Source organism: Lygodium microphyllum, chromosome 22 (genome assembly GCF_053477565.2).
Source record: "Lygodium microphyllum isolate KBCC chromosome 22, Lygodium_microphyllum_v1.1.10, whole genome shotgun sequence".
Taxonomy (NCBI): Eukaryota; Viridiplantae; Streptophyta; class Polypodiopsida; order Schizaeales; family Lygodiaceae; genus Lygodium; species Lygodium microphyllum.
This window is the reverse complement of record NC_141156.1, coordinates 107,464,678-107,608,856: the sequence shown is the minus strand read 5'-3', so window position 1 is coordinate 107,608,856 and position 144,179 is coordinate 107,464,678. Positions and strand designations below refer to the sequence as shown.

General features: G+C 38.1%; 3 protein-coding genes, 1 non-coding gene and 1 pseudogene across 5 annotated transcripts; 2 read left to right on the top strand and 3 right to left on the bottom strand.

Moving 5' to 3' along the window:
• Positions 1–46,019: 46,019 nt before the first annotated feature.
• Positions 46,020–47,718, bottom strand: LOC148017490 (uncharacterized). The gene is made up of 4 exons (XM_087662871.1): positions 47,457–47,718; positions 47,210–47,316; positions 46,701–47,021; positions 46,020–46,547 (listed from the first exon to the last, which is right to left on the bottom strand). The coding sequence occupies exons 1-4, from the start codon at positions 47,508–47,510 to the stop codon at positions 46,061–46,063; spliced, it is 969 nt and encodes a 322-aa protein (XP_087518997.1). The 5' UTR covers positions 47,511–47,718; the 3' UTR covers positions 46,020–46,060.
• Positions 47,719–75,401: 27,683 nt separating this feature from the next.
• Positions 75,402–76,646, top strand: LOC148017489 (protein NARROW LEAF 1-like). Of its 2 annotated transcripts, XM_087662793.1 has the most exons (3): positions 75,402–75,440; positions 75,989–76,176; positions 76,307–76,646. In XM_087662793.1, the coding sequence occupies exons 1-3, from the start codon at positions 75,412–75,414 to the stop codon at positions 76,333–76,335; spliced, it is 246 nt and encodes an 81-aa protein (XP_087518919.1). In that variant the 5' UTR covers positions 75,402–75,411; the 3' UTR covers positions 76,336–76,646. The 2 variants fall into 2 exon arrangements, with proteins under 2 accessions (XP_087518919.1, XP_087518918.1); XM_087662792.1 differs by having other exon boundaries at positions 75,989–76,646.
• Positions 76,647–77,151: 505 nt separating this feature from the next.
• LOC148017488 (pyrophosphate-energized vacuolar membrane proton pump 1-like) lies at positions 77,152–80,080 on the top strand (annotated as a pseudogene).
• Positions 80,081–80,643: 563 nt separating this feature from the next.
• On the bottom strand, positions 80,644–85,055 carry LOC148017487 (uncharacterized). Its single transcript, XM_087662756.1, has 5 exons — positions 84,849–85,055; positions 84,602–84,708; positions 84,093–84,413; positions 83,840–83,939; positions 80,644–80,661 (listed from the first exon to the last, which is right to left on the bottom strand). Exons 1-5 carry the CDS (start codon positions 84,900–84,902, stop codon positions 80,644–80,646), a joined length of 600 nt encoding a protein of 199 aa, XP_087518882.1. The 5' UTR covers positions 84,903–85,055.
• Positions 85,056–101,595: 16,540 nt separating this feature from the next.
• Positions 101,596–101,696, bottom strand: LOC148017486 (U6 spliceosomal RNA). Its single transcript, XR_015687994.1, has one exon. It is a non-coding gene; the product is annotated as a U6 spliceosomal RNA (small nuclear RNA).
• Between the last annotated feature and the right edge of the window lie 42,483 nt (positions 101,697–144,179).

Sequence of the window (144,179 nt, the reverse complement as noted above, 5' to 3'; positions counted from 1 at the left end):
GAGCGTCTATAAATGCGTGTAAACCTGCGTGTAAATAGACGCGAATTTTGCGTCTATATATCCGCGCAAATAGACGCTAATATAGACGCGCCAACAGATGCACAATTATTTAACCACCTAAAATTAGCAATTCACATAATTGAAAAACCAAAGTTAACAATTATTTAACCACCTGAAACTTATTCTTGAGCATGCACATGTGCGCATGATAAAAACCATAGAATTAAGAATACACATTGAATCATTGAATTAGAAAAATAGAGTTAATAATTACTTTTTCATTGCTCTCTAATAAATGGCAGTTCCTCCAGTTGACAAGCCTGATATAAGTAATTAGCGGCAAGCGACAAAAACCTTACAATTAGTAGCAAGCATTGCAATATGTATCTCGTAATTTCTCTATGTATTTGAAGATGATAAAAGATACTTCCTTTTTATTATGGAAAATTCAATGCTTGCTTTAAAATTGACTATTGATTCTTGAGTATGCACGAGTGCGCATGATAAAAAGCATAGAATTAGGAATACACATTGAATCAATAAGAAAATTAAGTATGTTACAGTGAATGATCCATCTCATCTTCAATGAGATCAGCCCTTGCTAAACTATCTACTTCTAGGTCTATGTTACCAAGAGGTAATGAAACAAATAAGTCTATCTCACTATCAGATGTGTTGCTATATTGCTCAATAACTTCATCAATATCATCGACAATCACATTATTGTCTTCTTCTGCATTTCCTTGAACATCCTCGCAAGATTCATCTTGTACTATATCATGCATATCATCCATTATGGTGTCATCATACACATCATCATTAATTGTTGGATTGTCATTTGCTATCTCCATGTCGGTAATATTACCATATATTGGTTTTGAACGATTAGATATAGGGATGACATACCACCATCGGTTATTGTTTACCATTGGATGATACACAACCTGTATTTGAAAAACAAAAGCAAAAAACTTAAGTACTTATTATATTGTGTATATGTATCACATGTATACATATAAAAAATTTAGTCTTTGCATATATATACATGTTCGCATTGTTGAGGTAGTACTAATGTGTCATTCTTGTTTTGGTGAAATTTTGTAGAGTCAATGATTACAAAACCACTTGGATGATGTCTGATTGTGCAATGCTCACCATTTGTTACCACTTCTTTAAACCACTTCATATCCAGTACATATATAAAGAATCATCTTAAGTCAAGCTTCAGAATATCTTGGATCAAGCCACAATAACCTTCCATGGTACCATTGGCAGCCTCGAAGTGAGCAAGAACACCACAATCTTGCGTATTTCTCTTTTCATCTATACGTTGAGTTCAAAGATGTTTACCCTCACACCAAAGTGCATTGAATAATGTGCACTAGTAGCAAAAGATAAAGGATCAAACATGTCAATTATTTATATAAAATAAAACTTATAGAAACAAATTAATTGATAGTATGTCTCACCTTTGATAAGCAACCTCGTACGTATTCCCACTCTTCTTGAGATATATTAATTTCCTCCTCTTTTTCCATTCTCTCCATTTTTTCATGTAACCAATCTATGTCAATATGACGTGGGAGCGCATTTAGATGATCTGGAAATGAGACATTACGTCCATATCTAGTGCGAAATTCTTGTCTTTCGCTTTTTCTTCTTGCCCTTGCTTCATTATATAGTGTCACCCATTTGATCATAACATCACTATTGAGCACACAAAAACTATTTAACTTACAAAGTTCTTCTTTTATTAGCACTTTACTCATTCCTTTTTCTTGAGGTACTATAGAGATCATCCTCAAGTCTTCATTATCTTTCCATAGTCGTGGTTGAGAGGGATCCACTTCAGCAAGATATTCAGAGATATAAACAAGGAATGATTGCACTAACCAACCCTCAGCCATGCTTCCCTCAGGCCGTGCTTTTTGCCTCACAAAATCTTTCAAGGTTTTCATGAAGCGCTCAAGAAAAAACATCCACCTTACATGAACTGCCCCACAAAGTGCGATCTCATCAATCAAATGTACGAGTAAATGTAATTGAGTAGTCAAAATGGATCGATAAAAAATTTCTTCCATCAAACAAACCACCTCAATAGATAATACTCGAGCATCTTGCAATGTGTTTGGATCAATTTCCTTCGAGCTCACGTATCTATCAAGATGTATTTGAGAATTGTTTATTTTTGTGTAGAAATTCAAAGATATATAATGAAAAAATACAATGTATACACACCTCACAAGCTCTTCCATCTTGTAAATGATATCACGTACATCTTTGGAGGCATAATGGGATATGCTAGTAGGAAGTACGAACTGAATGTAAACAATATTCATAGATCAAATGATTAGTTGAGGAAAAAAGCATCATACCCCAAAGTTTACACATAGTTACGCCACTAATTACTATATTCATGGTTAGAGATATCCTTATTTGAATCATTTTGTGCCAATCGTGGAACTTCAAACCAGATAGTTTCTCCACACCTCTTTTCTTTTTCTTTATGAAGGCTCCCTTGAGACATCTCATACATCCTGTGGGTGTTCAAAAGCTATATATTTGTTCCTTCACTATTTTTTCCTCGTTCTTTGACAATATCCAAGGTGCATGGGGTAGCTCAATCTTTCCTCTGGGTCCAATGCGTGGCCAGGCTCGTCTCATGCGACCAATGTTACGTAAATCCTCCCTTATATTAACTGAATCACGAGCCCCTATCAAGTGATCCCATAATATAGATACAACATTTTTGAATATGTGTATGGGGTCCAACAAGTGATTGATCTTGAGTTCAATCCAGTACGAAAGACGAAAGAATATAGAGAACCTAACAAACAAACAAGATATTATGTAAACAATTCATCATGCTAAATACTTTGAAGTCAATCAAGAGAAATGCACTTCTTACCGACTCATGCCGAGTGGAGGGTGGCTGTCAGCATTAATCCATCTCTCCTTCTAATCTCGAATGGTTAGAGATTGTGAAGTCATTCCATTAGTAGGGAGAACATATCTGGGATGGTCAATAGGAAGAAATCGATGATGATTGTCGTAGATAACCTTCTTTAAATGTGCCGGCCTAGAGGAAACTAGAGAGGGACCGCAAATAGGACATGCATGATATCCTAATGTGGTTAAACCTAAAAAAAACAAGTGAATTAATAAAATGCAATTGATTCAAGTCTTGAATTTCAAATATAGAGTTATATACATGTACGTGAACACTCTCCGTATCCTAGAAAGTCGTGCATGGTCCACAACAACATGGCCTTCAATGTGAAATCTCTAAAGGATACAGATGCACTTGTATCTTGCACCTCAATACCTTCCCATAATATTTCTAACTCTTCAATCAAAGGCTCTAAGTAAATGTCCATGTTTTTTACCTTGTGCTTTCTAGGAATCAAAAGGGACAACATCACATGTCCCTTTTTAATTGCCATGGATGGAGGAATATTATAGTTCACCAATACTACTGGCCATACACTGTATGATGTGCTTTTGATGCCAAATGGATTGATTCCATCCATACCTAAACCAAATCTCAAATTTCTTAGCTCTTCTTTGAAAACGGGCCACAAATTATCTATATGTTGCCATGCGGGTGTGTCTGCAGGGATCCTCCATTTTCCATCACTTGAACGATGACTAGCATGCCATGACATGAGCTTTCCAATAGACTTACACTTGAACATAAGTTTTATATATGGAACAATCGGAAAATGTCGCAAAACCTTACGAGGCACATCCATTGACTTCATCTCCACTTTGTATCTTGATTCGCCACAAATAGGACACTCCCGTGCGAACTCATGAATCCCACAAAATAAGACACAAACATTGACACATGCATGGATCTTGACATAATCGAGGCCTCCCAAAGATGTCAAGTAATGTCTTGCTTGCTCTCTCTTAGTTGGCAATTTGTTTCCTTTTGGAAGCATTTGTGATAATAACCTACATATATTTTAAAAGTGAGTTAAAAAACCACCAACATATATTTCTGTCTGATTTCAAAATAGAATTAACAATTAATATTATGATTCATATGTAAGCCAAACTGAATTGATACCTACTTCAATAACGCATCCAAACTGATATTACTCCATCCATAAATTGTTTGCAAGTTAAGTATCTCGAGGGACGCACGAAGAACAGAGTACGTACAACCTTCATACAACGGAGTAGATGATGCTACATATAGTGGATCATCTGGCTTCATAGAGTGACCTTCTCCCTGAACCGGTTGTGAAAATAGATGGTGTACCATGTTGTCCAAAATCTCATCCTCTATGACTTGATGGGGCATTTCATGAGGGCTACTATCATGTTTGTCAGTCTCTACTATTCTTGAAGACTCTGCCTTCTCACGTCGACGTTTTACAGCCTCTCGACGCCCGGGAGGGAGCATCTGAGGATGTGGCACCGCATCCTGCTCAACCACAAAAGAAAGTTTCATGTACGTTGATATATAATTCCCATAACATAGACATGCAATCTTAGTGGTAAAAAAAACTATGAATACCAGTGATTTTTCTTGGTCCCATTCTCCATACAAGCTGAGGTGTGACATTGCAATTCGACGTGCTCGAAAAATACACCCTCGACAACGATCACACATCCATTTAATTTTTCATTGTAGCCATGCATCTCGATTATGAAGATGCAATGTTTCATCCTCACTTGAGGATGTGCTCATTGACAACATCAAAATATTTGTCATTCATATCTTTACATAAGATCTTAATTTTAAATACACAAAAATCATCATAAATACATTAAAACTTATGATAAGAATTCACTATCAAAACTTATCTTACAAACAAAAAATTATGATAAATTCCAAATGCGTGTCTATATCTGTGTTTAACTACGCATCTATATTTGTGTCTATACTTGCGTCTATCTGAACAATAGATGCACATATACACGCGAAAATAGACGCACACATCAAAATTCAAACCATACTTAAATCATTTCTTTTCAAATTGCGCCTTTCCTTTCCAGCGTTTTTTGCAGTTCTGAAGCTTGAGTTTAGCCGACATGCAGTCTCTTCATGCCTCACCTCCTCATGACTCACCTCTTCTTTCATTTCAAACACACAAGAAGGGAAAAAGGAAAGCCAAGGAGAGAGGAAGAAAGAGAGGACAAGAAAGAGGAGAACAAGAAGAAGCAGCAAGCAAGCAAACAAGCATTAAGGGAGGGTAACTTACCAAGGAGAGTAAGAAGAAGAAGGAGAAGCGCCACCACCCGCCACACCAAATACCCAAGGTGAGTCTCTCTCTCTCTCTCTCTCTCTCTCTCTCTCTCTCTCTCTCTCTCTCTCTCTGTGTTTCTCTCTTCCTTTCTCTGCTTTGTCTGTGTATTTAGGATTTGTGATTCCATTATGTATTGCATTATGTAAATCATCAATGGCAGTCATTGGCCTAAAATTGGCCGACCGAGCGTGTTTGCTCACGCGTCTACATCTCAGTGTAGATACAGACATAGACGCGAATTTTTTTTTCCTCTCAGAGCATCTGAGGGCGCGTCTTAGAGCGCGTGTGCTGGCACGTGTGCTCTGCAGTGTACACGCGATGATACACGCGTTGCACAGAAGGTTGACCTGCAGTCTACACACGGGGATGCATGCGCATTGACCTGGGAGGCACATCTGGCAGCGCGTCTGTGATGCATGTTAGATGCGTAGATAGATGCGCTGGACAGAAATTGACTTGAGATGCGCGTCTGGCAGCGCGTCTGTGCTGCATGTTAGATGCGCAGATAGACGCGGGGATACATGCGTCAGGTATCCCAGTTCTAATATTAAACAATATATTTTTGCAATGATGAATGTGGCCAATCCCATGTTTGTGTTTATCAGTTTTCTAGTTTAAGAGAAGCATTAGCACTTAAGTGTTATGCTCAATGTCTAAAGAAAGCTCTTTGAAAATGTAGGTAATATATGATTTTTTGTATGCAAATAAATTTGTCTTTTTCCTATGTTCTTTTTGCAGATGTCATATCCTGGTTCATCTAGCAATGACCCAGATGTGGATCGCTAGAAAGATACATTGGCCTCCTTTGGCAGGGGGGTCAATGCATTTTTTGGAGGTTTTCCTAGTAGGGAAGACTTCATGGAAGAGATGACCAGACACCTTGGCCGCTCTCCCACAGCGGACGAGGTGTTCAGTGTCATGTTTGGGACGCCTCTGGCGTCTTTGCCAGGCACTACTTCCCAGATTGCACATGAGGTACTCCACATACAGGTACTCCATATGCAGGTACTCCATTTGCAGGTACTCCATGTGCTCCACGTGCATCGGCTGAAGCATAAGCATCTGCAGAAGCATGTGCATCTGCAGAAGCTCGTGCGTCCAGCGAGGGAGAGGGCAGTCGACAGAGAGGGAGGAGGGAGAGTCGAGGGGGAGAACGAGGGTTGTATGGGGGTTACCTAGGAGGTGGCAAGCGATTAGCCTCACCAGTAGCTCATGTAGAGGAGGTTGTTTGCCATTACTATAGAGTTACAGATACTGGTGGCATCTTTCATGATGATGAGGAAAGGGATGTAATGGCGTACATGAGGAGCGTCATGCACGCGACGTATAAAGATTATTTCATTGCCTTCAAAAATCAGAAAAGCGGCTTGTGGCAGGAGGTGTTGAGGGCAGTCCATAGGAGGTACCCAAATCCTGAGGGTCAGCGATTCTCGGATGATTGGGGACGTATAAAAGTGAGGGATATGCTTCACAACAAAAGATCCCACCTCATGACATGGGCCAAGGACTCACTGCGGAGGCTAGAGGAGGGGCGTGGAGCCTACAGCCAACCACCTATGTGCCATCGTATAGAGTGGAAGAAAGCCAAGAAGAAAGTAGCTGAGAACGTGAAGAGTCACCAGCACGCAGAGGCGCGATGGATCCAAATGGAAACCATGGAATTGTCGCATTACGGATTGGGCGGCAGAGAGTCATGGGAGGCAGAGTTTGTAAGTATATTTTGATTTCTAGTTTGTTTAAATTTATATTTCTTTCAATTCTTTATATATTTTAGTCTAATATATTATGACATCTAATTGTTTGTATATCTCTAAATATTTTGCAGACTACCATCGTTGGTAGGACACCTACCCATAGAGAGGTAGGTTACCATCGAGGCCATAACCGCGCAGCGACATGGCTTCACTTTTATGAGGAGGGTCTCATCACTGAGGACCAATACAACCGGGCCATGAGGATTCGACAGCCAGAGGAGGTATGTTTTTCTTACTTTCCTATTAAAAGTATAACTAATTATAACTTTTTCTCCACCTTGTCTATGCAAGAAACCCTAATCTTTTGTGTGTGTAGGTGAACCCGGATATGGAGCATAGCAAGGAGGGGATAGCGACGCTAGTAGCCATGGTGGTACTAGTGAGGATGTTTCCTCTTCAGATTCGTAGAGGAGCACCATACCTCCTCATGATGCCTTCTTTTCTTATATATGTATGATATGTCTTTGAGCCTACTGCTTGCGGCCACACTTTAGGTCGCAAGCACTTAAATTTTCCTTGTAAATGCTTTGATATATAATGAATACATGGACTTTTATTTTCAATTCTCGTGCACGTAAGATACATTGTCTTTTTCCCAAATACACAATCTGATGTATGGGAGGGGAAAAAAATAAACCAGAGAGCATGTGGTTGCAAAGCAACAACCACATGCTCTTTGCAACCACATGCTCTCTGTTTTTTTTTTCCAGTTCTGTTTTGCGCGTCTATCAGCGCGTCTAAATTGCAGATAATTCACGTTTATTCGCCTGTCTATAATACAGAGTACACGCACTTATACATGCGCTTCATAATTCAAATTTAAAAAATAAATTAAATATATTTTTTTAAAAATGACATTTTTTATTTTCCGTTCGCATCTATCAGTGCTTGTAAAAGCGCGTCTATATGTGTGTGTATATGTGCGTCTATTTGTGCATGTAAATTCGTTGATATATGCGATTATAGATGCGAAATGATAGACGCGCAAATAGACGGGCGGATAGACCCGCCCGTAACTTTTTCTCTGTATTCAAAAATCGCGTCTAAATGTGCGTCTATGAGGCCTTTTTGCTGTAGTGAAAATAAATCCATATTTTGTAAGTATGATCATCAATGAAGAAAACATAATACTTGCAACCACTCAAAGTTGTAGTATTTATAGGACCCACACATTATAATGTGTCAATTCAAGAGGCTTCTTGCATAAATGCTTTTCATGTGGAAACCCATGCCTTGCTTGCTTTCCAAATTGACATGCCTCATATACTTTACGCATCCCATCAATCCTAAGCTTAGCCAAGCCATCTACAATATGTTTTGGTTGCCTATCTTTCAACCGTTGCACATTCCCATGACCAATTCTCTTATGTCAAATTTCAAAATGAACCACAATACTTGAACCTTATGCAAACATGATAGCATCCATTTTGAGTAGACTTACATCAAGAGTAAACAATCTACAAGCATGTTTCTCTTTTATAATCAACATGCAATTATTTTTTAGATCTTGTACATAACAAGCATCAAATGTACATCAAATCTATAATCCTAGTTCTACCATCTACCAATAGACACCAAGATTTTTGTAATATTTGATACATGCAGCATATTAGTCAAGTACTTAGTTTCACCATCCTACATACTCAAAGTAATACTTTTAATATGAGTAATGGGGTGAGCTATATCATCCACTCTCTCCACATAGCGTAGAGACTTTGAATTGCACATCTCTCTAAATTACTATTTGTGAGAAGTCATGTGGTTAGAAGCCATGAGTCTACATACCATACATAATTTTTTAATGAACTATCTATAGTCATAGTATTCTCATAAAGTGATATATAATAAAGAAAGTTTCACTTTTATCATCATTGTTTCTATTGTTGGATGTACAATTGCCTTGTTATTTTTTCATTTTCTAATTCTAGCCTTCTTTTTGAAGTAATTTTTAAAACTATGGCATTTTTAACCACAATGCCAGTACTCTCTACTATCACCAAAATTATATATGCCAGTACTCTCTACTTCAAACAACCTTGCTACATTCTTCCATGCAATAGTGTAGATATTCAATTATTATAAATAGAACATCATGCTATCTGTGACATTGACAAACAACCAATTTATGACTTTACTATGTGTCTACTCCCAATATTTCTTAGCCTTTACCTATTGTGTAGTAGCAATTCACATAGGAACTCAGGTGTTGCTACCATATCTTCTTCAATGTAATTCCAAACATGTTTACTCTTTAAGAAAATTTTCATTGTTAACTTTCAAGAAGGATATTTATTATTAACAAGCTTCTTGCTAACCATTTGATCAATGTTTTTAGATAAATTGACAAAACAACTTGCAAAAAACTACAATTTGTAAGTAAGTAGATACGAGGTGCATCATAACTAAACATGTAGCCTTTTTTTTAAAATACTAATTACACAATAATAACTACAAGTTGTAATCCATATGAGAATGTATTTTGTATTTGTAACCCAGTAAGTACCTGAAATCTTATAGATTCAAATCTTTAACATGTGTACGTGTAAATAACAGACATAGTAAAAACTGTGGAATACATGAAAATTGCTATCGAGACAACTTGCAGGTTCAGAAAGGAGACTGAATTTACCTTAGATGCTAAAAATCACAATTAAAAAGTCCTAAAGGCTCTTACTTGTAGTACATACACTATTCTTCTTTGTACTCACCAACTTCATTACAATGGAAAACTATAGTCGTGCTAGTATCAAGAGCCTCCTTCTACTATAATGAAATGCAAATTGAGCAAGATGGAATAGCTTCTTACACATTGCTTTCTTTTTTTCTTTCATGCTCCAATACCTTCATCTTAGCCTTCAATCAAGATCTTTGCAACCGTGGGATGACTCTAAATCTATAGAAATAGACAAGAGGGGACACAAGTGAGGAATCAAAGAGAACATGTGACACAAAAGTAATGGAGACTTGAGAACACTCAAAGATAGGCTTGAAATATTATTATTATTCTTCTTTCCTGTTCCACAAAAGGAACTAAATCTACAACATGATAAAATTCTAATATATTGAAAGCACCACAATGTATGTACACACGATCACTAAGGATGTGTGTACCACAACATATGTACATGTAGTCAAACCTACTAAAGGAGAGAAGATGTGGCACAATAAATGTGCTATAACTAAGAGTGGACTACGTGGGTATAGTCTTACTGTAGAATCATTGAAATATCCTCATGTCGGTCACCTAATATACCAGTGAGTAATATCTTGCCACATCCCCAAAGTGCATAGTGGATGCCAGTCATGTAGAGCTCACCACCTCAACATACATGGACACATAGCCCCACTTGTTTCATCACTTTTTGTGTTCTCCTGCCTTATCCCGTGTCACATATACATATACATATTACTACTTGACTACTTGAAATACATAATCTTGCACAATCATCCACACATATTTGAAAACTCATTACTACTAGACCTTTCTTATTAATGATGATAGCATGAAAGGTAACAATTTCTCACACTTCACATTCATCTTAGCTCACCTTGCATGCTATTGGCTACCTAATCTTCTCAAATTGCATAGATTTTCCAAGTCACATGTATTAAAAAATGGTGGAGGTATAGCCATTGTTATGTTGAACTTTATGCATTGTTATTGTAATGATTTTTCTCTCATCTTAGAAAGTTTGAGCTCACGAGTTACCTCTTATTTCTCAATGTGGATGGGTATTAACATACATATTGGTGTTGTGTATCTTAATCAGCCTATGAGAAATTTCTTTAAATGGTTATTGATTTCAACCCTCTTTTTTGGAAAACTAAATCTACAACATGATAAAAGTCTAATATATTGAAAGTACCACAATGTATGTACACACGATCACTAAGGATGTGTGTACCACAACATATGTACATGTAGTCAAACCTATTAAAGGAGAGAAGATGTGGCACAATAAATGTGCTATAATTAAGAGTGGACTACATGGGCATAGTCTTACTGTAGAATCATTGGAATATCCTCATGTCGGTTACCTAATATACTAGTGAGTAATATCTTGCCACATCCCCAAGGTGCATAGTGGATGCCAGTCATGTAGAGCTCAATACCTCAACATACATGGACACATAGCTGCACTTGTTTCATCACTTTTTGTATTCTCCTACCTTATCCCCCATCACATATACATATACAGATTACTACTCGACTACTTGAAATACATAATCTTGCACAATCATCCACACATATTTGAAAACTCATTACTACCAGACCTTTCTTATAAATGATGAAAGCATGAAAGGTAACAATTTCTCACACCACATTTATCTTGGCTCACCTTGCATGCTATTGGCTACCTAATCTTCTGAAATTGCATAGATTTTCCAAGTCACATGTATTAAAAAATGGTGGAGGTATAGCCATTGTTATGTTGAACTTTATGCATTGTTATTGTAATGATTTTTCTCTCATCTTAGAAAGTTTGAGCTCTTGAGTTACCTCTTATTTCTCAATGTGGATGGGTACTCCCATACCTATTGGTGTTGTGTATCTTAATCAGCCTATGAGAAATTTCTTTAAATGGTTATGGCTCTTTTTTGGAAAAAAGGAATAGTACTATACACAATACTAGCAAATGGTGTCATCATCAAGTAGATGTTTCAAACATCCAATCTCCTAGTGAACAAATAATATGCTTATTGATTGTCATGCACTTTGGAAGTATTGAACCATAACTACCATGCACTTTGGAAGTATTGTCATGCACTTTGGAAGTATTGAACCATAACTGCCATGCACTTTGGAAGTATTCAACCATAACTGCCATGGTTTAAATGAGTTATATCAAGGCAAAATATTTAGATGTCTTGGCCCAAATGTTTTTGCAACTCTGCATAGGTTTCTTGATTAATCAAAGTGCTACTATGTCAAAGAAGTGTTAAAAAGGGTAAGTGCATAATTCTACCTTTACAAAAAAAAGATGGATGCAATAGTGCATCCTAGAAAGTCTAATTTTGAGAGCCTTTTTTTTACATATATTACAAGTGATTAGGCCTATAAATAGCCACATTGACAAATTTTCTTAGTTGAGAAAGAAATCTTATAAGCACATCTAAAGCAATGATAAAAATCTCATAAAAAGCTCATGTCCAAAATCATGTTTACTTCATGAAACATATATGAGACTTTTTTCACACTTTTATACAATATTTAATGTGCAATTTTCACATTCATTTAAATGCGCTTTGACTTGGAGTTTTTGCATGCTATTTCAAGTGACTATAAATATGTTTTAGGTTAAAGAAAGCCATAGAGCTAGTGGCTATTAGACATGTGGCTCTAGCCATAAATCTACAACCAATAGCTCCTTGCTATTTTTCTACCCTTTTTGTGTATGCATCGGGTTGAAAGTGATCTTTACAAATTGAATGTACATATTGAGAAAAGGTTATACACATTAATGTAGATTGAGAAAATCAAATGTAGATTGAGAATAACTAACATCACTTGAAATATATATTGGGGTCCCAACCACAGTCAGTTAATCGTAGTACATTTAATCATGGTTAATAAAGGGCTACATGCCCTAAGATGAAAGGCAAGGAGAAGAACTTGGGCATATAGTTTTCTAGTAAAAGGAATTAAGGTGCTTCTTCTCTCTTTCTCTCTCAGTTTATGTATTACATATTTGGTGGGGACAACTCCCCAATCTCCATTGTCCCCACAAACCCCATAATCTCTAGTGCAAGATGAACTTATGTATATAAAAATGGAGTTACCAATGTATATGGAGTAGAAGATGAAAACAATCACTTCTATGTTGCAACAAATCACATATTGTTAGACTTTCTTAATTAACAACAACAATAATGGTGAGTAAAAATCCATGAGTTTGATCATGATTTTTTAATGCCTCATCAACAAAGGATGTCCTATCATGGCCTTCACCACTTCGACAATGTTTTGGGATACCATGGCTAGATAGAATATAAAAAAACATGAGAAATGAGAAGATTTCTTGAAGAATTGGTAGCCATATGATGTACTCAATAAGTGACTATGTAGTAAAAGAAAATTGGACTCACCAAAAAGTTTCATCAGTGAGACATTTTATAGACTTGAATATACATAATCAACATTTAAAGTAGTTGAGAAATTGTAAGAAACTTCCAAGAGAAATAGAGGCACAATTTATAAATTGCACACACAAAAACATACATAACAATGATGCTAGATGGTCCAATACCCATAGTCATTGATGCCCAAAATGTTCAAGTCACATACGAAAGAGCTCTTCCAAATAAGGACACTCAAGGTAGACTAACATGATTTTATTGTATCAAATATGGCCATGTGAGTAAAGATTGGAATAAGTTGAAAGAAAAATGAACACAAATTTAAAATGTACAACTCAAGAAAGAAAACTTTGAAACATGAGTATCTATCTAGGAAAACATCTAAGTGAATAGTTGTTGAGCCTCAACAATTTGTAGGTTCAAGCCTCAAGTATCCAAATACACAACCCAAATGGTAGCATTAATTATTATCCAAATAGGAGATTCCCCTATCTCAGAGCACTACTAGATTTCAGTGTATCTTTTTCCTCCATAAGGAAATGCTTAGCAAAAGAATTGAGCCTTAGAACCCATGAAGCAAAACCTTTTTGAATCCTTTTTAGAGACTCTTGGAAGCTATATCATTCAAAAGTACAAGAATTAGTACCCTTAAGAATTGGGGTTTAAATTTGATATCGTAAGGTATATATACTAGAAAAAAAAAAATCCTTTTACTTTGGAATGTGACTAGTTGGGATTTTCTTTAGAGATGAGGTATTAGAAATATCCAAAGCATAATCTATAGTGTTATAACTCTCCCAAATAAAACTTATTTTCTAGTAAGTGCTAATTTAAAAAACACCAATTCAACAAGGGCAACAAGAGATCCAAGGACTACTTTAACAGCATCCAAACATGTTACCAACAATTAGAAACAAACAATGACTGCTCTAGTCACAAATGAGATGCCAACTTGCGAAAGCCACCCATCAAAAATCCTATGCAATCACGTTAATCACGTTCGTCAAAAGGAATATAGGTAATCAATGCCACAATAAAGACATGCTAGTCAAGGGAATAATAGAACCATCAAAGATTCCATGGGTAGTAGAACCGCATCTCATTAAAAAGGATAATGGAAAATATAGGTTTTCTGTAGATTAGACCATTGAATAGAACCATCCAAGAGTCCATGGGTATTAGAATTGCAACTTGTAAAAAAGAATAATGGAAACTATAGGTTTCGTGTAGATTAGACCATTGAATAAAGTCAAAATTAGAGATGCATATTGGATGATTTACTAACCTTGTTGGGGAAGTCAAATTATTCTACATCTATGTATTTACCACTAGGCTATTAGCAAATGCTAGTTAGCGTGACAGATCCTACAAAGAGCACATTTAAAGTCCTAGTGGGACTTTTCTAGTTCAAGGTTATGCCATTTGGCTTAATTAATCCACTAGGAATATTTTAATTGATGGGAAGTGATTTATTTCAAGATCTCATAGGAAAAAAAGTAATGGTGATATAATTGGATGATATACTTCTAGATACTAATACATGAAACAAGGATTTAGAGACATTTCAACCTTTGATAATGCTAGAAAAATACAACTTGAAAATTTAGTACAAAAAATGCATTTCTAGAGCCACAACAGGGAAATTTCTAGGGTACATTGTGTTAATAGAAGGTATTAAGATAGGCCCAATGAAAGTCATGGCAATAAAAATTATTATGTTGCCCAAATAGTCAAACAATTAGAATGTTTTCTTAGTCTCAAGGAAATTTCACTATGTGTGCTCACTAAATGCCACATGAATGTGTATATGTGTCTCCATAAGATTTGTGCAAGTACACTTAAGACCATTGAAAAGTATCCAATGAGTAATAGTGTATTCTAGTTAGGCCTCTCTTATCAATCATAAATTCATAATTTCTTCCATAGTAAAAGCACCAATTTTAAGAGTACCTAAATGGGGCAAAGTATTCTATATATTTTTAGCAGCCACCATGCATATAGTATCAGGTGCTACTTATCCCAAATCTAGGAGGAAAAATGGTATCATCCAATCGCTTTTGCTAGTCAAAAGTTGGGCATATCAGAAATCAAGTACACCTACATGGAGAAGTTGTGCCTCACAATGGTATTTGTGATGAAAAAATCCAAGCACTACATTCTCTATGAGAAGGTTGTATTTTATACAAAAGTGGAAGGGCTTAGATTGTTGATGAACAAGCTACAGCTACTTGATCGTTTACCCAAGTGGTTAATCACTTTGCAAGAGTTTGATTATGAGATTAGAAGTAAGCCACCGAAGCTGTAGGCTATTATGGAATGCCTTGTTGATTTTGGGGAGCTGAAGGAGAATGTGACAGAAGGAAGAAATATTTATTGTTGTTTAAAATTGATACAATGTCTATTCCCTCCTTGTATGCCGCTATAATGCATTACCTCTTGATAGGAGAGACTGGATCGGGACTATCAAAATCAGAGAAGAGGAAAATTAGGCACTAGGCTTTGAAATTTGATTTGATCCTAGGAACACTATATCGGTAGGGATTTTATGATATCTATTACTGATGTGTCATGTCTAATGAGGCTCCATTCATTTTGGAAGAGTGCCATGACTCTACTTACAGAGGACATTTTGCTGGGCAGCTTACTGCACAAAAAGCTTTGAGAGCAGGTTATTGGTGGTCGTCCGTTTTCCAAGATGCATTTCAGTATGTTAAGAGATGCAATATTTGTCAACGACATGACAATAGGGAGAATAGGAAGCGACTACTCACTCCTAGTATGGCTATACTTCCATTCAAGAAGTGAGGCATACATTTTGTGAGTCCTATTACCCCATCATCGACTGCACAAAAGAGATATATTATTGTGGCAACTGACTACTTTACAAACTGGTCAAAAGTACGAGCAACGAGGAACGACGATGCAAAGGAGACACCCAATTTCCTATCAAAGCAGATTATATGCCAATTTGGTCCGCCAAAGGAATTAGTATTGAGCCGTGGAGAAACCTATTTCCTAAACAAAGTGATTAAAAGTTTGAGTGAAGCATGGAAAATTAAGCACAACAAAACAACTCCTTATAACCCACAAGTGAATGGGTAGGTTGAAAGTACTAACAAGTAGCTTGTTGGTATTCTATCAAAAATGGTGTCCGAAAAGAAGCGAGACTGGGATAAGATATTATATATGGCAGTGTGGGCATATAACACAACGTTTAAATGATCCACTGGCCACATCACGTTCAATCTAGTCTATCGGGAGGAGTGCGTTTTGTCCTTAGATATTGAGTTGTCGACCATGAGATTTGCAATCAATCATTCTTTGGGTGATGGGGATGCCCTCTTTGAGTACTTTACGACTCTCGCCCACTTGGATAAGCTCAAATTGCAGACTCTGTTGCACTAGAAAGTGGCTAAGTGTCGCATGAAGCGGCTGCATGATCTAAAAGTGAAGAGATATACCTTTTATAAGAAGGGAGAGTTAGTTCTATATTATGATCCACGTAGAGAACTCTTTCCACAAAAACTTGAATCTAAATGGGACAGTCTCTATAAGATCATAATAATAGGGAAGAATAAATCCATGGCATTGCTGGCTAATCTTGAGGAGTGGAGTTTAAAAATAAGGTTAATTTTAATAAGATTAAACCTTATTATCTCTGAATGCACTAATGAAATAAATGCCTTGCAAGTCAATATTGGGCTATTTAAGAACTTGCAAGACTCAAAAGGGGTTGATAGGGTGACTGATTCCTTATTTGTAGCACCCATACTTGGAGTAGAGACATCATCAAGGGAAGTTTATCTAGTGGATTAAAGGATATAAAGTGATTGAGCAAGAGGACGGATCATTTGTCTAGGAAATCAAAGTCTTCTATCATCACTGCTTATGAATTCTGAAAGGCATCCCTATGATATTCAATGAAGAAGGTGTGATGGAGCCTTCAATACATCCTCTGAACATGCTAAATTTTGATTATCATAATTACGAGTAGGGGTAATGATGGCACTCTGTGTGAACCCATTGTGGACGTACACAATGCACTTTGATGGAGCATTTAGGGGGCCCAACAAGAAAGGGATTGTGGGGGTAGTATTCAAGATCCCCGACGTAGAATCGTAATGAAATCAAGTGTTCGATTTACCAATAACATGGTGGAGTACAAAGCTTTAATCATGGGGTTTAATAGTGCTAGTAAAGGTAATATTTGTCAGTTATTAGTAAAGGTTTTGAGTGGGGAAAGGAAATTCACATGGGATAAATTTTTGATAAAAACTATCATTCAGCTGTTATAATCACTCAAGAATCATAGATTTCAAAAAACACCCTATTTTTATGAATAAATAAATAGAAAAAAAGAGAAAAATGGGTTTTTGTGCTTTAAAAGTTAAGGTAAAATAAGATTAATATTTGTGAATGTTTAACAAGGCTAAGGCATGAGGATTAAGGCCTAGTTTAGCCTTGTTTTTATGTTTCAGTGTGTTTTTACCGATTCTCATATGGAAAATGACATAAAAGTGAGCCCTACACCTATGCAACATTGCAAAACCTAAATGGTTAGGGGAAAGAGGGATTGTAGAAGTGAGAGACTGCTAGGAGTACATGAAATTATGATTCATTTGGCTTATGCATAGCATATAGGCCAATAATAATCTAAGTTTAAGGAGACTAATAGCACAAGGAAACTTAGTGCTAGTCTCTAGCAAGGTCGCAATAACGTGTAGACTGAAAATCATTAAAGATCGTCTTTGCACACCACATGGCCAATTTTTAATAATAAAATGGTTTCACACAATGATCATACACTTCTGCATTTTGCATGTCACAAACTACAAAACCTAGATACATAGCATTTGACTGCTTAATAAATGACCAACATGGAGTGTGTGAGGATTTCTAGGCTGTAGGATAGATGAATTGTTCCTTAGGGTAAGTGTAGTGAGGAAATATCAACTCATGGATCATTGATCAATATAAAAAAGAGTGGAGCTTGTATGTTTGTTCTTTATGTTGGAGCAGCACATCAAGGGGTCAATCCCCGAGATGTAGGAGAGTTGCAGTGGGGTCACGGTACTCAACCAAGAGGTTGCCTCCTATATATGTGATACATGGTATATTATACTAATATGTATGGGATCTCCCTCTGAGGAGTAGGGGAAGGCAAATGTTGGACTGTGTTCCATTACAAAATTAAGATCGATATTAGAGTTTAGTATATTATGTCCCTTAGTCGCTCTTGGATGTGACACCATGTGGGGTGTCTTGTGTGTCTTAGAGGTCCAACTAGTGCTAGAGAGCTAGTGTCGGGCATGTTTTTCTTCTCCATAGCTATTTATACATAGAAAAGTTTTTGTTTACTAGGGTATTTAACACAAAGACTGAATTTTGAAGGTTGTAGCAAAGAAACTAGTGTAAAAACAAAATATAAGATTGTTGACAGGAAGGTCAGGCGAGTTGTGCAGAACTGTTATCTTTAGATAGTGATGACGATTTGCCAATGTTTATGCAATTTATGGAGATGTATATGGATATAAACATCAATATGGTCAAGGCACAAACAAGACTTATTCCATTGAAGGGGAGGAAAGATAGTTTGGAGTCATGGGATTGCAACAAACCAAAGAAGATCTGGATGCTATGGAGAAGATTTTTGCAAGAGAGAAGATCAAGCCACTGGATGCTGTGATGATTTACGACAACATACCTACTTTGATTCGTCTAAAAGATCCAGGAGGATGTTGTGATAACCTATGTCAACTTACCTACTTCTTATATTATTTTGGATAAGCTATCCCCATGCAAATACTTGAAATCATGGACATGCAAACGAAGGCTTCTTAATAGTGTACCTTGCTAATTAAAATTTGATGGGATTGTCATATGATCATGAGAATATTAGTTGTGAAATAGTGGACATCATAATTGTGCCATAGAAGCTTATATCATCATTAGTCTTATCATATGTCTTATCCTAAAAGATAAGAAGATTGACATTATTGTGATATGTAATGGTGGGGAAGATACTCGAACGGTGCTCTCGAGGAGAAGGTAACAAATGTCATTTGAAGGAAAAGGAAGATAAAGAAGCTGCTAAGCTGAAATTTGAGAAACTATTGTGCTTATTTAGCGAGCTTGTATTTGGGTTGCTATCTACGTGTTTTCAAAAAAGATCATTGTTTGAAGTTGATGAAGATTCCAAAATATGAGCTCGCTACAATGTGTCAAGTTTTGGCATGTTTTTCAATGAATGACATGTAGAATATATGAGCTTATGAAGGAGCACTCTACCACGCAACAAAGCCTACTTGAAGCATCTGAGTCTAGCAAGAAAATGGCAAGAGGAGCAGCAGCGATGCTAGGTTCCAAAGAAGTTGATCTTAAGGAGATCATGGAGGCTACCAAGAATGCGAGAGGTGAAATAGAGTGCTTGAAGGAAGACTTGGCATTAGCTAATAAGTCAGTTTTGAGTCCCAATGCACAAAGCCTTAGAAGTGATGCTACCACAAGAGCTGAGACAAAGGCGACTACTGATATTATGGGGGGGAAGGATGATGCACACATTGATGTGAAGTTGGCGACAGAGGAGAATAGCTTTGTGTGTTTTTTGGGTAGTGGCATGTTGCAGATTGTGGACGAAGATTGATATATGTGCATGTTGTAAGTAGTCCAAGGAGGAGGAGACAATCTCGCAGGGGGGAAAGACACTTGACTGGCTTTTTGGATTTTGTGATATAGGATGTGTACTACTAACCTTGTTGTGTAACAAGCAGACGCAAGTGCTGGTGGAACAAGTCGCATACCTACATAAAAAGAAGCATCTACTCCTTCAAGAGAACAAATTACTGAAATCTAAGCTTTCTTAGATGTTGGGGATGCAAGTACACAATGTAATTAGCACCCAGAACATTCAGGACACATCAAGTGTGAAGTCTTCAAAGCTTGTAGTATCTAAGGTGTCATCTTCAAGGCTAGTAGTAGGTGGGCCTGTGCAGCCGAATGACTCCAGCATGACAACAACTAAAACCACCCTTTAGCTTGGATATTACACAGGCTGAAAACCACTAAAATCCTTTCCCATCCATCGTCTAATTAGGAAAGCCTAAATGAGCCTTACCATTTTGGATGAGATGTTGTAGTAGCCTTGCCAATATACATATGGATGGAGAATTGTACTACAAAAGGCCTTTCCCATGGTGGATGGAATTGTACAATAAAAGCTCATGAGTCCACTCATATAAAATATAAGCTGTTAAAACAAAAATCTTGAAAATGATATTAAAAAAGCTTCAAACTATATGTATATCCTCTACATCATGTGAGTTCAAGGCCTATTTAAAAATATCCTTATCTATGAATTTTTCCTAAATAAAACATAACCCTTTTCTATTCAATTTGTAAATAAACTCTTTATATTACATCCTTCTGTATGTAAAAAAATTTATAAAAATTGTATTTTAAAAATACCTTATTTTGAGCTCACATGATGTATACATATATTCATGAGTAACTTACATGAGTGAAATACATACAATTGTAGGAGTAGGTGCTACCAATGGAGCAATGGATACAGGAAAACTTCTAAAGCCAATGCTTGGTAGAGATAACCTTGGACAAGTCCCTCTAACATATCATCATTTTGAGCATCATTGAATCAAGCCACATTATCATTATCATCATTGTAGTGAGTAAAGGAGGCAACAAGATCGATAGCATCATTACTATAATTAAAAAAAGGAGCAAATAACAATGTACAAAGTACACAATACCCTACTTTGAGCTAGCTTGTGGATCATCTCTCAATTTTTTTTTTTGTATGTTCATGCTTTGATTTGATTAAGCTTTGTATTTGTACTAAAAACTCCCATCTCACATAGCGTCCCTGCGATAATCGACTTTCATGAACTCCTACGCATTTTATTCCATGCGATAGCGCGAAAACTCATGTATGTGAGTGAATGCAAAAGTCTAATTTTAATAACATGGAATGCCACACTTTTTGGTTAGTTTAACATGTTTCTTTGAGGGCTAGTTATGTTAATTTTTTCATACCTAATATAGACTTAGTAGCTTTATGACTGTTTTACACATTGCCCTTTATGCGAGGTTGAAAAAGAGAATTGTTTTGATCCCCATCAAAAAGGTATGGAAGAAGGTGCACAAACGGTAAACTACAATTCGTTCCTAGTTTTTAGACATATCAAACTAGGCTAATTATAGTATACCTTCATAAATGACATATTAGAGGATTTGATAAATTTCCAAGTCCCAATTTCAAATACGTGATAAATACTTGACAATAAGGAAAAATCTTGATCCATATTTAAAAGTGGGATTCGGAAAGGTAGCTTATATAGCATTTATGGTGGACTCCACCTTTAAGTAAGAAAATAAGATTTGACCATGTGGACAAATAATAAAGATATTGGGGGTTCCCAAAGTGCATGGAAATTCTCCAATTCCTTAACATATTGTTCATAAGTCTTGGTATACCACCAAATAATATTTAGAGGTGTAAGAAGAAGAATTTAGCAAAATACCCAACAAGGAGCAATGTTGTACCACGTGTGAATGAAACGAATAAAAGAGATCCATGTAAAAGAGATGGGATATTAAGGCAAGTTTTGTATCCTAACTGCTTTCCATGGTCTGAGAAAATACATATGCTTTGAGAAACCAACCATTGCTTCAATGTAATGGGCCATAGGAACCCTCCCCTAAAGATTTTTAAGAAAATAAAAAATTTTATTATCCCTAGTTCAAAATTTTTTACTCCCCCCTCTCTCCCCGCCGACAGTAGTCGGGGGAGGGGGAGAGAGAGTGGGAGTGGTGGATGATGGGGGGGAAGGCATGTAGTCTCCAGGTGGAGGGTGGCCATGCCACCTACCACCTCCCCTCCCCTATATAGGGGGAGGCTTCTCCCCTCCCCTAGCAGAGAAGGAGGAGGCTACGTCGTCACGTTATCCCTTCAACTACTGCTGTACCACCCCCCTTGGCCGTTTGAGTGAGTTTCCCCCCCCTTCTCCCTCGTTGGCAGTGCTATTGGCCCTCCGATTGGCATTTTCTCTTTCCGTCCATGCTGTTGAACGGCCTTGGGATTCGACTCTAGGCCCCACCCTGCTTACCGCTATGCTACTGAACGGCACTGGGCTACGTTCCCAACCACCATTACCCTAATCACCTACTCGGGGGCCCGAGTGAAGGAGTAAGAAGAAGGGAGGTAGTGGACGCACGGAATCGGCCCTGGGCCGACGCAACCCACCCCCCATGTTAGCTAGCAGCTGACGGAGGCTATGGCCCCTCCTTACGTCACCCCCTATTGACTGAAGTCACAGGACCCTCCCTAGGCCCTCCAAATAAATAGCCTCCCTCCCTAGTTGTTTTGGGCCGTGAAGAGAAAAAGTAGAGGGAGAGGATAAGAAGAAGAGGGTGGGAGAAGAGAAAGAAGGTGAGAGAGAGAGAAAAGGAGGAAGAGGGAGAGAGAAGGAGAAGGTGAGAAGGAGTGGAGGAGAGAAGAGAAGAAGGAGAGAGGAAAAGAAGAAGTAGAAGAAGAGGAGTAGGAGAGAGGTAGAGGAAGAGGAAGTAGAGGGAGAGAAGTAGAAGAAGAGAAGGAGGAGGAGAGAGATAGAGGAAGAGGAAGTAGAGGGAGTGTAACGTGTCCTCTTAGTATCATCTAGGACACGTCTTAGCAGTCCGTCGGAAAGGATGTCTAGAAAGCTCAGCTCGGCACTCCCATGGAATGTTACGGGATTTGCGATCTAGGTCTTCCCGCGTCTGCCACGTAGCGGAAGTATTCAGACCGTTTCCACTTAGGATCGACCGGAATTAGGGTTTTCCTGACTGGTCATTAACTAACAGCAACTAGCGTCGGACCCGAGCGAACTACTTTACGCAGAAATGCCAGATCTGAAGCGGATTCACGCTGCACTTGGTTCAAGGAGAATGGGAAACGAGAGGGATGCAAAGCTCAACCTCTCTGCCATAAGGCATAGTCCCATTCCGTTCCCCTAAAACAGCGTAAATCGGGTAAGACATAACTCTAGGTCATTGCTTTCGTTATTCATTTTGATGATCATCCTACTGTTCTTCGAGATTTTTGAGAAAAGTTCCCGGCTAAGCGGGACCACCCAACCATAGGACGGACCCATGGCCCATTCTCCACACTTTCCTCGATTTGTTTTTAGTTATGTAGTTATCTAACACATTGATTTGACATATAACAATCAGCTTCTTTAATTAATCCATTAAGCACTGGTTCCTTCACGTAATCTTATCATGTGACATAGAAAAACAATATCAAGCAAGTTCTTTATTAACATTTCATCATCTTATCTTTGAAATACAATGAGTTCGGCCCGTACGCTTGTCCATAATCCGCCCGAAGGCTATCCAGTAATCCGCAGGGATCACTATTCCAAGCTTCCGCCCGTAAACTAGTATGCGGGACTTGAGATCCAATCCCGAGTCACGTTAGCCTCTTGTGGAGGACCCGAAAGGCGAGGGATTTACGGCCAGAGCCCCCCCTGGTACCCAAGCGTCCTCCTACTCCACGTAGAGCTCAACGGAGAGACCTCTCGTAGTAGCTTTCGTCCACGTTCCCGGCGCGGTCAACAACCCCCTTGGTTAGGGTTAGGCAGGCAGTCTGGGGTAGCTGAAACTGCCTCTTTCTTCAGGCCTTTAACCTGAAGTATATGTATTCATTTAATTTGTAATTCATAATTCAAACAGAACTCTAAAATCTCTAGCAAGCACAAACATTTCCATTAATCAACCGTGTTGTTTGGCAAACTGCTAAGGAAATGTTCTTTCTTTTTTAGTGTATCAGCACTCGTTTCCAAGGTGGCTTGTAAATTGGCAAGATCCTTTACGTTCCGGTGTAGGGCATACCTTATTAACCCAACTTGGTCAACCCTAAAGTTCCTTAGATACTCTAGTTTCCAGTTTACAACTTTCCTTATTTAGAAGGATATCCAAAAATACGTCCTTTTTCAAGATAACTTGCATAGGGATCTGCCATCCTTGTTGAGGGTATTTACCCTTTCTCCTTGTGCATCAATCAGAAGACTAAATGGTTTCGTACTTGTTGCGCAATTCCTGCGATGGAATAATCCGTTTTAGATCCTTTAAGCTGGCGTATGTCGGACCTAGGGTTTCTTTTTAAGAATCTCAGGGACAACCCTAGTTCTTTATCTTTACGAAATTTTTGGACCCTACAATAAGGGAAGTAGTCAAGTGCTTAGGGTATGAATATTTATTTGGTCTTTAAATCATTTCCAAGGCATATTTTACTCTTCCGCATGATATTTCTATGTTTAGATTGGTTTGGTTATCTTTTGGAAGGTAATATTGATCGCCTTGTCACTGTTTTGCTATCCTTGTGACAATTTACTTTTCAATCAATACAATTCAATTTAATCTTCCTTTTTCCTTGCAGATGAACTCATGCCAAATAACAATCATTTCCCTTGCTAAGATGTGCAATTAGCAATGATAACTTCCTAGTAATTTGAGCAACGAAAGAAACCTTTCATGAATTTAATCATTTACAATGATTTGTTGCGAAAAGGAATAGGACTAATGGTGCAAGATACAATTTCTATACCTTTAGGATTTAACTGAAATATACTACTATAGTAAATAGATAATCTTGCTCGTAATTTATAATGCATGATGCTATTCGAAGGAAACTAAGTTCTATACATTATCATTCATTCAAATAAGCTAAACTCCTTCATTACAAATAACTCGGACAAATACATCCTATCCCTAACAATTTCTCTTTGCATGATTGATTAAAGCCAAGAAGAAAAACCTGGTTTTGGGGTGAGATATCCACATGGATACCGGGAGATGAACCTCCCGTAGCTACTCCTTGGACTTTCTTAGGCGGCATCGTAGTTCGAATGTGAAGGTAGCTTTTGCTCTTTCTTCTAGAATTCCACCGTCTCTCCTTCGAGGCAAGATGTCGTTAAAACGGTTGGTCACGAGAAGGAATGATAGGACCTTTAGATTCTTAGACTCTTTGGAGAGTAAAAGATTTACAAAGCCTAAGAAGGTCCTATAGGGTCTATACTTGGCAAAAAGTTTATAGATGAGTGTGGTTTTTCAACCACAAGAACCCTTGGAGAACTTTGACTTGGGGTAAAAGGTATAGAAGGCACTTATTCTCCCTCCTTGCACTTCCTCTATTTTTTTTTTCTTCTCCTTCCCTACTCCTCCTCCTTCACTCCTCTTTATTTCCTCCCTTTTTACCCTTCTACCTCCCTCTATTCCTTCTCTACTCTACCTCTTTTACTCCTTTCTTACTCTTCTTTATCTTTTACTGACCCTCTACTTCTTTCACACTACTCCTTTCTCCTTCACTCCTCCCTACTTCCCTTCCTTATATTTTACTTCCCTTCCTTATCTTTTATCTTTTTCCCACTCTTCCTCCCTCACTCCACTCCTTCTTTTCTTTATCTTTTCCCTACTCTTCCTCTTTTACTCCACTCCTTCTTTTCACTCCCTCTACTTTCCCTCTTTTATTCTTCCTCGCGGGCTACTTTTTCTCACGGGACAACATCCGTGCCCATGATGATAGTTTGGATATGGGGTCCGGGGGGGCAAAAAAGAAGCTTAGGGGGTTGTGGGAAAAAAAAAAGAGTTATGAGGGGGGAAAAAGGTTAAAATGGTTATAACGGAGGTGAAAGGGGCTTAGGGGGTTTTTTTTCAAAACCAGGGGGGGGGTGTGATATGAAAGGGGGCTTCCTAAGGCTTTGGAAGCTCCTCAAGAAGCTTCCAAAGCTTCTGGGCTTCTTCGTGGAGATGCCACGTGGGGGTGATGAAGCGTCTGTTGGCGGCAGTTTATACTTCCTAGGTGGCAGCAACAGGGCAAGCTGATGGGCGGTAGCCGTCGATTCTCCTCTCCTGCACACACTCTCGACCAGTAGAGCACGATGTCACCTCCCTTCTCCCAGCCTTTCCTCGTCCTTTCAACGATAGTGACGACCGCCTTCCTCCTAACTATCTCCCACACCAAGTTGAATTCTCATGGCCCCTCCCTCCTCACAGCAGTCACACGGCCCTCCAACTCGTGATAGCGATTTGGCCGTCTCCTCCTTTTCAGCAAGTCGTTGGCAGTGGTATCAGCTTCGTCCCTTCTCCCCCTCTATTTCTTACAACTTTGGCCCTTCCACCTTATATAGGGGAGGGGAAGGAATCCTCCCCCCCCCCCTTGCCTGTCACTCGGCATGGAGAGGGTCTTGAGCAAGCTCCAGTGAGGAGCTTGGTGGCCCCCTCTCCCCTCATTCCAAATCGATACATGTGGCGTCTGGCACAGCACACGCGCCGCCATGAGGGCGGAGAAAAAAAAATTCCCTTAAATTTATTTAATATATTACAGGGAGAGAAGTGGAAAAAGAGAAGGAGGAGGAGTGAGGTAGAGGAAGAGGAAGTAGAGGGCGAGAAGTAGAAGAAGAGTAGAAGGAGAAAATAAGAGAACAAGAAGAGAAAGAGAGGGAAGGAGCAGAAGGAGAAAAGAAGTGGGAGAAGGAGAAGAACACAGAGAGAGAGAGAGAGAAAGAGAGAGTAAGAGAATAAGTGGAGAAGAAGAGAGGGAGAATAAGTGAAAAGAAGAAGAAGAGAGAGAGGGAGAAAGCAGAAAGGAGAGGGAGTGAGAGTTGGTAACTGCATCAAGCCACACCCAAACCACTCCCTTGCACTACAACAAAAACGCCTCTTAGACGAACTTTTAGACGCGATTTTTGAATTAGAGAAAATCTTACGCGCACGTCTACAAGCCCGTCTATTTGTGTGTCTACCATTTCGTGTCTATAGTCGCATATACGAGGAAATTCACACACACCAATAGACGCGCTTTAGACGCGCATATACATGCATGAATACAAGTGCATACGAAAACCAAAATTGTTATTTATTTAATTTCTTTTGTGCATCTACAAGCACATCTACATGGATAATTAGACAGGCATATAGACACGTTCATAGGCGCGCTTTTACAAGCGCCAATAGACACGAATGCAAAACCAAAAATCTCATTTTAAAAAAAATATATATTTATTTATTTTTATTAATTTGAATTATATAGCATATGTATGAGTGCGTGTACTCTGCATTTTAGACACGTATATAGATGCGTGTTTTTTGTAATTTAGACACGCAAATAGATGCAAAGCACAGAATTGGAAAAAAAAAACTAGAGAGCTCTCTGGGTTTTTTTTCCCCCTCCCATACAATAAATTGTGCATTTGGGAAAAACACAATGGATCTAAAGGCATGAGAATTGAAAACACAAATCCATATATTCATTATATATAAAACGCATTTACATGGGGAGTTTTAAGTGCTTGCGACCTAAAGCGTGGCTACAAGCAGTAGGCTCAAAGATGGATAATAGATATACAAGGAAACAAGGCCATAGAGGAGGTATGGTGCTCCTCTACAAGTCTGAAGAAATCTTCATTAGCACCACCATGGCTGCACCACCATGGCTACTAGCGTCGCTATCCCCCTTCTCGCTATGCTCCACATCAGGGTTTGCCTACACACACAAAAGATCAAGGTTACTTATGTACAATTGCAAAGAAAAAGTTATAATTAACTATACTTTTAATAGGAAAGTAAGAAAAACATACCTCCTCTGGTTGTCAAATCCTCATAGCCCGGTTGTATTGCTCCTCAGTGATGAGACCCTCCTCGTAGAAGTGAAGCCATGTGGCTGCGCGGTTATGGCCTTGATGGTAACCTATCTCTCTAGTAGTAGGTATCCTACCAACGATAGTAGTCTGCAAAACAATTATGATATATACAAACAATAATGAGACACAATGTATTAGAACAAATTATATAAAGAATTGAAAGAAATATAAAATTTAAAAAACTAGAAATCAAAATATACTTACAAACTCTGCCTCCCATGACTCTCTATCGCCCGATCCGTAATGCGATGATCCCATGGTTTCCATTTGGATGCGTCGCGCCTCTGCGTGTTGGGGACTCTTCACTTTCTCTGTTGAATTCTTTTTGGCTTTCTTCAACTCTATGTGATGGCACATAGGTGGTTGGCTATAGGCTCCATGCCCCTCCTCCTATCTCCACAGTGACTCCCTGGCGCATGTCATGAGGAGGGATCTTTTATTGTGAAGCAAATCCCTCACTTTTGTGCGTCCCCAATCATCCGAGAATCGCTGATATTTAGGATTTGGGTACCTCCTATGGACTGCCCTCAACACCTCCTGCCACAAGCCGCTTTTCTGATTCTTGAAGTAAACAAAACAATCTTTATATATCGCATGCACGACGCTTCTCATGTACGCCATTACATCCCTTCCTTCATCATCATGGAAGATGCCACCAGTATCTGTAACTCTATAGTACTGGCGTACTGGCTCCTCTACGTGATCTTCTGGTGAGGGTGATCGCTCGCCACCTCCTAGGCAACCCCCACATAAGCCTCGTCCTCCCCCTCGACTCTCCCTCCTCCCTCTTTGTCGACTACCCTCTATCTTGCTGGATGCACGTGCTTCTGTAAATGCACGTGTGTCGGCTAACGCTTGTGCTTCAATCAATGCATATACAGGCACTACATGTGGAGTACCTGCAATTGGAGTCTGGACATTTGGTGTTTGGGAAGCACTGCCATGCAAAGACGTCAGAGGCGTTCCAGACATGATGCTGAACACCTCGTCTACTGTGGGAGAGTGGCCGAGGTGTCTAGTTATCTCTCCCATGAAGTCTTTCTTACTAGAAAAATCTCCAAAAAAAGCACTAACCCCTCTATTGAACAAGCCCAATGTATCATTCATGCGATCCAAATCTGGGGCATTGCTAGATGAACCAAGATGCGACATCTGCAAACAAAACACAAGAATAAGACAAATTTGCTAAACTGCAATATTGTGTCAACTGTACTATTGTGTAATATATTCGAACAATTCCACAAATAAAACATTATTTTTTTATCAGAGCTGGCGCATGTATAATCATGTTAGAGATGCAGAATAGACACGCTCTCAGACGCTTCCATGAAGTCAAACCTTCTGGTCAGAGTGCGTGTATATTCGCGTCTGAGATGTAGAATAGACACGCTCTCAGAAGCGTCTCTGAAGTCAAAGCTTCTGGGCAGAGCGTGTGTATTCTCACGTCTGAGATGCACAATACATGTGCCCGGAGACGTGACTCTGAAGTCAAAGCTTCTGGGCAGAGCGCGTGTATTCTCACATCTGAGATACAGAATACACGTGCTTGGAGACGCGACTCTGAAGTCAAAGCTTCGGGGCAGAGCGCGTATATTCTTGCATCTGAGATGCAGAATACATGCACCTGGAGATGTGACTGTAGACGCGATGACAGCAAACATAGCTGCGCATCTATGTTTGCATCTGCACTGAAATCTACACGTGCTGTCAAACGTGCTAAGTCGGCTGCTCTCAATCTGACAACTGCCATCCATGATTTATTTGTGATATAAGAAGTTCAATCATAGATCCTAATACAGAAAGAGAGAAAGAGAGAAAGAGAGAGAGAGAGAGAGAGAGAAAGAGAGAGAGAGGACTCACCTTGCGTCTTTGGTGTGGACGGGTGGTGGCGTTGCTTCCTTCCCCTTCTTCCTCTCCTTGGTGAGTTGTTCTCCCTTGATGCTTGCTGCTTGTTGTCTCCTCTCTTTGCTTCTTGTTCCTCTTTTTCTCCTCTCTTTTGTTCTCTCTTTCTTCCTCTCCTTGGCTTTCTTCTTTCCCCTCTTGTCTCTTTGAAGTGAAAGAAGAGGTGAGTCATGAGGAGGTAAGGCATGAAGAGACTGGTGGAGGTAGACTGCATGTTGGCTGAACTCAAGCTTCAAAACGCACAAAGAACACAGGAAAGAAAAGGCAGAGTTTGAAAATAAATGATTCAAGTAACTTTTGAATTTTGACATTTGCGTCTATTTTTGCGTGTATATGTGTGTCTATGTTTACATAAACGTGCTTATATATGCGGATTTAAACGCGCATATAGATGCAGATTTAAACGCGTATTAATGCAGGTATAGACACGCATTTAACACGCTTGCGTTTTTATCACGAGCTTTTGTATTTAAGATAAGTTTTGATAGTACGTTCTTATCATAAGTTTTTATGTATTATGATAAGTTTTGTGTATTTACCTAGTGTGGTCCATGATGCTGATGAGTCAACGAGCACATCCTCAAGTGAGGATGAAACATTACGTATTCATGATCGAGATGCCTGGCTACGACGAGAAATTAAATGCATGTGTGATCATTGTTGAGGGTGTATTTTTCGAGCACGTCGAGTTACAATGTCACACCTCAGCATGTATGGAGAATGGGACTGAGAAAAATCACAGGTATTCATTGTTTTTAACACTAAGATTGCTAGTCTATGTTACTCAATATAAATCAACGTACATGAAACTCCCTTTTGTGGTTGAGCAGAATGTGGTGCCACATCCTTAGATGCTCCCTCCCAGGCTTCGAGAGGCTGCAAAATGTCGACGTGAGGAGGCAGAGTCTTCAAGAAGAGTGGAGACTGACGACCATGATAGTAGTCCTCATGAAACGCCCCATCAAGTTGTAGAGGATGAGATTTTGGACAACATGGTACACGATCTATTTTCGGAACCGGTTCGGGGAGAAGGTCACTCTACGAAGCCAGATGACCCACTATATGTAGCATTATCTACTCCGTTGTATGAAGGTTGTACGTACTCCGTTATTCGTGCATCCCTCGAGACACTTAACTTGCAAACAATTTATGGATGGAGTAATGTCCGTTTGAATGCGTTATTGAAGTAGGTATCAATTCAGTTTGGCTTATGAATCATAATATTAATTGTTCTATTTTGAAATCAAACACAAATATATGTTGGTGGTTTTTTAACTCACTTTTAAAAATATTTGTAGGTTATTATCACAAATGCTTCCAAAAGGAAACAAATTGCCAACTAAGAGAGAGCAAGCAAGACACTACTTGACATCTTTGGGAGGCCTCGATTATGTCAAGATCCATGCATGTGTCAATGATTGTGTCTTATTTCGTGGGATTCATGAGTTCGCACGAGAGTGTCCTATTTGTGGCGAATCAAGATATGAAGTGGAGATGAAGTCAATGGATGTGCCTCGTAAGGTTTTGCGATATTTTTCAATTGTTCCACGTATTCAACTTATGTTCAAGTGTAAGTCTATTGGAAAGCTCATGTCATGGCATACTAGTCATCGTTCAAGTGATGAAAAATGAAGGATCCTTGTAGACTGATGCCAGGAGGCATATTCCACGGTGGATTCCGTGAGGTTTTACGGTGGATTCCGTAAACTTAGATGACCGGGGCTCATACACAAAGAGGATTCTTTGTGCGAGAAGTTGATGGGGACGCCTGTCCTTTTCAGGCGTTTCATTAATTTAGTGTGTACATGGGTGATTTCATAGCGGGTGATTCCGCAAAATGCATATTAAATTAATAAACGTTTATGAGTTTAGAGTGCGCACTCGTAATAAATTAAGGTTAGGATTTATTTCTAACCAGTTGATTTATTTATGTAGCTGAAGACTGCTAGGTATTCACTTTTGTCGGTTTAATTGTATTATTTTACTAACGATTGTGAATGCTTCAGTTGATGTGTAGAGATAGCAGCAGTGGCGGAGGAAAGCATTGGAGTCTAGCGAGTATTCAACCTTTGGACTATATTTTGATAGGCGCCACGCCTATATTTTGTTATGTCTATTGAGACATTGATTATTGATTATTATTTTGTATGCGCCTATGCGCACGAATATGTTATTTCTATTTGGACATTGAGATTGGGCGTGCCAGACTCTATGGGCACCGTCCATTAGCTTTATTTTCCTATTTTTGTAGAAAGCAAACTCAAAAGCTAAAAGCTTGTCATATTTTTGTAAATTGGGCTATTATTGAGCATGAAGATGGAAATATACATAAAATACATGCTTTGTGAAGCGCTCACACAAGGCATGGGGGAAGATTGAACCCAATTTGTCTCTTGCTTCTTGTCGTTCATACTTTTACATGGTTTTTTGTGCAAAAAGGTAGAGTTCATTATTCTTGGGGACCTTCCGGGATTCACTACGTGAGCATTCTGCGTCCGATCTGCGCACCAGTGGTATCTGAGCGGAGCAGAGATCAAGAGCTTCCAATCGCTACCAATCTCGAGCGAAAGCGGAGCTCCAGGAATGATCGGGCTCTACAGTCAATCTCATCGCGAACCCTCGATACATGCAGACTTCTAGCGATCAAGAACCCCTGTTTCTACTGTCAGATCGCGAAGGACCACGCTCTGCAGGCGGAGGACCACGCATCCATCTCCTTCATCAAGTCGTTGAAAACCAGAGATAAGCTTCATTAATTTTATCATTACTTCTTTCAAAAAGCTTAAGAGAAAGCTTAAGAAGCTTAATAAGCTTCAACAATTCACATCGAGGTCTAAGAAGACCCTTTCGATTTTTCCGCACGGAGAAAAAACGCCCCCCCCCTCACGATTTGACGACGACTGAAGATTAAGCTACTCTCAAGTCAGACAAGGCAAACAAGTCCACAAACTTCAGGTCCTGCACCTCTGAAGTTAAGTTCTGCAAGTCGACAGTAATCAAGTTCTGCAAGTTCCCTAAGTTCTGCAAGTCAGTAACTCTACAAGTCGGTTAAGTCTGCAACTCTGCAAGTCAGACAGGTCAACTGGAGTCAGAACTGACTAGTGCTCAAAACTCCTAGAAGACTTGTTCCTATGCAAAAACTCTGAACTGGAAAGTTATTCGTGGCAAGGTGGTCTACCTATCTACAAGTTCGTTGAAGTACTTTCAGCAAATGAAGACGGAAATATTGCAGATTTTGTGAAAATTGAGAAAGAAATACCCAAAAATACATAGCCTTGTAACCCCGAATTTGAGCTACGCTCATCCCGCTAACCTGATTTTGAGTGAGAAAGGTTTATTGAGTTTTACAAGATGACGACTCCACATATGGATGATCCTATGGCTGAAGACAACCTACCTGAGCCTACCATGGAACAAAAGCTGGATCTAATCATGCTACAATTGGAAGAAGAGCGAAGGGCTAGGCAAGCATTGCAAGCGCAATTGACAAAACTACAAAGAGCGTCCACCGACAAAGAAGAACCTCAAGCTGAAGATTTGATTTCCCGTACCATCAGAAGGAAAGACTGTTTTATCATTCATTAGCCAGTTTGATGACTATTTCCATGAGGAAACTTATCCAGAAAAAGATAAAATCAAGTGTGTTACTAATCATCTGATAGACAGAGCATCACTTTGGTGGACTGTAGTACGCAAGAGCATAGAATGTCCTGCTACTTGGGAAGATTTCAAGAAGAAGTTCATGCAGAATTTCCTTCCACCGCAATTTCATGAGAAGGCTATCAAGCAATGGGATTTACTTCAACAACGAGATCGTGAGCCTATTCCACAGTATACAGAGCGTTTTTGGAATGCACTCCTACAGCTACGCATGCTTGAAGACGTACCAGAGACGACACATAAGCGGAAGTATATGTCTGGACTTCTTGGACATTACTACACTAAAGTGAACATGTTCAAGCCTGCTACCCTTGAAGACGCTATCTCACTAGCTCACGACACTGAAGATAAGTTATGCGGAAGAGACAGACGACCACAGCAATTCCAAGCCAACGGTAATTATGGATCTAAACAATTCAATTCTAATTTTAGAAGGTTTAATCCAGGTCGTTTCTCATCACCATCTTTTCGCAAGAATTGGCCTAAACCACCTGCATTACCATCCAATGTCAATCCAAATCCAAAGCCTATTCCACAAGCAAATCCAAATGTACCCAGACTTCCAGCCATTGCAAATAATGTAACCAAAGCCAAGCCAATAGTATGCTATAAGTGTCACTAGCCAGGGCATCTCGCAGCAAATTGTCATTCAAAGAAGCCACCAGCACATATCAACTATCTTGGAGCCATGGACGAAGACGAGCATGAGGATATGCCAGATTTCACTGAAGATGAGGATGATCCTACTACTACTTCCGACACTTTACCAGGTATGCCTACTCCACATTCATTATTGACTATGAAATGTTTGGTGCATGGAAAGGAAAGGACTATCTTGCATGATGATGGTAGTACCCATGACTTTATTTCAGCAAAATTGGTAAAGGAATTGAAATTACATACTGTGCCTACGCATTATCGCATAAAAGCTGCATTTTTAGGCACTAGGTACAATGGCACACAAGAAGTACAAGATTTAGAGATTCAAATTGGTTCATATATTGAAAGAAGAAATTTCTTAGTTGTCCCATTACAGTCAAGCGACATTATTTTAGGAATGCCTTGGAGACACCAGCATAATCCAAATATAGATTATTCTATGCACACAATGAATATTAATTTTCAAGGAAAATCTATTACATTATATAGTATGCATGCATCTAATATTTTTCCACTGCTTTCACATACTCAAGCAAAACGTGCATTACGCAAGAGTACTAAATCATATCTCATTTGGGTGAATGAATTGCACGCAAAGGAAAATCATATGCACCCTAGGCATAAGGAATTTCTTGCATATTTTAAGAACTGTTTTGCAGAAGACCTACCACCAGGTTTACCTCCTTCACGTCCAGAAGACCATAAGATTGATTTGATACCTGGCACACAACCACCTTGCAAAGCACCATATAGGCACAATCAAATAGAGCAAAAAGAAATCTAGAGTCAAGTTGAAGAATTACTAAATAGAGGTTTAATTCGACCTAGCAGTTCTCCATTCGGTGCACCTGTACTCTTAGTCAAGAAAAAGAATAATACCTATCGTATGTGTATTGACTATCGAGCATTAAATAAGATTATTGTAAAGAATAGGTATCCTATACCTAGAGTTGATGACCTTATGGACAAACTGCAGGGATCTTCTATATTTAGTAAAATTGACCTTAAGTCTGGATATCATCAGGTGAGGCTAGATAGATCCGACATATTTAAGACTGCATTCAGAACACAGTTTGGCCATTACGAATTCTTAGTCATGCCATTCGGATTGACTAATGCACCTGCTACTTTCAGTAGAATGATGAACCGTATCTTTTTGAAATATCAGTACCGTGTGATTGTTTTCTTTGATGATATTTTGGTGTTCAGTAAAAGTGAAAAATAGCATTATGAATATTTATCATTAGTTTTTCAATTACTGAAAGAAAATCAATTGTTTGCAAATCCTGAAAAGAGTGAATTCTTTAAAACGGAAATTGAGTATTTAGGACATCTTGTATCAAAAGAAGGAATTAAAGTTGACCCTAAGAAAATTGATGCAATATTGCATTGGCCTGTTCCTAAAAATGTACATGAATTACGCTCATTCCTTGGTCTTGCTAGTTTCTATAGGAAGTTTGTACGTAATTTTTCATTACTTGCTTTACCATTAACCAAACTTCTTAAGAAAGGAATTGTTTATCAATGGACTGAAACTCAATAGAAATCCTTTGACTTACTGAAACGTGCATTAACTAATGCCCCTGTTCTACAATTGCCTGACTTTAATAGACCATTCTTTCTAGTTGTGACCGACCCTAGCGGATCAGGAATAGGAGCCGTACTAATACAAGACAATCATCCAATAGCATATTCTAGTTCTAAGCTGAAACCCTCTGAGCTCAAATATTCCACTTATGACAAAGAACTATTAGCAGTTGTACAAGCATTAAAACAGTGGAAGCACTATTTAATGGGTTCAGAATTCATGATAAAGACCGACGAGCAAAGCATTAGACATCTACTTAGCCAACCCCAAATTTCTGACCGTCATATCAAATGGGCTTCCTTCATTCAAAGTTTTCATCCTATCATTCAATACCAACCTGGAAAAGAAAATGTAGTTGCTGATGCATTGAGTAGAAGACCTGCAATTCATAATATTTCTATCATATCTTTTGATTCTTTGATTGCTATGAAAGATACATATCACTAGGATATTACTTTTCATTCTGATTGGCAAAAATTAGTTCAAAATAATTTCATTCCTGTTGATTCATTGTCATACAATGATGGATTTATGTTTTTTGAAAAGAGACTGTGTGTTACTATTCCATTCCGATCTTTTGTTTTGAATGAAATTCATTGTCCCCCATATCAAGGTCATAGAGGTATCATATCTACATTACGTATGTTAACTGAAGATTTTTATTGGTCGCATATGGATGCAGATGTATCTAATTTCGTTTCTGACTGTTTGATTTGTCAAAGAATAAAGAGACATCATGGTAAACAGTATGGATTACTAATGCCTTTGTTTATTCCATCTAAACCTTGGAAACATATTTCTATGGATTTCATTACTGGTTTACCAAATACTTAATCTAATCATGACATGATTTGGACAACTGTAGATAGATTTAGTAAGCAAGCATATTTCATTGCATGTAAGAAAACTTTAACAGCATCACAAGCAGCACAGTTATTTTTGAAAACTGTTTTTACTAACCATGGATTGCCAAAAGTGATTATTTCAGATCGAGATTCTAGATTTTGTAATAATTTTTGGATTACACTGTTTGCAAATCTAGGCACAAAGATTGATTTCTCATCTGCATTTCATCCAGAAACAAATGGACAAACAGAAGCCATAAATAGCACCATTCTAGATATTTTACGTGCATATACTATCTCTAAACCTCAGACATGGGATACTCATTTGCATTTATTACAGTTTTCATATAACAATACACCGCACACATCTACAAAGAAAGCACCTTTTGAAGTCATTTATGGATATAGATTATCTACACCTGTTGCATCTTTGTCTAATAGAATTCAGAGTGCTGATGATATTGCTACTATGCATAACAGTATTTTTGATGAGGTTAAGGATATGATTGCTAAAGCCCAACAATCATATACCAAACAAGCCAACAAGAAAAGACAAGCCATGAATTTCAAACTTGATGATTATGTTTGGCTTCGAACAGAAAAGCGTAGACTGCAAAGTGTAGATAGACATCCAGTTGTCAAATTAGCTCCTAGATTCTATGGACCATTTAGAATTATTCATAAGATTAATGATAATGCATTCAAGTTAGAATTGCCATCTCATTGGAAAATTCATAATACATTTCATATTAGTTTATTGAGACCATTTAGAGGCCAATTACCTATCCACCCTGTTTATGAAAACCCACCTTTATTAGAGGAAGAAACTGAAATACTTGAACCAGAAGCCATCATAGACACTGATTACATGACCACTAGAACTGGCCGAAGGTATTCTAGATATCTAGTCAAATTTAAGAACCATCCTGTAGAGGAAGCACAATGGATGCACGCTAGAGACTTAAATGCTTTCTCCACTCTGTTAGCTCCATATTGAGCTAATAGCAATTGAGGTCAATTGCTATCCCACCCCGGGGGTATGATGCCAGGAGGCATATTCCACAGTGGATTCCGTGAGGTTTTACGGTGGATTCCGTAAACTTAGATGACCGGGGCTCATACACAAAGAGGATTCTTTGTGTGAGAAGTTGATGGGGACGCCTGTCCTTTTCGGGCGTTTTATTAATTTAGTGTGTACATGGGTGATTCCATAGCGGGTGATTCCGCAAAATGCATATTAAATTAATAAACGTTTATGAGTTTAGAGTACGCACTCGTAATAAATTAAGGTTAGGATTTATTTCTAACCAGTTGATTTATTTATGTAGCTGAAGACTGCTAGGTATTCACTTTTGTCGGTTTAATTGTATTATTTTACTAACGATTGTGAATGCTTCAGTTGATGTGTAGAGATAGCAGCAGTGGCGGAGGAAAGCATTGGAGTCTAGCGAGTATTCGACCTTTGGACTATATTTTGATAGGCGCCACGCCTATATTTTGTTATGTCTATTGAGACATTGATTATTGATTATTATTTTGTATGCGCCTATGTGCACGGATATGTTATTTCTATTTGGACATTGAGATTGGGCGTGCCAGACTCTATGGGCACCGTCCATTAGCTTTATTTTCCTATTTTTGTAGAAAGCAAACTCAAAAGCTAAAAGCTTGTCATATTTTTGTAAATTGGGCTATTATTGAGCATGAAGATGGAAATATACATAAAATACATGCTTTGTGAAGCGCTCACACAAGGCATGGGGGAAGATTGAACCCAATTTGTCTCTTGCTTCTTGTCGTTCATACTTTTACATGGTTTTTTGTGCAAAAAGGTAGAGTTCATTATTCTTGGGGACCTTCCGGAATTCACTACGTGAGCATTCTGCATCTGATCTGCGCACCATAGACACACCGGCATGGCAACATATAGACAATTTGTGGCCCGTTTTCAAAGAAGAGCCAATAAATTTGAGATTTGGTTTAGGTATGGATGGAATCAATCCATTTGGCATCAAAAGCACATCATACAGTGTATGGCCAGTGGTATTGGTGAACTATAATATTCCTCCATCCATGGCAATTAAAAAGGGACATGTAATGTTGTCCCTTCTGATTCTTGGAAAGCACAAGGTAAAAAACATGGACATTTACTTAGAGCCTTTGATTGAAGAGTTAGAAATGTTATGGGGAGGTATTGAGGTGCAAGATACAAGCGCATCTGCATCCTCTAGAGATTTCACGTTGAAGGCCATGTTGTTGTGGACCATGCATGACTTTCCAGGATATGGAGAGTGTTTAGGGACATGTATATAACTCTATGTTTGAAATTCAAGACTTGAATCAATTGCATGTTATTAATTCACTTGTTTGTTCAGGTTTAACCACATCAGGATATCATGCATGTCCTATTTGCGGTCCGTCAAAGAAGGTTATCTATGACAATCATCATCCATTTCTTCCTATTGACCATCCCAAATATGTTCTCCCTACTAATGGAATGACTCCACAATCTCTAACAATTCGAGATTGGAAGGAAAGATGGATTAATGCGGACAGCCACCCTCCACTCTGCATGAGTCGGTAAGAAGTATATTTCTCTCGATTGACTTTAAAGTATTTATCATGATGAATTGTTCACATAATATATTGTTTGTTTGTTAGGTTCTCTATATTTTTTCATCTTTAGTATTAGACTCAACTCAAGATCAATCACCTGTTGAACCCCATGTACATATTAAAAAATGTTGTATCTACATTATGGGATCACTTGAATAGGGCGCGTGATTCAGTCAATGTAAGGGAGGATTTATGTAACATTGGTCGCATGAGACGAGCTTAGCCACGCATTGGACCCAGAGGAAATATTGAGCTACCCCATGCACCTTGGATGTTGTCAAAAAACGAGGAAAAAATAGTGAAGGAATAAATATGTAGCTTTCAAACACCCACACGATGTATGAGATGTCTCAAGGGAGCCTTCTAAAAGAAAAAGAAAAGAGGTGTGGAGCAACTATCTGGTTTGAAGTCCCACGATTGGTACAAAATGATTCAAATAAGGGTATCTCTAACCATGAATATAGTAATTAGTGGAGTAACTATGTGTAAACTTTGGGGTATGATGACTTTTTCCTAAACTAATCATTTGATCTATGAATATTATTTACATTCAGTTCGTACTTCCTACTAGCATATCCCATTGTGTATCCAAAGATGTACGTGATATCATTTACAAGATAGGAGAGCTTGTGAGGTGTGTATACATTGTATTTTTTCATTATATCTTGCATACATCATGTAGTGAACCTCTTTGAATTTCTACACAAAAATAAACAATTGTCAAATACATCCTAACAGATACGTGAGCTCGAATGAAATTGATCCAAACACATTGCAAGATTCTCGAGTATTATCTATTGAGGTGGTTTGTTTGGTAGAGGAAATATTTCCTCGGTCCATTTTGGCTACTCAATTACATTTACTCGTACATTTGATTGATGAGATTGCACTTTGTGGGGCAGTTCATGCAAGGTGGATGTTGTTTCTTGAGCGCTTCATGAAAACCTTGAAAGATTTTGTGAGGCAAAAAGCACAGCCTGAGGGAAGCATGACTGAGGGTTGGTTAGTGCAATCATCCCTTGTTTATATCTCTGAATATCTTGCTGAAGTGAACCCCTCTCAACCACGACTATGGAAAGACGATGAAGACTTGAGGATGACCTCTATAATACCTCAAGGAAAAGGAATGAGTAAAGTGCTAACAAAAGAAGAACTTCGTAAGTTAAATAGTTTTTGTGCTCTCAATAGTGATGTAATGAGCAAATGGGTGACACTATATTATGAAGCAAGGGTAAGAAGAAAAAGTAAAAGACAAGCATTTCGCACCAGATATGAATGTAATGTCTTATTTCCAGATCATCTAAATGCACTCCCACGTCATATTGATATAGATTGATTACATGAGGAAATAGAGAGAATGAAAAAAGAGGAGGAAATTAATATATCTCAAGAAGAGTGGGAATGCGCACGAGGTTTCTTATCAAAGGTGAGACATACTATCAATTAATTTGTTTCTAGTTATATTTTATATAATAAATTGATATTTTTTAATCTTAATCTTTTACTACTAGTGCATATTGTTCAATGCTATTTGGTGTGAGGGTAAACATCTTTGAACTCAACGTATAGATGAAAAGAGAAATACCCAAGATTGTGGTGTCCTTACTCACTTCGAGGATGCCAATTGTACCATGGAAGGTTATTGTGGCTTGATCCAAGATATTCTGAAGCTTGACTTCAGACAATTTTTTATATATGTACTGGATGTGAAGTGGTTTAAAGAAGTGGTAAGAAATAGTGAGCATTGCACAATCAGACATCATCCAAGTGGTTTATAATCATTGACTCTACAAAATTTCACCAAAACAAGAATGACACATTAGTACTACCTCAACAATGCGAGCAGGTATACATGTAAAAGCTAAATTTTTTAATATGTATACGTGTCATACATATACACAATATAATAAGTATTTAAGTTTCTTGCTTTTGTTTTTCAAATACAAGTTTTGTATCATCCAATGGTAAATAATAACCGATGGTTGTATGTCATCTCTATATCTAATCGTTCAGAACCAATATATGGTAATATTACCGACATAGAGATAGCAGATGACAATCCAACAAATAATGATGATGTACATGATGACACCATAATGGATGATATGCGTGATATAGTACAAGATGAACCCTGCGAGGATGTTCAAGGAAACACAGAAGAGGACAATAATGTGGTTGATAGTGATGAAGTTATTGATCAATATAGCAACACATCTGATAGTGGGATAGACTTATTTGTTTCGTTACCTCTTGGTAACATAGACCTAGAAGTAGATAGTTTAGCAAGGATTGATCTCATTGAAGATGAGATGGGTCATTCACTATAACATACTTAATTCGCTTTACTAATTCAATGTGTATTCTTAATTATATGGAAAATATCATGCACACATGTGCATACTTAAGAATCAATAGTCAAGTTTAAAGCTAGATTGATTTTTTCATAATAAAAAAGAAGTATTTTTTATCATCTTCAAGTAGAGCAATTACAAGATACATGCAATGCTTGCTACTAATTGTATAATAAGGTTTGTGTCGCTTGCTGCTAATTACTTATATTAGGCTTGTCAACTGGAGGAACTACCATTCATTAGAGAGCAATGCAAAAATAATTATTAACTCTGGTTTTTTTTATTAGATTAAGTCCAATTTAAGGTGGTTAAATAATTACGCATCTGAAAACGCATCTATATTCACGTCTATTTGCGTAAATATATAGACGCAAAATTCGTGTCTATTTACTCGCTCTTTTATACGCACATATAGATGCAATGATAGACGTGCCTGACTTTGCACGTCTAACATGCGCGTCTATGCCTCATCTCTATTGTGGTGTCGGCAAAGGACCCCATTTAGTGGTCTTTCCCACCAAACCCGAACAAACTGAAACCTATTAAGGTCCGGACTGCCCAATCTCCGTGAGGCGAATGGCTCCCAAGTAGAAAGTCACGGGAAGCATAGACGCCCAAGCCACCGATAATGCTGGCGGGGCGAGCAAAACGACTAACATAGTACACACGAATCAGCCCAGGTTCTAAGCGTTAAAAATTAATATAGGACTTATTTCTCGTGGAAGGGATAATGTTGTGAATAAGGTTTTATTTATTCTAAGAACTAAGTTGCATGCACAAAACGGTACAGGTTGAATTTCCATAAGATTTTAGGCACATAAAATGGTAAGGTTAACGCCTTACCTCACATGAAATGATAGCTTTTACTCACATAAAATGATAAGGTTATCGCCTTACCTCACATGAAATGATAGCTTCTACACACATAAAATGATAAGGTTATCACCTTACTTCACATAAAATGATAGCTTTTTAACCAGTTCAGTGCATGAATAGTCATTTAGAATTCACGTTTCACAATCATGGTTAAAAGAAACACATGAAATGTTAATTTCTGTTCATAAGATACACTTGCATCGTTAGACAAAACCCTAGACTTTCATAGACACAAGTCACATGTGATCCGGTGCATTAGAAACAAGTACTCATTGCCAGGAATAAAGAGAGATAAAAGCCGTTTAGGGGTACAACTATACTAAACGCACAACGTGCATGATGGTTGGGAAATCCTGCATAGAACCGCACCAAGAGAATTGGAAGGATCGCATGCATCTAAACCGCATCTTGAAAGTTTAAATGAGGAATCATGTGTTGCCATGTGTGTTAACTGAGCTTGGCTAGAATTAGAGATTAAAAGACCCTTCGTTGGGTTGCGAATAAGGCATGTCCATTACCTTGACTAACCAATTAATGCTTGAGTTAGGGACTAAGATACCCTAAGGAAAAACCCAAAGAAAATGGACAAGTATCAGTCAACTTACCAAGATCACTTGCTCTTGTTGAAATTATTGGGATCTCGCCAAGTCGTGAAGAGACCCAAGATGGGGTGCTGGGAGCATCCGAGAAAAAGGAGTCACACCTTAGCAGTCGGTCGCACAAACGACCTTTGAAACGTTCGTGCTTGTACTTAAGTACATTATTTGATCTCTTTTCTCAAGGAACTAATTCAAGGAAAACACTTAATGCTTCAGGTTCATAGCCTGGAGGGAGAGGTAGGAACAATTACCTCCGACTGTCTACCTGGCCCTATCTAAGGGGGTTGTTAGCCCTGCCGGGTATATGGACCTAACCCGCCGCGAGAGGTCTCTCCGTGGGTACTGCTTGGAGCGGGGGATGCTTGGGTGCCAGGAGAGGCTCTAGATGTAAATACCTTGCCTTTGGATCCCACATAAGGGACTGACATGACTCGAGATGGAATCTCGAGGCCCGTGTACTAGTCAACGGGCAAAACTTGGAGTAGCAGTCCTGTAGATTGCTGGGCTAGCCTTCGGGCATTATATTGGATGTACTCTAGGATTTTTCTTTTTAATAAAGAGCAGTTATTGAAGAAAAAGAAACTTGCTTGGCATTGTTTTTATGTCAGTGCCTAAGTTACATGAAGGAACCTGTGATTAATTTGTTTAATTAAGGAAGCTGATTTTGCATGTCAAAACGTAATGTATTAGGTAATTAGATAACTAAAGAAAATTGAGGAAAGTGTAGTGGACATGACTTAGGTCCGTCATACGAAAGGGTGGTCCCGGTTAGCTGGGAACTTTTCTCAAATGATGAGATGATAAGACAATGAAGACCTAGTGTCAGAAGATGTAGAAATTCCGGGTTATTCTGTTTTAGGGGAAAGGAATGGGGCTATCCCATATGGTAGAGAGGTTGAGCTTCGCATCCCTCTCATTTCCGATTCTCCATGAACCAAGTGCAGCATGAATCCGCATCGACTCCATTGTTCCTACACCAACTGGTACAACTGGAGCTCAACGCTATCTCCTTCCTAGAGACTTTGCTGATAGGAAAAGAACCCTAACCTTAGGTCGATCCCAAGTGGGAAGGGCTGGACAGTTCCGCTTGGGGCAAACTCAGGAAGACCTAAATCACAAAGCTTATGTCATTCCCTGCGAGTGCTAGGCGGAGCCTTCTAGACCCTCCTCCCGATGGGTTGCTAAGACGTGTCTCACAAGTGGACAAACGTGCAAGTTACATTCAAGCCATTGTAAAATCTCCTCCTTAGGGGATATTTACCCATGAAAAAACATGAAGAATAATAATCATAGCTTGAAATACTCAAGATTGGCTAAATGCCTTTGTGAGGATTGATTCATTAGTTGCATTGTCCATTTAATTGATTGATTTGGGCTTCAAAGAATATATATTTGTTATTGAGAAAACTCCTAAATTAGCCTACCAATTCTCAAAAGGAAATGAAATTTCGAAAAACTTGTGGGATAACAAGAAATTAAGTAGGTATCTTTGTAGCTAATTTTTTTCAAGTGCTCCTTGATGGCAAAGAAAGTGGGGTAAAACATATTTGCATTGAGAACCCAATCCATTTGACTTAGGGGTTTGATCTCCAATTACACTTTTTTCATTACAATCCTTAGTATGTTTAACTTTAATTAGGGCTTGATTATAGGTGACATGGGTAATGCGCACTTAACTCAACCTCAAGTAGGATTGATTGTAGGTGACATGTGCAATATATTTTAAACTCTAACCTAAGTTGAGATAATTGTAGTAACTACAATAAACTTACATATGTGAGAAAAATGCAAAAAATTAGCCATAGCAATATGGAATGCCACATCTTCTTATAAGTTTAATATGTTTCTTTGGAGGCTATTTGTGGTGAAGTTTTTCAGAGGTGGACCTAGTATGTTAATGCTTATTAGAGGAAATTTACCTTGTGCGGAAGAGGATCATTTTCATCTCTTTTTATAATGCATATGTATTAGAAATGTGTTGAACAATATGCACAAATGGCACACCACAATTTGTTTCTAATTTCCATAAGTATTGAGCTAGGTCACATGGTGCTCAACATTAAATTATAGATTAATATAACTAACTTTATAGTGCTAGTGCATCACCAATTATTTTTTAGAGAAATAAAGAGAATAATTTTACACAATTTTGTAAAAAGGGATGAGAAGCAATATTGTATTATTGAATGACTACTTGATTTAGGCCTAATTTTCTTGGCAACCATTTTCCATAAACTATTTATCCTTTTGCATGAAGTATACATATGTTCTTGATATGGCTATTTGTAATTGCCCAGTATGAAATGTGAGGAACCAAGTTCCCTAGTTGTGTGGCTTAGAATTCCCTACTGTGTTGTATGGGAAACATGATTCCCTAGTTATATGACCTACAAATCCCTAGTTCAAGATGTGGAGAATTAAAATTCCTAGTTATATGACCTACAAGTCCCTAGTTGAAGATGTGTAGAATAAAGTTCCTAGTTATATATAAGGAGTTCATACATGCATACCTAGGATTCCCCAACATGGGATGTGGGGAAAGTAATTCCTTGGTTATACATAGGGAATCTATATACATATACCTAGGAAAAGTTAGAGAATTTTCTACATGGCAAGAGTTTTCCTATGTAGGAACTATTCAAAAACTCCTTGTATTATATTTGGATTCTCTTTATGATCATTGGTGTCTTCCAACTCTCTTCTCTTCCTCTGGTCTCTCTTATCTTTATATTTGGACTCTCTTTATGATCATTGGTATCTTGCCACTCTCCTCTTCCTCTGGTCTCTCTTGTCATTCTCATGGAGTTCAACACATCTATATGCAAACATCTTGAAATTTCTAATGGAACATGAGTAGGCACAAAACAAAACCTATTGTAGCACATGCACATACCCTTGAGAGACACTTTATTGATTAGTACAAATAGCTGAAGATGAGTTTTAAACATCCAGAGGTATAAACAATGGCGACGAGTGATGGGACTTTTACCATAGTAGATTTTTCACGCTAACAAGCAAATTTGAAGAAAACGTGACTACAGAGAAAGGGCTCACATGTTGTCGAGTCGAATGACACTGATGATAGAAAGAACACAACTTAGGGGTGGGAGTTATGTGAACGTTTTGTAAGTAGTAGAGCTTTGGGGGGGGAGGGGGAGGCGGGGAGTGGGGGCCAGCTGGTTATGCGATCGTTTTGTAAGTGCAGAGTGGAGCATTGACGTACTCGCAATACTGTTTGGCACCAACAAGCGTACCATGTTCAGCAAAGTAGTCAGCCATGGCAATGATAAGGGCGCTATTAAGTTTGTACTTGTGGTAGCTTATGTTGACTTCACTTCTTTCGGAGACACTCTTGCCAGTTTGGGCCTTTCCCATGACTGTAGAGGTAAAGCAAATGGGTTGGATGGGGTCCCTCTCGCCAGTGGTGGCGGTCGTCTCCAAGGAGTAGCCTGCTTGCACAGCCTCTCCTGTCTGCGTCACGTACTTGGCTGAGCTCTTGACTATCTCTCGGACTTTGTTAGCTAGTGCTGCAGCTAAGGGCCCACCGGCGACGCCTGCCAATGCCACCACAAGCTCACCAACGCCATTGAGAACCACATCACAGTTGGTGCTGTCATTTGATCTCGTGCTTTTGTCCCCACCAACATAAAGAACATAAGGAGAATACCTGTGACCATGCATGATAAGCGAGCAAGTGCGTTAGCAATTATATGCTTTTGAACAAAGAATTATCGCATACGAGGCACATACGAGAAGCGGGGGAGGGGGGCAGACAGTTTCACAAACGGAACGGGAATGATCATGAGTGAGCAGTACATACTCCTCGTCGAGCACAGCTAACCACTTATTGAACTTCTCCATATATTCCTTGGCTTGTTCCTTGGATAATGAGGCGCTGGAGAGATCAGGAGTGAAGCCGGTTTTGTGGCGGGCAGTAACCATGAAGGTGGCGAGGATGTTGCCGTGGTTGCTGACGTCCTTCCAGTACTCGGCCGGATACTTACCGGGGGGCAGGTCAATGTTGCCCTTATCATCCGTAACCTCTGCCCCGCCCACGGCGGCACCGAGTGTTGACTCGTCATGATACGACCCCAGCTCAAACGAGGATGCGACCAAAGCGCGTCTCTCCTCTGCGCTCCTCCTGCAAGCAAACGTAGTACGCATATTGTGCGGCAGAGTACACATAAAAGAACACACACACACAGAGTACCCTCAATCAATTGTATGCTGCTGCTCAATACTAGCGGCGCCGACACTTGTCATTGCACACTCATTTATGATAATTATAGTCAATTGCTGATCAATATCAATCCCCAGCGCCGCGCTCACCTCTTGACGCATGCCACGCCGCTGCTCCAGCTGTGGATCAACTCTGCAGGTGGAGGAGTCGTGAAGAGCTGGTGGTTCCTTTCGATCCAGTAGTCATCGGAATTAACCTGCAGCATTTGACAGTCGAAGACTTATAGCAGCGATAGAGAGAGAGACACACACACACACTCTCTCTCTCTCTGCCCCTCTCTGTCTCTCTATATATATAAATATGTGAGATTATTATTGCTCCAAGTAGTCTCTCTACCGTGTAGCTGGAGTTCTTCGCGGCAGAAGCTGGTGCGCCAAACGTTGCAGCCATTGTGCTGTATTCTAATTCTAATATTCTCTGCAAACGCTAGTGCGCGCAAAATACAACCAGACTGTTTAGATCAGAGATGAGAGCTCTGTACGAACAGCACACGTGTGGTGAATCAGGAAGACTAGAGAATCAAGGAAGAGAAAGGGAGGCAAAGGAATTGTCGTGAGTGCTTGGTGGTGCTGCGGTTGGGCATTTTATAGCCACCCAACGTCCGGCCTCTTTCACATGTAATTTGAACGTTGAACTTACGAGACCTTTTCGCTTAGTTAACGGCAATTACACGTTAAAGATTTTTGCATTGTCCGAACCCGAAAATTCATACACGCTCCTAAATACGATCCGCTTCTCAACGTGATTAATTTTAAGGTGTGAGGTGATATATACTATTAAGTAGGAAAGCCCATGTGCAAAACGACAGGGCAATCAAGTCGATGTCAACTAGAGGACAAAGCCATTGATTGAGGAAAACAATCACATGGAGGTTGAGCTAAAATATTTTGTGTATTGAGGCACACACATGTCCTCTCGAGGCGATGAGTGCCGGTGGTGTTGCAAAACCCACAAAAACAATATGGGTGAACATACAAAGAGGACATTTGTAGTGAGATGTATCTAAGCGAGTTAGTCGACTTGCTTTCATCTCTATGGCAACTTATGATGCTACCTCAACGTATATTTATAGAAATATAGCCATATACTATTTCTCCCAAAGATAAGTTGAGCTTTTTTTACTACTCTTCAAGCGCTTAGCTTTGTACTTCTAAGATCAACCCACTTTATAGATATTTGGCTACTTTTTCTTCATAAGGCTATTATTTTTGTTATCAATATTTGTGTAGTTTATGGTACATGCAACTCATCTAGATACAAAGAAATCAATATAAGTATTAGTTAAGCATTTATGAATTAACTAGGTCTGCATATTGAATTAGTTGAGTATGAATACCTTTCGAAAGCCTTGGCATAAAGAATGGATTGGTGTATAGATTTCTTTCTTCACATTTAGATGAATTCAAGGTAGTTAGGTGCTAATTAAATTTAAAAAAGTTCATGCCAAACTAGCTTGATTCCAATCAATTTCTAGATGCACCTAAACCAAGCTAGGTGCTGAATTATTGTTTACAAGAAATATGTTCAAAAGTTGATGTGTTAGGTTCCATATATATAACCAAGCTTTCGTTTTTTAAAGGGTTTCTAGATGATAGAGACAACTTGTGTGGGTCCCATAAGAAGTTTATTTTCTTTGAATCTAGAGAGGACAGTATAAGGAATGGTAGTTGTGTTGTGAGGGCAACTTAAATGGAGCCATTATGGTTCGGGGAACATCATCATTTCTTAAATAATTTTATGTCATCAATGGGGTTGTCATGAGTATCTATATGTTACTATAATGTATATATGTATCTGCATGTGTTTGTGTGTGTTAGTAAATATTATTTGTGTGTATGTGTGCTTATGATTGTGTGAATTTGTGTATATTCACAATACTATAGGTCAGTCATCACATCATATTTATGACAATCAAGTGCGTGGTACTATGAGGAAAAGACTTTTGATTGAGAGACATAATCATATGGAGGTTGAGGTGGAACCTTACATATATCAAGATGTGTATATGCACACACACACACATGTATGTATGGATTTACCAATATGTGAGAAAGTTTATGTGGATGTTGACTAGGATGACAAAACCATTAAATGAGAGACATTAATTAGAGGTTGAGATGGAATTCTACACATATATACAAGTGCATTGATACATGCATATATATATATACATGTTATTTATTTATTTATCTATTTATATTTATATTTATATATATGTATGTACATATGTATGTATGTATGTATATGTATATATGCAAAATTGAATCACATGGAGAAACCCATAAACTTAGGAACGTATCACATAATTGAACATTGAGGTATACACACATGCATGCATCCATAAAAACTCCATGACTAGAAGGACTTATGATCACCAGACTACTCTATTCATATACAAATGTGGTATCATTTTTACTCGATGCATCCTTAAGATGGACATTCTCAAGGGCTCAGTCATCATGAATATATGTATATGTCATGGGAGTTCAAAAAAGGGTTTTCTTAACACCATTTTTATATATTTTTTATTGATAGAAGGGTGTCATATAAAGGGGTTATTTATAGGTTGAATTAAAAAGGATTGTGTTCTATTCAAAGAAAATTAACAAATAAAAATATTTATAAATAGACCTTGAATGCATGTGATATACATAATACATATATATAGTGAACCCCCAGAGTGGACATGTAATTATTCTTAATAGAAATATTAACATGTTTACTCACATTTCGAGAAGAACAATAAGGTTTAAAATTTTCAACTTACCAAGTTACCTTTAGTTTAAAAGAAAGTGGAAAAGACAATGATTTGATTAAAACTCATCTAATGTTTCAACTTAAAGGTTTCTATATCTATTAGCAAAAGGTCTTGTTGCTTCTCAGTTGTTGCAAAAGTTTGAAGAGGGATATAACCATACACATAAGAGCAAACTCATTCAAGAATACAAGAAGAGAGACGGAGGCAAAAACAATTTATTGCTGGTTTTTTCTTCTTCTTTCATACACAATACAATTTATACAAAGTATAGATAAGCTACAACATAAAGAAATGTGGCCTACTAAGTCAAATAGGGCATAACTGACTATACTAATCAATTGGTGCTATAACTATGCTAGTTGTAGGTAGGTGCAACAAACCACATATAATAAGTGATAAGTCAGTGGGGGCCATCTGAGGATCATAGTGACCACCAATGTGCTAAGTGTGGATGTTCGGATATATCTAACTAGGCGGTCTATCATCAATGTTTGCACATGTTGAGTTTGCTATCTCAATACTCTTTCTCAAGCTCAGCTGTATCTTTGTAACTCCAACTTCAAATTTTTGAAAGCTTCCATGCACCAATGCCTTTGTGAAATTATCAATTACCTAATCACATATACTTTGACATATACCAAGTCAATCTCTCATGGAAGTACATTCTCTCACAAAGTAGTGATGTACTTTAATGTTTTTTGTCTTAGCATAGAATAATGCGTTCCTAGCTAGTTGCATGTTGCTCATGTTATCACAATAGAAGACAACTAGACCATCTCGGTGCACATCCATTTCACTTGATAACTTTTGTAGCCATATCATCTCGCATGCTATCATAGTAGCATCTTTGTACTTAGCATCTATACTTGACAAAGAAACCAAAGGTTGCCTTTCACTAATTCACATAATTGGTGCACCACCAAAGAAAAAAATAAATCCATTGGTAGATCTTTTATGAGACATGCTACTCAGCCCAATCTGCATCTATGTATCAAAACACTTGTATATCCTTACCTACTTCCTCGAGGAAGTTACTATATGTATATCCTCTACATCACCTATGTTCAAGGCCTATTTATAGATATCATTATCTATGAAATTTTCTTGAATAAAACATAACCCTTTTTTATTCAATCTATTAATTATTCCTTTATATTACACCCTTTTGTATGTAAAAAATGTATATAAATGGTATTTTAAAATTACCTAATTTTGAAACCATGTTATGCACACATATACTCATGAATAACTTATCCGAGCCTGCTTCATAAAGTAGTTCATAATGTAAAGTGGACTTCACATACCTCAATATGTGTCTAATTATATCCAAATGAGTCTTTTTAGGTACCTACATGAACTAATTGACAAGACCAATATCATAACTCAACTCTGGCCTAATGATAGTCATGTAAATCAAACTTCTTAATATCCTCCTGAACATAGTAGGGTCTTCTATCTCATCTTGAATATTGGTACTCAACCTCACATTTCACTCCAATGGTACTGAAAGAGGCTTACATGCTATCACACCATACTTGGACAACATATCCAAGCCATACTACCTTTGGGATAGCCATATACCACCCTCACATTTGATCACGTCAATACCAAAAAAGTACCTTAGTTCACCCAAATCCTTTATCTCAAACGTCCTTTTCAAAATTTCCTTAAACATGAGCATTCCCATGTCAGTACTATCACCTATAATAATCAAGTCATCCACATGGATAACTATAATGACCAAATCTACATCTCTCTTCCTCATATAAAGTGAGTAATCAATATCGGAACTATAAAAGACAATGTTGAGAAGATACTTTCCAATCTCGTTAGACCATGCTCTAAGTACTTGCTTCAGGTCATAGAGCACTTGTTTTAACCTACACAAAAATGTGGGATGCTCTAAATACTCATAAATTGCTACCTACTCCATATACACCTCTTCTTGTAATAACATCTCTGCTAACTCTTAGCTCACGTGTAATAGGGTTATAACATCTGCAATCCTTTTACTCAAGAGAATATTCCATAAATACATGTTTTTTTTTCCTTTGGGATACTATGTAACTCATCACAAATATGCACATAAGCAATATGTCAAAATACTTTCAAATGGGAAAATTTTGGCTTTCTACTTGTAAACTTCTCTTTGGGTATCATATTATGTACAACAGTAGTAGGTGTCTTATTCATAATGTATACAAAAATAGCAACTCCTTTAGCCCAATAATAATGAGATAAGTTTCTTTCTGACATCAATGCCCAAGCTACCTCTCTAATATGATTTTTTTTTTCACTTGACAACTCCATTTTTTGTATAGTATATCTACACGTATACTACCTTTGTATACATTTTTCTACAAACACTCAAAAAACTCATTGGAGAGATATTCTCCCCCTCCGTCTAACCTTACGTATGCAATACACAACCCACACATCATAATGTGTCAATTCAAGAGGCTTCTTGCATACATGCTTTTCATGTGGAAACCCATGCCTTGCTTGCTTTCCAAATTGAAATGCTTTATATACTTTACACATCCCATCAATCCTAAGCTTGGCCAAGCCATCCACAATATGTTTTGGTTGCATATCTTTCAACCGTTGCACATTCACATGACCAATTCTCTTATGTCAAATTTCAAAATGAACCACAATACTTGAACCTTTTGCAAACATGATAGCATCCATTTTGAGTAGACTTACATCAAGAGTAAACAATCTACAAGCATGTTTCTCTTTTACAGCCAACATGCAATTATCTTTTAGATATTGTACATAACAAGCATCAAATGTACATCAAATCTATAATCCTAGTTTTACCATCTACCAATAGACACCAAGATTTTTGTAATATTTGATACACGCGGCATATTAGTCAAGTACTTAGTTTTATCATCCTACATACTCAAAGGAATATTTTTAATATGAGTAATGGGGTGAGCTATATCATCCACTATCTCCACATAGCCTAGAGACTTTGAATTGCACATCTCTCTAAATTAGTCTCTGTGAGAAGTCATGTGGTTAAAAGTACATGAGTCTACATACCATGCATAATTTTTTAATGAACTATCAATAATAGTCATAGTATTCTCATAAAGTGATATATAATAAAGAAATTTTTACTTTTGTCATCATTGTTTCTATTGTTGGATGTACAATTGCCTTGTTATTTTTTCATTTTCTAATTCTAGCCTTCTTTTTGAAGTAATTTTTAAAAATGTGGCCTTTTTAACCACAATGCCAGTACTCTCTACTATTACCAAAATTATATATGCCAATACTCTCTACTTCAAACAACCTTGCTACATTCTTCCATGCAATAGTGTAGATATTCAATTATTATAAATAGACCATCATGCTATCTATGACATTGACAAGCAACCAATTTATGACTTTACTCTGTGTCTACTCCCAATATTTCTTAGCCTTTACCTATTGTGTAGTAGCATTTCACATAGGAACTCAGGTGTTGCTACCATATCTTCTTTAATGTAATTCCAAACATGTTTACTCTTCAAGAAAAAATTCATTGTTAACTTTCAAGAAGGATATTTATTATTAACAAGCTTCTTGCTAACCATTTGGTCAAAGTTGTTAGATAAATTGACAAGACAACTTGCAAAAACCTACAATTTGCAAGTAAGTTGATACGAGGTGCATCATAACTAAACATGTAGCCTTTCTTTACTAATTACACAATAATAACTAGAAGTTGTAATCCATATAAAAATGTCTTTTGTATTTGTAACCTAGTAAATACGTGAAATCTTACAAATCCAAATCTTTAACATGTGTACCTAAAAATAACAGACATAGCAAAAACTGTGGTATACGCGAAAACTGTTATCGAGACAAGTTGCAAGTTCAGAAAGGAGACCGAAATGACCTTAGATGCTAAAAATCACAATTAAAAAGTCCTAAAGGCTCTTACTTGTAGTACATACACTATTCTTCATACTCACCAACTTTCATTACAATTGAAGACTATACCCGTGCTAGTCTCAAGAGCCTCCTCCTACTATAATGCAATGCAAATTGAGCAAGATGGAATAGCTTCTTACACATTGCTTGCTTTTTTCTTTCATGCTCCAATACCTTCACCTTTGCCTTCAATCAAGATCTTTGCAACCATGGGATGACTCTAAAACTATAGAAATAGACAAGAGGGGACACAAGTGAAGAATCGAAGAGCACATGTCACACAAAAGTAATGGAGACTTGAGAACACTCAAAGATAGGCTTGAAATTTTATTATTATTATTCTTTCTTGTTTCACAAAAAGAACTAAATCTAGAATATGATAAAATTCTAATATATTGAAAGTACCACAATGTATGTACACAGAGTCACTAAGGATGTGTGTACCACAACATATGTACATGCAGTTAAACCTACTAAAGGAGAGAAGATGTGGCACAATAAATGTGCTATAACTAAGAGTGGACTACATGGGTTTAGTCTTATTGTAGAATAATTGGAATATCCTCATGTTAGTCACCTAATATACTAGTGAGTAATATCTTGCCACATCCCAAAGGTGCATAATGGATGCCAATCATGTAGAGCTCAACACCTCAACATACATGGACACATAGCTGCACTTGTTTCATCACTTTTTGTGTTCTCCTAACTTATCCCCCATCACATATACATATACATATTACTACTTGACTACTTGAAATACATAATCTTGCACAATCATGCACACATATTTGAAAACTCATTACTACCAGACCTTTCTTATAAATGATGATAGCATGAAAGGTAACAATTTCTCACACGTCACATTTATTTTGGCTCACCTTGCATGCTATTGGCTACCTAATCTTCTCAAATTGGATACAGTTTCCAAGTCACATGTATCAAAAAATGGTGGAGGTATAGCCATTGTTATGTTGAACTTTATGCGTTGTGATTGTAATGATTTTTCTCTCATCTTAGAAAGTTTGAGCTCATGAGTTACCTCTTATTTCTCAATGTGGATGGGTACTACCATACATATTGGTGTTGTGTATCTTAATTAACCAATGAGAAAATTCTTTAAATGGTTATGGCTTTCAACCCTCTTTTTTGGAAAAAAGGAATAGTACTATAGACAATACTGGCAAATGGTGTGATCATCAGGTAAATGTTTCAAACATCCAATCTCCTAGTGAACAAATAATATGCTTATCGATTGTCATGCACTTTGGAAGTATTGAACCTTAACATCCATGGTTTAAATGTGTTATATCATGACAAAATATTGAGGTGTCTTGGTCCAAATGTTTTTGCAACTTTGTATAGGTTACTTGATTAATCAAAGTGCTACTATGTCAAAGAAGTGTTAAAAAGGATAAGTGCATAATTCTACCTTTACAAAAAAAATATGGATGCAATAGTGCATCCTAGAAAGTCAAATTTTGAGAGCCTTTTTTTTAATACATATATTACAAGTGATTAGGCCTATAAATAGCCACATTGAAAAATGTTCTTAATTGAGAAAGAAATCTTATAGGCACATCTAAAGCCATGATAAAAAGCTCATAAAAAGCTCATGTCCAAAATCATGTTTACTTCATGAAACATATATGAAACTTTTTTCACACTTTTATACAATATTTAATGTGCGATTTTCACATTCATTTAAATGGTCATTTAAATGCACTTTGACTTGGAGTTTTTGCATGGTATTTCAAGTGACTGTAAATATGTTTTAGGTTAAAGAAAGTCATAGAGCTAGTGGCTATTAGACATGTGGCTCTAGCTATAGTTCTACAACCAATAGCTCCTTGCTATTTTTCTACCCTTTTTGTGTATGCATCGAGTTGAAAGTGATCTTTACAAATTGAATGCACATATTGAGAAAAGGTTATACACATTAATCTAGATTAAGAAAACCAAATCTAGATTGAGAATAACTAGCATCACTTGAAATATATTTTGGGGTCCCAACCATAATCAATTAATCGTAGTAAATTAAATCATGGTTAATAAAGGGCTACATGCACTAAGATGAAAGGCAAGGAGAAGAACTTGGACATGTAGTTTTCTAGCAAAAGGAATTAAGGTGCTTCTTCTCTCTTTCTCTCTCAGTTTATGTATTATATATTTGGTGGGGACAACTCCCCAATCTTCATTGTCCCCACAAACCCTATAATCTCTAGTGCAAGATGAACTTATGTATATGAAAATGGAGTTACCATTGTATATGGAGTAGATGATGAAAATAATCACTTCTACGTTGCAACAAATCACATATTATTAGACTTTCTTAATTAACAACAACAATAATGGTGAGTACAAATCCATGAGTTTAATCATGATTTTTTAATTCCTTGTCAACAAAGGATGTCCTATCATGGCCTTCACCACTTCGACAATGTTTTGGGATACCATGGCTAGATAGAATATCAAAAAACATGAGAAATGAGAAGATTGCTTGAAGAATTTGCAGCCATATGATGTACTCAATAAGTGACTATGTAGTAAAAGAAAATTGGACTCACCAAAAAGTGCCATCAGTGAGACATTTTATAGACTTGAATATACATAATCAACATTTAAAGTAATTGAGAAATTGTAAGAAACTTCCAAGAGAAATAGAGGTACAATTTATAAATTGCACACACAAAAACATACATAACAATGATGATAGATGGTCCAATACCCGTAGTCATTGATGCCCAAAATTTTCAAGTCACATAGAAAAGAGCTCTTCCAAATAAGGATACTCAAGGCAGACTAAAACGATTTTATTGTAGCAAATATGGCCATGTGAGTAAATATTGGAATAAGTTGAAAGCAAAATGAACACATATTTAAAATGTACAACTCAAGAAAGAAAACTTTGAAACATGAGTATCTATCTAGGAAAACATCTACGTGAATAGTTGTTAAGGCTCAGCAATTTGCAGGTTCAAGCCTCAAGTATCCAAATACACAACCCAACTGGTAGCATTAATTATTATCCAAATAGGAGATTCACCTATCTCAAAGCACTACTAGATTTAGGTGTATCTTTTTTCTCCATAAGGAAATGCTTAGCAAAAAAATTGAGCCTTAGAACCCATGAAGAAAACCCTTTTTGAATCCTTTTTAGAGACTCTTAGAAGCTAGTACCCTTAGCAATTGGGGGTTAAATTTGATAACGTAAGGTATACATACTGGAAAAAAAAATATTCCTTTAACTTTGGAATGTGACTAGTTGGGATTTTCTTTAGAGATGAGGTATTAGAAATATCCAATGCATAATCTATAGCATTATAACTCTCCCAAATAAAACTTATTTTCTAGCAAGTGTTGATTTTAGAAACACCAATTCAACAAGGGCAACAAGAGATCCAAGGACTACTTTAATAGTATCCAAACATGTTACCAACAATTGAGAAACAAACAATGACTGCTCTAGTCATACATGAGATACCAACTTACCAATGCTACCCATCAAAATTCTTATGCAATCACGTTCTTCAAAAGGAATATAGATAATCAATGCCACAATAAAGACATGCTAGTCAAGGGAATAATAGAACCATCAAAGATTCCATGGGTAGTAGAACCGCATCTCATTAAAAAGGATAATGGAAAATATAGGTTTTGTGTAGATTAGACCATTGAATAGAACCATCCAAGAGTCCATGGGTATTAGAATTACAACTTGTAAAATAGAATAATGCCATATGCTAGTCTATGTTAATCAATATAAATCAACGTACATGTAACTCCCTTTTGTGGTTGAGTAGGATGTGGTGCCACATCCTTAGATACTCCCTCCCACGCGTCGAGAGGCTGCAAAATGTCGACGCGAGGAGGTAGAGTCTTCAAGAAGAGTGGAGAGTGACGATCATGATAGTAGTCCTCATGAAATGCCCCATCAAGTTGTAGAGGATGAAATTTTGGACAATATGGTACACGATCTATTTTCGGAACCGGTTCGCGGAGAAGGTCACTCTACGAAGCCAGATGACCCACTATATGTAGCGTTATCTACTCCGTTGTATGAAGGTTGTACGTACTCCGTTCTTCGTGCGTCCCTCGAGATACTTAACTTGCAAAAAATTTATGGATGGAGTAATGTCAGTTTGAATGCGTTATTGAAGTAGGTATCAATTCATTTGGCTTATGAATCATAATATTAATTGTTCTATTTTGAAATCAGACACAAATATATGTTGGTGGTTTTTTAACTCACTTTTAAAAATATTTGTAGGTTATTATTACAAATGCTTCCAAAAGGAAACAAATTGCCAACTAACAGAGAGCAAGCAAGACATTACTTGACATCTCTGGGAGGCCTCGATTATGTCAAGATCCATGCATGTGTCAATGATTGTGTCTTATTTCATGGGATTCATGAGTTCGCACAAGAGTGTCCTATTTGTGGCGAATCAAGATAGGAAGTGGAGATGAAGTCAATGGATGTGCCTCGTAAGGTTTTGCGATATTTTTTGATTGTTCGACGTATTCAACTTATGTTCAAGTGTAAGTCTATTGGAAAGCTCATGTCATGGCATACTAGTCATCATTCAAGTGATGAAAAATGGAGGATTCTTGTAGACACATCGGCATAGGAACATATAGACAATTTGTGGCCCGTTTTCAAAGAAGAGCCAATAAATTTGAGATTTGGTTTAGGTATGATGGAATCAATCCATTTGGCATCAAAAGCACATTATACAGTGTATGGCCAGTGGTATTGGTGAACTATAATATTCCTCCATCCATGGCAATTAAAAAGGGACATGTAATGTTGTCCCTTTTGATTCCTGGAAAGCACAAGGTAAAAAACATGGACATTTACTTAGAGCCTTGGATTGAAGAGTTAGAAATGTTATGGAAAGGTATTGAGGTGCAAGATACAAGCGCATCTGCATCCTCTAGAGATTTCACGTTGAAGGCCATGTTGTTGTGGACCATGCATGACTTTCCAGGATATGGAGAGTGTTTAGGTACATGTATATAACTCTATGTTTAAAATTCAAGACTTGAATCAATTGCATGTTATTCATTCACTTGTTTGTTCAAGTTTAACCACATCAAGATATCATGCATGTCCTATTTGCGGTCTGTCAAATAAGGTTATCTATGACAATCATCATCCATTTCTTCGTATTGACCATCCCAAATATGTTCTCCGTACTAATGGAATGACTCCACAATCTCTAACCATTCGAGATTGGAAGGAGAGATGGATTAATGCCGACAGCCACCCTCCACTCGGCACGAGTCAGTAATAAGTATATTTCTCTCGATTGACTTTAAAGTATTTAGCATGATGAATTGTTCACATAATATATTGTTTGTTTGTTAAGTTCTCTATATTTTTTCATCTTTCATATTAGACTGAACTCAAGATCAATCACCTGTTGGACCCCATGTACATATTAAAAAATGTTGTATCTACATTATGGGATCACTTGATAGGGGCTCGTGATTCAGTCAATGTAAGGGAGGATTTATGTAACATTGGTCACATGAGACGAGCTTGGCCACGCATTGGACCCAGAGGAAATATTGAGCTACCCCATGCATCTTGGATGTTGTCAAAGAACGAGGAAAAAATACTGAAGGAACAAATATGTAGCTTTCAAACACCCACAGGATGTATGAGATGTCTCAAGGGAGCCTTCATAAAGAAAAAGAAAAGAGGTATGAAGCAACTATCTGGTTTGAAGTCCCATGATTGGCACAAAATGATTCAAATAAGGGTATCTCTAACCATGAATATAGTAATCAGTGGAGTAACTATGTGTAAACTTTGGGGTATGATGAATTTTTCCCAAACTAATCATTTGATCTATGAATATTATTTACATTGAGTTCGTACTTCCTACTAGAATATCCCATTGTGTATCCAAAGATGTATGTGATATCATTTACAAGATACGAGAGCTTGTGAGGTGTGTATACATTGTATTTTTTCATTATATATTGCATACATCATGTAGTGAACCTCTTTGAATTTCTACACAAAAATAAACAATTGTCAAATACATCCTGAAAGATACGTGAGCTCGAATGAAATTGATCCAAACACATTGCAAGATTCTCGAGTATTATCTATTGAGGTGGTTTGTTTAGTGGAGGAAATATTTCCTCGGTCCATTTTGACTACTCAATTACATTTACTCATACATTTGATTGATGAGATCGCACTTTGTGGGGCAGTTCATGCAAGGTGGATGTTGTTTCTTGAGCGCTTCATGAAAACCTTGAAAGATTTTGTGAAGCAAAAAGCACAGCCTGTGGGAAGCATGACTGAGGGTTGGTTAGTGCAATCATCCCTTGTTTATATCTCTGAATATCTTGCTGAAGTGGACCCCTCTCAACCACGACTATGGAAAGACGATGAAGACTTGAGGATGACCTCTATAATACCTCAAGGAAAAGGAATGAGTAAAGTGCTAACAAAAGAAGAACTTCGTAAGTTAAATAGTTTTTGTGTGCTCAATAGTGATGTAATGAGCAAATGGGTGACACTATATAATGAAGCAAGGGTAATAAGCAAAAGTAAAAGACAAGCATTTCGCACCAGATATGGATGTAATGTCTCATTTCCAGATTATCTAAATGCACTCCCACGTCATATTGATATCGATTGATTACATGAGGAAATAGAGAGAATGAAAAAATAGGAGGAAATTAATATATCTCAAGAAGAGTGGGAATACGTACGAGGTTAAATTGACATGTTTGATCTTAATCTTTTACTACTAGTGCACATTATTCAATGCTATTTGGTGTGAGGGTAAACATCTTTGAACTCAACGTATAGATGAAAAGAGAAATACCCAAGATTGTGGTGTCTTTGCTCACTTCGAGGATGCCAATTATACCATGGAAGGTTATTGTGGCTTGATCCAAGATATTCTGAAGCTTGACTTCAGATGATTTCTTATATATGTACTGGATGTGAAGTGGTTTAAAGAAGTGGTAATAAATGGTGAGCATTGCACAATCAGACGTCATCCAAGTTGTTTGTAATCATTGACTCTACAAAATTTCACCAAAACAAGAATGACACATTCGTACTACCTCAACAATGCGAGCAGGTATATATGTAAAAGCTAATTTTTTAAATATGTATACATGTCATACATATACACAATATAATAAGTATTTAAGTTTCTTGCTTTTGTTTTTCAAATACAAGTTGTGTATCATCCAATGGTAAATAATAACCGATGGTGGTATGTCATCCCTATATCTAATCGTTCAAAACCAATATATGGTAATATTACCAACATAGAGATAGCAGATGACAATCCAACAATTAATGATGATGTACATGATGACACCATAATGGATGATATGCGTGATATAGTACAAGATGAACCTCGCGAGGATGTTCAAGGAAACAGAGAAGAGGACAATAATGTGGTTGATGATGATGAAGTTATTGATCAATATAGCAACACATCTGATAGTGGGATAGACTTATTTGTTTCGTTACCTCTTGGTAACATAGACCTAGAAGTAGATAGTTTAGCAAGGATTGATCTCATTGAAGATGAGATGGGTCATTCACTATAACATACTTAATTCGATTTACTGATTCAATATGTATTCTTAATTCTATGGAAAATATCATGCGCGCATGTGCATACTCAAGAATCAATAGTCAAATTTAAAGCTAGATTGAATTTTTCATAATAAAAAAGAAGTATTTTTTATCATCGTCAAGTAGAGAAATTACAAGATACATGCAATGCTTGCTACTAATTGTATAATAAGGTTTGTGTCACTTGCCGCTAATTACTTATATCAGGCTTGTCAACTGGAGGAACTGCCATTCATTAGAGAGCAATGCAAAAATAATTATTAACTCTGGTTTTTTAATTAGATTAAGTCCAATTTCAGGTGGTTAAATAATTATGCATCTGAAAACACATCTATATTCACGTCTATTTGTGCGAATATATAGACGTAAAATTCGTGTCTATTTACACGCTCTTTTACACGCACATATAGATACAATGATAGACGTGCCTGACTTTGCACGTCTAACATGTGCGTCTATGCCTCGTTTCTGTTGTGGTGTCGGCAAAGGACCCCATTCAGTGGTCTTTCCCAGCCAACCCGAACAAACTAAAACCTATTAAGGTCCGAACTACCCAATCTCCGTGAGGCTCCCAAGAATAAAGTCGCGGGAAGCATCGGCGCCCAAGCCACCAATAATGCTGGAGGGGCGAGCGGAACGACTAACATAGTACACACGAATCAAGCCCAGGTTGTAAGCGTTAAAAATTAATTTAGGACTTATTTCTTATGGAAGGGATAATGTTGTGAATAAGGTTTTGTTTATTCTAAGAACTAAGTTGCATGCACAAAACGGTAGAGGTTGAATTTCCATAAGATTTTACGTATGTAAAATGGTAAGATTAACACCGTACCTCACATGAAATGATAGCTTTTACTCACATAAAATGATAAGGTTATCGCCTTACCTCACATGAAATGATAGCTTCTACACACATAAAATGATAAGGTTATCGCCTTACCTCACATGAAATGATAGCTTTTACTCACATAAAATGATAAGGTTATCGCCTTACCTCACATGAAATGATAGCTTCTACACACATAAAATGATAAGGTTATCACCTTACTTCATATAAAATGATAGCTTTTTAACCAGTTTAGTGCATGAATAGTCATTTAGAATTCACGTTTCACAATCATGGTTAAAAGAAACACATGAAATGTTAATTTCTGTTCATAAGATACACTTGCATCGTTAGACAAAACCCTAGACTTTCATAGACGCAAGTCACATGTGATCCGGTGCATTAGAAATAAGTACTCATTTCCATGAATAAAGATAGATAAAAGCCATTTAGGGATACAACTATACTAAATGCACAACGTGCATGATGGTTGGGAAATCCTGCATAGAACTCTATGTTTGAAATTCAAGACTTGGATCAATTGCATGTTATTAATTCACTTTGTTCATGTTTAACCACATCAGGATATCATGCATGTCCTATTTGCGGTCCGTCAAAGAAGGTTATCTATGACAATCATCATCCATTTCTTCCTATTGACCATGCCAAATATGTTCTCCCTACTAATGGAATGACTCCACAATCTCTAACAATTCGAGATTGGAAGGAGAGATGGATTAATGCCGACAGCCACCCTCCACTCTGCATGAGTCGGTAAGAAGTATATTTCTCTCGATTGACTTTAAAGTATTTATCATGATGAATTGTTCACATAATATATTGTTTGTTTGTTAGGTTCTCTATATTTTTTCATCTTTAGTATTAGACTCAACTCAAGATCAATCACCTGTTGAACCCCATGTACATATTAAAAAATGTTGTATCTACATTATGGGATCACTTGAATAGGGCGCGTGATTCAGTCAATGTAAGGGAGGATTTATGTAACATTGGTCGCATGAGACGAGCTTAGCCACGCATTGGACCCAGAGGAAATATTGAGCTACCCCATGCACCTTGGATGTTGTCAAAAAACGAGGAAAAAATAGTGAAGGAATAAATATGTAGCTTTCAAACACCCACACGATGTATGAGATGTCTCAAGGGAGCCTTCTAAAAGAAAAAGAAAAGAGGTGTGGAGCAACTATCTGGTTTGAAGTCCCACGATTGGTACAAAATGATTCAAATAAGGGTATCTCTAACCATGAATATAGTAATTAGTGGAGTAACTATGTGTAAACTTTGGGGTATGATGACTTTTTCCTAAACTAATCATTTGATCTATGAATATTATTTACATTCAGTTCGTACTTCCTACTAGCATATCCCATTGTGTATCCAAAGATGTACGTGATATCATTTACAAGATAGGAGAGCTTGTGAGGTGTGTATACATTGTATTTTTTCATTATATCTTGCATACATCATGTAGTGAACCTCTTTGAATTTCTACACAAAAATAAACAATTGTCAAATACATCCTAACAGATACGTGAGCTCGAATGAAATTGATCCAAACACATTGCAAGATTCTCGAGTATTATCTATTGAGGTGGTTTGTTTGGTAGAGGAAATATTTCCTCGGTCCATTTTGACTACTCAATTACATTTACTCGTACATTTGATTGATGAGATCGCACTTTGTGGGGCAGTTCATGCAAGGTGGATGTTGTTTCTTGAGCGCTTCATGAAAACCTTGAAAGATTTTGTGAAGCAAAAAGCACAGCCTGTGGGAAGCATGACTGAGGGTTGGTTAGTGCAATCATCCCTTGTTTATATCTCTGAATATCTTGCTGAAGTGGACCCCTCTCAACCACGACTATGGAAAGACGATGAAGACTTGAGGATGACCTCTATAATACCTCAAGGAAAAGGAATGAGTAAAGTGCTAACAAAAGAAGAACTTCGTAAGTTAAATAGTTTTTGTGTGCTCAATAGTGATGTAATGAGCAAATGGGTGACACTATATAATGAAGCAAGGGTAAGAAGAAAAAGTAAAAGACAAGCATTTCGCACCAAATATGAATGTAATGTCTCATTTCCAGATCATCTAAATGCACTCCCACGTCATATTGATATAGATTGATTACATGAGGAAATAGAGAGAATGGAAAAAGAGGAGGAAATTAATATATCTCAAGAAGAGTGGGAATATGCACGAGGTTGCTTATCAAAGGTGAGACACACTATCAATTAATTTGTTTCTAGTTATATTTTATATAATAATTTGATATTTTTTTATCTTAATCTTTTACTACTAGTGCATATTGTTCAATGCTATTTGGTGTGAGGGTAAACATCTTTGAACTCAACGTATAGATGAAAAGAGAAATACCCAAGATTGTGGTGTCCTTGCTCACTTCGAGGATGCCAATTGTACCATGGAAGGTTATTGTGGCTTGATCCAAGATATTCTGAAGCTTGACTTCAGACAATTTTTTATATATGTACTGGATGTGAAGTGGTTTAAAGAAGTGGTAACAAATGGTGAGCATTGCAGAATCAGATGTCATCCAAGTGGTTTGTAATCATTGACTCTACAAAATTTCACCAAAACAAGAATGACACATTAGTACTACCTCAACAATGCGAGCAGGTATATATGTAAAAGCTAATTTTTTAAATATGTATACATGTCATACATATACACAATATAATAAGTATTTAAGTTTATTGCTTTTGTTTTTCAAATACAAGTTGTGTATCATCCAATGGTAAACAATAACCGATAGTGGTATGTCATCTCTATATCTAATCATTCAAAACCAATATATGGTAATATTACCGACATAGAGATAGCAGATGACAATCCAACAATTAATGATGATGTACATGATGACACCATAATGGATGATATGCGTGATATAGTACAAGATGAACCCCGCGAGGATGTTCAAGGAAACACAGAAGAGGACAATAATGTGGTTGATGATGATGAAGTTATTGATCAATATAGCAACACATCTGATAGTGGGATAGACTTATTTGTTTCGTTACCTCTTGGTAACATAGACCTAGAAGTAGATAGTTTAGCAAGGATTGATCTCATTGAAGATGAGATGGGTCATTCACTGTAACATACTTAATTTGCTTTATTGATTCAATGTGTATTCTTAATTATATGGAAAATATCATGCGCGCATGTGCATACTCAAGAATCAATAGTCAAGTTTAAAGCTAGATTGAAATTTTTATAATAAAAAGAAGTATTTTTTATCATCTTCAAGTAGAGCAATTACAAGATACATGCAATGCTTGCTACTAATTGTATAATAAGGTTTGTGTCGCTTGCCGCTAATTACTTATATCAAGCATGTCAATTGGAGGAACTGCCATTCATTAGAGAGCAATGCAAAAATAATTATTAACTCTGGTTTTTTTAATTAGATTAAGCCTAATTTAAGGTGGTTAAATAATTACGCATCTGAAATCGCATCTATAATCACATCTATTTGCGTGAATATATAGACGCAAAATTCATGTCTATTTACTCGCTCTTTTACACGCACATATAGATGCAATGATAGACGTGCTTGACTTTGCACGTCTAACATGTGCGTCTATGCCTCGTCTCTGTTGTGGTGTCGGCAAAGGACCCCATTTAGTGGTCTTTCCCACCAAATCCGAACAAACTGAAACCTATTAAGGTCCGGACTGCCCAATCTCCGTGAGGCGAATGGCTCCCAAGAAGAAAGTCGCGGGAAGCATAGACACCCAAGCCACCGATAATGCTGGAGGGGCGAGCAAAACGACTAATATAGTACACACGAATCAGCCCAGGTTCTAAGCGTTAAAAATTAATATAGGACTTATTTCTCGTGGAAGGGATAATGTTGTGAATAAGGTTTTATTTATTCTAAGAACTAAGTTGCATGCACAAAACGGTAGAGGTTGAATTTCCATAAGATTTTAAGCACGTAAAATGGTAAGGTTAACGCCTTACCTCACATGAAATGATAGCTTTTTAACCAGTTCAGTGCATGAATAGTCATTTAGAATTCACGTTTCACAATCATGGTTAAAAGAAACACATGAAATGTTAATTTCTGTTCATAAGATACACTTGCATCGTTAGACAAAACCCTAGACTTTCATAGACGCAAATCACATGTGATCCGGTGCATTAGAAACAAGTACTCATTGCCAAGAATAAAGAGAGATAAAAGCCGTTTAGGGGTACAACTATACGAAACGCACAACGTGCATGATGGTTGGGAAATCCTGCATAGAACCGCACTAAGAGAATTGGAAGGATCGCATGCATCTAAACCGCATCTTGAAAGTTTAAATGAGGAATCATGTGTTGCCATGTGTGTTAACTGAGCTTGGCTAGAATTAGAGATTAAAAGACCCTTGGTTGGGTTGCGAATAAGGCATGTCCATTACCTTGACTAACCAACTAATGCTTGAGTTAGGGACTAAGATACCCTAAGGAAAAACCCAAAGAAAATGTGCAAGTATCAGTCAACTTACCAAGATCACTTGCTCTTGTTGAAATTATTGGGATCTCGCTAAGTCGCGAAGAGACCCAAGATCAGGTGTTGGGAGCATCCGAGAAAAAGGAGTCACACCTTAGCAGTCGGTCGCACAAACGACCTTTGAAATGTTCGTGCTTGTACTTAAGTACATTATTTGATCTCTTTGCTCAAGGAACTAATTCAAGGAAAACACTTAATGCTTCAGGTTGATAGCCTGGAGGGAGAGGCAGGAACAATTACCTCCGACTGTCTACCTGGCCCTATCCAATGGGGTTGTTAGCCGTGCCGGGTATATGGACCTAACCCGCCGCGAGAGGTTTCTCCATGGATACTGCTTGGAGCGGGGGGATGCTTGGGTGCCAGGGGAGGCTCGAGCTGTAAATACCTTGCCTTTGGATCCCACATAAGGGACCGACGTGAGTCGAGATGGGATCTCGAGGCCCGTGTACTAGTCAACGGGCAAAACTTGGAGTAGCAATCCTGTAGATTTCTGGGCTAGCCTTCGGGCATTATATTGGATGTACTCTAGGATTTTTCTTTTTAATAAAGAGCAGTTATTGAAGAAAAAGAAACTTGCTTGGCATTGTTTTTATGTCAGTGCCTAAGTTACGTGAAGGAACCTGTGATTAATTTGTTTAATTAAGGAAGCTGATTTTGCATGTCAAAACATTATGTATTAGGTAATTAGATAACTAAAGCAAATTGAGGAAAGTGTAGTGGACATGACTTAGGTCCGTCATACGAAAGGGTGGTCCCGGTTAGCTGGGAACTTTTCTCAAATGATGAGATTATAAGACAATGAAGACCTAGTGTCAGAAGATGTAGAAATTCTGGGTTATTCTATTTTAGGGGAAAGGAATGGGGCTATCCCATATGGTAGAGAGGTTGAGCTTCGCATCCCTCTCATTTTCGATTCTCCATGAACCAAGTGCAGCATGAATCCGCATCGACTCCATTGTTCCTACACCAACTGGTACAACTGGAGCTCAACGCTATCTCCTTCCTAGAGACTTTGCTGATAGGAAAAGAACCCTAACCTTAGGTCGATCCCAAGTGGGAAGGGCTGGACACTTCCGCTTGGGGCAAACTCAGGAAGACCTAGATCGCAAAGCTTGTGTTATTCCCTGCGAGTGCCAGGCGGAGCCTTCTAGACCCTCCCCCCGATGGGTTGCTAAGACGTGTCTCGGAAGCGGACAAACGTACACGTTACATTCAAGCCATTGTAAAATCTCCTCCTTAGGGGATATTTACCCATGAAAAAACATGAAGAACAATAATCATAGCTTGAAATACTCAAGATTGGCTAAATGCCTTTGTGAGGATTGATTCATTAGTTGCATTGTCCATTTAATTGATTGATTTGGGCTTCAAAGAATATATATTTGTTATTGAGAAAACTCCTAAATTAGCCTACCAATTCTCAAAAGGAAATGAAATTTCGAAAAACTTGTGGGATTACAAGAAATTAAGTAGGTATCTTTGTAGCTAAATTTTTTCAAGTGCTCCTTGATGGCAAAGAAAGTGGGGTAAAACATATTTGCATTGAGAACCCAATCCATTTGACTTAGGGGTTTGATCTCCAATTACACTTTTTTCATTACAATCCTTAGTATGTTTAACCTTAATTAGGGCTTGATTATAGGTGACATGGGTAATGCACACTTAACTCAACCTCAAGTAGGATTGATTGTAGGTGACATGTGCAATATATTTTAAACTCTAACCTAAGTTGGGATAATTGTAGTAACTACAATAAACTTACATATGTGAGAAAAATGCAAAAAATTAGCCATAGCAATATGGAATGCCACATCTTCTTATAAGTTTAATATGTTTCTTTGGAGGCTATTTGTAGTGAAGTTTTTCAGAGGTGGACCTAGTATGTTAATGCTTATTTGAGGAAATTTACCTTGTGCAGAAGAGGATCATTTTCATCTCGTTTTATAATGCATATGTATTAGAAATGTGTTGAACAATATGCACAAATGGCACACCACAATTTGTTTCTAATTTCCATAAGTATTGAGCTAGGTCACATGGTGCTCAACATTAAATTATAGATTAATATAACTACCTTTATAGTGCTAGTGCATCACCAATTATTTTTTAGAGAAATAAAGAGAATAATTTTACACAATTTTGTAAAAAGGGATGAGAAGCAATATTGTATTATTGAATGACTACTTGATTTAGGCCTAATTTTCTTGGCAACCATTTTCCATAAACTATTTATACCTTTGCATGAAGTATACATATGTTCTTGATATGGCTATTTGTAATTGCCCAGTATGGAATGTGAGGAACCAAGTTCCCTAGTTGTGTGGCTTAGAATTCCCTACTATGTTGTATGGGAAACATGATTCCCTAGTTATATGACCTACAAATCCCTAGTTCAAGATGTGGAGAATTAAAATTCCTAGTATTATGACCTACAAGTCCCTAGTTGAAGATGTGTAGAATAAAGTTCCTAGTTATATATAAGGAGTTCATACATGCATACCTAGGATTCCCCAACATGGGATGTGGGGAAAGTAATTCCTTGGTTATACATAGGGAATCTATATACATATACCTAGGAAAAGTTAGAGAATTTTCTACATGGCAAGAGTTTTCCTATGTAGGAACTATTCAAAAACTCATTGTATTATATTTGGATTCTCTTTATGATCATTGGTGTCTTCCAACTCTCTTCTCTTCCTCTGGTCTCTCTTGTCTTTATATTTGGACTCTCTTTATGATCATTGGTATCTTGCCACTCTCCTCTTCCTCTGGTCTCTCTTGTCATTCTCATGGAGTTCAACACATCTATATGCAAACATCTTGAAATTTCTAATGGAACATGAGTAGGCACAAAACAAAACCTATTGTAGCACATGCACATACCCTTGAGAGACACTTTATTGATTAGTACAAATAGCTGAAGATGAGTTTTAAACATCCACAGGTGTAAACAATGGCGACGAGTGATGGGACTTTTACCATAGTAGATTTTTCACGCTAACAAGCAAATTTGAAGAAAACGTGACTACAGAGAAAGGGCTGACATGTTGTCGAGTCGAATGACACTGATGATAGAAAGAACACAACTTAGGGGTGGGAGTTATGTGAACGTTTTGTAAGTAGTAGAGCTTTGGGGGGGGGGGGGGGAAGGCGGGGAGTGGGGGCCAGCTGGTTATGCGATCGTTTTGTAAGTGCGGAGTGGAGCATTGACGTACTCGCAATACTGTTTGGCACCAACAAGCGTACCATGTTCAGCAAAGTAGTCAGCCATGGCAATGATAAGGGCGCTATTAAGTTTGTACTTGTGGTAGCTTATGTTGACTTCACTTCTTTCGGAGACACTCTTGCCAGTTTGGGCCTTTCCCATGACTGTAGAGGTAAAGCAAATGGGTTGGATGGGGTCCCTCTCGCCAGTGGTAGCGGTCGTCTCCAAGGAGTAGCCTGCTTGCACAGCCTCTCCTGTCTGCGTAACGTACTTGGCTGAGCTCTTGACAATCTCTCGGACTTTGTTAGCTAGTGCTGCAGCTAAGGGCCCACCGGCGACGCCTGCCAATGCCACCACAAGGAACTTTCAATCGTTCCCCACATAGGCAATTTGGTGAAATATAGGAAATTCTCCAATATTTCCTATGTAGACAAGTACGTATTCCCCATCTATAACTAGGAAATTGCATTCCCTACATCTTATAATAGGGAATATAGAGCATTCCCTACATTCCTTTGAAAGTCCCTACGTTCCCTACATCTTATAATAGGGAATATAGAGCATTCCCCACATTCCTTTGAAAATCCCTACATAAGGAATTATAAGGATGTGATTCCCTACTTTTATGTAATAGGGAATTAAAGGTACAATGAGGATAAGATAAAGATGATGTTTATCACAATTCTCTATTTCTCAATTCAAGTTGATAATGATGGTTTCGAGAAGGTAAGGACAAAGGTCACAAGAAACTCTAAACCACTTACTATATAGAAAGTTCACATTATAACTAGGAAGATTAGTAACCAAACTAGGAAGAATGTATAATTTTCTAGTTATAACTAGATAATTTTGCCATCACTAGTCTCTTCTAACTAGGAACATCCTTTTCCTAGATAGTATCTAGAAAATTGAAGCCCTATCTAGCAACATTATCTAGCAAGTTATTGTATAACTAGTAATAATATCAACCTAATTAGAAAATTTTACTTTTTACTAGTCATAACTAGCAAGTACTATCCTCTAACTAGGGAATTATAGATATTCTATCAAGTTAACTTGGAACTCATGATTTTTCTAGGTATAATTAGTAAATAAATATTCATTGATTAGACATTTACATTTGTATAATACTTACTCATAGCTAAGCTTTTCACATTGACACAAAAGCAAGACCACAATTGTTGAAAGGTAATCACAATAACAAAAAATAAAATTAAAAGAAAGATGTTTAGTATACATGAATAACACAAATTGTGTGGCCCCAACAACAGAGTCATTGCATTTAGCAACAATAACACTTACAATGTTGAGCAAAGTACATGGCCACATTGATCAAGCATATATCATGGCCATGACATCCATCTTATTGCAAAGCTCATGATTATATTAGTGAGAAAAAAGCATATTGCACCAATGGATTAAATAGAAACTCCACACACTAACGTCATATTCCCTACTGTCCAAATGAGCAACAAGAGCAAACATTCAAAGTGCATGGCAAGAAAACCACACAATCATATATACCCCATCATGAAAATTAGATAGCCATATTAAAAAGGAAAGCACATTACCAAGTGCATGACCATATTGGTCATGGAAGTGCACATGGAAAAAAAGAACCACCAAGGCAAAGCGCGTAGCCATATTGAGAAAAATCTAAATTGCATTGCCCAAAACATGTGGCTATAGAAAATAAAGCAACCTACATTGCTAGTTGTATGATGAAATATTATCACCTTTCAAACTAGCACTAAACTTATAAACTTCATGTCTTAACAAAAAAATATAAGTACCAAGGATTCTAGTGATTGCCAACTATTGTAGCTAGCTCTATGTGGAAGCTTGCAACATGATAGATAGGAAGCTACTTTAAGGTTCACTATGAGGTGACTTGAATAACAAGAAGGCTACACCTAAATAGCCTTACAAGGGTGGAAGTATATTACCTTTACAAAGAACTAGTGCTCCAAAATAAAGAAATCCTCATTGGATATTCTCATTTTATTAGGGTTTGAAGTTGAGAAATTCCATAGAAAAGTATTGATGGGAGCATATCAAATTCTCACCAATCTCAAAGGTAGGTGAAATAATTCAAACAATGTAGAAACTCTTGCAAATTCTCAATGGAACATTGAAAGTGCATCATAATAAAAGAAAAACACGAGGAAAAGAAGAACAAATTAAGATTGGAAAAAATTTGAATTTATCTTTTGAGAAAAAATAAGAGAGCTTTTCTAAACATTAGATGGAGTTATTAATACATGATCCTCCAAATTCAGTAGGACATATATGAGGCTCAACTTCATTTTTGGGGGGCTAATGTGAGATGATGCCTTATCCGCAAGGGGATCAACATTTTATTCTCTTCCACTCAAATCCCCCCCCCTCAATCCCCCCCTGAAGTGTGAGATATACCTAGCATCCATACAAGCACAAATGGTTATCAAAAGTTATTTGAGCCCCTTACAAACTAGATGAGTTTAGTAGGAGAAAGAAATGGAAGCCCCTCTCTTTCAACAGCTCCTTTCTAGATTTAAGGGAAGGATTCAACCTATAGCTAAAGGATGCTTGGAAACAAACCAACAATCCAATGGCTAATCCAATGTAGAACTAGATGAGATCCATAGATACCATCATTGAGATTATCAATATGTATGGCAAAAATCAGGATTGACTTTAAAGAGGGTTGCATGTTAGTAGTTAGCAATGTAGGGAGCATATTATTACGACTCTTACTAAGTGTTCTAGTAATGGGATGTTTTATCAACTTCTCAAAGAAGTGGAGCATTACATGGAGGATTTGCAAAAACATAAAGGTGAAGTTGCCAAAATTTAGTCTAAGGGAAATGGTATCTTATGGGATTGGTGCTTCAACCAATTAATTTTATAAATTGAAGAAGTAAAAGAAGCAACAAGAGTTCATCACTATGATAGATTATCAAGGAGGAATCGTGGAATTTCTGTGCGAAAGGGTGTCTCATTGCCCCATTACTCTTTGCCACCGTAATCACCAACCCTTTACTTAAGAATTTGGATTTGAAGGTGCAACATGGAGTAAGCAAGGGGCTTCCTATACCATTAAGAAAACACTTGGTCTCCCAATTCTTTGCCAATAATAACTAACCAATATTGTGCAAGTAGAGAAGCAACTAGTAGATGTAGTTGATGAAAGTGTATGAAAGTTTTCTAGAGCTATCTAGGGTTGTAACTAATGTGAGCAAAAGCAAGATTATTTACCTAGGATTGAATGAGTTAGCAAAGTTGCTAAGGGAGCCAGGCTTCCAAGTAGCATAATTGAAGCTGTAATTGCTTGATTCTAAATAATTTTGATGATTTCAAGATTTCTAGCATCAGACCTTAATTACTGAGCAGATGGAGGAATTTATTTGATTATCTTGTACATTATGTATGCTATGATTCAAGTAACATGCAACAGTGACTAGAAATACATGCACATGAAAGTCCTAATTTTGGCATTATGAATCCAGTGAGATTAATGAAGGTTGAAGATCCATAGCCTAGCTATCTAGTACACTCCTTAGCCTATCCTCTTGAGAAGCTTGGTACAAGTAGGTTGTGTGGTAATCCTCTTGAGAAGCTTGGTACAAGTAAGTTGTTTTGGGTTTCAATAGGCATCCATCTTAAGTAGCAGCTATGCCCTAGAATCTCATGTCAAGAAGCATATTAGACTCAACTTGGGAGTGTATTGTGGTGGTGGTCATGTACCTAAATACCAACCAATTATTTGAAGTCATTTCAATGCATATATTCTATCTTACCAATTTGAGCAACACTCTGATTGGCAATGTTCCAAAGTGGCTGGGTGTTTTGCATAAACTCTAGGGTCTAAACATATCTTTCAATAGGATTGAAGGTGAAAAAACAAACTACTGAAATATATTAAAGCAAGGGAAATACTTAATGACATTGATCAACCTAGCTATAACATACTAGATGCTTGCCTAGGTGTCATAGCAGTTCAAAGCAAGCAGCTTGCCTAGTGTTTTTAGAGTACGTAGCTTGAAATTGATTTGGGCTCTTATCTTGCAATAGTGGTGCTTACTACAGAGGTGCTTGCCAAACTACTACTTATCAAAGGCAACTAGTGTAGCTATACATGACTTCCCTTGATTTTCATCTTCAGGTTCATTGCTTTTCATTGAAAATTCTTTACAACATAAAAAATTTTGAACAAAAATGATGACCATAATCTTGGTCATGCAAGGATATAATCCTGGTCATACATGATAGCTTCCTTGCATAAGATGACCATTATCAAGCCATGTGGTTTTGTGATGTTACCCTCGTTATCCCTGTTATGCATGAGAGCGTTCCCTACATAAGACAATCAAGATCAAGCTAGGTGATACATACAATGTCTTGATTGTTCCAAGAAGGAGACTAGGCTCAAATAGAGATACTACAATAACCCCTGAAATTCACCCTATGACAAGTTCATGGAAGCTTAGGCAAGTCAAATAGGCCTCATGCTATAGAGAATGGCACCTAGAATAGATATGGCAGAAATGCACAGCTAGAATAGATATCGTCGACAACCATGGAGGTATGCACAGCTGCTATCCCTACGACAGCTTGCCCCATCTGCTTGTAAATTTTTCAAATTCCCTATGACCGGTTTGCATAAGGAGGTTGAAGAGTGAAGGCATTGGGTCCTCCACAATTGAATATAGACATCGAACTTGACCTCGTCCGGCGTCCCGCAGGTAGGGCATCTCACTGATTTCTCCACTGTTGCCATCTTGTTGAAGTGCTTTCGGAGTCGGTCGTGGACCTCTGGCATATACTTCTCCGGCAGCCTAAAGCTGCGCATGATCAGATCCACCAGTACACCCAGCTCATTCATGTCTTTGCTAGGTTTGCTCTGTCCATCAGCGCAAACATTGCACACACATTGAAATCTGTGACGATGGAGATGGAATGTTGTGCATACTACCAACATTCTCCCCATTCATGGCCATGCATTAACATGAGATAACCTTTTATGAGATTAAAGAAGGAAGGTTGTTTGATGCATACTTAGATATCAAGGTGATGCCAATGTTGATGCTCTTGAAAGGGAGTTTGAGGTGCTAAATCAAATGCGAGTTTCAAAAAAAAATTGTTAGATTAGTAGAAATCACTCTCTATCGTCCCTTATCTCTGCGAAGCGTATGTCGAGGCCTTGCGCTTGTAGCCGAGCCTGCATGGGCTTGAGTATGGAGTGGTTGTGCTGCGTGTTCACAAAGGTGATCGTGAACCCCTCCGAAGCTAGCTTGACGGAGAGGTGCATCATGGGGCCGATGTGGCCCTGCGCAGGGAAGGGTATCACCATGGCATGAGGCCGTGCAGGTGACTTATTACATTGAGCATTGCAGATGAGATCAGCCTCAGGAGAGAACAGAGCTGTCGACCTTGGATGGTGGGCACCCTTGTGCGAGGCAGCAGGTAGCCCTGGGACACGAAATTGCTGTGCGCCTTCTTACTCTGGCAATCATCATCATTACCTGCTCTCTCTCCTGATGATTTCACAGCATCAATGGAGGTGTAAGGGCTCAAGGCTTTTGGCTCTTCCATGATTGTCCCCAACCCTTCTGCGAGGATGCTGTCTATCCTCCGGATTGAATGAGTCTTGACGTTCTGGGTGTGGAGGCAGGGCAGGGACAGGAGGCCTGTTGTCTTCTTGATGATGACCATGGCTTCTTGATGGAGAACCCAAAACAGAAAAAACCAAAAATATGAGGCAATTCAGACGCAATTCATCGAATATCACATGTACCCAGAAGGCGGGTCTTTCTGCAGATGACAAGGAAACCCTCTTTATTTTGAAATTTGTTATTAATAGATTCATAGTGAATCCCGCCCTTATCTGTGCAGTGTGCGCTTGATTAACAAAGGCCAAGACAACCCAAAGTGATATTTTGGCATTTACTTCTCTTGAATTACCTGTTTTCTTGAATTACCTTTGTTTGAGACATCAAATGCTGTTCTTGCAGGCCTTTTGAGGAGATCGACATCTCAAAGGTTCATCATTCATGGGTATGCTGTTCTTCTTCACCTGTATCAGAGAGTTCAGCACTAGATCATGATTATTCCATGTCATCTGGGAACTCTAGTCATCTTCCTGGAGAAGATGGTCCTACATTGCAAGCATTGGCATCTGGTGCTCATCACCATTCGGAAGGTAGTGCTGCTTATTTCCTATGGCCTCCTGCATATAGGCCTCATGTTAGAGCAGAAGAAAGGAAAAGAATCTTTTTTGGTCTACAAAAGGATCTAAACTCAAACATAAGTGAAAGGGTGCCCAATGGCAGGCAAGCTTCGACACTTCTGGATGTCATGACTATCCGAGCATATCATAGCAAGCGCCTACGCAGAGTCAGCCTTGGAACAGCAGTGGGATTCTGCAGAAGGCAGGGCCATTTAACAAGTACTCCTGCAATCATTGTGTTTGTAGCTCGGAAGGTTCATAAAGCATGGCTTCAAGAGTGCCTGAGGCTTCCAACTTATCTTGAGGTGAAGGAAGTTGTCTCTAAAACCCATGGCATGTGGTTTTATGGCCTCTAATTCTATGATCAAGTTTAAGCAATAACTGCCTAGATTGCCTGTACATGAGAAGCGTTATGATGTCAACTAAAGATCCACAGGTAATACTAGTTTCAATGTAGTGGACTTCTTGCTTAACTTCATGGTCCCTTTTTTAGAGAAGTTTCCTTGCCTGGTTTTCCATGAGTAATGTGCAGGAGAAAAGTCCAGTTCTGTAAAAGTGCTGAATCATTATCTAAGTTGGCAAGCTGACATAGAAATATTATAGTTATACCCATTTGGATGATTTCAGGGACCAGCTGGAGGCATGAGTAGGTCGGAGCTGACATAGAAATCATTATCTAAGTTGGCAAGTCTGCATTCTCATGAGTAGGTCGGAGCTGTGCTTCTTTGCGAAGCAGTTGGCTGTAAATTCCTGGGGAGCTTTCTCGATGACATGGCACTCTGCAGGTGAGCCAGCATCAGGATCAAATTCCCATGTCTATCATCCGACATGATCATTGAGCGTGTGAAGCCAAGGGCCGGAGCCATCGGCGATCCTCAAGTGCCACATCGAGAAGGCTGAATTAATGCCTGAATAGCACAGGCATTCGAGGGTGCGCAGGGAGACACCATGGTTGACGACCTGGAAGAACCCCCAGTCGTGGCAGGCGGTGTGGATCTAGGAGAGCACAAAGGCCTGCACAAAGGCCTTGCGCCGCGTCTGGTCCTCACCAGTGTCGTTGCCGGCATTGCCTTCTGTCTGTTGGCACAGCAAGGGCGAGAGGTCGATCGTAGGGACCTCGTGCAGGACGATTGAGGCATCACTGTAAGGGCGATAGGCAGGGGGCAGTATGAAGGGAGCAGGGATGTGATCGGCTTGATGAAGATGATGATTTGCTTCCAAGTTTTTTCCCTGTCTTTGATGGAAGGAGCCATGCTCTGTCAATGGCAGGGATTTTATAGAAGGACTCCAGTAATTCAGAATGTTCACTGAGGTTGAGTTCGTCTGCCTGAAAAGAGACGGAAGTTTCTGAGCAAGCGGCCAAGGTCTTGCTTGCTGATGACATCCTGGAGCTTGCTACTAGTGTTGTCTTCACACTCAAAAGTGGAATAGAGGATGAAGAGATGGAAACCCAGCCCAGTGTGCTCTCTCTCGCCCGGCCCCCTCCTGCCTTCCTGGCTTCGTGTCTTCTGGTTCGCTGCTACGGCTTCCCCTCTCAGGCTCCTACAGACCCTACTTATCTTTAATTAATCGATTTTTATCCTGAATTCAAAAATAAAGCTACCCTGCAGTGGAAGATTACACCAGAAAAATTGGTGCTGCATAACATGAGTCTTGGTGGCATCCATTACTCTGTTTATATGAAGCGCTAACGGAGGAGCAGGATGGGAAGCTTTTAGGTCTTGGTGTCCTTCCTGGTCGCACAATCTCCGCTGCAAATCCTCGGCTCCCTGTCAAATAGAAGACCAGACGTAGTCATTATGTTAGAAAACAGCAGTGGTATCTGATGATGACCTGTAGATTTAGCTTTGGCTTCCACTGTAAAGTGATTGTTTAGCTGCCTTTCTGGATGTCAGCTACCAGGCATGGTTGCTGCCTTTATGGATTTCAGTTATCAGGCATGGTTGAACTACAGTTCACTGCACCCAAGTTCAGTTGCAACCTGGATTATCTTAAACCCACTTTGAGGTGTGGGAAAAGAAAAGGAACAATGCAAGAAAACCAGGAGGATGCACCGGAAGGCAAAGGGCAATTCTGAGTGATCTGGGACCTTGGCTGTGAGGTCCTCAAACTGCATGGGGCCATAGCACTTCCTCTTCATCCTCATCTTTTTCTTCTGAGAGACTTCACTCAGTCCAAGGAGGCGTCGGATCCGGAGGGGGATCCTTGAGTAATCAAGGTCGAAACCAGGTGATGTTGCCTCCACTGAGGCAGCAGCTGCAATCTTTTTCCTGTATTGCTCCGATCGTGACAAGCAGAGGGGGATCGATTCTATCGGAGGGGGGCCCTTGTTCTTCCCTATTGGTGACAAGCTACTGGCTGCAATTATTTTTCTACTGTGCTCAGACCGCAACAAGCAAATTGGGGTGCTATATATAGATAGACTATATATATATAGACAGACTATATATAGCTAACAGATCTCAGGTAAAAAGCCAGTGAATAACTTCAAAGTTTGAATACAAACTACTCGTCTTGAAATTTAGTCATTCTATAATTTTACGTTTGTTTTGGAGGTGTGCATCTTACGACCCAGCCTTGCAGATACGATCCAAAGCAAGAATGTGCCCCAGCAAGAATATTTGCTGTTGTCATTTTCTTGTTCCTGGGATCTGTGAAGGGGTTCAGTACTAAGCCCCAGCCTTGCAGATACGATCCAAAGCAAGAATGTGCCCCAGCTCTCTTTACAGTGATTTTCACTACAGTTGCATTTATATTGGGAGCTTTGACGTCCATAGTGTTGGGATTTTTGGGCATGATGATCGCAACATATGCGAATGCTCGCACAACTTTGGAAGCCAGAAAAGGGATAGGCAAAGTATTCAAAATCGCCTTCCAATCAGGTTCGGTGATGGGTTTCTTACTTGCTGCTAATAGCCTCATAGTTTTATACATCACTATAAAACTGTTCCAGCTTTATTACAAGGATGATTTGGAGGGCCTTTTTGAGGCCATCACTGGCTATGGGCTTGGATGCTCATCCGTGGCTCTATTTGAAAGGGTTGGAGGTGAAATCTATACCAAAACTGCAGATGTTGGAGCAGATCTTGTTGGAAAAGTAGAAAGGAATAACCCAGAGGACGATCCACAAAATCCAGCGATCATTGCTGACAATGTGGGTGATAATGTGGGAGATATTGCTGGAATGGGTTCAGATTTGTTTGGCTCCTTTGCTGAAGCTTCTTGTGCAGCTCTCGTTGTGGCTTCCATGTCATCATTTGGCACAAATCATGACTTCACTGCTATGTGCTTCCCTCTACTCATTAGCTCTATGGGCATTGTGGTGTGCCTCATCACAACCTTGTTCGCAACTGATGTGTTCGAGATGTCAAATCTAAGGGATATTGAATCTACACTGAAGAGACAATTGCTGATATCCACCACCTTAATGACATTCGGTGCAGCTTTTGTTTGTTGGCTGGCACTACCATCCACGTTTTACATATATGATCCTAACGGTGGTGCAAATATGGTTCAAAACTGGAAACTATTTTTTTGTGTTGGAGTAGGGCTTTGGGCAGGGTTGGTAATTGGCTACATTACAGAGTATTTCACCAGCAATACATAAAGACCAGTCCAGGATGTTGTTGATTCTTGCAGGACAGGAGCTGCTACCAATGTCATATTTGGTTTGGCACTTGGCTACAAGTCTGTAATTGTTCCAATATTTGCTATTGCTATTGCCATCTATGTCAGCCATACCCTAGCAGCCATGTACGGGATCACAGTTGCAGCTCTTGGAATGCTTTGTACCATTGCCACTTGTCTAGCCATAGATGCATATGGTCCCATAAGTGATAATGCTGTGTTAGCAGAGTATTTGTCAGCTCATGTGTGATTCTGAGCTTGATCTGGGCTGGGCATTTTTATTAGGTATTTTAGGTATTTTTCTGGTGTGGCATTTTATGCCAGTGGAGTATTTTATGAACCCGTGTTAGCATTAATGCTGGCCGACCAGCATTTATTGCTCTCCATTTTTCAGCCTATTTATACTCAGTGGCTCCTCCTCAGTCATCATCATCTTCACCATCTGTAGACTCTGTGGAGAGAGGAGCCAGTGCCCACGCAGCTAGTGACTCACTATTGTATGCGTCTGTCTCGTGTTCAGATATATGGATTCCATTTCCCGTGCATACATCTGAGTTCTCATCTGTATCGTGTTCTTTCTTTCTCTTTTTGTCTTGTGTTTCAGCAGTTTATTTCAGCACATGTTTATGCTTTTACCGCTCCTCCACTTCTGATATGGTATCAAATTTCAGGATCTGTGCTCCTGCTGTGTTTTCTTGTTGATTTCAGGACTGTTTTGTACCCTGCTGATCAGACGACTGCTGTCGCAGCCAGGCGATCTGTTTTGGGGCTGTTTCAGCCTGCGTTTTTTGCAGTTTTGCCATTGCCTGCTGCCTATGCACCCTCTGCTGCCTGCGTTTTCCATCAGCAGCTGCTGGCGACAGTTTTCTACCTGTTTTTCTCCAGTTTACAGCCTACATTTTGCTGATTCAGCATCTCTCGTGGCTGGGTGACTGTTACTTCAGGCCGTTTTTGTTGTTTTTTGGCAGTTTTTGAGTGAGTTTTTGCCTTTCTGCACAGCAGATTTTGTCTTCTATTGATCAGATTTTGGGTTATATTGCATATGAACTCTCATTTTTTGCGGTCTGTGCTTGTGTTCTGGCTGTGTTTCCTCTCTAAATTCTATCTCTTCTCTACTTCTCTTCTTCTCCTCTCCATATGGCTCCTCCGAAGCCCTGATGATAAGTTGCATGAGACATCCTTGAGATTACAGGGGCGGCTTCCGGCACATTATGGAGGTGAGGCTTATGTAGCTTCAAAGAGGGATGACGGGAAGAAGAAGTCGAAGGCCTAGTGTTACCATTGTGGCAAGAAGGGACATTTGTGGAAGGACTACAGGACGTTAGCGGCTTCCAGGAAGACGGAGCAAAAGACGAAGCGGGATGTTGACTCTACCGATGTGTCCTCTCCTTCATCAGACTTCGACTCCGACTCCGATCCTCCGGCCAAGTTGAAGTCCAACGCGCGGAAGGGATCCTCTTCTTCGGATCGCGGGAAGGGCTTGGTGGCCCCTTCCTCGGCTGCTTTCTAGTGGTGGTGATGAGGTCATTCCTCACGACTCTCTTGTGCCAGAGAGTGAGTGTGAGCGGGTGTTCAGATGGGGCAGTCGTGCCTCATCTATACTTTTATACAGGTGCACAGGTTCCAGAGAGGGACGTCCTTGATGCATCGACTTCAGTCTGGCAGAATGAAATCCTGGAGCTGGGATTGACATCCAGGTGCATGATGAGTTGGTTCTCTGATAGAGAGCGGGAGGCTTTCGTCTGGTGCTCACACGAGGGGACTGGCCAAAGGCGGGGAATCCATGGTCACATATGTTCAACTGCATTTTTGACAGGATGGTCTTGTATGCTACTGCAAGACATTGGTGATGAACACAGAGACATGCTATGATCTTTTCTATTTTCAGGTGTTTGGTCCGATCGACATCGACATCAGGTTCTCTCCGAGGCACCTTGGTGGTGGCTTGATCACCCATTGCTTGGGTATCCATGGTTCTACTTGGTGGTTCTATGTTGTATAGTTTCTGATCCCTTTTCATTGTACTATTATATTGTATCAGATCACCCATGATCTGAGAGAGGGTGTTAGAAGAGTATTTGTCAGCTCATGTGTGAGTCTGAGCTTGATCTGGACTGGGCATTTTTATTAGGTATTTTTCTAGTGTGGCATTTTATGCCAGTGGAGCATTTTATGCACCAGTCGGCCAGCATTAATGCTGGCCGACCAGCATTTATTGCTCCCCATTTTTCAGCCTATTTATACTCAGTGGCTCCTCCTCAGTCATCATCATCTTCACCATTTGCAGACTCTGTGGAGAGAGGAGCCGGAGCCAGTGCCAATGCCCACGCAGCCAGTGACTATTCAACAGGAAGTCTGTAAGATGCTTCAAACCAGAAGGAGAAGTTGGTGAGCCCATAAAAGTATGAACAATGAATTCCTTGTTTTCACCTGCTCAATTTACTATCACTATCAAATGGTGTAAAGAACAGGGCAAAAAAGGTATGCGTATTTTGATGTTTTGATGTTTTACAAATGCGTGTTTTGATGTTTTACAAATGTCTCTTATGTTTCTAAACTTTGGTTTATTATGTGTACATAAAGGTAACAAAATCACAAATGATGGTACAAGAGATAATGGAACAATGAAAGCTAAGGAGGTCATTGGCCCTAATGTCTCTTCAAATCACGATACAGGTATATGTCTTTATTTCTACTAAACTTTGAAAATTAAAATTTGTACATATTTTATTAGGTGATTCATTTTGAGATTAACTAGCTTTAATTAGTCTCTTTGTCTAATTAAAAATGTTCATAGTTATTCATATTTTTAAACTTTGAGTAATTGTGTGTATATATATAAATATAGATTAAAGAACAACAAAAGGTGGGAAAAGAGGTAATGTAAGAAAGGGAGATCAGGAGGTTACTTGCAAAATGTTTCTTCAAGTCAAGATGTAGGTACCAACTTTAAGGATCAAAAACTTGTACAAATTTGGTGACCCAAATTGATACAAAATATCTAAATACTTTCTTTTGTGTTATTGAAATTTTTCATAACCTTGTATTATCGTGAGCTTTGGTTAACTCTATGTATATATAGGTAAACAAGTTACTAAAGATGACACAAGAGACAATGCAAGAAAGGAAGACATTGAGATTGCTTGCCTTAACACTTCTTCAAGTCAAGAATCAGGTATTACTAGCTTTGTTATGTTGATAATGAGTCATTTTTTGAAATGGTTATACTAACTAATGATATTTGATCACTTGAGTATCAATAGGAGTGATACGTATACCATCATATGATGATATCTATCGGCCACCCATGTTGAAATTTAGAGAAGAGGGTAGACAAACATTTATTACTTTGCAACATATTGGAGATTTAAGGGATAAAACAATCAAGACACACATGTTGCTTAGTTAGTTTTTAGTTCTATGCTCCTTTAAAATTATTTTTGTTTTTCTTTTGGTTGCTAGAAGTAGATGTTGATGTCTTAATTTGTTTAATCTATTTTGATCATTAGATGTATGTTATTGATCCTTACTTAGAAATGATGACATTCTCTATATAATTTTCTAGTTAAAAATTTATTGTGCAATTTCTTGTTTGATATTAGCATGTCTAAGAGGCAGCATAAAGTAGATAAAGTGATAAGGAAAAAAGAGAATTTCCACGGAATTCCCTAGTTGAAAGTACATATAAGTAGGGAATGTAAAAAATAGGAAAAATGAGAGATTTCCTAGTGAGAGTACCTAGGGAATCACCTCTAGAAAATTTTTCCTATATATGAAATATTTCCTATATAGGAATTATTCCCTATATAGAAAATTTTGTATTTTCCTATGTAGGAAATATTTCCTACATAGGAAAGGTCTTATGTGATTCCCTACTTATTCTCACTAGGAAATGTCCCATTTTCCCTAGTTTTTACTTTCCCCACTTATTTGTATTTTCAACTAGGGAATTCCATGGGGAATTCTCTTTTTTTCCTATATGGGGATCGATTGAAAGTTCCTTGTGCACCACAAGCTCACCAACGCCATTGAGAACCACATCACAGTTGGTGCTGTCATTTGATCTCGTGCTTTTGTCCCCACCAACATAAAGAACATAAGGAGAATACCTGTGACCATGCATGATAAGCGAGCAAGTGCGTTAGCAATTATATGCTTTTGAACAAAGAATTATCGCATACGAGGCACATACGAGAAGCGGGGGAGGGGGGCAGACAGTTTTACAAACGGAACGGGAATGATCATGAGTGAGCAGTACATACTCCTCGTCGAGCACAGCTAACCACTTATTGAACTTCTCCATATATTCCTTGGCTTGTTCCTTGGATAATGAGGCGCTGGAGAGATCAGGAGTGAAGCCGGTTTTGTGGCGGGCAGTAACCATGAAGGTGGCGAGGATGTTGCCGTGGTTGCTGACGTCCTTCCAGTACTCGGCCGGATACTTACCGGGGGGCAGGTCAATGTTGCCCTTATCATCCGTAACCTCTGCCCCGCCCACGGCGGCACCGAGTGTTGACTCGTCATGATACGACCCCAGCTCAAACGAGGATGCGACCAAAGCGCGTCTCTCCTCTGCGCTCCTCCTGCAAGCAAACGTAGTACGCATATTGTGCGGCACAGTACACATAAAAGAACACACACACACAGAGTACCCTCAATCAATTGTATGCTGCTGCTCAATACTAGCGGCGCCGACACTTGTCATTGCACACTCATTTATGATAATTATAGTCAATTGCTGATCAATATCAATCCCCAGCGCCGCGCTCACCTCTTGACGGATGCCACGCCGCTGCTCCAGCTGTGGATCAACTCTGCAGGTGGAGGAGTCGCGAAGAGCTGGTGGTTCCTTTCGATCCAGTAGTCATCGGAATTAACCTGCATCATTTGACAGTCGAAGACTTATAGCAGCGATAGAGAGCGACACACACACACACACACTCTCTCTCTGTGCCCCTCTCTGTCTCTGTATATATATAAATATGTGAGATTATTATTGCTCCAAGTAGTCTCTCTACCGTGTAGCTGGAGTTCTTCGCGGCAGAAGCTGGTGCGCCAAACGTTGCAGCCATTGTGCTGTATTCTAATTCTAATATTCTCTGCAAACGCTAGTGCGCGCAAAATACAACCAGACTGTTTAGATCAGAGATGAGAGCTCTGTACGAACAGCCCACGTGTGGTGAATCAGGAAGACTAGAGAATCAAGGAGGAGAAAGGGAGGCAAAGGAATTGTCGTGAGTGCTTGGTGGTGCTGCGGTTGGGCATTTTATAGCCACCCAACGTCCGGCCTCTTTCACATGTAATTTGAACGATTTGAACGTTGAACCTACGAGACCTTTTCGTTTAGTTAATGGCAAATACACGTTAAAGATTTTTGCATTGTCCGAACCCGAAAACGTTTTTCATACACGCTCCTAAATACGATCCGCTCCTCAACGTGATTATTTTGATATATACTATTAAGTAGGAAAGCCCATGTGCAAAACGACAGGGCAATCAAGTCGATGTCAACTAGAGGACAAAGCCATTGATTGAGGAAGACAATCACATGGAGGTTGAGCTAAAATATTTTGTGTATTTAGGCACACACATGTCCTCTCGACGCGATGAGTGCTGGTGGCGTTCCAAAACCCAGAAAAACAATATGAGTGAACATACAAAGAGGACATTTGTAGTGAGATGTATCTAAGCGAGTTAGTCGACTTGCTTTCATCTCTATGGCAACTTATGATGCTACCTCAACATATGTTTATAAAAATATAGCCATATACTATTTCTCCCAAAGATAAGTTGAACTTTTTTACTACTTGTCAAGGGCTTAGCTTTGTACTTCTAAGATTAGCCCACTTTATAGATATTTGGCTACTTTTTCTTCATAAGGCTATTATTTTTGTTGATCAATATTTGTGTAGTTCATGGTACATGCAACTCATCTAGATACAAAGAAATCAATAAAAGTGTTAGTTAAGCATTTACGAATTAACTAGGTCTGCATATTGAATTAGTTTAGTATGAATACCTTTCGAAAGCCTTGGCATAAAGAATGGATTGGTGTATAGATTTCTTTCTTCACATTTAGATGAATTCAAGGTAGCTATGTGCTAATTAAATTTAAAAAAGTTCATGCCAAACTAGCTTAATTCCAATCAATTTCTAGATGCACCTAAACCAAGCTAGCTGTTGAATTATTGTTTACAAGAAATATGTTCAAAAGTTGATGTGTTAGGTTCCATATATATAACCAAGCTTTCATTTTTTAAAGGGTTTCTAGATGATACAGACTACTGGTGTGGGCCATAAGAAGTTTATTTTCTTTGAATCTAGAGAGGACTGTATAAGGAATGGTAGTTGTGTTGTGAGGTGGATATCAAGTGATTTTGGTAGTATTAATTGAGGCTATCAGGTCATGTGAGTTAGAACATGGGGCAATGTGAATGGAGCCATTATGGTTGGGGGAACATCATCATTTATTAGATAATTTTAGGTCATCCATGGGGTTGTCATGAGTATCTATATGTTACTATAATGTATTATGTATCTGCATGTTTTTGTGTGTGTCAGTATATATTATTTGTGTGTATGTGTGCTTATGATTGTGGGTTTGTGTATATTCACAATACTATAAGTCAGTCATCACATCATATTTATGACAATCAAGTGGAAGGTACTATGAGCAAAAGACTTTTGATTGAGAGACACAATCACATGGAGGTTGAGGTGGAACCTTACATATATCAAGATGTGTATATGGACACACGCACACACACACACACACATGTATGTACAGATTTACCATTATATGAGAATGTTTATGTGGATGTTGATAGGATGACAAAACCATTAAATGAGAGACATTAATTAGAGGCTGAGATGGAATTCTACACATATATACAAGTGTATTGATACATCCATGTATATATATACATGTTATTTATTTATTTATCTATTTATGTTTATATAAATATATATGTATGTACATATGTACATATGTATGTATGTATGTATATATATATATATATATATATATGCAAAATTGAATCACATGGAGAAACCCATAAACAGAGGAAGGTATCACATCATTGAACATTGAGGTATACACACATGCATGCATCCATAAAAACTCCACGACTAGAAGGGCTTATGATCACAAGACTACTCTATTCATATACAAATGTAGTATTATTTTTACTCGATGCATCCTTAAGATGGACATTCTCAAGGGCTCAATCATCATGAATATATGTATTTGTCATGTGAGTTCAAAAAAGGGTTTTCTTAAAACCAATTTTATATATTTTTTATTGAAAGAAGGGTGTCATATAAAGGGGTTATTTATAGGTTGAATTAAAAAGGATCGTGTTCTATTCAAAGAAAATTAATAAATAAATATATTTGTAAATAGACCTTGAATGTATGTGATATACAGAATACATATATATAGTGAACCCCCAAAGTGGACATGTAATTATTCTTAATAGAAATAATAATATGTTTACTCACATTTCGAGAAGAACAATAAGGTTTAAAAATTTCAACTTACCAAGTTACATTTAGTTTAAAAGAAAGTGGAAAAGACAGTGATTTGATTAAAACTCATCTAATGTTTCAACTTAAAGGTTTCTATATCTATTAGCAAAAGGTCATGTTGCTTCTGAGTTGTTGCAAAATTTTGAAGAGGGATATAACCATACGCATAAGAGCAAACTCATTCAAGAATACAAGAAGAGAGATGGAGGCCAAAACATTTTATTACTGGTTTTTTCTTCTTCTTTCATGCACAATACAATTTATACAATGTATAGATAAGCTACAACATAAAGAAATGTGGCCTACTAAGTCAAATAGGGCCTAACTGACTATATTAATCAATTGGTGCTATAACTATGCTAGTTGTAGGTAGGTGTAATAAACCACATATAATAAGTGATAAGTCAGTGTGGACCATGTGAGGATCATAGTGACCACCAATGTGCTAAGTGTGGATGTCCGGATATATCTAACTAGGTAGTCTATCATCAATGTTTACACATGTTGAGCTTGCTATCTCAATACTCTTTCTCAAGCTCAGTTGTATCTTTGTAATTCCAAGTAGGCTTCAAAATTTTTGAAGCTTCCATGCACCAATGCCTTTGTGAAATTATAAGTTACCTAATCAGGTATACTTTGACATATACCAAGTCAATCATTTGTGCAAGTACATTTTCTCACAAAGTAGTGATGTACCTCAATGTATTTTGTCTTAGCATGGAATAATGCATTCCTAGCTAGTTGTATGTAGCTCATGTTATCATAATAGAAGACAACTAGACCATCTCTGTGCACATCCATTTCACTTGATAACTTTTGTAGCCATATCATCTCGCATGCTATCATAGTAGCACCTTTGTACTTAACATCTATACTCGATGAAGAAACCAAAGGTTGCCTTTTACTAATTCATATAATTGGTGCACCACCAAAGAAAAAAATAAATCCATTGGTAGATCTTCTATGAGACATGCTACCAGCCCAATCTACATCTATGTATCCAAACACTTGTATATCCTTACCTACTTTCTCGAGGAAGTTACTATATGTATATCCTCTACATCACCTATGTTCAAGGCCTATTTATAGATATCCTTATCTATGAAATTTTCTTGAATAAAACATAACCCTTTTTTATGCAATCTATTAATTATTCCTTTATATTACACCCTTTTGTATGTAAAAAAAGTATAAAAATGGTATTTTAAAATTACCTAATTTTAAAACCACGTGATGCACACATATATTCATGAATAACTTATCCAAGCCTGCTTCATAAAGTAGTTCATAATGTAAAGTGGATTTCACATACCTCAATATGTGTCTAATTGTATCCAAATGAGTCTTTTTAGGTACCTATATAAACTAATTGACAAGGCCAATATCATAACTCAACTCAGACCTTATAATAGTCATGTAAATCAAACTTTCTAATATCCTCTTATACATAGTAGGGTCTTCTATCTCATCTCGAATATTGGTACTCAACCTCACATTTCACTCCAATGGTACTGAAAGAGGCTTACATGCTATCACACCATACTTGGACAACATATCCAAGCCATACTACCTTTGGGATAGCCATATACCACCCCCACATTTGATCATGTCAATACCAAAAAAGTGCCTTAGCTCACCCAAATCCTGTATCTCAAATGTCCTTTTCAAAATTTCCTTAAACATGAGCATTCCCATATCAATACTATCACCTATAATAATCAAGTCATCCACATGGATAACTATAATGACCAAACCTACAGCCCATATAAATTTAATGATCAATATCGGAACTATAAAAGCCAATGTTGAGAAGATACTCTCCAATCTCGTTAGACCATGCTCTAAATACTTGCTTCAGGCCATAGAGCACCTGTTTTAACCTACACACAAATGTGGGATGCTCTAAATACTCATAAATTGCTACCTACTCCATATACACCTCTTCTTGTAATAACATTTCTGCTAACTCTTAGCTCACGTGTAATAGGGTTATAACATCTGCAACCCTCTTACTCAAGAGAATATTCCATAAATACATGTTTTCTTTCCTATGGGATACTATGTAACTAATCATGAATATGCACATAAGAAATACATCAAAATACTTTCAAATGGAGAAATTTTGGCTTTCTACTTGTGTAAACTTCTCTTTGGGTATCATATTATGTACAAAAGTAGTAGGTGTCTTATTCATAATGTATACAACAATAGCAATTCCTTTAGCCCAATAATAATGAGATAAGTTTCTTTCTAACATCAATGCCCAACCTACCTCTATAATATGCATTATTTTTCACTTGACAACTCCATTTTTTTGTGGAGTATATCTACACATATACTACCTTTGTATACCATTTTTCTATAAACGCTCAAAAAACTAATTAGAGAGATATTCTCCCCCTCCATCCAATGTTAGGTATGTAATATGCAACCCTTCTCAACCAAAGTCTTATAATTTACAAAGTGAGTGAAAACATCATTTTTCATGCACAAAATAAATCCATATTTTGCAAGTATGATCATCAATGAAGAAAACATAATACTTGCAACCACTCAAAGTTGTAGTATTTATAGGACCCACACATCATAATGTTTCAATTCAAGAGGCTTCTTGCATACATGCTTTTCATGTGAAAACCCATGCCTTGCTTGCTTTCCAAATTGACATGCTTGATATACTTTACGCATCCCATCAATCCTAAGCTTGGCCAAGCCATCCACAATATGTTTTGGTTGCATATCTTTCAACCGTTGCACATTCACATGACCAATTCTCTTATGTCAAATTTCAAAATGAACCACAATACTTGAACCTTATGCAAACATGATAGCATCCATTTTGAGTAGACTTACATCAAGAGTAAACAATCTACAAGCATGTTTCTCTTTTACAATCAACATGCAATTATCTTTTAGATCTTGTACATAACAAGCATCAGATGTACATCAAATCTATAATCCTAGTTCTACCATCTACCAATAGACACCAAGATTTTTGTAATATTTGATACATGCAGCATATTAGTCAAGTACTTAGTTTTACCATCCTACATACTGAAATGAATATTTTTAATATGAGTAAGGGGGTGAGCTATATCATCCACTGTCTCCACATAGCCTATAGACTTTGAATTGCACATCTCTCTAAATTAGTCTATGTGAGAAGTCATGTGGTTAGAAGCACATGAGTCTACATACCATACATAATTTTTTAATGAACTATCTATAGTCATAGTATTCTCATAAAGTGATATATAATAAAGAAAGTTTCACTTTTGTCATCATTGTTTCTATTGTTGGATGTACAATTGTCTTGTTATTTTTTCATTTTCTAATTCTAGCCTTCTTTTTAGAGCAATTTTTAAAAATGTGGCCTTTTAACCACAATGTCAATACTCTCTACTATCACCAAAATTATATATGCTAGTACTCTCTACTTCAAACAACCTTGCTAGATTCTTCCATGCAATAGTGTAGATATTCAATTATTATAAATACACCATCGTGCTATCTGTGACATTAACAAACAACCAATTTATGACTTTACTTTGTGTCTACTCCTAATATTTCACCTATTGTGTAGTAGCATTTCACATAGGAACTCACGTGTTGCTACCATATCTTCTTCAATGTAATTCCAAACATGTTTACTCTTCAAGAAAATTTTCATTGTTAACTTTCAAGAAGGATATTTATTATTAACAAGATTCTTGCTAACCATTTGGTCAAAGTTGTTAGATAAATTGACGAAAAGACTTGCAAAAAACTACAATTTGCAAGTAAGTTGATATGAGGTGCATCCTAACTAAACATGTAGCCTTTTTTCACTAATTACACAATAATAACTACAAGTTGTAATCCATATGAAAATTTATTTTGTATTTTTAACCTGGTAAATACATGAAATCTTACAAATCCAAATCTTTAACATGTATACCTGTAAATAACAGACATAGCAAAAACTATGGTATACGCGAAAACTGCTATCCAGACAAGTTGCAAGTTTAGAAAGGAGACCGAAATGACCTTAAATGCTAAAAATCACAATTAAAAAGTCCTAAAGGCTCTTACTTGTAGTACATACACTATTCTTCGTACTCACCAACTTTCATTACAATGGAAGACTATAGCTGTGCTAGTCTCAAAAGCCTCCTCCTACTATAATGCAATGCAAATTCAGCAAGATGGAATAGCTTCTTACACATTGCTTGCTTTCTTTCTTTCATGCTCCAATACCTTCATCTTAGCCTTCAATCAAGATATTTGCAACCATGGGATGACTCTAAAACTATAGAAATAGACAAGAGGGGACACAAGTGAAGAATCGAAGAGCACATGTCACACAAAAGTAATGGAGACTTGAGAACACTCAAAGATAGGCTTGAATTATTATTATTATTATTCTTTCTTGTTCCACCAAAAGAACTAAATCTACAACATGATAAAACTCTAATATATTGAAAGTACCACAATGTATGTACACACGGTCACTAAGGATGTGTGTACCACAACATATGTACATGTAGTCAAACCTACTAAAGGAGAGAAGATGTGGCACAATAAATGTGCTATAACTAAGAGTGGAATACATGGGTATAGTTTTACTGTAGAATCATTGGAATATCCTCATGTCGGTCATCTAATATACCAATGAGTAATATCTTGCCACATCCCAAAGGTGCATAATGGATGCCAGTCATGTAGAGCTCAACACCTCAGCATACCTGGACACATAGCCGCACTTGTTTCATCTCTTTTTGTGTTCTCCTACCTTATCCCCCGTCACATATACATATACATATTACTACTTGACTACTTGAAATACATAATCTTGCACAATCATCCACACATATTTGAAAACTCATTACTACCAGACCTTTCTTATAAATGATGATAGCATGAAAGGTAACAATTTCTCACACTTCACATTTATCTTGGCTCACCTTACATTCTATTGGCCACCTAATCTTCTCAAATTGCATACAGTTTCCAAGTCACATGTATTAAAAAATGGTGGAGGTATAGCCATTGTTATGTTGAACTTTATGCATTGTTATTGTAATGATTTTTCTCTCATCTTAGAAAGTTTGAGCTTATGAGTTACCTCTTATTTCTCAATGTGGATGGGTACTACCATACATATTGGTGTTGTGTATCTTAATCAGCCAATGATAAATTTCTTTAAATGGTTATGGCTTTCAACCCTCTTTTTTGGAAAAAAGGAATAGTACTATAGACAATACTGGCAAACGGTGTGATCATGAGGTAGATGTTTGAAACATCCAATCTCTAGTGAACAAATAATATGCTTATCGATTGTCATGCACTTTGGAAGTATTGAACCTTAACTGCCATGGTTTAAATGTGTTATATCATGAAAAAATATTTAGGTGTCTTGGTCCAAATGTTTTTGCAACTTTGTATAGGTTGCTTGATTAATCAAAGTGCTACTATGTCAAAGAAGTGTTAAAAAGTGTAAGTGCATAATTCTACCTTTACAAAAAAAAGATGGATGCAATAATGCATCCTAGAAAGTCAAATTTTGAGAGCCTTTTTTTTTTACATATATTACAAGTGATTAGGCCTATAAATAGCCACATTGACAAATTTGTGAATTGAGAAAGAAATCTTACAGGCACATCTAAAGCCATGATAAAAAGCTCATGTCCAAAATCATGTTTACTTCATGAAACATATATGAGACTTTTTTCACACTTTTATACAATGTTTAATGTGCAAATTTCACATTCATTTAAATGGTCATTTAAATGCGCTTTGACTTGGAACTTTTGCATGCTATTTCAAGTGACTATAAATATGTTTTAGGTTAAAGAAATCCATAGAGCTAGTGGCTATTAGACATGTGGCTCTAGATATAGTTCTACAACCAATAGCTCCTTGCTATTATTTTACCCTTTTTGTGTATGCATCGGGTTGAAAGTGATATTTATAAATTGAATGCACATATTGAGAAAAGGTTATACACATTAATGTAGATTGAGAGTAACTAGCATCACTTGAAATATATTTTGGGGTCCCAACCATAGTTAGCTAATCGTAGTAAATTAAATCATGGTTAATAAAGGGCTACATGCCCTAAGATGAAAGGCAAGGAGAAGAACTTGGACAAGTAGTTTTCTCGAAAAAGGAATTTAGGTACTTCTTCTCTCTTTCTCTCTCAGTTTATGTATTACATATTTGGTGGGGACAACTCCCCAATCTCCGTTGTAAAAAACAAACCCCATAATCTCTAGTGCAAGATGAACTTATGTATATAAAAATGGAGTTACCAATGTATATGGAGAAAAGGAAAAATCCATGAGTTTGATCATGATTTTTTAATGCCTCATCAACAAAGGATGTCCTATCATGGCCTTCACAACTTTGACAATGTTTTGGGATACCATGGCTAGATAGAATATCAAAAAACATGAGAAATGAGAAGATTTCTTGAAGAATTTGCAGCCATATGATGTACTCAATAAGTGACTATGTAGTAAAAGAAAATTGGACTCACTAAAAAGTGTCATCAGTGAGACATTTTATACACTTGAATATATATAATCAACATTTAAAGTAATTGAGAAAATGTAAGAAACTTCCAAGAGAAATAGAGGCCCAATTTATAAATTGCACACACAAAAACATACATAACAATGATGATAGATGGTCCAATACCCATAGTCATTGATGCCCAAAATGTTCAATTCACATACGAAAGAGCTCTTCCAAATAAGGATACTCATGGCAGACTAAAATGATTTTATTGTAGCAAATATGGCCATGTGAGTGAATATTGGAATAAGTTGAAAGCAAAATGAACTCATATTTAAAATTTACAACTCAAGAAAGAAAACTTTGAAACATGGGTATTTATCTAGGAAAACATCTAAGTGAATAGTTCTTGAGGCTCAGCAATTTGCAAGTTCAAGCCTCAAGTATCCAAATACACAACCCAACGTGTAGCATTAATTATTATCCAAATAGGAGATTTGCCTATCTCTGAGCACTACTAGATTTAGGTGTATCTTTTCCCTCCATAAGGAAATGCTTAACAAAAAAATTGAGCCATAGAACCCATGAAGCAAAACCTTTTTGAATCCTTTTTAGAGACTCTTAAAAGCTATATCATTCAAAAGTACAAGAAGTAGTACCCTTACCAATTGGGGGTTAAATTTGATAACGTAAGGTATACATACTAGAAAAAAAAAATTCCTTTAACTTTGAAATGTGACTAGTTGGGATTTTCTTTAGAGATGAGGTATTAGAAATATCCAATGCATAATCTATAGCGTTATAATTGTCCCAAATAAAACTTATTTTCTAGCAAGTGTTGATTTAAGAAACACCAATTCAACAAGGGCAACAAGAGATCAAGGACTACTTTAATAGTATCCAAACATGCTACCAACAATTGAGAAACAAACAATGACTGCTCTAGTCACACATAAGATACCAACTTACCAATGCCACCCATCAAAATTCTTATGCAATCACGTTCTTCAAAAGGAATATACGTAATCAATGCGACAATAAAGACATGCTAGTCAAGGGAATAATAGAACCATCAAAGATTCCATGGGTAGTAGAACGGCATCTCATTAAAAAGGATAATGGAAAATATAGGTTTTGTGTAGATTAGACCATTGAAAAGAAACATCCAAGAGTCCATGGGTATTAAAATTGCAACTTGTAAAAAAGAATAATGGAAAATATCGGTTTTGTGGAGATTAGACCATTGAATAAAGTCAAAATTAGAGATGCATATTAGATGATTTACTAACCTTGTTGGGGAAGTCAAATTATTCTACATTTATGTATTTACCATTAGGCTATTGGCAAATGCTAGTTAGCTTAACGGATCCTACAAAGAACACCTTTAAAGTCCTAGTGGGACTTTTCTAGTTCAAGGTTATGCCATTTGGCATAACTTATCCACTAGGAATATTTTAATTGGTGGGAAGTGATTTATTTCAAGATCTCATAGGAAAAAAAGTAATGGTGATATAATTGGATGATATACTTATAGATACTAATACATGAAGCAAGGATTTAGAGATATTTCAACCTTTGATGATGCTAGAAAAATACAGCTTGAAAATTTACTACAAAAAATGCATTTCTAGAGCCACAATAGGGAAATTTCCAGGGTACATTGTCTTAATAAAAGGTATTGCCCAATGAAAGTCATGGCAATAAAAATTAATATGTTGCCCAAATAGTCAAACAATTAGAATGTTCTCTTAGTCTCAACGAAATTACACTTTGTGTGCTCACTAAATGCCACATGCATGTGTATATGTGTCTCCATAAGATTTGTGAGTACTTTGGGTTAGAATACTTATAAGCAAAATGTATGTGTGTGTTTATGATTTTAAAATTCAAACCAACTCTAATATGATTTATTTGAAAATCATTTATTTAAAAACCCAAACCAACTCTAATAAAGATATGCTTTAACTTCCAGAATCTTATAAATTAGGACACCTAAGCACAACATTACTCATAACTTTTGATCCCTAACTCGGATCATTGAGATTTTTCAAAGAAAGTTGTAGCTTCAAATATAAGTTGTCAAAAGACATTAGAGCCAAAATGCAAATATTTCAGCCCTAGAAAACCTCTCAACAGTTTGCAATTCCACATTTTTGCATGTGGTCCACTACTATAGAAATCAAGCTTCCAAAGCACATATCTTCCATATACTTGCTTGGTAGTTAGCTACCAAACTTGGTAGGAATCCTCATTAGGTGTGGAAGTAAACTTAAGACCATTGAATCCGATGAGTGATAGTGTATTCTAGTTAGACCTCTCTTCTCAATCATAAATTCATAATTTCTTCCATAGTAAAAGCACAAATTTTAAAAGCACCTAAACGGGGCAAAGTATTCTATATATTTTCAGTAGCCACCATGCATATAGTATCAGCTACTGCTTATCCCAAATCAGGGAGGAAAAATGGTATCATCCAATCGCTTTTGCTTGTCAAAGTTGGGTATATCGAAAATCAGGTACACCTACATGGAGAAGTTGTGCCTCACAATGGTACTTGTGACTAAAAAATCCAAGCACTATATTCTCTATGAGAAGGTTGTATTTTATACAAAGGTGGAAAGGCTTAGATTGTTGATGAAGCTACAGCCTCCTGATCATTTACCCAAGTGGTTAATCACTTTGCAAGAGTTTAATTATGAGATTAGAAGTAAGCCACCAAAGCTGTAGGCCATTATGGAATGCCTTGTGGATTTTGGGAAGCCGAAAAAGAATGTGACGGAAGGAATAAATATTTATTATTGTTTAAAATTGATACGGCATCTATTCCCTCCTTGTATGCCGCTATAACGCATTACCTCTTGGTAGAAGAGACTGAATCCGGACTATCAAAATTAGAGAAAATGAAAATTAGACAGTGGGCTTTGAAATTTGCTTTGATCCTAGGAACACCATATTGGTAGGGATTTTATGATATCTATTACTGATGTCTTATGTCTAATGAGGTTCCATTCATTTTGGAAGAGTGCCATGACTCTGCTTACAGAGGACATTTTGCTGGGCAGCTTACAGCACAAAAAGTTTTGAGAGTAGACTATTGGTGGCCGTCCGTTTTCCAATATGCATTCCAATATGTTAAGAGATGCGATATTTGTCAACAACATGAAAATAGGGAGAATAGTAAGTGACTACTCACTCCTATTATGACTATACTTCCATTCGAGAAGTGAGGCATAGATTTTGTGAGTCCTATTACCCCATCATCAACTACACAAAAGAGATATATTATTGTGGCAACTGACTACTTTACAAAGTGCGCAAAAGCACGAGCGACGAGGAAGAACGATGCAAAGAAGACACCCAATTTCCTATCAGAGCAGATTATATGCCAATTTTGTCCGCTAAAGGAATTAGTATTGGGCCATGGAACCCATTTCCTAAACAAAGTGATTAAATTTTTTACTGAAGTATTGCAAATTAAGCACAACAAAACAACTCCTTATAACCCACAAGTGAATGGGAAGGTTGAAAGTACTAACAAGTAGCTTGTGGGTATTCTATCAAAAATAGTGTTCGAAGAGAAGGGAGACTGGGATAAGAAATATTATATGGCAGTGTGGGCATACAACATGATGTTTAAATGATCCACTGGCCACATCACGTTCAATCTAGTCTATGGGGAGGAGTGTGTTTTGTCTTTAGAGATTGAGTTTCCGACCATAAGATCTACAATCAATCATTCTTTGGGTGATGGGGATGCCCTCTTTGAGTGCTCTGGCCCACTTGGATAAATATTGGGCTATTTAGGAACCTTCAAGAGTCAAAAGGGGTTGATGGGGCGGCTCATTCCTTATTTGGAGCACCCATACTTGGAGTAGAGATATCATCAAGGGAAGTTTATTTGGTGGATTAAAGGATATAAAGTGATTGAGCATGAGGATGGATCATTTGTCTAGGAAATCAAAGTCTTCTATCATCACTGCTTATGAATTCTGAAAAGCATCCCTATGATATTCAATGAAGAACGTGTGATGGAGCCTTCAATACATCCTCTGAACATGCTAAATTTTGATTATCATAATTAGGAGTAGGGGTAATGATGGCTATTGTGCATACCCATTGTGGACGTACATAAGGCACTTTGATGGAGCATCTAGGGGTCCCAACAAGAAAGAGATTGTAGGGGTAGTTATTCGAGATCCCCAATGCAGAGTCGTAATGAAATCAGGTGTTTATCTCGGGGTTGGATTTACCAATAACATGGTGGACTACAAAGCTTTAATCATGGGGTTTAATAGTGCTAGTAAAGGTAATATTTGTCAGTTGTTAGAAAGGGGGATTCCCGATTGGTATTGAACCAACTAAATGGGACATAGACAATTTGAAATCCTATTATTTTTATGTATTATTGTACTACTATGACCATGGTCGATGGGTTTGAGCGAGTGTCTCTTCAGCTAGTTCCATATTTTTAGAATCAGTTTATGGACTCATTAGCAAACTTTGATTATGAAGAAGGCCTTTTTTCCAACTACAATCCTGGTTTGAATATCTCTATGGATGATGATATAGGACCCATGCAATTATGGGGGCTTTTATCAGAACATGCCCTATGTGGCAGGCGATGGTTAGTAGTATGGGTGATGCAAAGGGTGGCTAGGGCCCATTTGCCTTTGTTATCTTGAACCCATAGGTTGGTTAGATGACATGTTATGCGTACACCTCTTGCTATTTATGCAGGAGGTATGGGTTATAATTTGATGAATTTATTTTATGGCAAGAGCCATATTTCCTCCTTGGTATGAAGCAACTTGTCGTATATTAATAAGATTTTACAAGGGGAGATATATATGAGCTAGCTTTCTTGATTTCCTTAGGCCAAGAAGGCCGATTGTTTTTAAGGGTTTTGATACTTGATTTCTGTTAGGCAAAGAGGGTTGGTTTTGTTGAGTTTAAATGTCTTATTTCTTTAGGCTATGAGACCAAATTTTGTTAGGAGTGAGCTATGTTATTTCCTTAGGCCAAGAGGTCCATATGTCTCTTTGGTGTAGGTATGTTTAATGGTTTTCTGTGTTAGTGATTGCATCATACAGGTTGACGAGGTCACTAGAGGGAGCCTTTGCTACGAAGAAGCTTCTTGTGGCCATTCCAAGTGGTTTTGTCCCCTTTCCAAGTATTTTTCCCTTAATCAGATAATAATATATGTGTATGTAAGGGTTACTTTCTTTTCGTTTGTTAGGGACCGAAAATCAAGGCATGAAGTCCCAAGTTTAGGTTAGATATATTTGTGGGAGATTTGAGCAGTTGTTGCCTTCTGCAAAGGCATTGTCAAGCATTGAAAGACCTATTTTAGAAGGCAATCCTAGTGACTCTCTTCTACTGACCTACTAGGTGGCCGTCCTAGGAGTTTGTGTTAGTTGTGGGCACTTAAAAAAGTCAGCTAGAACAAATATATGCAAAGAAGCAAAATCTTGGAAAGTTGAAGAATAAAAATATATAGAGACATGTAAAAAGAGGCTCTAACCCCTATAAAAATAGAAAAGTAAAGAAAGACAAATCCTTCAATAAGTGTGAATCGCCTTGCAAAGGCCTGGTAGGTTCTCGGGGAAGTTACTATATGTGTATTCTCTATATCACATGCGTTCAAGGTCTATTTATAAATATCCATATCTATGAGTTTTTTCTAAATAAAGCATAACCCTTTTCTATTCAATCTATAAATAACCCATTTATATTACACCCTTCTGTATTTAAAAATGGTATGTTAAAAATACCTTATTTTGAATCCACGTGATGCATACATATATCCATAAGTGACTTACCTCAGGGTAGGTTCCTTGGGAGGACGAGACAAGACCTAGGACTGATGCCTTGTCTTCCTAGGGATGGCATCTAGCTGAAAAAAATAAAAATAAGAGCAGGTTGGAGAAAAAATAAAAGTGAGTGTCAAAAAGGGAAAAATTATTTAGTGTCGCCTCGCAAGGGCTTGGTAAGTTTCTGGATACCAAGACAGGACCTGAGGCCGATGCCCTGTTATTCTTGGGTCCTTACGCTTAGTTCCCTCCTTTTTACACACGAGAGTATGGAAAAACAAAGGCCTAATAGAAAAATGTGCTGAAAGATAATATTTCTTAATCATGCTATAGGAGTCCTCACCTAGTAGGAGCTCCTGGTTGAGTTGTCCTTCGTTAGGTAAGTAGTTTAGACCGCCACTTAGGATTACCCCTCTTATAGTTATTTTTAGCGTGGCCATTTTGGAGTAGTTGGTTACTGACTAACTTTGGGCTTTCTGTTAGATTATATTAGGCCTACTCCTTGTGGATTTTATTCCTTGGTTTTGTCAAGGGGTAGGGTGAAAGTTGCGATATGGTTTGTTGTGTATTTTTTGTATCAACTTGACGCTCTTTGTGGTTGTGGTTATGTGTAGATTTATTCCTCTCACCAATGAGAAGCGATTTTCACTTTTTTAATGTTGGATCATTATGAATAATAAAAAATCTTTGATTGGTTGCTTGATGTTTTACCAAACACTTGTCAGGAGCGCCTGATTGTTGTGAAAATAGTGTGATTATCAAGCTTGTGATTGAAAGTGTTTTTCCCAAGAAACTAGATGAGTTGATTACTAAAAATTACTATTTGAACTCTTGGAAAGTGATAAAAATTCGTGAATTTTTTTTGGTTTTATGAAGTGTAAGCACATGAGCTAGATAGGGTTTCGCTAGCTTTCTGGGGCCTACAAGAAACCTTTTCTTAGTCAAGTTGTTGATGAATGATCAAATAGAGCATTGTTGTAACTATGTGAGAGCAACAAAAGAAACATCAAAATTTTATTGCAACTTGAGGCATAGGTTGGGCAAACCACTTGACCCAATAGGAGAGTAAACTAGCTATGTTGATACCACCATTGGCTAGTTAGACTAGTGAAAGTCTAAGTCAAACTATGCGAGCTATCAAAATGAGCATTGACCATGGGTATCATAGACACCACCTGTTGCAATGAGTTAGTCCTCCATAGTAGTGTTGACAAACTCCCCTTAATGGGGCCCAAGGTTGTAGAGGTTCAAGAGGTACAAACTGTAACATTCTGATTTAGCACTCGTGAACCCTCTTATATGGTCATAAGGATAATCATAGGGATACCATGGTTTTCAAATTAGATAATGGCAAAAATATTTTTGATTTTCCCTTATCCCCCCCCAGTCGACTATCGTGTTGGAGGGGGAGGGGGAATAGAAGGTATGTGAAAGCTCCTCGGTGGAGCTCACAGGTGATAAGTTGCTATGGCCGTTGCCACACAAGGGAGGGAGGATCCCCCTCCCCTTACCTATATAAATTAGGGGGGTGCAAGCAGAGAGGAGGACGAAAGGCTCTGCGCAGGAGTGAGAGAGGTGAGGGCGCTGTACTGCCATAGTGCAAAATTTGGCCGCCATAGAACGGTAGAAGATGCTGCCGCCTACTGTAAACAGTGAGGGAGGAGACAAGCATTGACTGTCGTGCAGGTGAAGGGAGTCGCCGCCAGACTACTGAGAGGGTGAGGAGGGGCTCTCTGCGCCACCGCCTGAAGCCATAGGCCACGCTGCCCCTTGGCCATCGTATCATCGCCTGGGGGAGTCATTTCCCCCCCCCCCCCCACGTGCCTTTCCAGGAAGCTCCTTGGAGACTTCCAAGGATTGGGCCTCCTAAGCCCCCTTTCCTGTGGCTTAAGACTACTCCCCCCCCCCCCACAAATTCCCTCCTAAAACCTCCATAAGCCCTTTTTCTCGATTTGTGCGTGTCATCCTTGTGCAGGGGCCATGCTAATCTTCTCTATATCGTTCCAGTTTTATCAGATGTCTCCAAGACAGGACATCCAAGCTACCAACGATAGACAGAAGGCATACGCGGATTCAAAGCGTCAAGATAGAATCTTCGAGGAAGGAGATATGGTCTTCATTTGCGTATGCCCAAAGAAGAGTTCCTTTTCCTTAGGAGATTTCAAGAAGCTAAGTCCAAGGTATTGTGGACCGTACAAGATCCTCAAGTGCCTAGGACCTAATGCTTATAGATTGCAACTCCCTGAGTACCTTAAAGTTCATAATGTATTCCATATCATTCTATTAAAGAAGTATGTACTTAATCCTAACCATGTACTTGATGACCAATAAGTTGTAATGCCTAGTCAAGGAGTCCTTGAACTAAGGCCTCACTGGATCTTAGATATTAGGGAGAGACAACTGAGATCCTGAACCTTGAGAGAATTCATCGTCTAGTGGAAAGACTATCCCAAAGAGGATGCCACTTGGATAGATGAAGGCACTCTCAACCATCAATATCCCCAATTTATCTCGAGATGAGGACATCTCGATTCGTCCAAGGGGGAGAGAATGTAACATTCTAATTTAGCACGCGTGAATCCTCTTATATGGTCATAAGGATAATCATAGGGATACCATTTTGTTTGAATTAGATAATGGCAAAAATCTTTTTGATTTTCCCTTATCCCTCCCCCAGACGACTGTCGTGCTGGAGGGGGAGGGGAAATAGAAGGTATGTGAAAGCTCCTCAGTGGAGCTCGCAGGTGATAAGTCACCATGGCCGCTGCCACGCAGGGGAGGGAGAATCCCCCTCCCCTTACCTATATAAATTAGGGGGGTTGCAAGCAGAGAGGAGGACGAAAGGCTTTGCGTAGGAGTGAGAGAGGTGAGGCTGCTGTACTGCCGTAGTGCAGAATTTGGCCACCATAGAACGGTAGAAGATGCTGCTGCCTGCTGTAAAGATTGAGGGAGGAGACAAGCGTTGGCTGTCGTGCAGCTGAAGGGAGTCGTCGCCAGACTACCTAGAGGGTGAGGAGGGGCTCTGTGTGCCGCCGCCTAAAGCTGTAGGCCATGTTGCCCCCTGGCCATCGTGTCACCGCCTAGGGGAGTCATGCCCCCTCCCCCCCCCCCCCCCCCCCACGTGCCTTTCCAGGAATTTGAAGCTCCTTGGAAACTTCCAAGGATTGGGCCTCCTAAGCCCCCTTTCCTGTGGCTTAAGAATCCCCCCCCCCCACGAATTCCCCCCTAAGACCTCCATAAGCCCTTTTTTTCCCCCCCTTGATTTGCCATTAAAGGGCTTCCAAGTGGCCCTTAAGCCCTTCCTTCCACCCCCTCAAAAATTTCCCCCCTAAGGGATCCTAAAGTCCCCTTTGGCCTCCCCAATATTCGACTTGAAGGGGCCTTCAAATGGCCTTAAGTTTTTTTTTCTTTCCCCATACAAAAAGTCATTCTTAAAGCCCCTTGGTACCCTTTGTTCCCCCCACATGGAAACCCACTCTTAAGGATCTTCTACACCCATTTCCCCCTTTTCCGAGGTTCTTTTGGAAACCCTAGCTACGAGGGTTGGTATTCCCTTCCCCCTCAGGATTCAAGAAAAAGCCTCCTTTCCATGGCCTTAAAGAAGCCTTACCTTCGAAAGACCGTTTAAAACCCTCCCAAAGTTTAAGCACCCCCTTTTTCGTGAAATCCCTACTTCAAGGAGGAAGCCTTCTAAAACTGCTTGCGACAGATGGTGCAAGTTATCACAAAGGGAGCTACGGTGGAATTTCAAAAAAGAGTTGCAAAGCTGTATCCACGACGGAAAGGCTACATTCGCGATGCCCCCTAAGAAAGCCCAAGGCGCAATCATAGGAGGATCATCTCCTAGCATCCACGTGGACATCTCACCCCAACTCCAGGTTTTCCTTCCTAATTTTTATTTTTCGTTGTTATAATTCAATCATGCGTAGATAATTTTTGGAGATAAGATGCAATTTCCGTCTTGAATACTTTGATTAATTTAAAAGAACTAGCTTATGACGAAGGAATTTAGTCATTAGTATTTTCAATAAAATAAACAAAAATAAAGTGAGCAGAAAATTGATACACAATTAGTTTTTGTGCATTTCAATGAATTGAACTTAGATTATTGTCCATATTTACAAAACGAAATTAAGATAATGCACTCCGTTTAGGCATGGAAGTATAAAATTTCATCTCACATTATTAGGCCATATTTTCTTCGCAATAAGTCATCATGAGAAGTGCTAATAACCCATAGGGAATTGCAAGGCATGAAATGATTCTTACGTTGCATAACTCTAGTCAATTATTGTTTTTCAACTGCATAATTACTAATAAAAGGTTGCTTGTTTAGCATGAATCTTGTTCGCAAGTTATAAGATGATTAATTGGAATTAGGTTATAACCTAACCTATGCTTGATCTTAAATCGATAAGTTAGGGTTGAAAAATAAAATTACGCGTAGACAACGAGACATGTGTTTATGGAAATGATAATGTAATTATCTTCAAGAATTAAACAAATTGGCATAAACCTAAACACCAAAACCCGCGGAGTACTCATTTTAGAAAGAGTTAATTCAATTCCAATGAACTCACTAGGATTTAATACGTGACCTAGTCACATGTATTGCTAAAACGGAAACTCCTATACCCTAAATACTTGCCCACATTCACCGAATATAGGGACAACAGAACATACTTGAGAAGTGATCTAGGGTTTATTCCTAAGAATCTTTCACTAAAAAGATGGAACTTGGAACCCTAGGACTGACAACGTTAGCCTAATGTAATCAGGCACATATTGTTTCGTGACTCCATTTGATGAGTAGAATAGTTTCATAGTTCGATGCGACACTTGTGCAACAACTGCAGAGTCGTATGATCTTGTGATTGGATCACAAGGGAATGGTCAATTCTCGGAATAAGGTTGGCAGGTCCTTACACAAGTTCTCTTGCAAGAGGATGAATAATCATCCTAATATAGTATCTTTCTTGAGTAAAGATAATTGCTTGGAAGCAAAAGACCAGCCGATAAATTGGAATAATCTATGAACTTAAGGTTTGACCAAGTCGGGTTAATAGGATATGCCCTAACCCAGGATATAAGGGATCTTGCCAAGTCACAAGTCATCCCGGATCCAGGCTAGACGTATTCGAAAGGAAGGATTCATTCCTTAGCAGTTGGCCAACAATAAACGACCAATGGAAATGTTTGTGCTTGTTACAGATTTAAGAGCACTGTTTTGCTTTGTTTGACCAATGAATTAAAGGATAAATGGATATCTAATGCTTTAGGTTGAAGGCCTCAAGGGAGAGGCAGCTTCAGTTATCCCCGATTGCCTACCTGACCCTTACCAAGGGGATTGTTAACCGTGCCAGGAAGGTGGACCAAACCCACCGCGATAGGTCTCTCCGTTGAGCGCTACTTGGAGTAGGAGGACGCTTGGGTGCTAGAGGGGCTCTGGTCGTAAATCCCTCGCCTTCCGGGCCCTGCAGAAGAGGCTAACGTGACTCGGGATTGGATCTTGAGGCCCGCATACTAGACTACGGGGGTAGAATCTTGGATTAGTGATCCCTGTGGATTGCTGGATAGCCTTCTGGTGGATTGTGAATAAGCCTATGGGCTGGACTTTATGTATTTCAAAGATAAATATGATAACCTATTAAAAATGGAATATATTTGACATTGTTTTTCTATGTCAAGTGATATGACTATGTGAAGGAACCAGTGCCTAACAGGTTAATTAAGAAAGTTGATTGATACACGACCAACTAAATGTGTTAGGCAATTAAATAACTAAAACAACTGGAGGAAAGTGCGGTGGATGTGACCATAGGTCCGTCCTACGGATGGGTGGTCCCGGTTGGCCGTGAACTTTTCTCAAATCACAATGGACAGCAGGAATATCATTAAAGAACACGAACAACAAAAGTGTTGACTTAGAGTTATGACTGATCCCAATTTACGCTGTTTTAGGGGAACGGAATGGGACTATGCCTTATGGCAGAGAGGTTGAGCTTCGCATCCCTCTCGTTTCCCATTCTCCTTGAACCAAGTGCAGCGTGAATCCACTTCAGACCTGGCATTTATGCGTAAAGTAGTTCGCTTGGGTTTGACGTTAGTTGCCATTAGGAAATGACCAATAGAAAAACCCTAATTCAGGTTGGTCCTAAGTGGGGGTCCTAAGTGGGAACAGCCAGAATACTTCCGCTACATGGCAGACACGGAGAGTCCTAGATCGCAAACCCCGTAACATTCCATGGGAGTGCCGGGCAGAGCCTTCTAAATATACTTTTCGATACACTGCTAAGACGTGTCGTGAAGATAACAGACATGTAGACACGTTACACAAACCGAGGTAAGAAAGGACATTACACCCATGTTTAGTTCAAAGAAATTTACTATTATTACAAGCCCTAGAGATACATTGAGTTGATTTTATCACAAAGGGCTATTGGTAGATCTTAGTAGTCCGTTTAGAGGGCCTAGAAAGCTAGTTTGGGGACTCTTGGAGACAAAGTTTCAACCAAATTGTAACTATGGGCGATAAAGACTAAAGTGCCTTCAGCATCCACTTATCCCATCCTCTTAAGTCACATACAATTTGTAACCTTCTGATCAAGACTTAAGTTGGTAGAGGTTCTCTATCACCTCACGACTTCCAACACCTTGAGACTTAGGATTTGAAGCTCCTCTCATCTAAGAGACACCCACTTGAGGTGTGTGGGGGATTCAAGGCCTAATCCGATCCAAACCAAGATAGACTTAGTGGAATCAAGCGTTGCCTAAGAGCCTCAACAACCATGTCGCAAGTGATGAGAAACCAACCATTTTTAGAGAACACCTTGGCCTCTAGATTCCAACTAGTGATGATCCCTGACCACCGCACATTGAGAGCTTCATTATCCAATGACAACACCTAGAATTTGACCAAAAGCGAGACACGTCTAGAAAGCATGAACCCAAGTGGGGAAAGTTTGAGTGTGAGAACAACCCAAGTGAGTATTAAGGAATTTGTGAGCTAAACAAAACTTTGAATAAAATTGAATCAGTGATACCACACACATCTGAGTAAGAAATAGGGATAGTCTATAATCTTATGACCTTGAGAAAGGAAGGGAGTACAGCCATGCGCAAGAAAAGAATATTTATTAGGGCAAGAGACTAGATAATTGGCCATTTGAGAAGTGATAAGGTGATAGAAAACTGTACTAAGAGGCACCAAGGACTTCCTAGGGATTAAAATATTATAAAGCCATTGAGAGGGTGCATGTCCTTGACCTAGACCCTACAACCAACAGAGGTAATAAAGAAAGGAACCTAAATGACAAGAAAGGAACCTAGAGAAGGTTAGTGGACACATAAAAACCTTGAAGAGAACTACAATACAAAATAGAAAAGAGACTCAAAGTGCCATCCCATCTAGGGTTGCACGGCAACAAGGTAAAAGCACTTGCAGGGTGCTAATGCTAAGACTCATTGGCTAGAAGCAAAGAGTATTCCAAGCTTCCAAAGAATCCCTATAGGAACCCCTAGCACCTTATCTAGGCTCATTAGCCTCATTCAAATGCTTGTCACACAAGAACACCTGGAAGCCATGGTAGAAAAAAGTTCAAAGAATGACTCCTTGGAGTGCAATGCGATGGAGTTTCCAATTGATATTCAGCATTATGTTATTCTATGACTAGAATACTCTTGTTAAACATAGAGGAAGAGAGATAGAAGAAATCATAGCAAACATAGATGCAGAAAGCAAACTCAGAAGGGACCTCATGAGGCAAGTTGCAAGATTCACACACAACCTACAAGTAGACAAGTGAAGAAAGGAGACCAAACTAGGACAAATATAGTGCATCTTGGATCTGGTAGGAGGAACCACCACAGGAGAAGAGGTAGGAGAAGCAGAAACACTTGATACATACCTTGGCCCATCCAAGCTCTTGCTCAAGAGATTACTAGACCGCATGTCAATAGACAAGGGTAATGTTGCACCAGCTACAACACACTTCTGACGACTAGCTTGGAAGTAGTACCCAGGGATAGGAGCTAGACCATTGACTAGTTTTCTACCTTTACAAAAAAAAGATGGATGCAATAGTGCATCCTAGAGAGTCAAATTTTGAGAGCCTTTTTTTTACATATATTACAAGTGATTAGGCCTATAAATAGCCACATTGACAAATTTTCTTAATTGAGAAAGAAATCTTATAAGCACATCTAAAGCAATGATAAAAATCTCATAAAAAGCTCAAGTCCAAAATCATGTTTACTTCATGAAACATATATGAGAGTTTTTTACACTTTTATACAATATTTAATGTGCAATTTTCACATTCATTTAAATGCGCTTTGACTTGGAGTTTTTGCATGCTATTTCAAGTGACTATAAATATGTTTTAGGTTAAAGAAAGCCATAGAGCTAGTGGCTATTAGACATGTGGCTCTAGCTATAAATCTACAACCAATAGCTCCTTGCTATTTTTCTACCCTTTTTGTGTATGCATCGGGTTGAAAGTGATATTTACAAATTGAATGTACATATTGAGAAAAGGTTATACACATTAATGTAGATTGAGAAAATCAAATGTAGATTGAGAATAACTAGCATCACTTGAAATATATTTTAGGGTCCCAAACATAATCAATTAATCGTAGTAAATTAAATCATGGTTAATAAAGGGCTACATGCCCTAAGATGAAAGGCAAGGAGAAGAACTTGGGCAGGTAGTTTTCTAGTAAAAGGAATTAAGGTGCTTCTTCTCTCTTTCTCTCTCAGTTTATGTATTACATATTTGGTGGGGACAACTCCCCAATCTCCATTGTCCCCACAAACCCCATAATCTCTCGTGCAAGATGAACTTATGTATATAAAAATGGAGTTACCAATGTATATGGAGTAGATGACGAAAACAATCACTTCTATGTTGCAACAAATCACATATTGTTAGACTTTCTTAATTAACAACAACAATAATGGTGAGTACAAATCCATGAGTTTGATCATGATTTTTTAATGCCTTATGGCTTTCACCACTTGGACAATGTTTTGGGATACCATGGCTAGATAGAATATCAAAAAATATGAGAAATGAGAAGATTTCTTGAAGAATTTGGGACCATATGATGAACTCAATAAGTGACTATGTAGTAAAAGAAAATTGGACTCACCAAAAAGTTTCATCCGTGAGACATTTTATAGACTTGAATATACATAATCAACATTTAAAGTAGTTGAGAAATTGTAAGTAACTTCCAAGAGAAATAGAGGCACAATTTATAAATTGCACACACAAAAACAAACATAACAATGATGCTAGATGGTCCAATACCCATAGTCATTGATGCACAAAATGTTCAAGTCACATACGAAAGAGCTCTTCCAAATAAGGACACTGAAGGTAGACTAACATGATTTTTATCAAATATGGCCATGTGAGTAAATATTGGAATAAGTTGAAAGAAAAATGAACACAAATTTAAAATGTACAACTCAAGAAAGAAAACTTTGAAACATGAGTATCTATCTAGGAAAACATCTAAATGAATAGTTGTTGAGGCTCAACAATTTGTAGGTTCAAGCCTCAAGTATCCAAATACACAACCCAAATGGTAGCATTAATTATTATCCAAATAGGAGATTCCCCTATGTGAGAGCACTACTAGATTTAGGTGTATCTTTTTCCTCCATAAGGAAATGCTTAGTAAAAAAAATTGAGCCTTAGAACCCATGAAGCAAAACCTTTTTGAATCCTTTTTAGAGACTCTCAGAAGCTATATCATTCAAAAGTACAAGAATTAGTACCCTTACCGATTGGGGTTTAAATTTGATATCGTAAGGTATATATACTAGGAAAAAAAAAATTCCTTTTACATTGGAATGTGACTAGTTGGGATTTTCTTTAGAGATGAGCTATTAGAAATATCCAATGCATAATCTATAGTGTTATAAATCTCCCAAATAAAACTTATTTTCTAGCAAGTACTGATTTAAGAAACACCAATTCAACAAGGGCAACAAGAGATCCAAGGACTACTTTAACATCATCCGAACATGTTACCAACAATTGAGAAACAAACAATGACTGCTCTAGTCACAAATGAGATACCAACTTACCAACGCCACCCATCAAAATTCCTATGCAATCACGTTAATCACGTTCGTCAAAAGGAATATAGGTTATCAATGCCGCAATAAAGACATGCTAGTCAAGGGAACAATAGAACCATCAAAGATTCCATGGGTAGTAGAACCGCATCTCATTAAAAAGGATAATGGAAAATATAGGTTTTGTGTAGATTGGACCATTGAATAGAACCATCCAAGAGTCCATGGGTATTAGAATTGCAACTTGTAAAAAAGAATAATGGAAACTGTAGGTTTTGTGTAGACTAGACCATTGAATAAAGTCAAAATTAGAGATGCATATTGGATGATTTACTAACCTTGTTGGGGAAGTCAAATTATTCTACATCTATGCATTTACCACTAGGCTATTAGCAAATGCTAGTTAGCCTAAGGGATCCTACAAAGAGCACATTTAAAGTCCTAGTGGGACTTTTCTAGTTCAAGGTTATGCCATTTGGCTTAATTAATCCACTAGGAATATTTTAATTGATGGGAAGTGATTTATTTCAAGATCTCATAGGAAAAAAAGTAATGGTGATATAATTGGATGATATACTTCTAGATACTAATACATGAAATGAGGATTTAGAGATATTTCAACATTTGATAATGCTAGAAAAATACAACTTGAAAATTTAGTACAAAAAATGCATTTCTAGAGCCACAACAGGGAAATTTCTAAGGTACATTGTCTTAATAGAAGGTATTAAGATAGGCCCAATGAAAGTCATGGCAATAAAAATTAATATGTTGCCCAAATAGTCAAACAATTAGAATGTTTTCTTAGTCTCGAGGAAATCTCACTATGTGTGCTCACTAAATGCCACATGAATGTGTATATGTGTCTCCATAAGATTTGTGGAAGTACACTTAAGACCATTGAAAAGTATCCAATGAGTAATAGTGTATTCTAGTCAGGCCTCTCTTATCAATCATAAATTCATAATTTCTTCCATAGTAAAAGCACCAATTTTAAAAGTACCTAAATTGGGCAAAGTATTCTATATATTTTCAGTAGCCTCACCATGCATATAGTATCAGGTGCTACTTATCCCAAATCTAGGAGAAAAAATGGTATCATCCAATCACTTTTGCTAGTCAAAAGTTGAGCATATCAAAAATCAAGTACACCTACATGGAGAAGTTGTGCCTCACAATGGTATTTGTGACAAAAAAATCCAAGCACTACATTCTCTATGAGAAGGTTGTATTTTATACAAAAGTGGAAGGGCTTAGATTGTTGATGAACAAGCTACAGTCGCCTGATCATTTACCCAAGTGGTTAATCACTTTGTAAGAGTTTGATTATGAGATTAAAAGTAAGCCACCGAAGTTGTAGGCTATTATGGAATGCCTTGTGGATTTTGGGAAGCCGAAAGAGAATGTGACGGAAGGAAAAAATATTTATTGTTGTTTAAAATTGATACAACTTCTATTCCCACTACAAGATATAGACCTTATACCGACGTTTAAAGCGACGAAAATACAAACAACAAAATTTGCCCCCGTCGTCGCAAAAAGTGTCGTTATTGACGACGCCATAGAAACGTCGCTATATGTGTCGCTATATGCGTCGCTATCAGGGTCGCATTTGCGATGCAAATAGCGACGTAGATAGCAACGCAACCAGTAAAGTTGCGACGCTCATAGCGAGGCAAATAGCGACGTGAGCAGTAAATTTACGACGCAAATAGCGACGGTAACAGGGAAAAATAAAATTGTGGCAGGGCAGTATAGCACTGTGTGCTGTATGAGAGCCATACAAAATAGTTTCTGCACTACTGCATACAAAGCGCTTGCAAACAAAAAGAATGTATAGTGAAATCATAAAACTGATACATGAAATAAATACATGAAATAAATACATGATCGCATAAAATGCGATTGGTACAATCATGAAAGGATATCACTAATACATAGAAAATGTCTACATAGATCAGACGACTAAAAACTAAAGGTATGTGAGCTCTAAAGATCCAAGGGCGAGCTAGAAATCCTCGTCCCCCGAAAGCTCATCCCGCCGCAAAGGAGCATCGAACGGATTCTGTAGAAAAAGAAACAACATATCAATCCACCATACAATAATGCATTCAAATATCTCATGGTAACTACCGACAAGAAAGATGAAAGACTTACAGGGCCTCCGCGTCTATACAATCGGTCGATCAATGCATTGAGACCGTGCCTCTCTGCATATCGAGTCTCAAGGCCTTGCGGATCGCGATTTGTAATGGAGTGCTGCAAAGAAAACAAAATGCTAACTGTTAGAAACATGATTGTTAGTACAAAGAATATTTCAAAAAAACAAATAAGCAAAACAAAAGAGAAACTTACAAAGTCCTCCAAATATGTCCTGTGGCCGCCACTCCCAAGATGATGCACCGGTCTGGCCTCGATTCGTGCCCTTGCCGCCTCCCGCTGTGTTGACTCCAACGTCCTGGCGAATCTGTAGCCTCCTCCCTCAGTCGGCGCCAGTCGTCTGCATCTAACCACTCGGGCTTTGGAGCCCCACTCTTGATTGCCTTGCATGCGTCGGATCGTCTATGTGACATGTATGCACACATGCAATCCATCATCCAGCCCGTAGAGAATCTATCTACTGCGGCTGGCACCGGAAACTCCTCGTGCAAGGATGCTACTATGTAGTCATTGCTCCCCTCCGGTATGTTCCTCCAATGATCCAGGATGTTGTCCCGAAAAACTTGTTGACACAACTCCCTCATGCGAGCCATCACCCTCCTCCAAATGATGGCTCCTGACCATTTTGAGCATCATTGAGGATCTCTTAGTCTAATAATAAATCAGTCTCAACAAAAAGCATCTTAGAAATGTGGTTTTTTTTCCTAAGATCGCGTATTAAAATTAATGCGCACCATCTATGAAATTTAATAAGTATAGTAATAAAATTTATTTTAATCAATTCTACTCATAGTCATAAGACCTAAGAGAAAATATCCTATACTCAATTTAAGGGATTCTTCTTCTATAACAATACTTTTGGGTTCATTTTGATGAAGTACCGTAATGACCATTAGCTAGGGTATCATTTTCTTTTAGTCCTTCCATTGACTACTTGGCATGATTTCTAATTCGTTATGCCTATAAAGTTAATACAAAAACAATGAATTATGCATATCACAATTAGATCCCCTACTTGGACATTATGAAGGAATTGACCATTTTTAAGCCATCTTAAAGAGTCACCAATGTACATGGCCCATGGCAAAGCACATTGCATACCATTATCGATAAGTCTATTATCTTAAATATCCTTCCCCTCCCTCTCCCTCTCTTTCTCTCCCTCTCTCTTTCTCTCTCATTTCCTCTCCTAAACAAGCAAAAAAGAAAGTGATTCAAACATTAAACAAGCAAGAGGGAGAGTGAGAGAGAAAATGCACTCTCTCTCTCTCACCCTCTCCCTCTCCCTCTCCCTCTCGTTCTCTTTCTCTCCCTCTCTCATTTCCTTTCCCTCCCTCTCCCTCTCCCTCTCTTTCTCTTTCTCTCCCTCTCCCTCTCTTTCTCTTTCTCTCCCTCTCTATCTCTCTTTCTCTCTCATTTCCTAAACAAGCAAAAAATAAAGTGACTTAAACATTAAACAAGCAAAAAGGAGAGGGAGAGAGACAATGCACTCTCCCTCTCTTTATCTTTCTCTCCCTCTCTCATTTCCTTCCCCTCCCTCTCCCTCTCCCTCTCTTTCTCTTTCTCTCCCTCTCTATCTCTCTTTCTCTCTCATTTCCTAAACAAGCAAAAAATAAAGTGATTTAAACATTAAATCTCTCTCATTTCCTAAACAAGCAAAAAATAAAGTGATTTAAACATTAAACAAACAAAAGGGAGAGGGAGAGAGACAATGCACTCTCCCTCTCCTTTTCTTTCTCTCCCTCTCTCATTTCCTTCCTCTCCCTCTCCCTCTCCCTCTCTTTCTCTCCCTCTCTTTCTCTCTCATTTCCTCTCCTAAACAAGCAAAAAAGAAAGTGATTTAAACATTAAACAAGCAAAAGGGAGAGGGAGAGAGAGAATGCACTCTCCCTCCCTCTCCCTCTCTTTCTCTTTCTCTCCCTCTCTCATTTCCTCCCCCTCCATCTCCCTCTCCCTCTCCCTCTCTTACTCTCTCGTTTCCTCTCCTAAACAAGCAAAAAAGAAAGTGATTTAAACATTAAACAAGCAAAAGGGAGAGGGAGAGAGAGAATGCACTCTCCCTCTCTTTCTCTTTCTCTCCCTCTCCCTCTCCCTCTCCCTCTCTTTCTCTCCCTCTCTCTCCCTCTCCCTCTCTTTCTCTTTCATTTCCTCTCCTAAACAAGCAAAAGTGAGTGATTTAAACCTTGAACAAGCAAAAGAAAGAGAGAGGGAGACTCACCAATGAGATATGGCGAGCGTGGGGCGGCTTCTCTTTGCGATGAAGGCTCCTTCTCTTCTTCGCGAACAACGGCGGTGGCAGCCGCAAGTCTTCTTCCTCTCCTTCTCTCACGACGGTTGCTCTCTCCCTCGCTCTCGCTCTCAAAACTCTCAATGAAGCAAAAGAAATGGAAACCGCGCTCGGGTTTCGGCCGCGTTTTTTCCCTGCGGCCCGTCACTATTTGCGTCACTATTATGCGACGCAAATAGCGACCCTATTAGCGATGCAAATAGTGACGCTGCTATCCATCGTCGCTAATCGGTGTCGCTAATGGCCCAAATCCTTGTAGTGTCCCTCCTTGTATGCCGCTATAACGCATTACCTCTTGATAGGAGAGACAGGATCCGGACTTTCAAAATCAGAGAAGAGGAAAACTAGGCAGTAGGCTTTGAAATTTGCTTTGATCCTAGGAACACTATATCGGTAGGGAGTTTATGATATCTATTAGTGATGTGTCATGTCTAATGAGGTTCCATTCATTTTGGAAGAGTGCCATGACTCTACTTACAGAGGACATTTTGTTGGCCAGCTTACTTCACAAAAAGCTTTGAGAGCAGGTTATTGGTGGTGGTCCGTTTTCCAAGATGCATTCCAGTATATTAAGAGATCCAATATTTGTCAATGACATGACAATAGGGAGAATAGGAAGCGACTACTCACTCCTAGTATGGCTATACTTCCATTCAAGAAGTGAGGCATAGATTTTGTGAGTCCTATTACCCCATCATCGACTGCACAAAAGAGATATATTATTGTGGCAATTGACTACTTTACAAAGTGGTCAAAAGCACGAGCAACGAGGAAGGACTATGCAAAGGAGACACCTAGTTTCCTATCAAAGCAGATTATATGCCAATTTTGTCCGCCAAAGGAATTAGTATTAAGTCGTGGAGAAACCCATTTCCTAAACAAAGTGATTAAAAGTTTGAGTGAAGCATGGAAAATTAAGCACAACAAAACAACTCCTTATAACCCACAAGTGAATGGGCAGGTTGAAAGTACTAACAAGTAGTTTGTGGGTATTTTATCAAAAATAGTGTCCGAAAAGAAGCGATTCTAGGATAAGAAATTATATATGGCAGTGTGGGCATATAACATGACATTTAAATGATCCATTGGCCACATCACGTTCAATCTAGTCTGTGGGGAGGAGTGTGTTTTGTCCTTAGAGATTGAGTTTCCAACCATGAGATTCGCAATCAATCATTCTTTAGGTGATGGGAATGCCCTCTTCGAGTGTTTTACGACTCTGGCCCACTTGGATAAGCTCAAATTGCAGAGTTTGTTGCACTAGAAAGTGGCTAAGTGTCGGATGAAGCGGCTGCATGATCTAAAAGTGAAGAAATATACCTTTTATAAGAAGGGAGAGTTAGTTCTATATTATGATCCATGTAGAGAACTCTTAACTTGAACCCAAATGGGATGGTCTCTATAAGATCATAAGAATAGGGAAGAATAAATCCATGGCATTACTGGCTGATCTTGAGGATTGGAGTTTAAAAATAAGGTTAATCTTAATTGGATTAAACCTTATTATCTCTGAATGCACTAATGAAATAAATGCCTTGCAAGTCAATATTGGGCTATTTAGGAACCTGCAAGACTCAAAAGGGGTTGATGGGGCGACTGATTCCTTATTTGGAGCACCCATATTTGTTAATTATTAGTAAAGGGGGATTCCCAATTGGTATTGCACCAACTAAATGGGACGTACACAATTTGAAATCCTATTCTTTCGATGTATTATCGTATTGCTATGACCATGCTTGATGAGTTTGAGCGAGTGTCTCTTCAGTTGGTTCCACATTTTTGGAATCAGTTTATGGACTTGTTAGCAAACTTTGATTATGAAGAAGACCTTTTTTTTCAACTACGGTCTTGGTTTGGATATTTGGTTTGGATATCTCTATGGATGATGATATAGGACCCATGCAAGTATGGGGGACTTTTATCAGAAGATGTCGTATATGGCAAGCGATGGTTAGTATGGGTGATGCAAAGGGTGGCTAAGACCCATTTTCCTTTGTTATCTTTGGTGCGCAGATCGGATGCCGTATGCTTGTGTAGTGAATGCCGGAAGGTCCCCAAGAACAATAGAACTCTATTTTTTGCACAAAACTCAAGGTAAAAAGCATGAACGACATGAACAAGAGACCAATTGGGTGCAATCTCCCCCCATGCCTTGTGTGAGCGCTCCACAAAGCATGTATTTTATGTATTAATCATCTTCAAGCTCAAATAATAGCCCAAATTACAAAATAGCAAGCTTTTAGCTTTTGAGTTTGCTTTAGCACAAACTAGGAATAAAGCTAACAGACGGTGCCCAAAGAGTCTGGCATGCCCAATACAATGTCCAAGTACAAATAACATAATCGTGTGCCCATACGCATACAAAATAATAAATAAATATCCAACGCCTCAATAAATAGGCGTGACAAAATATAGGCGCCATGCCTAAGGTATGCGCCCATCAAAATATAAGTGATAAATCGAATACTCACTATCCTCCAATGCTTTCCTCCGCCACTGCTGCTATCTCTACACATCAACTGAAGCATTCACAATTGTTAGTAAAATAATACAATTAAACCGACAAAAGTGAATACCTAGTAGTCTTCAGCTACATAAATAAATCAACTGGTTAGAAATCAATCCTAACCTTAATTTATTACGAGTGCGCACTCTAAACTCATAAACGTTTATTAATTTAATATGCATTTTGCGGAATCACCCGTTATGGAATCACCCATATACACACTAAATTAATGAAACGCCCGAAAAGGATAGGCGTCCCCATCAACTTCTCGCACAAAGAATCCACTTTGTGTATTAGCCCCGGTCATCAAAGTTTACGGAATCCACCGTAAAACCTCATGGAATCCACCGTGAAATATGCCTCCTGGCATCATACCCCCGGGGTGGAATAGCAATTGACCTCAATTGCTATTAACTCAATGTGGAGCTAACAGAGTGGGGAAAGCATTTAAGTCTCTAGCGTGTATCCATTGAGCTTCCTCTACAGGATGGTTCTTAAATTTGACTAGATATATAGAATATCTTCGGCCAGTTCTAGTGGTCATAAAATCAGTATCTATGATAGCTTCTGGTTTAAGTATTTCAGTCTCTTCCTCTAACAAAGGTGGGTTTTCATAAACAGGGTGTACAGGTAATTGGTCTCTAAAGGGTCTTAATAAACTAATATGAAATGTGTTGTGAATTTTCCAGTGAGGTGGTAATTCTAACTTGAATGTATTGTCATTACTTTTATGAATGATCCAAAATGGTCCATAGAATCTAGGTGCTAATTTCACAACTAGGTGTCTATCTACACTTTGTAATCTATGTTTTTCTATTCTTAACCAAACATAGTCATCAACTTTAAAATTCATTGCTTGTATTTTCTTATTTGCTTGCTTGGTATATGATTGCTGGTCTTTGGCAATCATGTCTTTAACCTCATCAAAAATAGTATTGTGCATAGTAGCAATATCATCAACACTCTGAATTCTATTTGATAAAGATGCAACAAGTGTAGACAATCTATAACCATAAATCACTTCAAACGGTACTTTCTTTGTAGATGTGTGTGGTGTATTGTTATATGCAAACTGTAATAAATGCAAATGTGTGTCCCATGTCTGAGGTTTAGAAATAGTGTAAGCACGTAAAAGATCTAGTGTAGTACTATTAGTGGCTTCTGTTTGTCCATTAGTTTCAGGATGAAATGCAAATGAGAAATCAATTTTTGTGCCTAAGTTAGCAAACAGAGTAATCCAAAAGTTACAAAATCTGGAATCACGATAAAAAATATTAACTTTTGGTAATCCATGGTTAGTGAAAATAGTTTTAAAAAACAATTGTGCTGCATGTGATGCTATTAAAGTTTTCTTACATGGAATGAAATATGCTTGTTTACTAAACCTGTCTACTATTATCCAAACCGTATCATGGTTAGATTTAGTATTAGGTAAACCAGTAATAAAATCCATAGAAATTTGTTCCCATGGTCTTGACGGAATAGATAAAGGCATAATTAATCCATACTGTTTACCATGATGTCTCTTAACTCTTTGACAAATCAAACATTCAGAAACAAAGTTAGATACATTAGTGTCCATATGCGGCCAATAAAAATCTTCAATTAATGTACGTAAAGTAGATATGATACCTCTATGACCTTGATATGGAGGACAATGAATCTCATTCAAAACAAAAGATCTGAATGGAACTGTAACACATAATCTCTTTTCATAAAACATAAATCCATTATTATAAGATAGTGAATCAATAAGAATCAAGTTATTTTGAACTAATTTATTCCGATCAGCATGAAAAGTAATATCCTGATGATAAGTATCTTTCATAGCAATCAAAGAATCAAATGATATAACAGAAATATTATGAATGGCAGGTCTTCTACTTAATGCATCAGCCACTACATTTTCTTTACCGACTTGATATTGAATGATAGGATGAAAACTGTCAATAAAGGATACCCATTTGATATGTCAGTCAGATATTTGGGGTTGGCTAAGTAAATGTCTAATACTTTGTTGATCGGTCTTAATCATAAATTCTGAGCCCATTAAGTAGTGTTTCCTCTATCTTAAGGCTTGTACCACAGCTAATAATTCTTTGTCATATGTGGAATATTTCAGTTCAGAGGGTTTCAGCTTACAACTAGAATAGGCTATGGGATGATTGTCCTGCATAAGTACAGCTCCTATTCCGGATCCGCTAGTATCGGTCACTACTAAAAAGAATGGTCTATTAAAATCAGGCAACTGTAGTATAGGAGCATGGGTTAATGCATGTTTCAATAAGTCAAAAAGGGATTTTTGTTGATTATCGGACCAATGACAAACAATACCTTTCTTCAAAAGTTTAGTCAATGGTAAAGCAAGTAATGAAAAATTACGCACAAACTTCCTATAGAAACTAGCAAGACCTAGGAATGATCGTAACTCATGCACATTTTTAGGTACAGGCCAATTCAATATTGCTTCTATTTTCTTAGGGTCAAACTTAATTCCATCAGATGATACAATATAACCTAAATACTCAATTTCTGTTTTAAGGAATTCACTCTTTTTCGGATTTGCATAGAGTTGATTATCTTTTAATAACTGGAAAACCAAGGACAAATGCTCATAATGTTCTTTCTTATTTTTACTAAACAGCAAAATATCATCAAAGAAGACAATAACACAATACTAATATTTTAAGAAGATACGATTCATCATTCTACTAAATGTCGTAGGTGCATTAGTCAATTCGAAAGGCATCACTAAAAATTCATAATGACCAAACTGTGTCCTAAATGCAGTCTTGAATATGTCAGACTTATCTAGTCTTACCTGATGATAACCAGATATAAGGTCTATTTTACTAAATATGACAAAACCTTGCAGTTTATCCATAAGGTCATCGACTCTAGGAATTGGATACATATTCTTTACAGTGATCTTATTTAATGCTGGATGGTCAATGCACATACGATAGGTATTATTCTTTTTCTTTACTAATAGAACAGGTGCACCAAATGGAGAACTACTAGGTCTAATCAATCCTCTATTTAGTAATTCCTCAACTTGACTCTGAATTTCTTTTTGCTCTATCTGGTTATGCCTATATGGTGCTTTGTAAGGTGGTTGGGTACCAGGAATCAAATCTATTTTATGGTCTTCTGGACATGGAGGTAAACCAGGTGGTAGATCTTCCGCAAAACACTCTTTAAAATGTGCAAGAAACTCTTTATGCCTAGGATGCATATGATTTTCTTTTACTTGCAGTTCATTCACCCAAATGAGATAAGATTTACTACTTTTGCGTAATGCACGTTTAGCTTGAGTATGCGAAAGCAGTGGAAAAACATTAGATGTATGCATACCATATAATGTAATATGTTTTCCTTGAAATTGAATATTAATTGAATGTATGGAATAATCTATATCTGGGTTATGCTGGTGACGCCAAGGCATACCTAAAATAATGTCACTTGACTGTAGTGGTACAACTAGAAAATTTCTTCTTTCAGTGTATTGACTAATTTGAATTTCTAAGTCATGCACTTCCTGTGTACCATTATACCTAGTGCCTAAGAATGTTGCTTTGATGCGATAATGCGTAGGTACAGTCTGTAATTTCAATTCTTTTACTAGCTTTGCAGAAATAAAATCATGAGTACTACCATCATCATGCAAAATAATCTTTTCCTTTCCATGCACTAAACACTTCATTGTCAATAAAGAATGTGGAGTTGGCATACCTCGTAAAGTATCCAAAGGAGTGGTAATATCGTCCTCATCTTCCGTGAAACCAGGCATTTCTTCATGTTCGTCTTCTTCCATTGCTCCAAGGTAGTTGATATGGACAGGTGGCTTCTTCGAATGGCAATTTGCTGCTAGATGTCCAAGCTGGTGGCATTTATAACATACTATAGGCTTGGCTTTGGTTACATTGTTTGCAATGGCGGGAAGTCTAGGGACATTAGGATTTGGCTGTGGAATAAGCTTAGGGTTTTGGTTGGTATTGAATGGTAAGCAGGTGGTTTTGCCCAATTCTTACAGAAAGATGATGAAGGAAAACGACCTTGATTAAATCTTCTAAAATTTGAGTTGAATTGCTTAGATCCATAGTTACCATTGGCTTGGAATTGCTGTGGACGCTTGTCTCTCCCTCGCAGCTTGTCTTCAGTGTCGTGAGCTAATGAAATTGCGTCTTCAAGAGTTGCAGGCTTGAACATATTAACTTTAGCGTAGTAATGCCCAAGTAGTCCAGACATATACTTGCGCTTGTGTGTCACTTCAGGTACGTCTTCAAGCATGCGTAACTGGAGTAATGCATTCCAAAAGCATTCGGTGTACCGAGGAATAGGTTCACATTCCCATTGTTGAAGAAGGTCCCATTGCTTTATGGTTTTTTCATGAAATTGTGGAGGAAGGAAATTCTACATAAACTTCTTCTTGAAATTCTCCCAGGTAGTGGGACAATCTATACTTTTTCGTACCACGGTCCACCAAAGAGATGCTCTATTCACTAAATGATTAATGACACATTTAGTTTTATCTTTTTCTGCATTTGTTTCCTCATGAAAGTAGTCATCAAATTGACTAATGAATGCAAGAACAGTTTTTTCCTCTCGAGTGTGCCATTGAAAGTACGGAATTTGAAATTTCTTTTACTTATCTTTGCTTCCTTGTGGATGGATTGAGCTTCGAGAGTCACGTCGATGGTACGTCTGATAAGGTCTTCAGATTGAGGTTCTTCTTTGTCGGTAGTCGATCTTTGTAAATTAGCCAATTGAACTTCTAATGCTTGCCTAGCTCGTCGTTCTTCATCCAATTGTATCATAATTAAGTCCAGATTTTGCTCCATCATAGGTTCAGGTAGGTCGCCTTCAGCCATTAAATCATCCATATGTGGTTCCATCATCCTGTAAAACTCAAAAGGCCTCTCACTCTCAAAATCAAGTTAGCGGGATGAGCGCAGCTCAAGATCGGGTATACAAGGCTTATATATTTTTGTGTGTGGCTTTCACAATCTTCGTCTTTGGCTATTGCGAGATTTGCAATCTTTGAAAAATCTGTGTTTTATCCTTCTTTATATTCTGAAAATGCTTCAGTAAACCTGCGTGTGCGAAGAATACCTTCCAATGAACAACTTTGTAGTTCGGAGTTTCTGCGCAAGAACAGCCTTTCTATGAGTTTTGAACAGAAGTCAGTTTTGACTTCAGGTGACTTATGTGACTTGCAGAGTTGCAGACTTATGTGACTTGCAGAGTTCCAGGACTTGCAAAACTTAGTTGCTTTATCTGACTTGTAGGATTTTAACTTCATAGACTTGCAGAACTTGATTGCTTGTCTGTGACTTGCTGATTTGATATGACTTATCTGATTGAGGTTTAAATGATTAAGCTTTTAAGATTAATAACAAAAACATCAAATCGTAGAGGGGGGCCGTTTTTTTTTCAAGTGGCGCAATTTTCGGACATCCTCAGATACCTCGCGCTGAATTTCGTGGATTGTTTAAGCTTCTTTAAGCTTAAGCTAAGCTTATTAAGCTTTTGAAGCTTGATTAAGCTTTTAAACTTGTGGATTAGAAGACTTATCTCTCTGAAACTCCACGACTTGAAGAAGAGGATGTAGGAGTGGTCCTCCGCCTCTGCAAGCTAGTCCTTTGCAGTCTGATGATGGAAACAGAGGTTCTTGATCACTAGGAATCCACCCGTATCAACTGTTCGCGACGAGATTGACCGTAGAGCTCGATCATTCCAGGAGCTCCGCCTTCGCATAAGATGGGTAGCGATTGGAAGCTCTTGATCTCAGCTTTGCTGTGATACCATTGGTGCACAGATCGGATGCCGTATGCTTGCGTAGTGAATGCTCGAAGGTCCCCAAGAACAATAGAACTCTACTTTTTGCACAAAACTCAAGGTAAAAAGCATGAACGACATGAACAAGAGACCAATTGGGTGCAATCTCCCCCCATGCCTTGTGTGAGTGCTCCACAAAGCATGTATTTTATGTATTAATCATCTTCAAGCTCAAATAATAGCCCAAATTACAAAATAGCAAGCTTTTAGCTTTTGAGTTTGCTTTAGCACAAAATAGAAATAAAGCTAACGGATGGTGCCCAAAGAGTCTGGCATGCCCAATACAATGTCCAAGTACAAATAACATAATCGTGCGCCCATGTGCATACAAAATAATAAATAAATATCCAAGGTCTCAATAAATAGGCGTGACAAAATATAGGCGCCATGCCTAAGGTATGCGCCCATCAAAATATAAGTGATAAATCGAATACTCGCTATCCTCCAATACTTTCCTCCGCCACTGCTGCTATCTCTACATATCAACTGAAGCATTCACAATCGTTAGTAAAATAATATAATTAAACCAACAAAAGTGAATACCTAGCAGTCTTCAGCTACATAAATAAATCAACTGGTTAGAAATCAATCCTAACCTTAATTTATTACGAGTGCGCACTCTAAACTCATAAACATTTATTAATTTAATATGCATTTTGTGGAATCAGCCGTTATGGAATCACCCATGTATACACTAAATTAATGAAACACCCGAAAAGGATAGGCATCCCCATCAACTTCTCGCACAAAGAATCCACTTTGTGTATGAGCCCCGGTCATCAAAGTTTACGGAATCCACTTTAAAACCTCACGGTGTCGTATTGCTGCGCATTCGAGGTGTGTAAACCACCCAAAAGTCATGTGTGTGATTTGATACTTTGTACATATTTAGTTGTTATGTTTGCTCTTTTATTCTATGCTGAAGACGGAGAAGAATAAGGAATTTTGGTAGACTGGTAACTCAAGATGCAATCTCATGGGCTAGATAATGAGTTTCATGTTGGCAATACACTTGTGGACATGCATAACAGTTGTGGTTGGGCTACAGAAGCTTATGAAGTATTTGACAAACTTTCAGAACAGGGAGGGGAACGAAGCCAATTTGGTTTTGGATGCCATACATGTAGGTAAACTTAATGAAGTTGGGACATCATCCCTATATCTGTTTCTCCCTACTTGTCATGGTGCGCCCCTAATTGGATGGAGAGGGAACTATGCAAGCTTGTGCTGTTTGGATGGACTGTATTTGAGCCAGACTCCACCATTTCCAATGGGCTGGCTGATAGTCCGAGGAAGATATAGAAGAAAACCTCACTTGTGACCCAATTGGTCATATCGTGGATCTGCTGCTTCTTGTCAAAGTTCATTGGTATATGCTGTTGTGACTAAGAAATTGCTTTGATGCAAAGGATAATGATTTGGTTGACGACTGGCCCTTTGGTCACCATCTTGTGATGTAATGACAATCCAAAAAGATTTGGTTCAGACCGTGCTCATATGATAGTGCTTGTTTTTTTTAATCCTTCAACCTATATTTCAGGGTCTAAAAAGGGAAGAAAAGCAAAAGGCTAATTTTGGGAGGGAAAAAGCAGATTCGAAAAAGATGAGAGATCGAATTGGGGGAAAGAAGAAAGGAACGCAGAGGAATCGGGAGGAAAATGGATGGAACTCTGCGCTGGACGAGGGAAGAAGAAACAGGGGAGAGGAATGGAATCAAATAGGATTTTTCTGAAATAAGAAGACGATACATATGGTAGATATGGGCGGAAGGAGATGAAATTTCTGAGTCAAATGGATAGATTACGACCTGTGTTTCTGGCTTATATGAAGAGGAACCTGCTTTGATTCCTGTGGAAAGAAGACGATTTCAGGGAGCTTTATGGAAGGAAAAAGGAAGATTATTTTTTACTGATCGAGTGGGGAATGCAATGCTCTGGGGAGAGATGGCAAAGAAGAAGACCGACAGCAGCTGAAGAAGACGAAGTCATGGGAGGTGACAAAGCCATAAACGAGAACGAAGAAGGAAATAACGATTGAGAAAATGCTGTGACATGAAGATGATAAGCCATGAGGAAGATGATTTGACGGCACAATAATGTCCAACGAAGCTCCCTCCCTTGATCTCTGTACCACACCAGACGTCACAAGGAGCTTCTGTCAAAGAAGAAGGAACTCCAGCCGGTGGTTTGATATTCCTGCGCTGTTCGTTGATCAAGTTAAAGATACGCATGCATGTGCGAATGGACCAGCCTTGGAATAGAAAATTCTCCAGACACCAAAGACACCTTTGCAAGTGCAATCTACGTAGACCCTGCTCCTTTTCTACAAGCAGACCCTGGACAACAAAGCAAGGCACAACCCATGCATGAAATAAATTCTGTTGTGGACATCGAAGCAGCCCCCGCAAGTCTCCATGAAAGAACCAACCAGTGGTCAGGAAGCAGTTACAGCCACGTCTGCTCATCTCAAAGGGCACTTCAGCACTCAAGGCGGCCTACTTTCTACCGAAAGTAGTCATGCAAGTAAATTTCTTTTGTTACCCAAAGGGTCCTCACTTAAGGGCCTCGACTCAGACACACAAGGTAATATACAACTTGTAGTAGGTCCAGCTACATCTGTTGCTGTGGGGTGGCAGAGATGAGGAGAGCAAAATTCAGGTAGTGGTGAGGTTAAGTATCACTGACAGAGGAACTGTTCTTGAGAACTATTTCTGTGTCTTGTTTGGACTTGAAATTGAGTTCATTCGAGGTGGACAAGAGATTAATATATCTATTCTCGTATCATCAAAATGGTCACCTTGGTCTGCTATTGATGAGGGCATTGTACCAAATAGTGGTGTTGCTTTGTTATATGCCTCAAGGGAGCTGGATAAGCTCAAATCTGCCAATTTTGACCAAAATATTGGCATTCAAATAATTCAAAATGACAGCAAACTTCACGAGGCTTGAAGGTTTGTGACATCAAAGCTCCAGGCTTCGGGAAGAACATAAAATTTTATTAACAAGATGTTTCCATACTCACTGGGGAGAGGCAATTCCTTTGGGTGCAGACTGTTTTCAGAGATTATTGCATTAAGCAACTTATTACAAATGCATCTGAATGACATTATTCTATAATTTAGTAGCATTAGTGTGCTGAAAGAAGCAAAAACAGAGTTTTTAGATCTCTGTGGAAACCTTAACTCTTTCTTGGAGCAATGGAGGGGCAAAACTATGAAACAGGTTGAAGAGCTTTTGGTGAATAGATACAGTTTCCGCACAGGATGGACCACAATTCGAGATATTAGTAAAGAGACTATATTACAGTTCATGCCTCCTGATTATAAACTCACTGATGGCAGTTTCCCACACATTATAGACATCTGAATCCAAGATGATCATGATAATGTTGTATATTTGAATTCTAAATTTTTGCACATACTGTTCGAGGTCAAGGATCTACAAATACAGCAGAATTAAATTGAGAGGCCTAAAATCAGTGGACTGATCAGATTTGAAGACATCTTGTATTTTGCAAACTTCATGGCAGTAATATAAATACTATTTTGACATCATTTTCACGTCTTGCTTATTCACATGCTGGATCTTCTATCTTGAAATTATTCAAGGTCCTCTGTGGTTGCGACTTTGCTTTCGAAAACCCTTCGATAACGGAATCCACCGTGGCACGGAATCCACCGTGAAATATGCCTCCTGGCATCAATCTTGGACCCATAGGTTGGTTAGACGACATGTTATGCGTACACCTCTTGCTATTTATGCAGGAAGTATGGGTCATAATTTGATGCATTTAGTTTAGGGCACGAGCCATATTTCCTCCTTGGGATAGAGCATCTTGTTGTATATCAATAATATTTTACAAGGGGAGATATATATGAGCTAGCTTGCCTGATTTCCTTAGGCCAAGAAGGCCAGTTGTTTTTAAGGTTTTTAATGCTTGATTTTCATTAAGCAAAGATGGTCGGTTTTGTTGAGTTTAAATGTTTTATTTCTTTAGGCCATGAGACCCAAATTTGTTAGGAGTGAGCTATATTATTTCCTTAGGCCAAGAGGGTCATATGTCTCTTTGGTGTAGGTATGTTTAATGGTTTTCTATTTTAGTGATTGCATCATACAGGTTGACGAGGTCACTAGAGGGAGCCTTTGCTATGAAGAAGCTTCTTGTGGCCATTCCAAGTGGTTTAGTCCCCTTTCTAGGTATTTTTCCCGTAATCAGATAATAATATATGTGTATGTAGGGGTTACTTTCTTTTTGTTTGTTAGGGACCAAAAATCAAGGCATGAAGTCCCAAATTTAGGTTAGGTATATCTGTGGGAGATCTGAGCAGTTGTTTCCTCCTGCAAAGGCATTGTCAGACACTAAAATACCTATTTTAGAAGGCAATCCTAGTGAGTGTCTTCTGATGACCTGCTAGGTGGCTATCCTAGGAGTTTGTGTTAGTTGTGAGGCACTTAGAAAAGCCTTCCAGAACAAATATATGCAAGGAATAAAAATCTTGGAAAGTTGAAGAATAAAAATATATAGAGATGTGTAAAAAGAGGTTCTAACCTCTATAAAAATAGAAAAGGAAAGAAAGAAAAATCCTTCAGTAAGTGTGCATCGCCTTGCCCACCTAGTAGGTTCTCGAGGAAGTTACTATATGTGTATTCTCTACATCACATGTGTTCAAGGTCTACTTATAAATATCCTTATCTATGAGTTTTTTAAAAATAAAACATAACCCTTTGTTATTCAATCTATAAATAACCCATTTATATTACACCCTTCTCTATGTAAAAAATTGTATTTTAAAAATACATTCTTTTGAATCCATGTGATGCATACATATATCCATGAGTGACTTACCTCAGGGTAGGTTCCTCGGGATGACGAGACAAGTCCTAGGACCGATGGCTTGTCTTCCTAGGGGTGGCATCTAGCTGAAAAAAATAAAAATAAGAGCAGGTTGGAGAAAAAATAAAAGTGAGTGTCAGAAAATGACAAATTATTTAGTGTTGCCTTGCGAGGGCTTGGTAGGTTTCTGGGTACCAACACAAGATCTGAGGCCGATGCCATGTTATTCTTGGGTCATTATGCTTAGCTCCCTCCTTTTTACACACTAGAGTATGGAAGAATAAAGTCCTAAAAGAAAAATGTGCTAAAAGATAATATTTCTTGATAATGCTATAGGAGTCCTCACCTAGTAGGAGCTCCTGGTTGAGTTGTCCTTCGTTAGGTAAGTAGTTCAGACCGCCACTTAGGATGACCCCTCTTATAGTTCTTTTTAGCTTGGCCGTGTTAGAGTAGTTGGTTAGTGACTAATTTTGGGCTTTCTGTTAGATTACACTAGGCCTACTCCTCGTGGATTTCATTCCTTGGTTTTGTTGGGGGATAGGGTGAAAGTTGTGATGTGATTTGTTGTGTACTTTTTGTATCAACTGGACACTCTTTGTGGTTATGGCTATGTGTAGATTTGCTCCTATCGCCAATGAGAAGTGGTTTTTTGCTCCATAAAAGTGCTAAAAATTTTCCAAAAATTTTGCATTTTAGGAGAAATTTGAATCTCGTCGAAGGCAACAGAGGCACTTGGGTCAATTTTAAGCGGCAAGCAAAAGAGGGGTTTCAAAAGTGCTTTGGAGACACACCAAGTAAGGGTTGCAGAATTTTCATAAATGTTAAAGGTGCTGGATTGGACTTCTAGAAGTGTCCCATAGTGGGGGACCCCAGGACGGTCAGTTAGAATTTTTTGGATGATTAAACGCATGTCGGACAGTGAAATAGCAGTGCTTGAGGTGTAGGACCAAAGAAACAATTAATATAAATTGCCTTGTAAGAGAAAGGGCAGTGACTCTTGGGGCCTCCCCCTCCAAACTAAAGCACAGCGGCGTAGGGGGAGACCGTTTCTTTTCGTGAAAAAAGAGAAGAAGAAGGGGGGGTGGCAATCTTGACAAATGGAGGGAGAGGGAGAGAGAGGGGCTATGCCACTTTAACATACCCATAAGAATCGATGAGATCAGCCTCTTCCTCAATGTTTTTGCTCTCCATCACCACACTCACCTTCTCAATTAGCTGCTTCATTGATCATATTTAGATCTAGTCTTTCTCTCTCCTCCCTTTCTCTCTCTCAAAAACAGTGATTCACAAAAGAGAAATCAGGAAGAAGAGGGGTTGAAGGATGCTTGTCTGCAGATTGCTCCAAGATCAAGAGGAGGCCTAGGGAAGGTGTTTAGCAATGAAAGAGTGATTGATGGTCGGTCTATTGGCAACCCTTTTTAATTACCAAAAAACCCACAACACGCGAAATAAGTGGTATGCTTCATTTTTATAAAGAAAATTTACTCCCTTTTTATGTTTGATGGTTGAAATGGTGTGCATATAGAGAAAAAATTTGTTTGAATCTTGTTTGCATCATGAAGGAGAGACGTACATTGAAAAATGCAGAACCCGTAATGATATATGATTGTAATAATTAAATTCAAACCTGAAAAGTGCATTTTTAGAGGAAAAATGAAGGTTTTGTTGGTTTCGAGTGGGGAAAGGAAATTCACATGGGATAAAATTTTGATAAAAACTATCATTCAGCTATCATTATCACTCAAGAATCATAGATAAAAAAACACCCTATTTTTATGAATAAATAAATAGAAAAAAAGAGAAAAATGGGTTTTGTGCTTTAAAAGTTAAGGTAAAATAAGATTAATATTTGTGAATGTTTAACAAGGCTAAGGCATGAGGATTAAGGCCTAGTTTAGCCTTGTTTTTATGTTTCAGTGTGTTTTTATCAATTCTCATATGGAAAATGACATAAAAGTGAGCCCTACACCTATGCAACATTGCAAAACCTAAATGGTTAGGGGAAAGAGGGATTGTAGAAGTGAGAGACTGCTAGGAGTACATGAAATTATGATTCATTTGTCTTATGCATAGCATATAGGCCAATAATAATTTAAGTTTAAGGAGACTAATAGCACAAGGAAACTCAGTGCTAGTCTCTAGCAAGGTCACAATAACGTGTAGACTGAAAATCATTAAAGAATTGTCTTTGCACACCACTTGGCCAATTTTTAATAATAAAATGGTTTCACACAATGATCATACACTTCTGCATTTTGCATGCCACATGGTACAAAACCTAGATACATAGCACTTGACTGCTTAATAAATGACCAACGTGGCTTGATCAATATAAAAAAGAGTGGAGCTTGTATGTTTATTCTTTATGTTGGAGCGGCACATCAAGGGGTCAATCCCCGAGATGTAGGAGAGTTGCAGTGGGGTCACGGTGCTCAACCAAGAGGTTTCCTCCTATATATGTGATACATGGTATATTATACTAATGTGTATGGGATCTCCCTCTGAGGAGTAGGGGAGGGTGAATGTTGGACTGTGTTCCATTACAAAATTAAGATCGATATTAGAGTTTAGTATAGTATGTCCCTTAGTCACTCCTGGATGTGACACTATGTGGGGTGTCTTGTGTGTCTTAGAAGTCCAACTAGTGCTAGAGAGCTAGTGCCGGGCACGTTTTTCTTCTCCATAGCTATTTATACATAGAAAAGTTTGTGTTTACTAGGGTATTTACAACAAAGACTGAAATTTGTAGGTTGTAGCAAAGAAACTAGTGTAAAAACAAAATATAAGATTGTTGACAGGAAGGTCAGACGAGTTGTGCAGAACTGTTATATTTAGATAGTGATGACGATTTGCCAATGTTTATGCAATATATGGAGATGGATATGGATATAAACATCAATATGGTCAAGGCACAAACAAGACTTATCCCATTGAAGGGGAGGAAAGATAGTTTGGAATCATGGATTGCAACAAACCAAAGAAGATCTGGATGCTATGGAGAAGATTTTTGCAAGAGAGAAGATCAAGCCACTGGATGCTATGATGATTTATGACAACATACCTACTTTGATTCCTCTAAAAGATCCACGAGGATGTTGTGATAACCTATGTCAACTTACCTACTTCTCATATTATTTTGGATAAGCTATCCCCACGCAAATACTTGAAATCATGGACATGCAAATGAAGGCTTCTTAACAGTGTACCTTGTTAGTTAAAATTCGATGGGATTGTCATATGATCATGAGAATATTAGTTGTGAAATAGTGGACATCATAATTGTGCCATAGAAACTTATATCATCATTAGTCTTATCATATGTCTTATCCTAAAAGATAACAAGATTGACATTATTGTGATATGTAATGGTGGGCAAGATACTCGAATGGTGCTCTCGAGGAGAAGGTAACAAATGTCATTTGAAGGAAAAGGAAGATAAAGAAGCTACTAAGCTGAAATTTGAGAAACTATTGTGGTTATTCAACGAGCTGTATTTGGGTTGCTATCTACACGCTTTCAAAAAAGATCATTGTTTGAAGTTGATGAAGATTCCAATATATGAGCTCGCTACAATGTGTCGAGTTCTGGCATGTCTTTCAATGAATGACATGTAGAATATATGAGCTTATGAAGGAGCACTCTACCATGCAACAAAGCCTACTTGAAGCAACTGAGTCTAGCAAGAAAATGGCAAGAGGAGCAGCAACGATGCTAGCTTCCAAAGAAGTTGATCTTAAGGAGATCATGGAGGCTACCAAGAATGCGAGAGGTGAAATAGAGTGCTTGAAGTAAGACTTGGCATTAGCTAAGAAGTCAGTTTTGAGTCCCAATGCAAAAAGCCTTAGAAGTGATGCTACCACAAGAGCTGAGACAAAGGCGACTACTGATATTATGGGGGGGAAGGATGATGCACACATTGACGTGATGTTGGTGACAGAGGAGAATACCTTTGTTAAAATCTTTTCAAAGTCTTAAGTTTTTTTAAAAGAAAGAGTTGTGTGCTTTTTGGGTAGTGGCATGTTGCAGATTGTGGACGAAGATTGATATATGTGCATGTTGCAAGTAGTCCAAGGAGGAGGAGACAATCTCGCAGGGGGGAAAGACACTCGACAAGCTTTCTAGATTTTGTGGTATAGGATGTGTACTAATAACCTTGTTGTGTAACAAGCAGACGCAAGTGCTGGTGGAACAAGTCGCAGACCTACATAAAAAGAAGCATCTACTCCTTCAAGAGAACAAATTACTGAAATCTAAGCTTTCTTAGATGTTGGTGATGCAAGTACACAATGTAATTAGCACCTAGAACATTCAGGACACATCAAGTGTGAAGTCTTCAAAGCTTGTAGTATCTAAGGTGTCATCTTCAAGGCTAGTAGCAGTTGGGCCTGTGCAGCAAAATGACTCCAGCATGACAAAACCTGAAACCACCCTTTAGCTTGGATATTACATAGGCTGAAAACCACTAAAATCCTTTCCCATCCATCATCTAATTAGGAAAGCCTAAACAAGCCTTACCATTTTGGATGAGATGTTGTAGTAGCCTTGCCAATATACATATGGATGGAGAATTGTACTACAAAAGGCCTTTCCCATGGTGGATGGAATTGTACAATAAAAGCTCATCAGTCCACTCATATAAAATATAAACTATTAAAACAAAAATCTTGAAAATGATACAGAAAAAGCTTCAAACTATATGTATATCCTATACATCATGTGCGTTCAAGGCCTATTTAAAAATATCCTTATCTTTGAATTTTTCCTAAATAAAACATAACCCTTTTCTATTCAATTTGTAAATAAACTCTTTATATTACATCCTTTTGTATGTAAAAAAATGTATAAAAATCGTATTTTAAAAATACCTTATTTTGAGCTCACATGATGTATACATATATTCATGAGTAACTTACATGAGTGAAATACATACAATTGTAGGAGTAGGTGCTACCAATGGAGCAATGGATGCAAGAAAACTTCTAAAGCCAATGCTTGGTAGAGATAACCTTGGATGAGTCCACCTAACATATCATCATTTTGAGCATCATTGAATCAAGCCACATTATCATTATCATCATTGTAGTCAGTAAAGGAGGCAACAATATCGATAGAATCATTACTATAATTGGAAAAAGGAGCAAATAACAATGTACAAGTATACAATACCCTACTTTGAGCTAGCTTGTGGATCGTCTCTCAGTTGTGTTTCCAACATACTCTCATGCCCCCATTTTCATCACTTACACCATTTTGAGTAGTTTATACTATTGATTGCGACCATAGTTGACCCAAAAAAACTTCATGGACTTGTGTCATTATCTTTGAAAATGCCTTTTTTTTATAAATTGTTGAAGTATGGATTCAAGGATGTAAAGTGTATGTTCATGCTTTGATTTGATTAAGCTTTGGATTTGTACTAAAAACTCCCATCTCACATAGCGTCCCTGTGATAATCGATTTTCATGAACTCCTACGCATTTTATTCCATGCGATAGCGCGAAAACTCATGTATGTGAGTGAATGCAAAAGTCTAATTGTAATAACATGGAATGCCACACTTTTTGGTTAGTTTAACATGTTTCTTTGAAGGCTAGTTATGTTAATTTTTTCATAGCTAATATAAACTTAGTAGCTTTATGACTGTTTTACACATTGCCCTTTATGCAAGGTTGAAAAAGAGAATTCTTCTGATCCCCATCAAAAAGGTTTGGAAGAAGGTGCACAAATGGTAAACTACAATTCGTTCCTAGTCTTTAGACATATCAAACTAGGCTAATTATAGTATACCTTCATAAATGACATATTAGAGGATTTGATAAATTTCCAAGTCCCAATTTCAAATAAGTGATAATTACTTGACAATAAGGGAAAATCTCCATATTTAAAAGTGGGATTCGGAAAGGTAGCTTATATAGCATTTATGGTGGACTTCACCTTTAAGTAAGAAAATAAGATTTGACCATGTGGATAAATAATAAAGATATTGGGGGTTCCTAAAGTGCATGGAAATTCTCCAATTCCCTAACATACTGTTCATAAGTCTTGGTATACCACCAGATAATATTTAGAGGTGTAAGAAGAAGAATTTAGTAAAATACCCAACAAGGAGCAATGTTGTACCAAGTGTAAATGAAATGAATAAAAGAGATCCATGTAAAGGAGATGGGATATTAAGGCAAATTTTGTATCCTAACTACTTTCCATGGTTTGAGAAAATACATATGCTTTGAGAAACTAACCATTACTTCAATGTAATGGGCCATAAGAACCCTCCCCTAAAGATTTTTAAGAAAATGAAAATTTTTAATATCCCTAGTTCAAATTTTTTTACTCCCCCCTCTCTCCCTACCGACAGCAGTCGGGGAAGGGGGAGAGAGAGTGGGAGTGGTGGATGATGGGGGGGGAGGAATGCAGTCTCCAGGTGGAGGGTGGCCATGCAACCTACCACCTCCCCTCCCCTATATAGAAGTAGGCTTCTCTCCTCCCCTAGTGGAGAAGGAGGAGGCTACCTCGTCACGTTACCCCCTCAACTGCTATTGTACCACCCCCCTTGGCCGTTTGAGCGAGTTTTTCTCCCCCCCCTTCTCCCTCGCTGGCGATGCTGTTGGCCCTCCGACTAGCATTTTCTCTTTCGGTCCGTGCTGTTGAACGGCCTTGGGCTTCGACTCTAGGCCCGACCCTGGTTACCACTATGCTGCTGAATGGCACTGGACTATGTTCCCAAACACCATTACCCTAATCACCTACTTGGGGGCCCGAGTGAAGGAGTAAGAAGAAGGGAGGTAGTGGGAGCGCGGAATCGGCCCTGGGCCTACGCAACCCACCCCCCGTGTTAGCTAGCAACTGACGGAGGCTACGGCCCCTCCTTACATCACCCCCTATTGACTCAAGTCACGGGACCCTCCCTGGGCCCTCCAAATAAACAGCCTCCCTCCCTGGACTATCTTGCATGATGACGGTAGTACCCATGACTTTATTTCAGCAAAATTGATAAAGGAATTGAAATTACATACTGTACCTACGCATTATCGCATAAAAGCTACATTTTTAGGCACTAGGTACAATGGCACACAAGAAGTACAAGATTTAGAGATTCAAATTGTTTCATATATTGAAAGAAGAAATTTCTTAGTTGTCCCATTATAGTCAAGCGACATTATTTTAGGAATGCCTTGGAGACACCAGCATAATCCAAATATAGATTATTCCATGCACACAATGAATATTAATTTTCAAGGAAAATCTATTACATTATATAGTATGCATGTATCTAATATTTTTCCACTGCTTTCGCATACTCAAGCAAAACATGCATTACGCAAGAGTACTAAATCATATCTCATTTGGGTGAATGAATTGCACGCAAAGGAAAATCATATGCACCCTAGGCATAAGGAATTTCTTGCATATTTTAAGAACTGTTTTGCAGAAGACCTACCACCAGGTTTACCTCCTTCACGTCCAGAAGACCATAAGATTGATTTGATACCTGGCACACAACCACCTTGCAAAGCACCATATAGGCACAATCAAATAGAGCAAAAAGAAATCTAGAGTCAAGTTGAAGAATTACTAAATAGAGGTTTAATTCGACCTAGCAGTTCTCCATTCGGTGCACCTGTACTCTTAGTCAAGAAAAAGAATAATACCTATCGTATGTGTATTGACTACCGAGCATTAAATAAGATTACTGTAAAAAATAGGTATCCTATACCTAGAGTTGATGACCTTATGGACAAACTGCAGGGATCTTCTATATTTAGTAAAATTGACCTTAAGTCTGGATATCATCAGGTGAGGCTAGATAGATCCGACATATTTAAGACTGTATTCAGAACACAGTTTGGCCATTACGAATTCTTAGTCATGCCATTCGGATTGACTAATGCACTTGCTACTTTCAGTAGAATGATGAACCGTATCTTTTTGAAATATCAGTACTGTGTGATTGTTTTCTTTGATGATATTTTGGTGTTCAGTAAAAGTGAAAAATAGCATTATGAATATTTATCATTAGTTTTTCAATTACTGAAAGAAAATCAATTGTTTGCAAATCCTGAAAAGAGTGAATTCTTTAAAACGGAAATTGAGTATTTAGGACATCTTGTATCAAAAGAAGGAATTAAAGTTGATCCTAAGAAAATTGATGCAATATTGCATTGGCTCGTTCCTAAAAATGTACATGAATTACGCTCATTCCTTGGTCTTGCTAGTTTCTATAGGAAGTTTGTACGTAGTTTTTCATTACTTGCTTTACCATTAACCAAACTTCTTAAGAAAGGAATTGTTTATTAATGGACTGAAACTCAGCAGAAATCCTTTGACTTACTGAAACGTGCATTAACTAATGCCCCTATTCTACAATTGCCTGACTTTAATAGACCATTCTTTCTAGTTGTGACCGACGCTAGCGGATCAGGAATAGGAGCCGTACTAATACAAGACAATCATCCAATAGCATATTCTAGTTCTAAGCTGAAACCCTCTGAGCTCAAATATTCCACTTATGACAAAGAACTATTAGCAGTTGTACAAGCATTAAAACAGTGGAAGCACTATTTAATGGGTTCAGAATTCATGATAAAGACCGACGAGCAAAGCATTAGACATCTACTTAGCCAACCCCAAATTTCTGACCGTCATATCAAATGGGCTTTCTTCATTCAAAATTTTCATCCTATCATTCAATACCAACCTGGAAAAGAAAATGTAGTTGCTGATGCATTGAGTAGAAGACCTGCAATTCATAATATTTCTATCATATCTTTTGATTCTTTGATTGCTATGAAAGATACATATCACCAGGATATTACTTTTCATTCTGATTGGCAAAAATTAGTTCAAAATAATTTCATTCCTGTTGATTCATTGTCATACAATGATGGATTTATGTTTTTTGAAAAGAGACTGTGTGTTACTATTCCATTTCGATCTTTTTTTTTGAATGAAATTCATTGTCCCCCATATCAAGGTCATAGAGGTATCATATCTACATTACGTATGTTAACTGAAGATTTTTATTGGTCGCATATGGATGCAGATGTATCTAATTTCGTTTCTGATTGTTTGATTTGTCAAAGAATAAAGAGACATCATGGTATATGGATTACTAATGCCTTTGTTTATTCCATGTAAACCTTGGGAACATATTTCTATGGATTTCATTACTGGTTTACCAAATACTAAATCTAATCATGACATGATTTGGACAACTGTAGATAGATTTAGTAAGCAAGCATATTTCATTGCATGTAAGAAAACTTTAACAGCATCACAAGCAGCACAGTTATTTTTGAAAACTGTTTTTACTAACCATGGATTGCCAAAAGTGATTATTTCAGATCGAGATTCTAGATTTTGTAATAATTTTTGGATTACACTGTTTGCAAATCTAGGCACAAAGATTGATTTCTCATCTGTATTTCATCCAGAAACAAATGGACAAACAGAAGCCACAAATAGCACCATTCTAGATATTTTACGTGCATATACTATCTCTAAACCTCAGACATGGGATACTCATTTGCATTTATTACAGTTTGCATATAACAATACACCGCACACATCTACAAAGAAATCACCTTTTGAAGTCATTTATGGATATAGATTATCTACACCTGTTGCATCTTTGTCTAATAGAATTCAGAGTGCTGATGATATTGCTACTATGCATAACAGTATTTTTGATGAGGTTAAGGATATGATTGCTAAAGCCCAACAATCATATACCAAACAAGCCAACAAGAAAAGACAAGCCATGAATTTCAAACTTGATGATTATGTTTGGCTTCGAATAGAAAAGCGTAGACTGCAAAGTGTAGATAGACATCCAGTTGTCAAATTAGCTCCTAGATTCTATGGACCATTTAGAATTATTCATAAGATTAATGATAATGCATTCAAGTTAGAATTGCCATCTCATTGGAAAATTCATAATACATTTCATATTAGTTTATTGAGACCATTTAGAGGCCAATTACCTATCCACCCTGTTTATGAAAACCCACCTTTATTAGAGGAAGAGACTGAAATACTTGAACCAGAAGCCATCATAGACACTGATTACATGACCACTAGAACTGGCCGAAGGTATTCTAGATATCTAGTCAAATTTAAGAACCATCCTGTAGAGGAAGCACAATGGATGCACGCTAGAGACTTAAATGCTTTCCCCACTCTGTTAGCTCCATATTGAGGTCAATTGCTATCCCACCCCGGGGGTATGATGCCAGAGGCATATTCCACAGTGGATTCCGTGAGGTTTTACGGTGGATTCCGTAAACTTAGATGACCGGGGCTTATACACAAAGAGGATTCTTTGTGTGAGAAGTTGATGGGGACGCCTGTCCTTTTCGGGCGTTTCATTAATTTAGTGTGTACATGGGTGATTCCATAGCGGGTGATTCCGCAAAATGCATATTAAATTAATAAACGTTTATGAGTTTAGAGTGCGCACTCGCAATAAATTAAGGTTAGGATTTATTTCTAACGAGTTGATTTATTTATGTAGCTGAAGACTGCTAGGTATTCACTTTTGTCGGTTTAATTGTATTATTTTACTAACGATTGTGAATGCTTCAGTTGATGTGTAGAGATAGCAGCAGTGGCGGAGGAAAGCATTGGAGTCTAGCGAGTGTTCGACCTTTGGACTATATTTTGATAGGCGCCACGCCTATATTTTGTTATGTCTATTGAGACATTGATTATTGATTATTATTTTGTATGCGCCTATGCGCACGGATATGTTATTTCTATTTGGACATTGAGATTGGGTGTGCTAGACTCTATGGGCACCGTCCATTAGCTTTATTTTCCTATTTTTGTAGAAAGCAAACTCAAAAGCTAAAAGCTTGTCATATTTTTGTAAATTGGGCTATTATTGAGCATGAAGATGGAAATATACATAAAATACATGCTTTGTGAAGCGCTCACACAAGGCATGGGGGAAGATTGAACCCAATTTGTCTCTTGCTTCTTGTCGTTCATACTTTTACATGGTTTTTTGTGCAAAAAGGTAGAGTTCATTATTCTTGGGGACCTTCCGGAATTCACTACGTGAGCATTCTGCGTCCGATCTGCGCAACATAGACACACCGGCATGGCAACATAAAGACAATTTGTGGCCCGTTTTCAAAGAAGAGCCAAGAAATTTGAGATTTGGTTTAGGTATGGATGGAATCAATCCATTTGGCATCAAAAGCACATCATATAGTGTATGGCCAGTGGTATTGGTGAACTATAATATTCCTCCATCCATGGCAATTAAAAAGAGACATGTAATGTTGTCCCTTCTGATTCCTGGAAAGCACAAGGTAAAAAACAAGGACATTTACTTAGAGCCTTTGATTGAAGAGTTAGAAATGTTATGGGGAGGTATTGAGGTGCAAGATACAAGCGCATCTACATCCTCTAGAGATTTCACGTTGAAGGCAATGTTGTTGTGGACCATGCATGACTTTCCAGGATATGGAGAGTGTTTAGGTACATGTATATAACTCTATGTTTGAAATTCAAGACTTGAATCAATTGCATGTTATTAATTCACTTGTTTGTTCAGGTTTAACCATATCAGGATATCATGCATGTCCTATTTGTGGTCCGTCAAAGAAGGTTATCTATGGCAATCATCATCCATTTCTTCCTATTGACCATCCCAAATATGTTCTCCCTACTAATGGAATGACTCCACAATCTCTAATAATTCGAGATTGGAAGGAGAGATGGATTAATGCGGACAGCCACCCTCCACTCTGCATGAGTCGGTAAGAAGTATATTTCTCTTGATTGACTTTAAAGTATTTATCATGATGAATTGTTCACATAATATATTGTTTGTTTGTTAGGTTCTCTATATTTTTTCATCTTTAGTATTAGACTCAACTCAAGATCAATCATCTGTTGAACCCCATGTACATATTAAAAAATGTTGTATCTACATTATGGGATCACTTGATAGGGGCACCTGATTCAGTCAATGTAAGGGAGGATTTATGTAACATTGGTCGCATGAGACGAGTTTAGCCACGCATTGGACCCAAAGGAAATATTGAGCTACCCCATGCACCTTGGATGCTGTCAAAGAACGAGGGAAAAATAGTGAAGGAATAAGTATGTAGCTTTCAAACACCCACACGATGTATGAGATGTCTCAAGGGAGCCTTCTAAAAGAAAAAGAAAAGAGGTGTGGAGCAACTATCTGGTTTGAAGTCCCACGATTGGCACAAAATGATTCAAATAAGGGTATCTCTAACCATGAATATAGTAATTAGTGGAGTAACTATGTGTAAACTTTGGGGTATGATGACTTTTTCCTAAACTAATCATTTGATCTATGAATATTATTTACATTCAGTTCGTACTTCCTACTAGTATATCCCATTGTGTATCCAAAGATGTACGTGATATCATTTACAAGATAGGAGAGCTTGTGAGGTGTGTATACATTGTATTTTTTCATTATATATTGCATACATCATGTAGTGAACCTCTTTGAATTTCTACACAAAAATAAACAATTGTCAAATACATCTTGACAAATACGTGAGCTCGAATGAAATTGATCCAAACACATTGCAAGATTCTCGAGTATTATCTATTGAGGTGGTTTGTTTGGTAGAGGAAATATTTCCTCGGTCCATTTTGGCTACTCAATTACATTTACTCGTACATTTGATTGATGAGATTTCACTTTGTGGGGCAGTTCATGCAAGGTGGATGTTGTTTCTTGAGCGCTTCATGAAAACCTTGAAAGATTTTGTGAGGCAAAAAGCACGGCCTGAGAGAAGCATGACTGAGGGTTGGTTAGTGCAATCATCGCTTGTTTATATCTCTGAATATCTTGCTGAAGTGAACCCCTATCAACCACGACTATGAAAAGACAATGAAGACTTGAAGATGACCTCTATAATACCTCAAGGAAAAGAAATGAGTAAAGTGCTAACAAAAGAAGAACTTTGTAAGTTAAATAGTTTTTGTGTGCTCAATAGTGATGTAATGAGCAAATGGGTGACACTATATTATGAAGCAAGGGTAAGAAAAAAAAGTAAAAGACAAGCATTTCGCACCAGATATGAATGTAATGTCTTATTTCCAGATCATCTAAATGCACTCCCACGTCATATTGATATAGATTGACTACATGAGGAAATAGAGAGAATGAAAAAAGAGGAGGAAATTAATATATCTCAAGAAGAGTGGGAATACGCACGAGGTTGCTTATCAAAGGTGAGACATACTATCAATTAATTTGTTTCTAGTTATATTTTATATACTAAATTGACATTTTTTAATCTTAATCTTTTACTACTACTGCATATTGTTCAATGCTATTTGGTGTGAGGGTAAACATCTTTGAACTCAACGTATAGATGAAAAGAGAAATACCCAAGATTGTGGTGTCCTTGCTCACTTCGAGGATGCCAATTGTACCATGGAAGGTTATTGTGGCTTGATCCAAGATATTCTGAAGCTTGACTTCAGACGATTTTTTATATATGTACTCGATGTGAAGTGGTTTAAAGAAGTGGTAAGAAATAGTGAGCATTGCACAATCAGACGTTATCCAAGTGGTTTATAATCATTGACTCTATAAAATTTCACCAAAACAAGAATGACACATTAGTACTACCTCAACAATGCGAGCAGGTATACATGTAAAAGCTAATTTTTTAAATATGTATACGTGTCATACATATACACAATATAATAAGTATTTAAGTTTCTTGCTTTTGTTTTTCAAATACAAGTTTTGTATCATCCAATGATAAATAATAACCGATGGTTGTATGTCATCCCTATATCTAATCGTTCAGAACCAATATATGGTAATATTACCGACATAGAGATAGCAGATGACAATCCAACAAATAATGATGATGTACATGATGACACCATAATGGATGATATGCGTGATATAGTACAAGATGAACCCCGCGAGGATGTTCAAGGAAACACAGAAGAGGACAATAATGTGGTTGATAGTGATGAAGTTATTGATCAATATAGCAACACATCTGATAGTGGAATAGACTTATTTGTTTCATTACCTCTTGGTATCATAGACCTAGAAGTAGATAGTTTAGCAAGGATTGATCTCATTGAAGATGAGATGGGTCATTCACTATAACATACTTAATTCGCTTTACTAATTCAATGTGTATTCTTAATTATATGGAAAATATCATGCGCACATGTGCATACTCAAGAATCAATAGTCAAGTTTAAAGCTAGATTGAATTTTTCATAATATAAAAGAAGTATTTTTTATCATCTTCAAGTAGAGCAATTACAAGATACATGCAATGCTTGCTACTAATTGTATAATAAGGTTTGTGTCGCTTGCCGCTAATTACTTATATCAGGCTTGTCAACTGGAGGAACTACCATTCATTAGAGAGCAATGCAAAAATAATTATTAACTCTGGTTTTTTTTATTAGATTAAGTCCAATTTAAGGTGGTTAAATAATTACGTATCTGAAAACGCATCTATATTCACGTCTATTTGCGTAAATATATAGACGCAAAATTCGTGTCTATTTACTCGCTCTTTTACATGCACATATAGATGCAATGATAGACGTGCCTGACTTTGCACGTCTAACATGCGCGTCTATGCCTCATCTCTGTTGTGGTGTCGGCAAAGGACCCCATTTAGTGGTCTTTCCCACCAAACCCGAACAAACTGAAACCTATTAAGGTCCGGACTGCCCAATCTCCGTGAGGCGAATGGCTCCCGAGAAGAAAGTCGCGGGAAGCATAGACGCCCAAGCCACCGATAATGCTGGAGGGGCGAGCAAAACGATTAACATAGTACACACGAATCAGCCCAGGTTCTAAGCGTTAAAAATTAATATAGGACTTATTTCTCGTGGAAGGGATAATGTTGTGAATAAGGTTTTATTTATTCTAAGAACTAAATTGCATGCACAAAACGGTACAGGTTGAATTTCCATAAGATTTTAGGCACATAAAATGGTAAGGTTAACGCCTTACCTCACATGAAATGATAGCTTTTACTCACATAAAATGATAAGATTATCGCCTTACCTCACATGAAATGATAGCTTCTACACACATAAAATGATAAGGTTATCACCTTACTTCACATAAAATGATAGCTTTTTAACTAGTTCAGTGCATGAATAGTCATTTAGAATTCACGTTTCACAATCATGGTTAAAAGAAACACATGAAATGTTAATTTCTGTTCATAAGATACACTTGCATCGTTAGACAAAACCCTAGACTTTCATAGACGCAAGTCACATGTGATCCGGTGCATTAGAAACAAGTACTCATTGCCAGGAATAAAGAGAGATAAAAGCCATTTAGGGGTACAACTATACTAAACGCACAACGTGCATGATGGTTGGGAAATCCTGCATAGAACTGCACCAAGAGAATTGGAAGGATCGCACGAATCTAAACCGCATCTTGAAAGTTTAAATGAGGAATCATGTGTTGCCATGTGTGTTAACTGAGCTTGGCTAGAATTAGAGATTAAAAGACCCTTCGTTGGGTTGCGAATAAGGCATGTCCATTACCTTGACTAACTAACTAATGCTCAAGGAATGTTCGTGCTTGTACTTAAGTACATTATTTGATCTCTTTGCTCAAGGAACTAATTCAAGGAAAACACTTCATGCTTCACGTTCATAGCCTGGAGGGAGAGGTAGGAACAATTACCTCCGAGTGTCTACCTGGCCCTATCCAAGGGGGTTGTTAGCCATGCTCGGTATATGGACCTAACCCGCCGCTGTCGTGATGCTGTGCATCCGAGCCGTATACACCTCCATTTTTGTTGTGCATTTGTGTTAATTTCTGCGTGTGATTTGATGCATTTTAATAATCCGCATCCAATGTATATATTCCCTTAGTGCATGCGCATGATTTTGTTTGGATGCATGATGTGTCACCATTGCTCCTTTCTCACTGAAATCCTCATGAGAGATTGATAATATATAACCTGTCAAAGGCTGTCATAGTGGTTGATCAGGTTGCGGTAAATCACTACGTTAGAAGCAAGGAGATGAACAGAGGAACATAAACAAAAATTAATGCCCTTATTACGAGATTAAGTGGATGATGATGCTGTGTCATAGTGGTGGGGTAAAAAGGAAGGACGCTTGCCTAATTCTAACATGTGAATAAGAGAAAGAAAAACTAAAGATAGAGGAGAAAAGGAAGGGAAAAAGGAGACTAATTGGGGAAAAGAGTATTTTTGAATGGCAAAAAGAGGGGGAAAAAGACTGGGGCTGGACGCGTTCGAATGGAAGGAGTCGATGGCATAGACGAGCTGGAAACGACACACAGATGGGGTCCATCACCATCATCAAGGGATTGGAAAGAGGTCTATGAAGGTCTTCTTCAGGATGCGCGATTGGCAGTAAGGAAGATTCAGACAGTAAAGATGAATGCACGAATGTGCTTCACAACCACGACACACAGAAGATGAAGCTCGAAGCATCAGCGATTGCGGTTGAAACAAAGGAGTGCCAAGGACAAATTGTGACAATTACGTTGGTTCTTGGAAGCTGCAACGAAGGACTACATGGGGCTCACTGACTGCAACGTGGTGGATGGTATCAGCACGATGAACATGGTCCTTTTTCACGTCCTCTGTTTCAATGCTACAGCTGCTAGCGGCATTATCTCTACCTGCAGGCTGATCCGATTTCTCAGGGCTTTCGTTCTCCTCTGCCTCACTGATTTCTGATGGGATCGGCAGAGGATACCTTCAAGCGCTCGTAAGGATAAGTTCGGCGCTCACTGTCTTCAAGATGTCTGTGGCCAGGAATTTCAGA

Excerpts from the sequence above, each read along its gene's own strand:
- LOC148017490 (XM_087662871.1), bottom strand. The coding sequence starts at position 47,510 with ATGGCTGCAACGTTTGGCGCACCAGCTTCTGCCGCGAAGAACTCCAGC. Across the intron at positions 47,022-47,209 it reads GGCGTGGCATGCGTCAAGAG|GAGGAGCGCAGAGGAGAGAC; the intron begins GTGAGCGCGGCG and ends GTTTGCTTGCAG. Across the intron at positions 46,548-46,700 it reads TTAGCTGTGCTCGACGAGGA|GTATTCTCCTTATGTTCTTT; the intron begins GTATGTACTGCT and ends GCATGGTCACAG.
- LOC148017487 (XM_087662756.1), bottom strand. The coding sequence starts at position 84,902 with ATGGCTGCAACGTTTGGCGCACCAGCTTCTGCCGCGAAGAACTCCAGC. Across the intron at positions 84,709-84,848 it reads CGAAGAACTCCAGCTACACG|GTTAATTCCGATGACTACTG; the intron begins GTAGAGAGACTA and ends CAAATGATGCAG. Across the intron at positions 83,940-84,092 it reads TTAGCTGTGCTCGACGAGGA|GTATTCTCCTTATGTTCTTT; the intron begins GTATGTACTGCT and ends GCATGGTCACAG.
- LOC148017489 (XM_087662792.1), top strand. The coding sequence starts at position 75,412 with ATGGTGGGCACCCTTGTGCGAGGCAGCAG. Across the intron at positions 75,441-75,988 it reads ACCCTTGTGCGAGGCAGCAG|GCCTTTTGAGGAGATCGACA; the intron begins GTAGCCCTGGGA and ends CTGTTCTTGCAG.